Source organism: Schistocerca piceifrons, unplaced genomic scaffold (genome assembly GCF_021461385.2).
Source record: "Schistocerca piceifrons isolate TAMUIC-IGC-003096 unplaced genomic scaffold, iqSchPice1.1 HiC_scaffold_936, whole genome shotgun sequence".
NCBI lineage: Eukaryota > Metazoa > Arthropoda > Insecta > Orthoptera > Acrididae > Schistocerca > Schistocerca piceifrons.
The window spans coordinates 1,767,638-1,911,816 of record NW_025729208.1 but is presented as its reverse complement, the minus strand read 5'-3'; the positions used below and the strand labels follow the sequence as shown (position 1 = coordinate 1,911,816).

General features: G+C 43.2%; 1 protein-coding gene across 2 annotated transcripts; it reads right to left on the bottom strand.

Moving 5' to 3' along the window:
* Positions 1-35,347: 35,347 nt before the first annotated feature.
* Positions 35,348-138,296, bottom strand: LOC124771310 (serine/threonine-protein kinase Sgk2-like). Of its 2 annotated transcripts, none has more exons than XM_047249315.1 (10): positions 138,232-138,296; positions 136,977-137,117; positions 108,864-108,959; positions 108,412-108,554; positions 94,818-94,970; positions 94,313-94,586; positions 79,580-79,846; positions 63,193-63,366; positions 54,154-54,294; positions 35,348-37,671 (listed from the first exon to the last, which is right to left on the bottom strand). In XM_047249315.1, exons 2-10 carry the CDS (start codon positions 137,091-137,093, stop codon positions 37,495-37,497), a joined length of 1,542 nt encoding a protein of 513 aa, XP_047105271.1. In that variant the 5' UTR covers positions 137,094-137,117; positions 138,232-138,296; the 3' UTR covers positions 35,348-37,494. The 2 variants fall into 2 exon arrangements, with proteins under 2 accessions (XP_047105271.1, XP_047105272.1); XM_047249316.1 differs by lacking the exon at positions 138,232-138,296 and adding an exon at positions 137,860-137,889.
* Between the last annotated feature and the right edge of the window lie 5,883 nt (positions 138,297-144,179).

The following is a 144,179-nucleotide window of genomic DNA, read 5'->3' as shown; positions in this document are numbered from 1 at the left end:
TGGCACCGTATGCCACATGGTGTATCTATGAAAGTGCCACAGATCCCCTACCTGTTAAATTTCACCACAAAAGTACTGAAAAAATGTTTCTGAGAGGATGTTCACCCCTACATTTTACCTTGACTATACAGTGCACAGAATGTATTCCTAACCATTTCAACTCCTCAAATCACTGTTTAATTCATAATTTCTGATAGACATAAGAATTCAAAACAATGTTCAAATATTCGGTGATAACAAAAATGAAAATAAATTTCCTCTTATTGGTTATTTCACTTTCACTGGGTTAAAGTACTCACCGTAGAGTTTACTAAAGTATACAGTATGATCCTGACTGTGTAAAGTAAAGGCATATAACAAATAAATTTCAAATGGTGTGTCAAATATCAAAGAACAAATATCATGATGATAAATGGGTGATTAAGGCTGTCTGCACAATTTCAGCTGTGTCATGTTCCTAAGTCCAAATAACAACAAATTCAAATGGTTTTACATAAAAATCAAACAACCCTCAATCTATGCCAGGTAAAAGCATACACAAATGTTCAAATATACCCTTTTCAAACCCCACTCTATGAATACACAAAATAAAGGTAAAAATACGCAAATATTCACACAAAAAAGAAATATGAATATAAACTACAAAAAATGTTTTACAGTATTAGTTTCAAATGCTATTCGATTTCTCACTTCTCAGTGTTTGAATTTGCAAAAAGCATGGACATTAATTGATCTTTTTATGAGTTGTAATTTTCTTTCAATTAGTGCTTTCATTATTACTGGGTCAGTATTTCATAGCATGGGATGACAAGATGTACAACAAAGATTTGTATGTGTGGCATAGAGTATAGATTCTTCAACACAAGTTTACTATTTGCTGTTTGTTTATTCGATTTTGTGGTACTTTCATTAACTAGGTAATCGTTTTTGCAAAGCTCCCTCAAATTTGTCTGCAAGCTACTGATTTCAACACACACACTCCCTTCCTCCACTACTTGTACACATTCACCGACTGAATTACTATTAGGTACTTGAAACTTCCTGGCAGATTAAAACTGTGTGCCCGACTGAGACTCGAACTCGGGACCTTTGCCTTTCGCGGGAAAGTGCTCTACCATCTGAGCTACCATTCTGGAAACATCCCCCAGGCTGTGGCTAAGCCATGTCTCCGCAAAATCCTTTCTTTCAGGAGTGCTAGTTCTGCAAGGTTCGCAGGAGAGCTTCTGTAAAGTTTGGAAGGTAGGAGACGAGGTACTGGCAGAAGTAAAGTTGTGAGTACTGGTCGTGAGTCGAGCTTTGGTAGCTCAGATGGTAGAGCGCTTGCCCGCGAAAGGCAAAGGTCCCGAGTTCGAGTCTCGGTCGGGCACACAGTTTTAATCTGCCAGGAAGTTTCATATCAGCGCACACTCCGCTGCAGAGTGAAAATATCATTCTATTAGGTACTTGTTCCAAATTTCCAAAACAACTTTCCTTTCCTAAACGCACATTTTGACAAATTTCATTTATGACTTCAAACTTCTGATGACCATACTGACATTTGCTGCTAATTAGATCTTGTTTTCCATTTTCACCAACACATTCAGACACAACATCACTTACATTAACTGGCAACAGTAATCTATCTGGCACTACTCTACTTGTTTCTAACTCATTACTCGAACACACGTCAGAATTTCAAGAATCATTCAGCATCAAATCATCAAATTTAAGATTTACATATACCATCCCATCCAATTCTGTAAGTAACATATCATCATCAACATCTTTGTCATCATCATCAGAAACATTATCATCACACTTAATATTATTTTTAACACTAAACTCATTTCTCTCTTCACATACTTCTTCAACAACCTCAACACTGGGACCATTCCGTTCTATCACATCCTCCTTTTGCTGTCTATTGTCTACTGGAATTTTGTATGGAATTACACTGTCATTCTCACTTTCATTGCCAAGTACATGATTATCCATTTCCAAACATACATCACCAGTATCAGCTTTTTCACTCATTCCACAATCTCTCAACATTTTCACTAATCCATATTCATCAAATCTGTTTTCAATACTATCAGTAGCTACTGATGCATTACTACTGTCAAAGAAATTTGTCAAAATGTTTTCTTCTAATTTTAATTCAGATTTTCTTCTACTTTTTTGTTCACCTTTGATCCCAGATAAGAAATTTTCCCAAAATGTTCTATCAAACTTCTTCTATTCACTTTAGGTTGTGTTGTGGGTGCCAAATTTTGGTATGTCCTATTTGTACTATCCCTTCCCCTTCTGAAATTGAAAGCTCTGTTTCTGTTTCTACTGTCATCTTGCCTGTCAATATAGATTTCATTTCTTTCCCAAGCTAAGTCTAATTTGTCTACAAATCTTAAAAATTCCTCAGTAGTGTCGTCAGGCCCTTAGGCCAGACTCCACTATACCCTTTGTGGCAATCTATATTTTAAAGCATGTGTATGGATCATCTCGTCCAGTAGCTTATCAAGAAGTACTAAAGTTCTTACCAGTTGTTAACAAAAGGTTTTCATGCTACCAGTACTCTGCTTGAAATTTGGGCCATTTAAAAATTCTGACTTAATTCTGGCTTGTTTAATTTCTGGCTAGAATTTGGCCGTGAAAGCTCATTCTACCTAATTAAACGACAATTCGGGTTTGACAAAGCCTCCCCAACTAAAAACTTTTTAAAAAATTTAATTTTCAAAATATCGCTCATTTTATCATTGAGATTGTCTTTTATCTGGCACATGAAATCAACTTGATGTATATTGTCCACCCCCAAAAATGTTTTTATGTTGACATTGTTCCACAATGGACTTTACCTACAGAAAGATTTCACATCAACAGAATCTTCGATTTCTTGGAATTTAGATTTGAAGTTTGAAATTTCGCCTAAACAAGTGCCTACATCTTCTTTTAATTCTGAGAAATTCTCATTTGCGATTTTAGTGAAATTTTGTATATTTTGGTCTGTTTCTGTGAATTTCTTTATGCAATCTTTGTTAAGTATTTCATTTGTAACACTTCTACAGTAGCAACTTTTTCGAAATTTTCCACGGAATTTAGCCTCTCTTCGAAATCTTGGTGTTCCTGCTTCAAGGTGACAATTTCCCCTTCTATAGTCGACACATTTCTGGTATTTTCGTCTACTTTTCCCAGCATTTTTCTGAACTCTCTTTTGTCTCGCGAATTTTGGTTCCTTGTTTGTCTAATTTTTTATCGATCGAATCAAGCTTTTGATCAAGAGTGATTCTATGCTCGTCAATTGACCGTTTTTCTTCTTCCATAAGCTGAACTAACCTATCCAAGGCTGATACATTAGGTTCAAATCCACGAAAGGGCAACATACACTACTGTGATCACTATCCTCTCCCATGTTATCTATTTCCTGGTTTGTTGCAATAACACCTGCATTGTTATCAGTAACATCTATGCTATTTTGCATGTTTCCATTTCATTAACCTCCCCATTATGGTCAACTTCCCTATTGTTGTTAACCCCCTATTAACCTCCATAATGACAATGTAGACGAAAAACAATTTCCAAAACTAAAAATTTAAATATGTTTTGTACTCGCAGTTACTTTTTCCACGTTGAGTTTTACATGAGCATCGTTAAGTTCTTCTTTCTAGTATTGTTCATTTTCTTTGTTGTCCAGTTAAAAAAAAGGAATTTCCATAATATTTCATCAAACAAATTAACTCTAAAACAAAATACAAGATTAGTTTAAAGAATTACACTGCATCCCAGCTCCTCCACCACTTAAAACGTAACTATTCTAAGGTTAAACATTTATATCCTTTCTGAAGATATGTCACAGCTGAAGTCTTAAGTTCTCAGTAACTGTAAAATTTTAACTTCGGAAAACTTAAAATAAAAAATCAATTTTGTATTATGTTTCAATATATTTATTATACTTTCAAAACAAAATTAAAGTATTATTACACAGGCAAACAATACTTACAATACAAAAGGAGCAGCTTCATGCTCACTGCTCAAAAACCAAAACCAGAGTGACTTTTTATACCAATATGGCTACCCCTATACATATATAATCTAAACAATCCCGAGCAATCTTCGGCATTGTTTAGAATCTTTTTTGATTAATTAACAATTAAAATTGACATATAAAAACTGAAAATACATATATAAAAGTATGTCTGCTCCAGAACAGTAAGTGCACTACGATATTAGTACATGTTTGTTATTTTATTCGAGAATAACTTCTCGAATACGTAATTAAATTATGCATTTACATTTTTTTAAATTACTGAGGCTCCCTTCGTGGAAAATGTTCACTTCATTTACAGAGCTTCTACACTTTTAGGTAAATATAATGTAGTAATTATTTTTGTTGGTATAGATTTATTCAGGTATATATTACATATTGCGACCCTTTTTTATTTACATGAGTAAATCCCGAATTAACTTGGAAAATGTATGTGTTAAGTGGGTCTTAATGGGTTGTTATGTTTCACAGTCAACAGATGAGGTCGGCCTGTAGGCTTTTGTGCTGTATGTGTCCCTTCACGATTTCACTTCACTATCATATCAGAAACAGTGGACCTAGGGATGTGTAGGAGTGTGGAAATCTAGTGTACACACGTATGACACAAGTGACAACCAGTCAGCTGACCACATTCGAAGTCCATGAGTTCTGCGGAGCGTCCCATTCTGCTCTCTCACGATGTCTAATGACTACTGAGGTCGCTGATATGGAGTACCTGGCAGCAGGTGGCAGCACAGTGCACCTTATATGAAAAACATATGTTTCTGGTATATATATATATATATATATATATATATATCAGCTTTAGCAATTCTGTGAAAGAAGGTGGTACACCACTTTTCTCGTTTCTTCTAAATTATTAGTGTTTCCCACATTATTTTTCCTATACTTACGATGTACAAAAATAAAATATGAGTACAGACATAATAAGATTACTTCTTGAAATCACGTGTCCCTCTAAATCCCCACTATATGTAAAACGTAAACAGAACGCTGATTTGATGTTCAACTGTTACCTACTCTCGCTTAGCACCAGGCGACCAACCTGAGAGGAAGTGGTCAGTGGAGTAAAGTCAGACAGTCTGCTGCAGCTGAGAGAAACAAAGACGAAGTGACAAAAGATGGTGTGTTGTTGTTTCCTATCAATATACACCAAACATACAGAAACCATACATATTATTGTTCAAGAAGGACTGGCATATTACTTAACACAATAAAAAAATAGTTATTACTACAGATTGTGACATCCTGGTTCCCCTAATCCACTTACTCGGCACATATTTCTCCAGATTTACAGTTAGTTTAAGCTTTTCCCACAATTTCTCTCCGTCCATCATAGTGGAACTAAGTTATGTCCATCCATTGAATAAGTAGGGCTAACAACTGCTTTTCTGCTCTCCCCAGCATAAAAACACTCCTTGTCTTCTTGATGAATCAATTAACTTTAGTAACCAACGTCACTATGATGGCATAATGATCACTATCTCTTTCTCTATATTGACACAACCGATGTCATGCCTGTTTGCAGCTACAAGGTCTAAACTACTTGCGTTGCGTGCGGGTTGTCGAACTACACTGAAGACCCAAAGACACTGGTACACCAGCCTAATAACGCGTAGGTCCCCCGCCAGCACGCAGAAGTGCCGCAACACGACGTGGCATGGAATCGACGAGTGTCTGAAGTAGTGCTGGAGGGAACTGATACCATGAATCCTGCAGGGCTGTTCGTAAATCCGTAAGAGTACAATCTCTTCTGAACAGCATGTTGCAAGGCATCACAGATATGCTCAATAATGTTCATGTATGGGGAGCTGGGTGGCTAGCGGAAGTGTTTAAACTCAGAAGAGTGCTCCTGGAGTCATTCTGTAGCAATTCTGGACGTGTGGGGTGTCGCATTGTTCTGCTGGAATTACCCAAGTCCGTTGGAATGTACGAGGGTGGTTTGAAAAGTTCTCGGAATCACCACGAGAGTTCAGCACTAGTGCAAAGAATTGTTCACGTGATATTCATTGGACTGTTGCCTGTAAAAACGTGCCACGTCAGTGCCCTCGAAGAGAGCTGTTACGATGACGTGGCTTTGTTGTGGTTCCAGCGTAGTGATTTGCGAAGATGGAAAAAATCGAATCGTCGTAAAGAAAGGTATGAAAGCAAAGGATTTCCAGAATACACTGGGGAATACACTGGGGGACTTGGCTCCTTCATATTCAGCTATTTCCAAGAGGACAAATGAATTTAAATTTGGTCGGGAGAGCTTAGATGATGATCCGCGTAGTAGTCGGCCAAGATGTCTCACTTCTCCAGGAATCATTGCAAATGTGCACAAAATGGTCATGGAGGGTCGCCAATTGAAAGTGTGTGAGATTGCTCACGCTTGCCAGATGTCATATGAAAGGGTATAACACGTTTTAACTGAAGAATTATAAGTGAAAAAATTATCTGCAAGATGGGTACCGCGACTCTTGACGCTGGATCAAAAACGCATGAGAATGGACATTTCGGAACAATGTTTGGCCCGTTTTAGGAGAATCTAACAAGATATTTTGCCGTGGTTTGTGAACACAGATGAAACCTGGGTGCACTACTATACGCCAGCGACAAAACAAGTCAAAGCAGTGGAAACGTGCTGATTCTCCGCCACCAAAGAAAGCAAAGACAATTCCTTTGGCGGGAAAAATCATGGCATCAGTGTTCTGGGATGCGAAGGGGATTCTGTTTGTAGATTATCTCCCCACTGGGCAAACAATTACCGAAGAGTACTATGCTAACCTCCTGGACAAATTGCAACAAAAGATAAGCGAAAAAAGGCCAGGTTTAGCAAGGAAGAAAGTCATCTTCCATCACGACAATGTGCGCCCGCACATATGTGCTGTCGCCATGGCAAAATTACACGAACTAAAATATCAATGGTTGCCACACCTGCGTTATTCTCCTGATATGGCTCCATCAGACTTCCATCTCTTCCCAAAACTGAAAATTTTTCTTGGTGGACGAAGATTCACTTCAAACGAATAATTGATAGCCGGAGTTGACAATTATTTTGCAGGCTTGGAGGAAACTCATTTTCGAGATGGGATCAAGGCACTGGAACATCGTTGGACGAAGTGCATTAATCTGCAAGGAGACTATATTGAAAAATAAAATAAGTTTCAGTGATGTAAGTACTTTTTTTCTATTCCATTCCGAGAACTTTTCAAACCACCCTCGTACAATGGATATGGATGGATGCAGATGATCAGACAGGATACTACGTACATGTAACTTGTCACAGACGTATCTAGTCGTATCAGCGGTCCCATATCACTCCAACTGCACACGCCCCACACCATTACAGAGCCTCCACCAGCTTGAACAGTCCCCTGCTGACATGCAGGGTCCATGGATTAACGAGGCTGTCTCCATACGTGTACACGTCCATCCACTTGATACGATCTGAAACGAGACTCCCTGGCCAGGCAACGTGTTTCCAGCCATCAAAGTCCAATGTTGATGTTGACGGGCACAGGTGGGGTGTAAAGATTTGTGTCATGCAGTCATCTAGGGTACACGAGTGGGCCTTCGCCTCCGAAAACCCATATCGAAGATGTTTCGTTAAATGGTTCGCATGCTGACACTTGTTGAATGCACAGCATTGAAATCTGCAGCCATTTGTGGAATGGTTGCACTTCTGCCACGTTGAACGATTCTGTCCGGTCGTCATTCGTCCCGCTCTTGCAAGATCCTTTTCTGGCGGCAGCGATGTCTGAGATTTGATGTTTTGTCGGATTCCTGATATTCACACTTGTGAAGTGGTCGTACGGGAAAATCCCCACTTCATCGATGCCTTGGAGGTGCTCTGCCCCATCGGTCGTGCTCCGACTATAACATCACGTTCAAACTCACTTAAGTCTTGAAAAACTGCCACTTTAGCAGCAGTAATGGATCAACAACTGCGCCAGACACTTGTTGTCTTGCATAGGCATTGCCAACCGCAGCGCAGTATTCTGCTAGTTTACATATCTCTGCATTTGAATACGTATGCCTATACCAGTTTCTTTGTCGCTTCAGTGTAACTGCTCAAGACAGTTCTCACAAAATGTTTTCAAAAATGAATTCAGTGCCGAATGCACTCCCGAAAAGAAGCGCATAGTGAAGGAGTGCAGCGTTACAATAACATTGACAGGTGAGTGCACCATGTTCGAAGATTTAGAGGGCAGTACGCGCACGTAACATTTTGCCTGCGCACATCATAGCATCTGGACCACCGAAACGTTCATGTTCGACAGTGTTCCTGTGTGCATTATCTGTTCCCACCTCTCGCCATACGAGGATACGTCCATAATCACTGCTCAGACTGAATCTACTCTCAGCCGAGCACACGACCCATCGGTCATTGGTCCAGTCCCTATGCTCTTGGCACCATCAGAAACGGTGCTCCCGATGTGTGGTGTCAATGGAACACATTGTACCTGTTGTCAACAATGAGATCTCCATATGGCGACAGTGTTTGTGTTCGGAAAGCTCTCCATGCACGTGAAACATTGCTGTGAGCAATACCGAACTCTTGAGCTACACTCTTCACCCTACAACCATCTTCCAATCTCCCAATGATTCTTTAGTGCGTCATCCAGATGTTGTCTCAGGCCACGTTATAATAAAGAACACCACCACAGTGGACCGTAACCGCAACTGCTCTCTGATTAACACTGTCTTTTCCCGTTCCCTGAACTGTCTCGTGTGAAGAGGAGAAACCCATTTGGCGCTATACTCGTGATGGCTTCACCCCATATGACGTCCAACTTTTTGTGCACGACTACACAAAATGCTACTGCACTTTGATTCATTTCCACTAAGCAGTTAAAATGTTATGTCACTATGTGCAGCTCATCTTAAGTTTGGCAGAGCAGTATACTTCGGACCTTACAACTTTTCAGACATTTCGTCAGCACAAGTGGCTGACATTGCCAAAGGTTCACCTTCCAGCATGCAACAAGCAATGGAGGATTAAACTTCGATGAGGCCAACCACTCTTGCTAACGAAACTTCACAAAAATCGTCATACAAACGTCGCCCGAAGATATCGACGCAAAGTCCAATAGGCAATACAAGGTCTATTCAAAAAATTCCGGAACTTTCTCTACAAATTTTTGTACCTCACCTTTTGTTTATTGTGCATAGTCTCCTTCGAAATACTCTCCTCCACATTTGATTCACCGCTCCCAGACAGTCTTAGTACTCCTCTTGCTCGATCGCGCAAAGCGCCGTCTGCGAGTTTTCTTTTATCAGGCCGTTTCCTTCTCATATTTTCTCGCAGGCGCCGCAACACGTCCCGATAGTGCCATCAGTTAACAGTTTGGCCCTGTGGCACGAATTCATGATGAACTAATTCTTCAAAGTCAAAGAAAACTATCAGCAAGGCTTTGACATTTGACCTGATCTGATCTGACAAGCTAATTTTGGTCTTGGAGAACCCGTCCCGATCTATCGTGAAGACTGAACCTTGATCTCAACATCATAGCCGTAGGCCCACGTTTCATCACCAGTTATGATTCTCTTAAGGAACATCTCGTTGTCATTATCACGATCCAAAAGTTCTTCACAGATTGCGAGGCGAAGGTCTTTCTGGTCTTGACTCATGAGCCGTGGGACAAACTTGGCGGCAACATGATGCTCAGTCAGGATTTCATGACATGATCCAACTGAAATTTTACACTGCAATCTCTCGGATAGTCAGTCTTCGATTGGCATGCACAATTTCGTTAACGTTCCTGACATGGGCATTGTCGGTAGACATCGAAGGGCTCCTGAACGAGAATCATCTTTGACTTCAGTCCGGCTATTTTTAAACCGTGTGAATCATTCGTAACACCGAGTACGGCATAAGCACTCATCACCGTAGGCTTCCTACATCGTTTGATGTTTCTCTGTAGAGGTTTTGGAAACTGGAAATTTGTGGCAAGTTCCTATTGAACCAAACTCCTAAGGTCATCGGTCCCTAGGCTTACACACTACTTTATCTAACTTTAACTAACTTACGCTAAGGACAACACACACACCCATGCCCGAGGGAGGACTCGATCCTCCAAGGGGGGTAGCCGCGCGAACCGTGACAAGGCGCCCTAAACCGCACGGCTACCCCGCGCGGCCTGTGGAGGTTTTCTTGAGCTTCAGGCAAAATTTAATGCAACCGAGATGCTCCTCTAAATCTGACATCTCGAAATTCGCAAACTGTGCGACACAACATTGTATTCAATGCAGCACTGAACAATAACTAACGGAAATACAACAATGAAATCTCTGGCAGATACACATTACACACAGGCATGTCATGAGATGCCAACCGCATTTCGCTCCAACACACCATTGGCACGAACTTACGAATGTTCCGGAATTTTTTGAGCTGACCTCATACGTCAACGGACTACTGCTTGGTTTTCAACTTGGGAGAATATTTCCAAGTTTCGCCTCCTCTTACGTTGTATACGGACTTTGCATTTCCTCGATCGAATTTTTTGAACGTTTTCTTTACAATAGTTGATTTGAACCTGTTTTTGAGCTTCAGTCAAATTGAGCGGAATCCATCGAGACCAAGCTTTTTTCACAGCAAACTGTCAAGGACGTGGCCAGGATTTTGTCAAAGGGAAGGGGGGGGGGGGGAGGGTCCTATTTGTTAAAATATACAGGATGTGAACGGTATAAACTGCCAAAAGTATCCTATTAGTAGAACACAAGTCATTGATTTAAAAAGCCTAATATGTTTGCCCATTTCCTATGGTCGTCCCAGAAAAAAACATTCATCTTGGGAGAATGTTTTAGGACAAGTAAACGCTGGGCGGTGCACACGGATCAGACATGACTTCTGTAAACATTACGCACAGTAGACAAGGAGAATTCATTAAACAGAATTAAAACACTATGGGGTGCTTGCTCCTCCCCATCACCCAGCACTGGTGCACTTACATACGTAAGCTTTTGGTTCGTTTTATTTACCGCTGCGCGTATTGACATTGCGGTGAGTCGCAAACACTTCGGCAACTACGTCCTGCGTGGTTGAGTCGTGTTACCTGTGCATACAACTCTGTTAAACGTTATGATGGAAGGGAGATTTACTATCGCTGAACTATGCGATATTCATTCAATTTATGGCGAGGCAAAAGGTTTTGCAAGGGCAGCTGTACGAAGACTTCCTGCACGATCGGCTTTTGTTGCTGCTCACCAAAGATTTGTATCATCATAATTCTCTGCTTTTCCTCGATTATTTTGCAATCATTCGTAACAAAGCACAGTAGTTATCTTTACCTTTTTACATTTAATTCTGTATGAGAAATTTATTGTCTGTTCTGATACGCTTTCATTTTATTATTAAATAAATAATGACAGAATGCAACTAACGAGTACATATTTAATTTGCGTAGATTGAGAGATACTGGCTCTTCACTGCCCCACGGAGGAGGCAGAGACCCACAACACGAAGAACGCACATTGGAAGCTAAGGAAAAAAACTGTGGATCACATCCACGAAGGTCCTACTCAGAGTACCAGAAGCGTCGCCTGCCAAGTGGGTGTATCGCACTTTGAAAAGAGGAGCGTCTTTGGCCGTGCCACATTCAGCGTGTTAAACGTTGGAAGCGAGATTTCCCTCCGCGTCGAGAATTCTCAGAGCGGTTTTCGTTACAAAGTGCGCGGCATGATTTTGTAAACAGTATCTCCTCATAGATGAAGCGTGTTTCACTCGCGACAGAATAATTGGTTTGTGGAGTGCATACAATCCGCGCCAAGTAGTAGCAATACATTTTCAGCGCCGCTTTCCTATAAACGTATGGGCGGGTATAATCGGTGATTGCATTACAGTCTTATATTTTACCTGAATGATTTACTGGTAACAAGAACCGGACCTTTCTAGAGGAAACATTGCTACCAACTTTGTTAGAAAATATTCCGTTGGTCGTACGTCATAACATACTTGTATGGTTCCTCCACAATGGTGCTCGACCACACATTGGCCACAGAGTACGAAGACTTTTGAATAAGTGATTTCCAGGACGACAGATAGGCCATTTTGGTCCACGTCGATGGTCAGCAGGCAGTCCTGATTTAATCCACTGGAGTTTTACTTTTGGAGCAATATGAAGGAGCTTTTGTATGTTCGGCAAGTAAATGATGTGGACGGACTTACGCAGAGATTTTCGATGCTGCCAGTACCATAAAGGCAAATGTGCATGTGTGTGAAAGAGTGCGACGAAACTGGGTTCGCCGTAATGAAGCATGAGTTGAATAGAATGGTCGGCATTTTGATCATTTAGTGTAGAACTACTGTAAGAGGAAACAAGGCAATGTGCGTTTCATTTTGTTACGGTACTGTTGTATAAAAGAAAAATATTCTGAATTTAATTTCCCTTATAGTATTGTTGTAAAAAGAGGAAACAGTTGACTATAATTAACACACAACGAATTACCTGCTAATTGATTGATTTTGTGCTAAGGGAAACACTTGTTATTTGATGTTAGCATTTTTTTACTACCACGACCTTCGTTGTGGTGATACCATAAAAGAGAAAACGTGTGGTTGTACTTAATTCATTACCATGGCACAGTGTCGTTGAACACGTCCAATGTTTACATTGCTCTGGTTCGCCCGTTACCTTTCTCTGACCAGTACATCTCGGATCTAACACATCTGATCAAAAAGAGTTATAATTCGAATTTGTTTGTCTCGAAGGGCGACATCCAACGATACAACACTCAACCCACCACCCCATTCAGTGTGGGAGGCAACTTTGAAATATTCAGTGGGAACCACCGTTTTTTATTGCAGATTACAATTGTACAGCAAAATCTACATACGTTTTGTCTGAAGTATTTTCTTCGTTTCGTCACAGATGGCGCTGTAATCGGAGGAAAATAAATGGATACACAATTGTAATGTACGACATGCTGCTCAATGGCCTTTGAATATCCAATGGCACGAGGGCCCCACCCCTGTGCTTCGAGGGTAGGACGCAACAGCGTGGCCATGCAGCGAGCTCGACGTATGATAACAGGCAGAACACTGTGACCGGAGCCCACTTATCGTGCACACGTACAACAGCGGATCTAAACATCACAGTGCTTGCGCAGTGTTTATTGCCTGCACGCCCACCTATCATTTGGAGAACAGACGTGAAAGTGGACAATGAATGTTGCAAGTACAGAAGAAAAAACTGAAATGAGCCTGGTTTACGGAGAATGTAGGAGAAATGTTGAGGTTGTTGTTACCTTGCATTCCGAGCGTTTTTCAGAGAAAGCTCGCTCTCTTTCGTTCTTTTACAAGTTTGTGAACACCCTTCACATCTAATGGCAGCGAACAGACCGGCAAAAGAAAGCGAAGCAAATGTATTACACGAGAAGCTAATGAACTAGCTGTGCACTATAATCCAGGGATAAGCACCCAGCAATTACACCAAGATTCTGGTCTGCCCGCAAACAGTATTGTCACGATACTGCATCTTTGTAAGTATCATCCATACTACGTGTCAGTGCATCGAGAACTTCATTGCGCTGATTTCCATAATTGGGCAGTGTTCTGTGAATGGTCATGTCAACAAATGTAAACGATCTTTGCCGAAGTACTGTTTCCAATGAGTCTACATTCACAAACCATGGTAGTGTTAACTGGCATAAAATGTACTACCTGAGTGTAGACAATACGTACTTATTACAGCAAGGTGACAATCAACATCCTTGGTGGGTGAAGTATTACGTGACATCGTGAGGAACAAACTCATTGGTCCATATTTTATCGACGGCACGTGGAATGGGCGCAAAAACCGAACGTTTTTGGAACAAGAACTACCGGTATTACTGCAGGATGTTGCCTGGGTGTTCGACAGTGTATATGGTTTCAGCTTGACTGTTGCCCAGCGCATTAAGAAACTGAAGCACGGAAGGTATTAGACGGTGCTTACACTGGTTTGTGGATTGGCAGAGATGACCCCATTAGTTGGCCCACTAGATCGCCGGATTTCTTTGTGTGGGCATATTTAAAAGATAATGTGTACCAGCAAGTGCCAACAGGCTGTGAAAATATGGTCGACCACATCAGAAATATCTGTGCTGAGATTCCCGCAGATATGCTTCTGTAGCGTGTACGGTCATTGAAAAGCGGATCACTAAGTGTACTGAAGCTGGCGGTACTAACTGGAGAAGTAGAGCAGCATTCACCTCGAGCCACAGCCGCAGTAGCGCGCCGAGTAATCCCCTGTTCGATATGTCAGAGGAATACAGCGTTCTGAATGGCGTTTCCATTTAGAAGTTATGAAAGACTGGCCCGTCCTACTCTCGTAACATGGAGATGGGACTCACGTGTCATTGGATATTCAACGGCCAGTGAGTAGTATGTCGTACATTACAATTGTGTATCCATTTCTATTCCTGCAATTACAGCCATCTGTGGTGAAACAAAGAAAGTGCTTCAGACAAAACGTTTGTAGATTTTGCCATAGAGTCATAATCAGCAATAACAAACAGCTGTTCCGTAATGAATATTACAAAATTTCCCCCTGTCGCATATGCACAGAGTGGGGTGGCAAGTCGAGTGTGGTATCACTGGATGTGTCCCCCTCCGCGACAACTTTTGACCAGATGTGTAATTTTTTAAATAGGAACCCCCTTTTTTTATTACATATTCGTGTAGTACGTAAAGAAATATGAACGTTTTGGTTGGACCACTTTTTTTCGCTTTGTGATAGACGGCGCTGTAATAGTCGCAAACGTATAAGTACGTGGTATCATGTAATATTCCGCCAGTGCGGACGGTATTTGTTTCGTGATACATTACCCGTGTTAAAATGGACCGTTTACCAATTGCGGAATGGCGTTTCCATTTAGAAGTTATGAAAGTTGATGTATGGCTACTGTGATCAAAATGCACAACAGGCGTGTGCTATGTATGCTGCTCGGTATCCTGGACGACATCATCCAAGTGTCCGGACCGTTCGCCAGATAGTTACGTTATTTTAGGAAACAGGAAGTGTTCAGCCACGTGTGAAACGTCAACCACGACCTGCAACAAATGATGATGCCCAAGTAGGTGTTTTAGCTACTGTCGCGGCTAATATGCACATCAGTAGCAGACAAATTGCGCGAGAATCGGGACTCTCAAAAACGTCGGTGTTGAGAATGCTACATCAACATCGATTGCACCAGTACCATATTTCTATGCACCAGGAATTGCATGGCGACGACTTTGAACGTCGTGTACAGTTCTGCCACTGGGCACAAGTGAAATTATGGGACGATGACAGATTTTTTGCACGCGTTCTATTTAGCGACGAGGCGTCATTCACCAACAGCGGTAACGTAAACCGGCATAATATGCACTATTGGGCAACGGAAAATCCACGATGGCTGCGACAAGTGGAACATCAGCGACCTTGGCGAGTTACTGTATGGTGCGACATTATGGAAGGAAGGATAACTGGCCCCCATTTTATCGATGGCAATCTAAATAGTGCAATGTATGCTCATTTCCTACGTAATATTCTACCGATGTTACTACAAGATGTTTCACTGCATGACAGAATGGAGATGTACTTCCAACATGACGGATGTCCGGCACATAGCTCGCGTGTGGTTGAAGCGATATTGAATACCTTATTTCATGAGAGGTGCATTGGTCGTCGAGGCACCATACCATGGCCAGCACGTTCGCCGGATCTGACGTCCCCGGATTTCTTTTAGTGGGGTAAGTTGAAGGATATTTGCCATCGTGATCCACCGACAACGCCTGACAACATTGTCAATGCATGTGCGAACATTACAGAAGGCGAACTACTCGCTGTTGAGAGGAATGTCGTTACATGTATTTCCAAATGCATTGAGGTTGACGGACATCATTTTGAGCATTTATTGCATTAATGTGGTATTTACAGGTAATCACGCTGTAACAGCGTGCTTTCTCAGAAATGATAAGTTCACAAAGGTACATATATCACATTGGAACAACCGAAATAAATTGTTCAAACGTACCTACATTCTGTATTTTAATTTAAAAAACCTACCAGTTACCAACTGTTCGTCTAAAATTGTGGGCCATGTGTTTGTGACTATTACAGCGCCATCTACCACACAGCGAAAAAAGTAGTCCTGTGGCGGCAGCACCGTCCAACGCACGAAGGGCTGAACTACGGCACTGCCGACACAAGTAGGGGCAGCTGTACCGTTATGCGGAATTTCGGCAACGGTGCGTCGCACACCGGACCGCACGGGAACAAAGCTGCCACCAGTTCGAGCTAGTCGACGCGACGCGACACACGTCTTCCCAGTTCTTCCGCCGCGGACCACGTGCGTCGAGTCAACGTGACTCCGCCGTAAATGCGTACGCGCGGTCGCAAACGCAGTCGCCGTTAAATTGTCTTTCGCTTCTTCGCGGACGTTACGGCGCCTCCGGTCGCGCCAAGGGCAGAACATTCAGTGACGTGGCCTCTTGTCTCGCTCGGTCCACGCGGTCGCGCCACGGTTCGTCACTGGAGTGTACACCCTCCGGGATCGGTGACCGAGCCGTGCCGCCAGTGAGACGCACCTATATAGACGGACATTAGCGAAGTGTATTATTTGTCATTTATTGTAACGGCAGGAAAAATAAATGTGTCCTGTCCAGAAACCGCTTTAGTCGTTTATTGCCACAAAGCCTCTCCCATGAGCATAGTGCGTGGGCGCGGCGATAAATGCCGGTTCACTGCACATGAGCGACTGTAAGCGGAGATACAACACGTCCTCGCTTCACTGGTGACCCCGACGTGATCTGAGGCTAAAAAAACACGTGGTGACAAACGTTCGTCGGTACGAGAGACGTGGAACCGCGAGTAGGCTTGCGCGCATACGCCCGCGCCGAACAGTGCTCCGTAGTAATTTTTTTTTTTAACTGACTTTTTTGTATTGTTTTTGTGTGCGTATATTTTGATCGCGGACTGCTTAGTGTTATTTTTTTCTTTTCGTGTGTTTCCCTTGTGTTATTTTCACTGTGTGCTTTCCTCTTGTACGAGGATTCGACTCTGAACTAAGATGGCGACATTAGAGGAGTTGCGAAAGACCGTCGAAGAACTGCTCGCACGCAACACGAGGCTAGAGAATGAGCTACAGGCACGGACTACACGCGCGGACGCCGCGCAGCCGCAGACAGCTCAGGACAATGTTGGCGCGCAAATCCCCGCCACACCGACGCCTCCTACGACCGCCGGAACGCCGACAAGTGCTGGACGGGCATTGATCAGGTTGCCTCCCTTTTGGCCGCGCGACCCCGTGATGTGGTTCAGCCAGGTTGAGGCGGTATTTATGAGCAACCACGTGACCTGCGACCTGGCGAAATTTGGGCATGTAGTGAGCCAGCTGGACCAGAACTATGCGGCCGAAGTGCGGGATATAATCACCGCCCCACCGACGCAGTCGAGCTACAAACGGCTCAAGGAAGAGCTGATCCGGCGGATTTCGTCGTCAGAGGAACAGCGTGTGCACCAACTGCTGCGGCAAGAGGAATGCGGCGATCGGAGGCCCTCGCAATTCCTGCGCCACTTGCGGAGCCTCGCGCAGTCCGATATGGTGCCAGATTCGCTGTTGCACACTATCTGGGTGCGCAGCCTCCCAGCTCAGGTGCAGGCAGTGATAGCCGCACAGACGGAGATGCAGCTGGACGCCGTCGCTAACTTGGCCGACAGGGTGCACGACGCGCTGACAACGGCGCCTAGCACCGCGGCTGCGGCAGCTTACGACTCCGTCCCCCCACCTCCGTGGCGGCCAGCGCCTCCCGCACCCGCATCGGATGCCGACCTGCACCAGCTAGTGCAAAACTTGACCGCACAGGTGGCAGCTCTCTCGACGCAAGTCAAGTCGACCGGTTGGCGCGCTCGCAGCAAGAGGGCAGCACGCGCCGCAGCGGCAGCAGACCGGGCGACAGGCGGCGTGGCTCGCGCAGCCGGCAACACAGCAACAGCCGCTCCAACGGTACCCCGCCGACGTCACACCACGCACAAAGCGGCTACTGCTGGTACCACGCCCGCTTCGGCAACGAAGCAACCAGGTGCCGCGCTCCTTGCTCGCACCCAAACGCCAGCTGCGACCAGACCTAGGCGCACCCGGCTGCAATATGATATCGAAGCGTCTGTTTGTTGCGGAACGGGGTGCAGGCGTGAGGTACCTCGTCGACACGGGTTCGGACCTCTCGATCTTCCCCCGTTCTATGTTACGAGACCGCAGGCGGGCCGAGGCACTCTGCCTTACAGCGGCGAACAACTCCACTATTAAAACTTACGGCACACACAGCCGCAATATAGATCTGGGCCTACGGCGCACGTTCTCGTGGACTTTTACCGTGGCCGACGTCAATGAGCCGATCCTGGGCGCAGACTTTCTCGGCCACTACGGGCTACTAGCCGACATCGCAAACGGCCAGCTCATCGATGCCACGACTAAGTTAAAGATTGCGGGACAGCGCCGGCAGGCTGCATACTACAGCGTTAAACCCGTGAAGTGCCCCGGACCGTACGCTGACTTTCTGGAACAATTCCCCGACCTCACCCGCCCAGCCGGTGCGCCGAGAGACATCAAACATTCGACGGTGCACCACATAATAACCACACCCGGACCCCCCACATCGTGTCGCCCACGTCGACTCGCGCCGGACAGACTCGCAGCAGCAAAGGCGGAGTTCGAGGCCATGCTGCGGCAAGGCATCGCGCGACCATCGTGCAGCCCATGGTCATCGGCGTTGCATTTAGTGCCCAAGAAAGACAATTCGTGGCGCCCCTGTGGGGACTATCGCGCCCTTAATTCGCGAACGGTGCCGGACCGCTACCCAGTCCCACACCTTCAAGACTTCAGCTACGCCTTGGCGGGCTGCGCGGTGTTCAGCAAGGTTGACTGCGCAAAGGCGTACACCCAAATTCCGGTGGCGCCCGAAGACATCGAAAAAACAGCCATCGTAACGCCCTTTGGGCTTTTCGAAAGCCTGTTTATGACTTTCGGTCTTCGGAATGCTGCCCAGACTTGGCAGCGGTTCCTGGACGGCGTCTTGCGAGGCTTGCCATTTTGCTTCGCGTACCTCGACGACATCTTGGTGTATTCCAAGTCGCCCGAACTCCACCGCCGCCACTTAACGACCATCTTTCAGCGCCTGAGTGAAGCCGACATCGTCATTAACCCCGCTAAATGCGAGTTCGGCGTGACGGAAATTGAGTTCCTCGGCCATTTAATTACGCCCACCGGATCGACACCGCTACCGGAGAAAGTTAAGGCAATACAGAACATGCCGCGTCCGCAGACGCACAAAGAATTACGACGCTACCTCGGCATGTTGAACTTTTATCGTCGACACCTGCCCAACGCCGCAGCAGTGCAAGAGCCGCTGACTAAGGCGTTACAAGGTCCTACTTCAAAAGGAAAGACCCTCGTGAATTGGACAGACGCAATGGAGCAGAGCTTCACGGACTCAAAAAGGAATCTCGTGGAAGCGACGCTGCTCGCGCATCCGGTACATAACGCGGACTTAGCTGTAGTCGTGGACGCCAGCCAGGCCGCCATCGGCGCGGCGTTACAACAGCGCGTCGGCGGGAGTTGGCAGCCTCTCGGTTTTTTCTCCAAAAAGCTTTCCGATTCGCAACGTGCTTGGAGCGCTTATGACCGAGAGTTGCTTGCGGTGTACGCGGCGGTGAAATACTTCCGACCGTCCATAGAAGCCCGACAGTTCATCATTTTCACCGATCACAAACCCATTACCCACGCGTTCGAGAACAACCACACTAAGTGTTCACCGCGCCAACTCCAGCAGTTAGAGTACGTGTCGCAATTCACGACTGACATTCAACACATTTCGGGGATAGACAATATCGTCGCCGATTGTTTGTCCCGAGCGTGTGCCGTTATTTCACCCCCTGTGAACTTTGAGGACGTGGCCCAAGTACAGGAGAGTGACGAAGAACTACACCGATTCCGTCACGACACTTCCAGCGGCCTGCAACTGGAGCTGGTGCCTGTCCCCGGCTCCGCACAGAAGATTTGGTGTGACACCTCAACCGGCACGCACCGACCGTTTCTCCCGGAGAAATTCCGACGCAGTGCCTTCGACCGTATCCACGGACTGTCACACCCCGGCACCAACACCACTGCGGCGCTCGTGGCTGCGCGTTTCGTCTGGCCCGGGCTTCGGAAGGACTGCTGCGAATGGGCGCGCACTTGCACGTCATGTCAGCGCGCCAAAGTCGGGAGGCACACCCACGCACCCGTGGGCACCTTCCCGGACGCGACGCGCCGATTTGCACACGTCCACGTGGACCTCGTCGGCCCGCTTCCTCTCTCACAAGGCAAGCGGTACCTCCTAACAATGGTGGACCGCTTCACTCGCTGGCCGGAAACAACGCCCGTCGCGGACGTCACAGCCGAGACCGTCGCCACCGCATTCGTCGACACCTGGGTGGCACGCTTCGGATGTCCCAGTCACGTGACAACTGATCGTGGCCGCCAGTTTGACTGCGCGTTGTTCACGCACGTCGCCAGACTGTGTGGCACCCGGTTACACAGGACAACCAGCTACCATCCGGCGTCGAATGGCATGGTCGAACGGTTCCACAGGACTCTCAAAGCCGCTCTAACCTGCCACGACACCTCATGGCCAGAGGCGCTCCCACTGGTGCTGCTCGGCCTGCGAGTCACGCCGAAGGAGGAGATCGGCGCGTCACCTGCCGACCTCGTTTACGGGCAATCTCTGACAATCCTGGGCGATTTTGTCGAAGATGCAAGTCTCCCACGCGACGCCGTGGCACCCACTCTGGCGGAACGTCTGCGCAGTCACATGGCCGGCCTCCGAGCGCACGCACCGACGCGGCACGGCACCGGGAAGATATTCGTCCACGCCGACCTGCAGCGCTGCACGCACGTCATGTTGCGTACCGACGCAGTACGGCCACCTCTCCGACCGCCCTACAGTGGGCCGCACCGCGTGATCGCCCGAGGAGACAAAACGCTGGTCCTCGAGTGCAACGGAAAGCCGTCGACAGTGTCAGTCGACCGCGTCAAACCAGCCTACGTCTTGCCCGCTCCATCAGCCACGCATTTCTTCGACCCGGCAGAAGATCTGTTCACGGACGACACTCCCTCTGCCAGCGGTCAGACGGAACCCGCACCCGGAGCCGCCGGTGACGCACAGCTGCAGCCTGCTGTCATCGCGCCGCCACGTGCGCCTCCCTCCACCACGCCCAGGCAGCTGGTACTGCCGCCCGGACCGCGCCCACCACAGGCGCACCGGTCGCCCCCACCACAGCCGCCAGCGGACTACGTCACGCGCGCCGGCCGCCGCGTCCGATTCAAACGGCCGTGCTGCGTCGCCAGCGCGCCACAACACCCAAACCGGCAATCACGCGCCCGAGCCGCCGAACGCCGTCAGAATTCGGCGCCCACGAGCCGCCGTCCGCTGTAGAGACCCGACCTCCAGCTGCAAGTGCCTTCGGCCGGTAACTCCAGTCGAGCGTTCGTCACAGCTCCTGGACCCGCGTTCGCGTCTTTTGCCTCCGCCGCGTCGGGCGTTGAGGCCGGATCGGCACCCGCGCCTGCTTACCTCATTCGCTTCTCCGTCGAGCTCCGGACATCGCGCACCACACCGCCCGGCTTGTCCGTAGTAGCTCCCGGACCCGCGTTCGAGTTCCGACGGTACCGCACTCGCGCAAGCGCCTTCGAGACGTCGCCACCAATGACCTGCAACGCGCGCCTTCACGCGCATCGCTACGGACAGTCGCAGCCAGTGCCTGCTGCCGCTGTCACTAGCCGCCAGCGCGAGGACACGCCCACCGCACGCTCGCCGGTCCGGCGCGCTGACGTCACGGGCCGCCGCCCTTCCGACGCCGACCGACCCCCGCCAAAGCTGCCGCACTGCCATCACGCAGTGCACGAACTTTTAAACACACGCACGCCACCGAACGATCGCCGCGTTTTCGCAGCTACGGAGCTCCGCTCTCCAAGGGGGGATCTGTGTGGCGGCAGCACCGTCCAACGCACGAAGGGCTGAACTACGGCACTGCCGACACAAGTAGGGGCAGCTGTACCGTTATGCGGAATTTCGGCAACGGTGCGTCGCACACCGGACCGCACGGGAACAAAGCTGCCACCAGTTCGAGCTAGTCGACGCGACGCGACACACGTCTTCCCAGTTCTTCCGCCGCGGACCACGTGCGTCGAGTCAACGTGACTCCGCCGTAAATGCGTACGCGCGGTCGCAAACGCAGTCGCCGTTAAATTGTCTTTCGCTTCTTCGCGGACGTTACGGCGCCTCCGGTCGCGCCAAGGGCAGAACATTCAGTGACGCGGCCTCTTGTCTCGCTCGGTCCACGCGGTCGCGCCACGGTTCGTCACTGGAGTGTACACCCTCCGGGATCGGTGACCGAGCCGTGCCGCCAGTGCGACGCGCCTATATAGACGGACATTAGCGAAGTGTATTATTTGTCATTTATTGTAACGGCAGGAAAAATAAATGTGTCCTGTCCAGAAACCGCTTTAGTCGTTTATTGCCACAAAGCCTCTCCCATGAGCATAGTGCGTGGGCGCGGCGATAAATGCCGGTTCACTGCACATGAGCGACTGTAAGCGGAGATACAACACGTCCTCGCTTCAGTCCAACTAAAACATTCATATTTCTTTACGTACTACACGAATATGTAATAAAAAATGGGGGTTCCTATTTAAAAGAACGCAGTTGATATCCGTTTGACCTTCGGCAGCGCCATCTAGCGGACCAACCATAGCGGCATCTGGTTTCCCCCTTCAAGCTAGACAAGTTCCGTTCTTTGTAGTTTCTTCGTTTGACTCTTATTTCGTGAGATATATGGTCCGGTCACACACACACACACACACACACACACACACAGATATATATATATATATATATATATATATATATATATATATATATATATATATATAGGGTGAGTCACCTAACGTTACCGCTGGATATATTTCGTAAACCACATCAAATACTGACGAACCGATTCCACAGACCGAACGTGAGGAGAGGGGCTAGTGTAATTGTTTAACACAAACCATACAAAAATGCACAGAAGTATGTTTTTTAATACAAACCTACGTTTTTTTAAATGGAACCACGTTAGTTTTGTTAGCACATCTGAACATATAAACAAATACGTAATCAGTGCCGTTTGTTGCGTTGTAAAATCTTAATTACATCCGGAGATATTGTAACCTAAAGTTTACGCTTGAAACCTCCTACGTTCAGTTGCGTGTTGTAACAAACACGGGCCACGGTCGGCGAGCAGCATCTGCAGGGACATGTTTACGATGACGACCGTGTTAACGAATGTGGCTGTAGCGCACTGTTGTGGTTTGGTCTAGCTGTCGCTGTGTCCGCATGTAGCGCTTGCTGCTGTTGTTATTCTGCATTCGTCTCCGCACGCAGACCAACTGTAGTACACCGTGTTACCAGACGTCTGTGATAGTGTAGTGTTGTAGGAACTGTGACCATGGTGTATTCGAACTCTGAAAAGGCGGAGATGATACTCATCTATGGCGAGTGTCGACGAAATGCAGCTGAAGCCTGCAGGGTGTATGCAGAACGATACCCGGACAGAGAGCATCCAACGTGCCGCACGTTGCAAAACATCTACCACCAACTGTATGCAACAGGTATGGTCGTAGCACGCAAACGGGTCCGTAACAGGCCCGTCACAGTAGAAGCGGGTGCAGTTGGTGTGTTAGCTGCTGTTGCCATGAAACCACACATGAGTACACAGGACATTGCGAGAGCCGGTGGACTGAGTCAAAGTAGTGTCAAGCGCATACTGCATCGTCACCGCTTTCACCCGTTTCATGTGTCGCTACATCAGCAATTACATGGTGATGACTTTAATCATCGAGTGCAATTCTGTTAATGGGCATTAACAGAGAATGCGTTGCAGTTCTACCTGTTTACCGATGAAGCGGGTTTCACAAACCGCGGGGCAGTGAATCTACGGAACATGCATTACTGGTCCGTGGACAATCCTCGCTGGCTCAGACATATAGAGCGACAGCGACCGTGGACTGGAAATGTATGGTGCGGAATCACTGGCGACCACCTCATTGGTCCTCACTTCATTGCAGGGGCCCAAACAGCTGCAACATACATCGCGTTTCTACAGAATGATCTGTCAACGTTGCTCGAAAATGTCACACTGGAAATGCGTCGACGTATGTGGTATCAGCATGATGGTGCACCTGCACATTCCGCAATTAACACTAGGCTGACCCTTGACAGGATGTTCGACGGGCGTTTCATAGGACGTGGAGGACGCATAAATTGGCCAGCCCGTTCTCCCGATCTTCCACCTCCGGACTTCTTTCTGTGGGGTACGTTAAAGGAGAATGTGTACCGTGATGTGCCTACAACCCCAGAGGATATGAAACAAGGTATTGTGGCAGCCTGCGGCGACATTACACCAGATGTACTGCGGCGTGTACGACATTCATTACGCCAGAGATTGCCATTGTGTGCAGCAAATGATGGCCACCACATTGAACATCTATTGGCCTGACATCTACTACATCTGCATCTACATTTATCCTCTGCAAGCCACCCAACGGTGTGTGGCGGAGGGCACTTTACGTGCCACTGTCATTACCTGCCTTTCCTGTTCCAGTCGCGTATGGTTCGCGGGAAGAACGACTGTCTGAAAGTCTCCGTGCGCGCTCTAATCTCTCTAATTTTACATTCGTGATCTCCTCGGGAGGTATAAGTAGGGAGAAGCAATATATTCGATACCTCATCCAGAAACGCACCCTCTCGAAACCTGGCGAGCAAGCTACACCGCGATGCAGAGCGCCTCTCTTGCAGAGTCTGCCACTTGAGTTTGTTAAACATCTCCGTAACGCTATCACGGTTACCAAATAACCCTGTGACGAAATGCGCCGCTCTTCTTTGGATCTTCTCTATCTCCTCCGTCAACCCGATCTGGTACGGATCCCACACTGATGAGCAATACTCAAGTATAGGTCGAACGAGTGTTTTGTAAGCCAGCTCCTTTGTTGATGGACTACATTTTCTAAGGACTCTCTCAATGAATCTCAACCTGGTACCCGCCTTACCAACAATTAACTTTATATGATCATTCCACTTCAAATTGTTCCGCACGCACACTCCCAGATATTTTACAGAAGTAACTGCTACCAGTGTTTCTTCCGCTATCATATAATCATACAATAAAGGATCCTTCTTTCTATGTATTCGCAATACATTTGTCTATGTTAAGGGTCAGTTGCCACTCCTTGCACCAAGTGCCTATCCGCTGCAGATCTTCCTGCATTTCGCTACAATTTTCTAATGCTGCAACTTCTCTGTATACTACAGCATCATCCGCGAAAAGCCGCATGGAACTTCCGACACCATCTACTAGGTCATTTATATATGTTGTGAAAAGCAATGGTCCCATAACACTTCCCTGTGGCACGCCAGAGGTTACTTTAACGTCTGTAGACGTCTCTCCATTGATAACAACATGATGTGTTCTGTTTGCTAAAAACTCTTCAATCCAGCCACACAGCTGGTCTGATATTCCGTAGGCTCTTACTTTGTTTATCAGGTGTCAGTGCGGAACTGTATCGAACGCCTTCCGGAAGTCAAGAAAAATAGCATCTACCTGGGAGCCTGTATCTAATATTTTCTGGGTCTCATGAACAAATAAAGCGAGTTGGGTCTCACACGATCGCTGTTTCCGGAATCCATGTTAATTCCTACATAGTAGATTCTGGGTTTCCAAAAACGACATGATACTCGAGCAAAAAACATGTTCTAAAATTCTACAACAGATCGACGTCAGAGATATAGGTCTATAGTTTTGTGCATCTGCTCGACGACCCTTCTTGAAGACTGGGACTACCTGTGCTCTTTTCCAATCATTTGGAACCTTCCGTTCCTCTAGAGACTTGCGGTACACGGCTGTTAGAAGGGGGGCAAGTTCTTTCGCGTACTCTGTGTAGAATCGAATTGGTATCCCGTCAGGTCCAGTGGACTTTCCTCTGTTGAGTGATTCCAGTTGCTTTTCTATTCCTTGGACACTTATTTCGATGTCAGCCATTTTTTCGTTTGTGCGAGGATTTAGAGAAGGAACTGCAGTGCGGTCTTCCTCTGTGAAACAGCTTTGGAAAAAGGTGTTTAGTATTTCAGCTTTACGCGTGTCATCCTCTGTTTCAATGCCATCATCATCCCGGAGTGTCTGGATATGCTGTTTCGAGCCACTTACTGATTTAACGTAAGACCAGAACTTCCTAGGATTTTCTGTCAAGTCGGTACATAGAATCTTACTTTCGAATTCACTGAACGCTTCACGCATAGCCCTCCTTACGCTAACTTTGACATCGTTTAGCTTCTGTTTGTCTGAGAGGTTTTGGCTGCGTTTAAACTTGGAGTGAAGCTCTCTTTGCTTTCGCAGTAGTTTCCTAACTTTGTTGTTGTACCACGGTGGGTTTTTCCCGTCCCTCACAGTTTTACTCGGCACATACCTGTCTAAAACGCATTTTACGATTGCCTTGAACTTTTTCCATAAACACTCAACATTGTCAGTGTCGGGAACAGAAATTTTCGTTTTGATCTGTTAGGTAGTCTGAAATCTGCCTTCTATTACTCTTGCTAAACAGATAAACCTTCCTTCCTTTTTTTATATTCCTATTAACTTCCATATTCAGGGATGCTGCAATGGCCTTGTGATCACTGATTCCCTGTTCTTCACTTACAGAGTCGAAAAGTTCGGGTCTGTTTGTTATCAGTAGGTCCAAGATGTTATCTCCACGATTCGGTTCTCTGTTTAATTGCTCGAGGTAATTTTCGGATACTGCACTCAGTATAATGTCACTCGATGCTCTGTTCCTACCACCCGTCCTAAACATCTGAGTGTCCCAGTCTATATCTGGTAAATTGAAATTTCCCAGTCTATATCTGGTAAATTGAAATCTCCACCTAAGACTATAACATGCTGAGAAAATTTATGTGAAATGTATTCCAAATTTTCTCTCAGTTGTTCTGCCACTAATGCTGCTGAGTCGGGAGGTCGGTAAAAGGAGCCAATTATTAACCTAGCTCGGTTGTTGAGTGTAACCTCCACCCATAATAATTCACAGGAACTATCCACTTCTACTTCACTACAGGATAAACTACTACTAACAGCGACGAACACTCCACCACCGGTTGCAAGCAATCTATCCTTTCTAAACACCGTCTGTACCTTTGTAAAAATTTCGGCAGAATTTATCTCTGGCTTCAGCCAGCTTTCTGTACCTATAACGATTTCAGCTTCGGTGCTTTCTATCAGCGCTTGAAGTTCCGGTCGCAAGACCGCTACGGTCGCAGGTTCGAATCCTGCCTCGGGCATGGATGTTTGTGATGTCCTTAGGTTAGTTAGGTTTAACTAGTTCTAAATTCTAGGGGACTAATGACCTCAGCAGTTGAGTCCCATAGTGCTCAGAGCCATTTGAACCATTTTTTGAAGTTCCGGTACTTTACCAACATGTCGGGACACACTCTATTCCACTCCGTAATTGAAAACAGAAACCACGTGTGTACGTGTACCTCACCCCTCATGGTAATGTACATGTGCGTCAGTGAAAAAGACCAATAAAAAGGTGTTAGCATGTGGACGTAATGTGCTGTTCCAGTCTCTTCTGTACCTACGGTCCATCACCGTTCCCTACGTAATTCAGTGCTCTCCGATACACACGATCGAACAGCGGAAGAGTGGTACTCAAGTGTCAACTTTAGATTGCAATATCTCCGGATGTAATTAACATTTTACAATGCAACAAACGGCACTGATTAAGTATTTGTTTATATGTTCAGATGTGCTAACAAAACTAACGTGGTTCCATTTAAAAAAACGTAGGTTTGTGTTAAAAAAACATACTTCCGTGCATTTTTTTTAATGGTTTGTATTAACCAATTACACTAGCCCCTCTCCTCACGTGAGTTCGGTCTGTGGAATCGATTCGTCAGTATTTGATGTGGTTTACGAAATATATCCAGCGGTAATGTTAGGTGACTCACCCTGTGTGTATATATGAGACAGACGAAATACCCTCAGACTTCAAGAAGAATGTAATAATTCCAATCCCAAAGAAAGCAGGTGTTGACAGATGTGAAAATTACTGAACTATCAGTTTAATAAGTCACAGCTGCAAAATACTAACGCGAATTCTTTACAGACGAATGGAAAAACTGGTAGAAGCCGACCTTGTAGAAGATCAGTTTGGATTCCGTAGAAATGTTGGAACACGTGAGACAATACTGACCTTACGAGTTATCTCAGAAGAAAGATTAAGGAAAGGCAAATCTACGTTTCTAGCATTTGTAAACTTAGAGAAACCTTTTGGCAATGTTGACTGGAATACTCTCATTCAAATTCTAAAGGTGGCAGGGGTAAAATACAGGGACCAAGATGCGCCGTATCTGTGAATATAGAGACACCAGCGACGAGAATGGCTTTGAGGGCGAAAATAAGGGTTATCAGTCAAAGGAGCAGAAAGCGGCCATACACTAGTCTGGGCGATAGTTATTATGGACCAGGAAACGATGACATCCTTAAGTTTGAGGATTTGTCCGTTTTCTTATACGATAAATACTCGTCAAACTTTAAGCGCGTTTTTCTCAATACCATGGCTTTCGGCAGCGTTGTTGTAGTCTACGCTAGAATTTTCATCCGATTTGAATAATTTTTTTTTTGTCTCACTTGAAGCAAATTGAATTCTCTTCAGTTCATGGTAGCCAACTGTTTTTTAAGTTGATGTTTAGAATTTTTTTGGCAATAAAGATGGGTCAAAAACTACCCATTTTTTAAAATATCTATAACTTTACAAATATCTTACAATGAACTAAAATTACATCCATAAAGATCCGGACGATATGTTAATTTCACGTTTCAGAAAACCACAACCGGATCTACAGCGACAACCGTCGCCCTACCTCCTTTCAGAGATCCCTAAGGAAAATCCCAATTACCCAGTGAATATATTAATATTTTTCAATAAAAATACCAATAAAAACTTCATTGTATGCTTTATTCGTTGCAGCAAACCCCATTTGTCTACAACATTCCAGTACAGAGAAAAAAACCTGAATTTGAGCAATATTTTCGTCTGTCACCCTGTCGTTCGTCCTTAACGTCAATGGCAAATCCGGACTCCACTTCTCAGGGTACTTCATGGTTCCTGAATAACTCAAAAATCTAATGTAAAGAAACGAAACAAAACGAAAATAACTACAGAAACAAGTTGCAGCCATATTGTCACACCACTGCTGACCAGCCAGGCGGCCATATTTCACACACAAATCGCATGTGATCCATCAGATCGAACGGGTTTTCCATGTGGTCAGCTACGGATCACTGCGATTTGTCCACACGCGTTCAATCTACGAAGTGATCACTCACCCGTGTGACAGATTATTGTGATCCACGGTCAGTGTGTGGGAGCCTCGAACAAACTACTTGGCCAATTTCTGAGGCGGCATTGTTTTAATGATAGGAATGACATATTTTAAATTAATAGTTATGTTGCATAGTAGCACCGTCTAGTGACCATACAATGTGACAGCTGTAGTAGCTGACACTGTAACATGCCAAAACATAAATGTTTTGAAATTTATACCAACCTAGAGGCAGTGACGGCAGTTTACCAGTATGCACTTCACTATTCCTGACATTATATGCTGCGTGAGTAATGGCCCCATCATTGAGTTCCTGCACAGAATTCACTCAGTTTAACAGAGTTATTTCGCTCTTTGCCCTCGAGCACAACGATGCTATGCTGCACTGTTCCGGCAGCAGTGTCAAAAAGCATCAAAGTGCGATGTATTGTCTGAAGGAGGTCGTAGTATTCTATGTTGAATGTTTTGGTGATCGCATATTATGGGCTTCAACACTGCTGTGACGGCATTTTCATGGAAACAAGGATGACTGTGTTAACAAACCAACTAAATTAGAATTACATTATTATTGTGTAAAGAGTTGCTGGAGACCATGTGCCCCTTATACCTAGGGTTGCCATATCTAGCTGGGGCCTCATCGAAACACACTGAGGTGGGGGTGTAGAAGTGAAATAAAAGGGTTTTTATTTAATTTTTTACTTTTTATTTAGAACACAATTACATGGAGCTTTTTGTAGCAGAAGTAGTTAGTACATCACACTATTCGGAAGATTTCACCTTTTTCAGCACGTCTTTTTCCCTTTTACGTATTTATTAAAAACTCCATATAAGCCAGCTTGTAGTTTAACTATAAGTATGATTTAACAGTCCCTGGCAGCAGTCTATTTTTTTCATCACTCCAGAATTTGCTTGCATCGTCAACACGACATGCAACACCGTATGTGAGATAACCTTGTCAACATAAACTTGTTGACATAAATAAAACTAACTGAGGCTGCATTTACATTTTGCAATAACAGATGTCATTACTTCAGTACTTGAGACAAGCTCATAATAGTATTTTGCAAAATCAGGCAAAAATTGGCCCTTCTCAGGATAAGAAGGTACATAATTTAAAGTTTGTCAGTGGAGTTCTTGTTCATTCTGTATTTATTTATCTATGGCAGTTATTGTATCACTTTGACTTTGTTTTACACATACCACATCACTCAGAAACACTTCAATACAGATAAGGCGAATTATAATGAAATCTAAGCTTTTTATTTCTTATACAAAATTATTACTCTGTTTTATGTTTTTGACACCACATTCATGAAGAGCACTATGGATCTGCAGAACAAAAATTTACATAGAATGAACAAAAATATGGAAACCCCCAAAATTCAATGTACTATCACGCACCATACGGCGTAGGAAAACCATCGGCATTCGAAACAGCTTCCAGTTGTTTCCGAATGGATAAATACAGGTCCTGTATGGTTTTCAAGTACATCTTATACTGTTCTTCCTGCAAAATTGTCTCAAATGCAGGTAACTAAGATGGAGATGGATAACCACCATGTGCCCTTGTCTCCAAAGTAGACTACAAAGGATCAGTAACTCAGATATGGTCACTATGGTGGCCAGGGGAGATGTGACAATTCATCTTCATGCTCTCAAAACCAGTTCTGGACAATGCGAATTGTGAGAACAGGGTCCCTGTACTCTTGGAAAACGTCATCACCATTGGGGAACAGTGGCCCAGATCAGGTAAAATTGCCACATAACCCTCGGCAGTAGTGCGACCTTGCATAGTACCCTCGTGACCCACGGATTACACGATACAGCTGCCCAAATCATCGCCGAACTTCCACCGTGTTTCACCCTCGGGAAGTAAACTTGGCCCGAAGTCCAAAAGAATGTGAAAGTCTCTTTGGCCCAAATGATAAGTCTTCCACTGATCACATCTCAGTTTTACGATTTTGACACCACGATTTCCCACTATGGGCGTTCGCCTCATTGATAAGAGGCTTTAGAATTTCAACTTGCCCTGCAATCCCCAGCCTATTGACTACCCATCATGTTTTCGTGCTGACAGGGTTCACAAATGCAACACTGAGTTCTGCAATGACTTATGCATGTCATCCTCTTATTTTTTTGTCACAGTCCTCTTCAGTGACCATCTGTCATGATCATCCATGTTGTGACTCGGTGGATGACAGTTTTCCACTTTCACTGCTTGCAGTATAAACCTTGAATATGTTGCCTGTTGAAACAGCAAATAAATCACCTACCTCGGTTATGGGAGCACTCACCGAACAAGCACTGATGGTTTGCCCGTGTCTGAAGATACTTTTCTCAGACACAATGCACCCCTACATAGAACACTGATCTGTCCACAACTAACACTTTCAGCGTGTTGAGGACAGGGCACAGGCGTCGTTTGTGGTATATTATATATATATATATATATATATATATATATATATATATACATACAAAGATGAGGTGACTTACCGAACAAAAACGCTGGCAGGTCGATAGACACACAAACAAACACAAACATACACACAAAATTCAAGCTTTCGCAACAAATTGTTGCCTCATCAGGAAAGAGGGAAGGAGAGGGGAAGACGAAAGGAAGTGGGTTTTAAAGGAGAGGGTAAGGAGTCATTCCAATCCCGGGAGCGGAAAGACTTACCTTAGGGGGAAAAAAGGACAGGTATACACTCGCACACACGCACATATCCATCCACACATACAGACACAAGCAGACATATTTAAATATGTCTGCTTGTGTCTGTATGTGTGGATGGATATGTGCGTGTGTGCGAGTGTATACCTGTCCTTTTTTCCCCCTAAGGTAAGTCTTTCCGCTCCCGGGATTGGAATGACTCCTTACCCTCTCCTTTAAAACCCACTTCCTTTCGTCTTCCCCTCTCCTTCCCTCTTTCCTGATGAGGCAACAATTTGTTGCGAAAGCTTGAATTTTGTGTGTATGTTTGTGTGTCTATCGACCTGCCAGCGTTTTTGTTCGGTAAGTCACCTCATCTTTGTATTTATATATAATTTTTCCCACGTGGAATGTTTCCTTCCATTATATATATATATATATATATATATATATATATATATATATAAAAAAGTGAAACCTTCAGGCTTGGCTAGCATCTGCATTTATGTACAAGCATGCAATGTTTCCATATTTTTTCCAACCCTAGTATCTGATCTCTGCAATACTCAGAGATCAGCCACAGAGCTGTGGGGATATAATAAGCTATTAGTGAAGTTTCAACCTCATTTATCAAACTTGAATCAGTTGTTCTATTGTCCAAACTGGTCTAGCAATGGCAGATGTGTGTGTGCCTTTTCAGGTGCGCCGATTTGTTAGAAACACAGAGTTATCGACTTGTTCTGCAGTTTATTTCAAATGTCATACATATATCATGCAAGTCAGCAAAGCAGGGATGATACAAAATGTAAGACAGAGGCCAATTGGAGTAAAATGACAATTATAAGAGGAAAGAACAAATAAATCTGAACATACATGGAATTGTGTTATAAATTTAAAAAAATATTCTTCCATGGGTCAGCTGCTCATTGGTAAACATTTTAATTAAAATAGGGGCAATTAACTTTACATAATCCACGATTTCAGCAGGGAATATGCACAATTATCTCCACAAGGTATCAGTTCTTTCGGAGATCAAGAACAAATATGGCTTTTTATTTTATTTGTAACAAAATCAATTTGCAAAATCACTACTAATACGATTAAGACACATTTCTCTGGAGACACATTGTCTGTCCAGTACATATCTTCAGGAGACATAATTCCATTACTTTCATGACAATTATGTCCATTCCCAAGAGATATATTCTGGGGAGGAGGAGCACGTCACGCACACTCTAGGATGAGAGGTGTCTACCTGTCACCCTCACACTGGAATTTCACCTTCTGAATGCAAGTACTGCTCAGGTATTCTCTCTCTATAATTTCATAGATTTCTCGAATAAGTTTTCCTTTTGATACCCATTTCTTTTGAAGACAGTAAACAAGTTTGAAATGTATGACTAAAACAACAAATGTTACACAGGACACTTTGCATTCAGTTCACCATCAATATTATATAGCACCACCTGACATTTACACACTTATACTCCTATAACAACAATATTATGAAAACAATAGTTGCTACTCACCATTTAGCGGAGAGATGCTGAGTGGCAGATAGGCACAACAAAAAGACTGCCACAGAATGAGCTTTCAGCCAACAAGGCCTTTGCAAAAAATATACAAAACACTCATACGCACACAACCAGTGTGTGCCAGCAGAAGTCAGAAGTTAAGATGTCCGTCTTCTGCCAGATACTGTGGTTGTGTGTGTGTGTGTGTGTGTGTGTGTGTGTGTGTGTGTGTGTGTGTGTGTGTGTGTGTGCCATCAATTTTTAACAAAGGCCTTCATAATATTGTTACATTCCACCCTGTATACTTCTAAAGTGTTGCATCAATTGTATCTAGACCTCTTAGTTTACAAATTTGTATTATCTAAAATGATAGTTTTCATTAAAGGAGTACCCAGTATGTATGATCTAAGCTATGAGCGATAATAGAGATATTAGCACAACAAAAAAAATTAATTTATATAAGCTGTGGTTATGTTGCACACTTTCCACATGTGACCCAGTTAATAAACGCATTAAAGTGCTTCAGCTTCAAAAGTTAAGAATATTATGCAGAATAAATCACTGCGAAGAATCCTCTCACAGAAGTTGTATGCAGACAAATGATGTGGAAAAAATTGTGGGATAAACGACTTGTCTAGTATCTTTAAACTAGATCTGGTGAGAACAGAGCCCATAAAACATGTGTCCCTCAAAATAAAGGAAGAGATAAAGTACAATATTTATACCAATAATTCTTTTCCAAATTTGAACACATTGTATAAAAAAGAAATATTTCTAACACACAAACTCCTATGTCAACAAAAATAATCAATTTTGAAAACGTAATTGTATAGATAAAAAAAACCTATGCTCACATATAAATTTATATAAATTTGAAAGATTTCGGAGCCAGTGGCTGCTCCTCCTGGCAGGAGGCTGAAGGGGATGGAAAAGGGGTGAAGGAAAAGGACTGGTGAGGTTTAGGAAATAGCCAACTTTTCCAAACTCTCCCCATTTCCTAAACCTCACCAGTCCTTTTCCTTCACCCCTCTTTCTTCCCCTTCAACCATTCTGCCAGGAGGAGGAGCCACTGGCTCCAAAAGCTTGCAAATTTACATACCTTTATGTTGGCATTCTCCTGCCACCACTTGCTGAGTAGAGTTTTTGCCTATCCAGTTACATTTCATAAAGTACTACATTACTCATGACTACTGTTACTTTATTATTTTCCTTTTTCTCCAGTTTCTGACAAGTTAAGATTTATCAAATTCTGAAAATAATTTTAAAAGTTTAGATGATTCTGAGTTTTTGAACCCCTCTACGTTCCTCTGTCGCACCCATGTATTTTTGTTTGTAATGATAACTATTTATATTTTTTGGTGTAACTGTTATACCTAATTCTTATCTCTGTATTTGCGCATAACAAGTTACAGGTTTGTTCCTCTCTTCCTTTAAGTATCTAGCTGTAAGGTGAAGAAAGTTATGAGATAAGCTCTTTTACAAAAGCTATAAGCTTGCTTTATTGTTTTAGGATGCATGCAATTATTCTGATATGATAATTCTATTCACTGTGGCACAAGAAAGATGCGTCAGAAACCATTTTGATCAGCTATTTTTTTTCAGAAGATTCTGAAGACAATTATGGTTACAAAGAAAATTTTGGTATGTTGTTATTTTATTCAACAATCATAAACGTGTACTTTATTTTTTTAAATGTTGCATCTAGCTCAGTAATACATAACAAAAGAGATCATTTTTATAAACAACTAGAAGAACGACAAACTATTCTGTGAAACAATTTATTTTTATTTAAGAAAACAATACTGCATAAAGTGACATAGTACAAAAATATTAAATGCAATGATTATGCACATCACTGATGAAATGTATTACCAGTACTTACATTAGATTTACAAACATTTCTCCTCCTTAACTTTAAAAACTAGGAAAATATTAATGTCAGGTATGTTCTGTTTTCATTTAGAGGACAAAAAGGTGGCAAATATCTTCTGGTAAATATGCCAACATTTTGCCCACCTGTGCACAGCGAGCACAATGATAAATCGAAAACTGTATAAACCACATTTCATGTTACAGTGTGAAATAGTAAAAGAATATTGTCTGAAATGATAACACACATCAGTTGTGCAAAGAGGTAAAAAATGAAGTGCAAACAGTAAGCAAAAACTTCAGTGGTACAAGATCTGCCACGTTAAAAAAGATCAGATAGCATTTGTATCTTTAAAATGCAATAACTTCATAAAATTTTATATAAATAGAAGTAAAAATATTTTATTTTTAGTATATATTAAAAATAGAAAATTATATATACATAACAGCAGTTTGTAGTTTACACAGCATGAATATTGCTGGAACTACAGAGAGGAACTAAAGTGAACACTAATATAACAGATCTGCAACAACAACCACAAGAGCTGTTAAATACCTTTAAACATAAATGTGCCATCAAATAATAACTATAAGAATGAAGGTTACAGTAATCAAGATGCTTAAATTTGAATGCACAGTATCTGCAGCAGAAACAACTAAGTTAAAAGTCCACTTAATGGGAGTGGAGTAATGTATTAAATAATGTACATGTTGCGAACTACCACAATTTATAGAAACTGATACTCTGACTCAGAAATACATTTCTACCCAGACATTTCACAAAAAATACTTTATAAATTATTAATGTGTTTCATCAAAGGCACTATGAGAAAGCTATCAGAGTTTGACACTACATTAATACACCTTTATTTCTTCACACAATTTTAAAGTATCCACTTTTAAATATAGAAATTACTTCTCTCATTTAAATCTTCCTATCTAATTTATTTTGTAAAACAGCACCACTACATACTTTATTTGGCAAGCACCCATGTGCATAAACATGGGAAAAGGGCATTTGCGTATTTGCATTACTGTATCGTATAAATTAATACTTTCAATTTGGAACAAATTGACTATATGATCAGTTTATGCGAGAATTGCTATTGTTCTGGCATTTGTAGATCATTTATAAGTACTAGTTTATGCATAAATAATAATAAATAATATGGCATTAAACATGAAAGACGAATTATTGTCTTTATATGAAGTCCACCCAGATGCTTAAGGATCCAGGAAGACATTATGAGTAGATTATGAAAGCATCACAGTTCTTTAATACAGTACAAAAACGTGTTACTACTGCTGAATATGTGACTGCAGTTAATACCTGCATTTGGAATGGCAGGGTGAAGTAACCACAGGTTTATTCTAATGTAACTACAGTATAAACAAAATATTGTTATAGTTTACTATCACAGTCTCACTATCACTTAATGTGATAAGTATGCGAAAATGATTGATGGTTGGAAACATGGGGAACCATTTCGAAGTTTATGTATTGGACTAAATGTCATGCTAATGATTTTCCATTTACAAAAACTGGGTAATTTTTTGCAGTCATTCCTTCTGGGAAATATCAGGAAAATATAAATCACAGACATTCTATGTTACAAAACTAGATCACTGACAGCATGGAATGTACTGAACTTTCTTCCAGTTCCTTTTTGGCAAGAAGGATATGTATGTGCGCTGACAGTGACTCAAAGTTTCCAGTCTGATGATAATATACAGAGCGCACTATCAAATATATTTAAAACTATACTGTCTGCTATCAAAATTCACACAAAACTGCAGTATAAATGCATTAACTGCAGAACAGCAGACTTCTAGGAAATATCAGATCTAGCACACATGCGTGCACACACACAAAATGACTGCCGCTCACACGTTTACTCTGTCCCTATATTCTCTGAATTTACATTTCTCTAATCCACAGAAATGTGTGTCTGTTGTCCTATTCCCAGCACAGACTGGTTGGTTGCTCACTTTCACTGAACAACAGTAAAGGGAGAAAAACCATTTGACCTACTAACAACAAATTCAATCGTCAGAGCATCTCATCTGTAGGTGGCGCATAAGAGAACCCTGCAAAAATGTCATCTGGTATCCGCACACTGGCTGAAAGAGCAGATCCCTTCCTATGAGAAGCCGATGTTGCTACTGATGCTGGTACGGCCTCACATGTGAACTCTGGATCAATGTTGTGCAGGTCTAAAACATCGCTCTGAAACAGAATTTAAAAGAGAACAATAGAATAACAACCCTGTTGTGTTGGATGGACTCACCGTCAATGACAAAATCTAAGGTTGATTGCTTTCACACCTGCATATGCTCGTGGATGTCCACATACATTTGTTCACACATTCCATATAGTTTTTCAGGACAGCTTTGGCTACTATCCTACACAATGACATGTACTAGAGATTCTGAGTTGCAGGCAGGCACAACAATTAGACACTCAAACGAGTTAGTAGGGGAGAGAGAGAGAGAGAGAGAGAGAGAGAGAGAGAGAGAGAGAGAGAATTCATGAAATGTATGTGAATTGATAGAATGCTCACAGGTTGTTGCAAAAAATTAACTTTTAAATTCATTCTCTGCAGCCAACATAAACTGTACATAGAACAATTACTGCATTCAAATTTTAATAGCAAATGAATGTACTTGATTAACTAAATTACAGTGTCGCACCTTTCAATTGAGAGTGACTGAAAATCTCTACTAAAGCCTTAAGATTCTGCAATGAAATTTTAATAAGTCATTCAATTAGTTTCATGCAGCCCCACCTTTGGCTCTAGTTTTTTTAACTTTTTCATTGTATCTGGCCACCTTGTACAACTTCTAGCTTTGAGATAAGAATGGGAAATGAATACAGAAAATATGAGGTTAAGTGACAACTTGAAGCCCATAGGTAAGGTTGCTTTTTTGCAGAACTTTCAGTACGACAGAGCGCACTGATAAATTTTTGAAGCTTTTGTCAAACACAGACAGTGAAAGAACCGTCTGACTTGGACTGTGTCCCAATCATAATCTAGAGCACACGAAGAGTCCCATATTGCAAAAGTGGGGCAATGCTTGTTAACTCATTGCAACACAACAAGCAGAGCTATAGTAAGAAGTGCAAACCGTGCAGTATTACAGCACCCTGAAAGTCATTCTGCAAAGTCTACAATACGGAGTAATACCATGCAACATCCGAGCTCAGCTGCTCCGAGGTGTTCTAGTAATGATGAGAACTGCAGGGGCAGGGAAAACTGTCCATAACTGAGACATCAGAGTGCAGACAGGACTGCTGATACCTATGGTTAAATGTGACCACATGGTACCTAACCTGCTACAGTGACATGATGTCTGGCTTTAAATACCTGTTTCAGACAACTCATCTTCAGCGTCCGGTCATTCTGCCTGCGACACTGATCCCGATGGAATGACAGTCTCATTAGTTACAGGTTAACTCTGCTTGCTGTGTGTCTGAAGACTTAAAACTGTAAGACCGCAGCCTGCCAGCTGTGATTGGATTCATCGCGCCATGCTGCCACTACGGACGGGTCACATCCATGACTGACAGAAAATGCAGACCAACTGGGCCTTCCTGCTACCTTCTGATTGCTGGGTGGAAACCTGAGGGCTGCCTCCCAGGCTGCACATGTACCGCCTTCCTGACAGTACATTAAATGTTGTGAGGGAGCACTGAACTTTCGCCTCCACAGCAACCGCCATCCAGAAGATGCTGTGAGTACAGGTATAAGGATGCATTCATCTTTGAAAGTGCTGAGGCCTCTTGTCTACACAGCGGTGTGTCCACAGGCTGCCTTGCTGGACCCCTTTACCACCCCCTGCACTGCCTCATTGCTAGGCAGTGTGCCTGACCTGTGGAAAGCTATGTGGGCTGCTAGAGTGCTGTGTCTATCACTCATCGCCAATCTGAGCAAATTGCCTGGTCCATTTCCTGCATGCCGGAAAAGACAATATTCATTGCAGCATTCATTTCTATAAAATGCTATTACAGGTACTGCTGTTACACTTACACCTTATCCCTTGGAGTTCGGTCTCCCAACACTTATAACATCACTGCCTCATCTGTCCAGCCTTGGTGCCCACTGACCTGACCTGACCTGAGGGATGACTGTTACAGCTTGTGTACAGAAGTGGGCCTCTTGACATCTGCCACCATCCAAGAAATGGTGAGAAGTGGTGTTCACTACCCAGACATTGTAACAACTGGTCATCACATCGACACTGCCACAGTCAGCTTCGCTCACCACTTAGTCTGCACAGTCAGCTTCGCTCACCACTTAGTCTGCACAGTCAGCTTCGCTCACCACTTAGTCTGCACAGTCAGCTTCGCTCACCACTTAGTCTGCACAGTCAGCTTCGCTCACCACTTAGTCTGCACAGTCAGCTTCGCTCACCACTTAGTCTGCACAGTCAGCTTCGCTCACCACTTAGTCTGCACAGTCAGCTTCGCTCACCACTTAGTCTGCACAGTCAGCTTCGCTCACCACTTAGTCTGCACAGTCAGCTTCGCTCACCACTTAGTCTGCACAGTCAGCTTCGCTCACCACTTAGTCTGCACAGTCAGCTTCGCTCACCACTTAGTCTGCACAGTCAGCTTCGCTCACCACTTAGTCTGCACAGTCAGCTTCGCTCACCACTTAGTCTGCACAGTCAGCTTCGCTCACCACTTAGTCTGCACAGTCAGCTTCGCTCACCACTTAGTCTGCACAGTCAGCTTCGCTCACCACTTAGTCTGCACAGTCAGCTTCGCTCACCACTTAGTCTGCACAGTCAGCTTCGCTCACCACTTAGTCTGCACAGTCAGCTTCGCTCACCACTTAGTCTGCACAGTCAGCTTCGCTCACCACTTAGTCTGCACAGTCAGCTTCGCTCACCACTTAGTCTGCACAGTCAGCTTCGCTCACCACTTAGTCTGCACAGTCAGCTTCGCTCACCACTTAGTCTGCACAGTCAGCTTCGCTCACCACTTAGTCTGCACAGTCAGCTTCGCTCACCACTTAGTCTGCACAGTCAGCTTCGCTCACCACTTAGTCTGCACAGTCAGCTTCGCTCACCACTTAGTCTGCACAGTCAGCTTCGCTCACCACTTAGTCTGCACAGTCAGCTTCGCTCACCACTTAGTCTGCACAGTCAGCTTCGCTCACCACTTAGTCTGCACAGTCAGCTTCGCTCACCACTTAGTCTGCACAGTCAGCTTCGCTCACCACTTAGTCTGCACAGTCAGCTTCGCTCACCACTTAGTCTGCACAGTCAGCTTCGCTCACCACTTAGTCTGCACAATCAGCTTCGCTGATCATTTAGTCCTCACTTCAGAATGAAGGGTGGTGAGTGAGAAATAATTTTTGTAAATTGTTGCAGGTGTTTTTGTTTCACTGTATAATTTGTTGGCCATGATAGATTGCACAGATTCTCAATTCAATCTGAAAGTAACTCTGGTACAACACTGCAAATCTCCTGACCTGTCTGCATTCACAGGCAATTGTCACAAAATGTATTTGACACCTGTCGGGTGTGAATTTTGTGATCTTTCTGATCACAAGTTACCTTGCAACAAGACTGTGCCAATCAGACATTTTACTTGCTGATGTTTGAGTCATGTGGTGCGGGACTGTAACAAATGTACATGGGCTATGATTAGCCATAAGAATCAGTGTAACTCCTTTTGTTTTGTGAACCTTATAATTTGAACATGAAGTTCAATTCCCTAATATTGTATATTCTTTGGTTAGGCAGTGGTATGGTATGCAATACGCCAATGGAAAAATGCTTTGCTAATAAGAGTGGTTCTCTTGCTGCTATGACGGAACAGACGTAGATTATAAGACTCACTTGAGCAGGAGTTGGGAATTAGAACATTACAGACGCCAGGCAAAAGCACTGCAGGCTGACAATGGAAGACATAACTGTGTTTCTCAGAGATGTTTTAGCTTCTGCCAAGTTCGGTGGTTGGTTTGACTTAACATGCCTTTGTATGGTCAGTTTGCAACTAATTGGGGAAGCTATAGCATGTCACCTAACTGAAACTTTGCAGGATGCACAAACATTTCAACATTTGGCTGAGGTGTTATAGTAGATGTACTGGAAACACCACAGATCTTTCTTCTTTAGGGAAAAATTGAAGACATTAACTCAGAGGTACAACGAGTGGATTGAGTCATTCTCGGATAGTATCCAAAGACTCAATGTTCAGACACATGAGCTGACACGAAATGAAGAAGTAAGTATGGTCTTACACCAAGAAACTGAAAATATGGTTTTCTACATGTTTTTTCATGGCATTCCTGCTGGAGTGTCACATAGGTTGTTGTTGTTGATGATGATGATGATGATTTATGGTGGAGGGCGCTAAACAGCTAGGTCATCAGTGCCCTTCCATTAATGTTATATGGAAGAAGATCAATAAACTGGAAAAAGTTTGATCCCACCACAGGAAACATAAAGCAACAACAGGTAGGTGAGGTTCAGAAAAGCCCGTAACAAGACCCCAGCAAGGCACAGTGGGATAACTAAATGAAATCATCGAGAAAATACCAGTAAAGATGCTCTTAAGAAAGAGACAAATAAGCGTGGCTGGATGACGACTTAGAAATAGTACGCGACCCAGCCACTCTGTCACACACTAAGATTGCACACCAAGTATTTTGGCAAGAATTCCGGACACCGCACAAAATTTTAAGACACGAACAACACTCACCTCGTCATCAGTTAAAATAGAGGGAAGATCCTGTGGGAGACCCAGTCAACCCTCAGGTCATCATATAAAACACACTCAGTTAAAAGATGTCGTACTGACAGTTGTGTACCGCATCTCTGACATACTGGGGGCTCCTCCCGATGTAAGAGGAAACCGTGTGTCAACGGACTAAGCCGAGTAAGGACTGCTACTTCACACTGTCGCAAGTGGAAGGAGGTGATCCATAGTCTCACTGAATTCTTGATGGAACATAATTTATTGTTCCTCACTTCCAGCCACTGGGACTCCCACCAACATATGGCCTTCCTGGTCACAAATGAAGTGACAGCCTGCTGGGGGACTGAAGAGCTGGCAGGAGGAGGAAGGGAGCAAGTCTCTCTAGCAGCAGCATCAGCGAGTTCGTCTCCCTGGATGCCTATGTGCCCAGGAACCCAGCAAAAAATGATTTCCTTGTTTTGCCTACGCAAGAGAAGGAGAGTGTCCTGCACTTGTTGCACCATCTGATCTGCTGGGTACATCTGTCCAACAGCGAGAAGGGCACTTTGAGAATCAGAGCAGATGATAAATTTTTTGTCAGGGCGCCATCTCATCTCATCTGCTCCATTGCCTTCAGGATAGCAAACAATTCCGCATAATAAACTGAAAACTGCTCTGGGAGCCCTATCCTGAAGATAGTGTTGGAGAACATGACACAACAACCGTAAACATCTCCCTGCTTAGAACCATCTGTGTAGACGGTAATAAAATCTGGGTGGCTACGTAAAATTTCATTAAATTTAATTTTAAAAACATGGACTGGGGTACAATACTTCTTGTAAGCAGTCAGTTCTAAAAGCAATGTAGACCTTGGTAGTAGCCAGGGGGATGCACTACTACACCCCTGGCTTTGGACCTTCATGCCCCCCCACCTGTAATAATTCAAGGCTCTCCCTTGCATGGATCGCAAATGGTCGTGTCGCTTGTGGTCGATGATCGAACGGCCGTTCCAGTGGCGGCTGAACACAGTAACTGGATGCTGGTGATGTAGGAACGGACAATGCGCTATATGCTTGGCGTACCACAAGAAGAAGACGTCGAATAGACAGCGGTGCCTCACCAGCCTCCATACACAAACTAAAAACAGGGCTCATGCGATAGGTCCCTGTTGACAGCCTAATACCCTTGTGGTGAACTGCATCCAGCATTTTAAGGTATGAAGGCCTCGCTGACCCATAAATTTGGCACTGGTATTCAAGCCGGGGTCGCTCAAAGGCTTTATAAAGTTGGAGCAGACGTGCTCTGTCGGCTCCCCAAGACCTATGACTAACACATTTAAGGATGTTTAAGGCCTTGAGACATTTCAGTTTCAGTTCTTTAAGGTGTGGCAACCATGTTAACTTCTCATCGAAGATAAGACCCAGATACTTCACCTTTTCCTTAAAAGTGAGATCGGTGTCCCTCATTTTTAAAACAGGCAAATTAAACAGAGAGCGGGAACAATTAAAAGACACACAAACTGTTTTCTCTAATGAGAATTTAAAACCTGTGATGCGAGACCATTCCTCCAAGCATCTGATTGTCAGTTGCAATTGCCGAGTAACTGTGGTGAGGCTGGAGGATGCGCAGAAGATGGAGAAGTCATCCACAAATAAGGAACATAGTACTGGATGTCACACTGTGGTTGTAATACTATTGATTGCGATGGCGAAAGCCGTGACACTTTAAACACTCCTTTGAGGGACACCATGCTCATGCTTAAAACAGTCAGACAAGACATTCCCAACCCTGTATCTAAAATATTTGTCTGAGAGAAAGGACCATACGAAAATCAGTAGACGCCCACGGAATCCCCACTGATGGAGACGCGACAAAATAATATGCCTCCAGGTAGTATCGTAGGCCTTTTCCAAATCGAAGAAAACACCGATAAGGTGTTGCTTACAAAGGTAAGCTTGTAGAATTGCAGCTTCGAGCACGGTCAGGTTATTGAGAGTGGAACGATACCTCCTGAACCCACAGTGGGAGGGACTGAGTAGGGACCTGGTTTCCAGAACCCAAACTAGGTGCCGATTGACCATATGCTCCAGTGTCTTTCCTACGCAGCTTGTCAGGCTAATATTATGATAATTAGCAAGGTCTGACCAATCCTTTCCAGGTTTTAAAATTGGGATTAAAACAGATTCCTCCCACGAGCTGCGATGGTTGCCAGTTATCCAAATTTTATCGAAGAGCTGAAGGAGGACTTCCTTCGGCCGTCGGTCCTACTGTTGTAACATGCTGTAGGTTATCTGGTCGTTTCCAGGGGTCGTATAAGCAACTGACAATGCAGAATCCAGCTCCCACAGAGAGAAAGGCTAGTTGTATTCTTCCATGTTGGTGGAACAGAAATCAAGATCAGCCTTCTCCTGTGCCTCCTGATATTGACGGAAGGTGGGATCCTGGCTGGGATTGGCTGTAATGGATTTATATGATTCAGCCATTGTCTGAGCTATATCCGTTGTTGATGTTACAAGAGACCCCTGTATTCGTACAGCTGCTATTGGTGGTCGAGAGTTGTGCCTTGAGATCCTTCTTATGGCTTCCCATACTTTGCATGCAGGTATGGACCTATTTATGGAGTTCAGGAGCTCTTGCCAAGACCTCTGCTTACTCTCCCGAAATATTCTCCTCGCCTTTGCACGTGCCATTTGAAAGTTAGCAAGATTCTCATCTGTAGAGCATCGATTGAATCTGCGCATTGCTACCCTCCTGTTCCTGATTGCAAATCAACACTCATCATTCCACCAAGGGACAGGTCGCCTCCTAGCACTTCCACAGACTTTGGGATGGAAGCGTCAGCAGCATGGTGAATTGCAGCTGTAATGTGATCCACTCAGTCCTGGATGCTGTCACATTGCTCATAAACAGCTAACTGCCTGTAAAGCATCCAGTTAGCCTTCTTGATAACCATCTCGGTGGCTTTCTTTCAGGATCTGCTCCACCAGGCAGATGGATCCAGATTGTGATTTGGTCGCTACCATGAAGGTCATCGTCCACTGCCCACTGAGCAGTGTCCCCAAGAGCAGGTGAGCAGAAGGAGGGGTCTATGGCTGTAGACGAACCTGTAGCAGTGCTAAAATGTGTGGCTTCACCCGTGTTCAGCAGTATAAGATCTGTTGTGTGTAGCACATCCTCAAGTACCCGACCCCTGGGGCATGTGGTTTTAGAACCCCATAGAGCACTGTGTGCATTGAAGTCCCCCAAAAGGAGAAAGGGCTGGAGTAGTTCATCAAGAAGATGAGTGAGGACCCCACTATCAAGAGGCTCATGGGGTGGTAAGTACACAGAGCACACTGTGATGTCAACCACTTGTAGTGTTGTTGTTAAGGGAATTGGTGAGGAGTGAAAAGTGTCCTTTACGAACACTGCAACCCCACCTTTTGCCCTGTCACCAGTAAGGTTTTCATTTCTATAAAGGTGATAACCTACAAGTACAGGTGTGTCAGTCTCTTTGAAAGTGAGAGCCACTTTTCTTCGAAGAAACTTGGCATTGAGGGACACTCTGCTTTTGGGGTACCTTTGGGCTGTGCACTGTGGAAGCATTACTGGTCTCTTCCATTGTAGCTGTTTGAATCACTATGTCTTTCACTTTACTTTGCCACGTACAGGTGCAAGTACAGGTGCTAGAGGTGGATAAGGGAACACTAGACATCGTCTGAGTCAAAGTGCCGACCTTAGTAATAGGTTTATGCACCGACAAAGCATAAGAATTGGCAAAGACAGGGGGTTTCATCGCCTGATAGTCCTTTTTGGCTTCTGCATACGGGATCCGCTTAGTCACTTTGATTTCCTGAATTTTGCGTTCCTCTGCAAAAACAGGGCAGGCTTGGCTTCAGATTGGGGACCTTCCAGAGCAGTTAATACGGACTGCTGGAGATGGACAGTCAGTCCCAGCTTCATGGGCTGATTTTCCACACTTCCCACAAGTCACTTCTCCTCTGCAACTCAGCATTGTATGGCCAAAATTTGAAGCATCACATAGGGTTAGGTACATACGGCCGAACCCTAAGTCGGAGGAAATCTGCCACGATGTGTTCAGGTAGCGTTGGAGAACTGAAGATCACAATAAAAGTGGCAGTCTTCTCAGTCTCTTCATTGTTCTTGCGTGTCCTTTATTCCACCTCTATGATCTCCTGTGGTGCCCATTCTTGTTTGAGTTCAGGAACATCTATATCCATAATATCACAGCAGGTTACCACACCTCTGTTGGAGTTATGGGAGTTATGCAACTCAACAATGATGTCGTACTCACCCAATTTCTGTGACTTCTTAAGAAGTTCCACCTGCTTTCCCCGTTTAGTCTCAACAAGCAAGGAACCACTGCGCTACCACTTAATAGGCTTTAGGGTACCAGCCAGCCCTTCTAAGCATTTATGGATATAGAACGGGGACACTTTTTCAAATGTCCCCTCCTTCCTCTTGATCACTATGAAGACATTATGATTCACGATTCCTTGAGCCCCGTTACTGACAACAAGTTAATTATCAGGAGGACTAGCCTCCCTCATTCTCTTTGATGAATGGGTGTGAGAACTCCCAGGCGGTACACCCTTCCTGCTGGGAGGAAAAGAAGAAAAAGATTTCGAGGGTTCTATCTCAGTCCCACGAGCAGCTAAGGAAATAAGGGTCCACTGAGTCAGAGCCCTGCGTGCCTGAGTAAGGTTAGAATGGAGAATCCTTCAAATTTGGCTATGGGTATTAGAATAGCTATGCACTTAGAGGAGACAAAAGTTGACAAAGGGTCATAGTGACTGTTGTGTGTGTTTTGACAGTAAGGTGCGACAGTAGTGGACATGATAGGCAGAAACAGTGTCATAGGCCAAAGTGCTACAAATGTGGACAAGTCAGTCACAAAGCACAGGAGCGCAGTGCACAGAAATGAGAGAACTAATCTCAGGAGAAATATTTGTTAAACATGAACGGGAACATATCAGCCATCGGAAGAGGTTCCCAATAAAACGTGATACTGCAAGTTATATACAGAGACGAAATGCTACTTGTGGGTTTTGCTGGTTGCAAGGAACGTAGATTTTTAATAGATACAGGGCACATTTATCTTTCGTCACACTACATCTCCTGGGTAGAAAAAGATAGGAGCTCCTTGTTATACATTATGTTAAGTGGGTTGCAATGGTATAGATTCAGTGGGGACAACACAGCTCAACATAAACTTGAAGGAACTCTGTTTCTACTAGGTGATAAAGCTGCAAACGAAACAAGATGGGTTCTATGATAAGGTGCCGTCAGGCACGGGGAAATTAGTTTGGGCATTTGGGAATACAGACGTACCACAGGAAATGTTTCGCCTGGTTGAACCACTGGGGAATAATGGACATTTGGATCAATGTACTGTTTTCTACACAGAAGCAGCATGGCGCACGTAAGTAACATATGTGGAGAATATTTATGGTTCTGGTTGACCTGGATTATTTTGGTATGGACAATGGGAATCTACTGAAAGGCTTAATGATTACCACAGTAGATATTTTGGAGGAAGAGGATACAGATATATCATACATCGACCACAACCACAAGCATACCATAAGTTATACTGTGTTACAAAGTAAAATGACTCGCACATCAGGCAGTGACCGGCAAGTTATGGAAGCACTATTGTTACTGTTTAAGGATTTGTTTAATGCACAGAGTCTATTACCCATGACTCCTATTACCCAACATTGCATACCAACAGGGAGTAATGCTCCAGCTTATAAGAAGCCATATCACACACTGAAGCATTTACAACTGCTCATGGATGAATTTACTGACCAGTAACTGGCAGAAGATATTACAGATGCCAGTGATAGTCCACAGGGAGAACCTGTGGCCCTGGTCCCAGAAAAGTCTTATACTGTGTTACAAAGTAAAATGACTCGCACATCAGGCAGTGACCGGCAAGTTATGGAAGCACTATTGTTACTGTTTAAGGATTTGTTTAATGCACAGAATCTATTACCCATGACTCCTATTACCCAACATTGCATACCAACAGGGAGTAATGCTCCAGCTTATAAGAAGCCATATCACACACTGAAGCATTTACAACTGCTCATGGATGAATTTACTGACCAGTAACTGGCAGAAGATATTACAGATGCCAGTGATAGTCCACAGGGAGAACCTGTGGCCCTGGTCCCAGAAAAGTCAACAGATGCCACCAAGAAATATCACTTTTGTTGCAATTACAGATATTCGAATGCTCGAACTACCAGCGAGGCCTATCCAATAACAAAAATCATGGCAGAGCTTGACAATTTCTCTACAATGGATATGCGTAGCGGGTATCACCAGATGGAGGTTGTACCACAAGGTAGACTTAAAACAGCCTTTTCAATATTGTCAGATGCCATTCAGGCTTCAAAAAGTGCCAGCCACATTTCAAAGCTTGCTAGATGGTATTTTGCTTGATTCGAAAGCTAGAAAATGTGTGTTGTATCTCGATGACACAGTTCTTTTGGATGACATGGATGAACATTTGTTAATGGCTGGAGGAACCATTTGACAGACTAACAGCAATATGTCTTATGCTAAATACTAACAAATATAATTTCGCACAGACTAAAGTCAAGTACTCGGGCCATGTCACTAATGGGGCAGGTGTAGGAACCGATCCCCATTTAGCATCAGAGTTTCTGAATTTGCAACTCCACACAACAGAACAGTTACAATCTTTTCTGGGCCTCCGTAATTATTACCAAAAATTTTTTATTAAAGAAGTTGCACAAATTGATCAACTGTTAAATCACTTGTTAAGGAAAAGTGATTAAATTTATGTGATCGACAGTGTGAATGTAACTTTCGAGCATTAAAGAACACATTAATCAAAGACCCAGTATAGTGTTTCCAGATTTTGACAATGAATTTATCCATCCTTGTCAGGCTAGCAATACTGCTCTCTGTTGTGTTTTGAGTCAGGATATTGACAGAAGAGCATCCTGTATCATACATTTTGAAGGTTAAATAGACCAGAACACAGTTACCATACCACAGAGGAGGAAATGTTAGCGATGATCTACGGGACTTTAGATACCTACATGTGCATAAATTCAAAGTAATAACCAATCACAATAACTGACTGGGCTTGAAGGATCCCTCTAGCAGATTAACCAGGTGAGCTCTAAAGCTGAGCGAGTTTGATTATAAAGTTGTTCACAAGCCTGGGAGAAAGCAAACAAATGCAGATACTTTGAGCCAAGCGGTTACAGTACTGCAACCGCTTGGGAAAAATGTGAGTGAGTGGCAGATAGAATAGTCAGCTGATGCAGACTCTCAGGAATTTCGGTCGCAGCTGCAGTTCACAGCACATGTACGCTTACTTTGCAGATCTACGAAATCTGGACTGTACATAGCGGTTCCATTGTAACCGAGAAATGATGTTACCACAGGCATGTGACCATATTTTGTCAGGTCATGGGGGCCAAAGAGCAACTGATAGGAGAGTAGCTAAAAAGTTTTGGTGGCACACAAGACAACGCAAGGAGGCTCGATGTGTGAAACAGCAGCCAGATTTCAACCATAAAAGAATTCCTCTTCAAAGTTGCCTGAGGCGTCCAAACCCTTTGGAATGATAGGGCTTGATACTTTAGGCCCCTTCAACAGAATTCCAGCTGACAATATGTACATATTAACAATCACTGACCATATTTAAAGGTTTATATCTATAACAGTAATTCCAGACCAGCAAGTTCTACAGTGTTAGTGAATAATTGGATTCTTAAATCAGTTGTGCTGGAAACCTTATCAGCTGATCAAAATACTAACTTCTTATCTGATATGATGAAACATCTATGCTGTGTACTTCATGTTCGTAAGTTATGGACGAGCCTATTTCATGTGCAAACATCTGACAAACGGGACATGCTCACAGAATAATGTCGAAGATGGTAAGTCACTAGGTCAACAGCTAACACGCACATTGGGCCATATACTTTAGTTGTGTTGTCAACACATACAATTCTACAGTCCATACAAGTACTGGTGTCTCACCCTGCAAGTGGTGTCTCACCCTGCAAGTGGTCTCTCGCCCTGCAAGGAGGTGTCTGGATAAAAAATGCTGTCCCACTCCAACATACTGAAAGCATCTGGTGTAAGGCCAGGGAAGAAATTTGCAAAAGGAATACATGAGGTTTGGCAAAGAGTTCAAAAAACCAAAACAAAGCACTTGAAAGGCAAGAATGAACACACTGGTCCATAAGGTGACCTCCCAGGTCAATGTTTAGATCCAGTTACCTACCAAACTTCCGTTGTACACATCAGAGGAGTAAAGCCATTCAATAGCAAAATAGATATTTTATTGCAAATTCCAGTAACAGTGAAACAGTAAAGTAAAAAACTGAGGAAGGTTAAGAAGAATGTGCTATCAGATATTCATGCTACACACAGGGCACTGTGCAAACTTAGACTGAGGAACTAGTTTATAGTGTACTTAATTTTTTTGATGTAGTTTGATACGTATTTGTATAGTATGTTAGGGGTTAATATGATATTAATGTGTGTCACTGTTATGCTTGTTATGTGGCACTCCTTCCAAAAAAGCGAGGGGAATTGATGGGCATTCCTTTCCATTAGGTGGCTTAACAGCAGGGACACCCTAAAGAATAATTGTATTCATGACGCTACTACATGTCATCAGAGAAGTGAGAAGTGCAATTCTGAACCAACCACTGAACTCCAGACTTGTTTTCCACACAATCATATGGTATTGCTGGCTAGTCCTTACTGGACCCTAGGATTAATTTTTGAGGCATGGAAAGACAGAAACAAGATTTGCATGCTACAAGAGGCATTCAGGGAGTTACATGAAGAGGCACAGATAGGAGCTATTGGCTCTGAGACTAATGATGAATACCGAGAGCTGCAACTTTCGTATGACAAGTTAAGAGCACAGACATAGCAAGTGACAGAAGCAGTGCTGCAGGCAGCTATACATAGAAAGAGGGGATGGCTCAACACAGGTGGGACTTTGTTAAAAACCATATTTTTTAATACAACGATAAGGCAGGTGCAAGATACAGTAGTTAGTGTGCAAACTATGGTATAGTGGCATACCACTCAACTAATGAACCCAGAACGTAATGTACTGAGCTACACTAGAGGGACATGGGAGGTAGCTAAGGAATTCACAGAATGAGTGAGCAATGCAGTAGCATCAATAATTCCCTGGCAGTCATTCCGAAATGATTGAGTAAATTAGATGAGGATATGACTATCACTATACTGTGACAAAATACTATTGCTAGATTGTTATGGATACTGGCAGAAAGTATTAATTACACAAGACATCAAGTTGCAAGAATGTGAGAAGCCATTTACCGTGCAGTATGTGGGCAAGTAAGTTCGGCATTGATGCCACTGCAACCATTTACGGAAAGATTGTGTCAAGCACAGAGATTTTTCAACAAAACTTCAGCATGTGGTAAAACTGACACAAAGGAATTTAGCACTATTTTATAGCATAGCCAACACTGAGGTTACAGCAGATAAGACAAAATTACTTATATCAATCCAATTTCTGGTAGTAAATCAAAATGCATGTTATCAATGCTACACCATCATTCATCCATACCCGATGAATTGGTAAACTATGAGTAAATGGGTGCAGCTACAGACTGAAGTAGTAGTAATAATTACAAAATGAGGTGATGCACATACTCTCATGACAAGAAACGATATGCAGGGAGTGTACAACACAAGTGTTTACTAATTGTCTCACTAGGATGGTACAAACAGATACACATTCATGTAAGGTACAACTGTTCTGAGGTGAACATGACACCACACAGTGTCACAGAAGTCTAGGAAAGTAATACACATTTTCAGAAAACATGAAGCCACTGGATTTACTCCATCTGTCTCCAGAAACTGTAATAATTAACCGTTAAGAGGATGGGGAATCTAGGAGCATGGAAAGGATGGAATTACAGGACAGTGGTCTCTTGATCAATGACTTGTGATATAGCAGGGGGGTAATTATCGTTTACCTGCAACCATTACCAGTTTGACCATGTTTAATTTATCAACACAAATGTTGTACTGGCCAGACAAACCTTTGAGTGTCCTACCAACCCAGAATCTAACATTTCTTAATGTCTCCTTGAATCCATAACTCCTACACTCAATCAGTGAGCTAATCACAAAAGAAAAAGGATGCATTATTATGGGAAAGATGCTCATGCGCATTCAATATTTTCAAGATTATTATCGTTGGAATGTTATTAATGTAAGTGTTTTTACAACTGGGCATGGCTGTTAAAGGACACTTCAAAGTGTCCCACCTCAGCTGTTTTTTTTCAAGAATATTCAGTTTATTAGAACTTTGAGTTTCCATTGCTGAGTGGCTTTTCTTCCATCCCACTACCCTGTTATGTTTTCCTTTGTTACCATTCTCTATAGTATTACTCTTCTCAGTTTTCATTCTTACTCTTCTTTCCTATGTTTATTAATCACCTTCCAAACTGCATAAACTTCCGAGCCACACTATATCAATGATCGACCACACACAAAGTGTAGTTTTGTAACTGTACAAATTGTTGATGCAGCATCTGATGCTTCAAATTCTTCCCTCTGATAATTATATTTATACCTACTGCTCCCACTTCATCCCTCATCCTCATGTTCTTTAGCATTTATTTGCCACACCTGCCAGTGCCACATGAACTTGTGATCCTTTATCTACCCCTCCCCCCTCTCTTCCCTTATTACAACATACATATACTCCCATACATTATCTGTTCTTTTCTCACATGTTACTGTACGTTTTTCACATATTTGCATCTCTCTACATATTTTTCACGCATATTTGCTCTTATCCAACTCCTCTCACAGCCATCAACACCTTATACTGCCTATTTCTACGTTATTCCTGTTTCCTTTACACCATCCCTGCCACAACAGTCCCCTGCTCCATCTTTCTGCCCACTAAAGAAAAATATCCCTTTTCCGGGCTAAAAGGCAAACCCACATCCTATTCCTTATATGCTGCCTAAACCATGGAATCATGTAATGGCCTGACCATAAAAATTCCTCTCTGAATCCCACCCCTCCTTTCACAACGACCTTCACTTTTTCAGCATCTGCCAGTCCCTGGCCCTCACAAACCTGCAACTGCAAAAGCACATCTCCATAGAAAAGGTATCTAAGAACCATCTCTGTTTCCTCTGAAAGATACTGCTACTGTGTGATCCCTGCTTCATACATTACATCTCTGAAATTGAATTCCTTGCTCTCCAGCACCTGGAGGAGCATTCCAGACACCAATATAAAGGGTAAACTTTACATGAAGACAAATGATTACACAAATTAATTCTCTGATGCACCTTCCTGATGACATCAACCACTATCATTCATTTTCACTTTTAAATGTTTATATAAAATAATTTTTATTTTCCTGAGAACTATTTTTACACAACGAAGATAGGAGTATTAAGCAAACTCCTAACGGAAACTACTCAAAACATTATTTTATAAAATATAGAAATTATTTCTGTGTGTGGGTACTATAAGCTACATTTGATCATGTGCCTCCAGTTATAAATCTGCTACATATATCAAGTCAAAGGCAGACATCAGAGGGCAAATGCAACACGGGGTTTAACAAGGAAACAGGCAGTGTTGACAAGAAAGGAAGACAGCACATGTATTTATAAGCACTTCTCAGTTTCTTTCTTTTCTTTTTCTTTTTTTACTTGTGGAAATTTAGGTAACAGTTTCTGGATTTGGCACTCTAGATTACTTTCTATTACACTAGAATTTTACTCTTCCATATTACTGTACATAGTTAAACTGTTGCATCTTTTGTATCTTGTACATTACTTCGATATCCTTTTCTTCCCTTCTGGCACTATTTATTTTTGCTTACTTCCATTTCCAACCTTGCCTTTTTCCTTCATATTGGAAAACCTTTTAGTTTAAAAGCTCAAGAAAATTTTGATTTCAATAATTATTTCAGGAATAATAGAAATATTGTAAAAAGATACATACCACATTAGGGTTGAAAGGTGGCTGAATTTTCTTTGCAAGCAGCAACTCCCAATCAACAGAGTCAAAGAAAGAATGTAGTTTTACTTCATCGAATCCACGATAACCAGATCCCAGGCGCTGCTGGTTGTCTTTATGTAATAACTGTAACATAGAGATACAAGAAAAACTATTTTCCCTTAACGATAGTAAAACTATTACAAAAGTGAGATACAGCTCCTCTAAAATTATTTCAGTTACTCTATTTGCTTAAGTTTTAGAGTAGATGGTTAACAAATATCATCTTCGAGGGAAATGAGAACTGTAACTGCCAAGGTCTCAAAGAAGAGAGTCAAGTATAATCACACAAGAGCTATACTGTTTCATAAATAGATCATCAAAGAGAATGGAGGAGAGAAATGTCGCCACTTACAATACATAAATTTGTGCAGTAGGAAGTAAGGGAACTGAATATGTGGAATAAATCAAGGAGAGTGAAAGTATTCTTTTTACTAGGTTGGCATTGTTATAATGCTCAAATACCACTATTTTTTAAGTTCACCAACACAAAGGAGATGAAAGGGGGGATGAACTGAATTTTTAAAGCTATTAAAAACCTGCCTGTTTTGACGTACTCTCGTTCCATTACCAAATCAATAGCTGCAGTTTGTATGTTGCCAGATGTGGAATGGAAAAAAGAATAAAAATTTGATACACCTATCATAAAGAGCATTCAAACAGATTTGTCACTATGTACGTAAAACTGTTCACTGAAGGTAAAATATGACCCTCCAACACTTCCTTGGGAAACACCATTCTCTTCATATAACAGAAAGATGGTGACTGTTATGGAAATAGCATTTGTTCAGTGAGGATTGAAATATAATAGGAAGTTATGCTATCAGCTTCCACACACCAATACTCATATATTCGTTAAAATTTCAAGACCTATACGTAATGATCAACGTGACACCAAATTTTGCTGATGTGTACACTGATAGGCCAAAACATTATGGGGCCTGCCTACCGTAACGTTCGGTGCCGCCTGGAGGCACTGCAGGCATGTGACACAGTGACAAAAGTATGTAAGCAGACGGGTGATCATCCTAGCAAAGATATGGGCTGCAAATGGGGAAATACATTCAGATAAGTGACTTTGACAAAGGGCAGATTATTATTATGCACAGGCTGTGAACAACTATATCGAAAACAGTGAAGCTGGTCAAATGTTTGTGTGCTGTCGTGAGCATCTGCGGAAAGAGGTAGAAGGACAGTGAAACTAACACTAGGTGCCAAACTTGTTGGACATTCACGACTCTTGACTGAACATGGGTTTGGAGGCTTGTTTGCTCTGTATAGTAGGACAGTAGAACAGATTCGTGACATCTCTGCCAAAAGAGGACAATGCTTGTGAACGCTGTTCATCGTACATTGTTGAACATGGAGCTCTGCAGTAGACCACCCTCCGTGTTCACATGCTGACCCAAAGACATTGTCAATTATGATTGCAGTGGGCATGGGACCATCGGGATTCTACAGTCTATCAATGGAAACATGTTGGCCCTTCGGGTGACTCACATTTTTGCTACACTAGTTAGTCTGTTGTCTCCACAAACGCCATCATTGAGGTGAACGGTGGCCTGAAACATGCAGTGTGCCATGGGTGCAGGCTGGTGGGAGCACTATTACACTACGAGAGACATTCTATTGTGCTTGCATGGGATCTGTGGTAGTAAACGAAGACATGCTGACAGCTGCAAACCACCTGCATCCCTTCATGCTTGATGTTTTGCCTGACAGTGATGATGTCTTTAAGCAGTATAATTGTCCATGTCTTAGAGCCAGAACCATGCTCCAGTGGTTTCAGAAGCATTACACATGGTGCATATGCCAGCAAGGAAAAAAAAAATAATTCATGGATTTTCCTGAATTTCCAGGTTAAAAAAAAAACACTTTTTGTGGGTGAAAATATACTTTCTCCATGTTAAGTAACAGTATACTTTCCCTCTGAACTGTAAAACAGACTGGAGTCTGGCTCTAGCTGCCAGAGACTGCGGTCATGTGTGTGCAAGTTGCATTTGTGTGAGTGTGTGCATGTGTGTATGTTTTCTAATTTTGAAAAAGGCCTTGTTGGCCAAAAGCAAATTCTGTGACAGTCTTTTTGTTGTGCTTTTCTGCGACTCAGCGTCTCAACTATATGGTGAGTAGCAACTATCCTTTTCATTACACTGTTACATTCCACATACCACATGGTATGGATAAACTCCTTGACTCCCTTACACATCTAAACTCCATACACCCCAACATCAAATTCACTATGGAGATTGAAACGGAGGGTAAATTACCTTTCCTTGACGTCTTGGTCAAGAGAAGGGCTGACGGCACCCTAGGTCATGGGGTGTATCGGAAGACAACGCACACTGATCTGTATTTGCACGCAGACAGCTGCCACCACCCTTCACAGAGGAATGGGGTACTTAAAACTCTAGTACATATGGCGCGCACTATCTCTGACGCAGAGAGTCTACCCCAGCAATTGGAACATCTGAGAACTGTATTTTGAAAAAACGGGTACTCAGAGTGGCAGATTCAATGTGCTCTCCGCCCAACCACTGCAGCACAACCTGTTGAGATGGATGAAGTCACGAGGGAGGAGTTAGGCACTGCATTTATTCTATACACAGGCGCACTCTCGGGGAAAATCGCCCGCATTCTGAAGAAACACCGGGTCGGAACTGTGTTTTGTCCTCCAAATAAAACTCGTGCACTCGTGGGGAGCGCCAAAGATGACCTCGGTTTGAGGAAGGCCGGCGTGTACCAGATTCCGTGTCAATGTGGCAAGCCGTATATTGGTCAGACAATGCGTACCGTCGAGGATCGATGCCGTGAACACCAGAGGCACACACGACTGATGTATCCGAGCAAGTCGGCGGTCACTGAACATTGCTTGTCGGAAAATCACGCCATGGAGTATGACCGCACGAGGATTCTGGTACAGACGTCGAGATACTGGGACAGCGTTGTTAGAGAGGCCATCGAAATTCGCACCAATGATGACCTCATAAACCGTGACTGTGGCTATAATCTTAGCAAGGCTTGGGAACCAGCAATTGGGTTAATCAAGAGTAAATCGAGCAAATGTATAGTTGTGACGACCACGGCGGACAGAGCCATCACACTGACGTCATCTCAGACGCCATCGCAATCTGTTCCACCGCGCGACTGTGGCGCGGGGCGCGAACGGCGGAGGGAGCGCGCCGCGGGCGGAGGGTATCTAAATCAGCCGCCGCCGCGACCGAACCCAGTTCCCTCTGAGCAGCCACAGCGTAAGGATCTCCGTGCCGGCACGTTCACAGGAGCTCAGTCCGTCAGTTCACCTGATGATGGCGACATGTATGATCGCCGAATTATTGTGCTCGTTGGACACTATAGAGCGGCAGCACACCCGTGGATAGTTTGATTATCAAATACGCCGGGAGAAACTCAAGAATCACAATGATAAAACTGACATACTGTAGGGACAGATTCCTGACTGGAAACTGAGGGGAAAAGGTCCTATGAACAGTTGTCTGGAAATGGACGGTGTGCATGCAATGGCAACAAATAATCTTGTAACACAGTACAGAACTGCATCGCATTCATGTCACAACAGATGTTCGAAGTGGCCTCCATAGGATGCAATGCAGGCAATCATATCTTGCATCAGGGATTGCCACATTCTTTCAAACATTCCAGCCCAGCTCTGAATAGCATCTCAGGCATCATGAACACTATGTTGAAGGGTCTGCACATCAGGTACTGGTTCAGCATACACAACGCTTTTCAAATGCCCCCAGAGGTAAAAGTCTGGGGGTTTAAGTCCGGTGATCTAGCAGACCATGCTAGATGTCCACCACATCACTTTCAAATGTCTGGAGAAGATAATGTTGAGGTGTCAGCAAACTGTAATGCGGAAGTGCGATGGTACTCCATCGTACAGAAATAACAGCCTACGCGGGGTATTCCACAGAAGTCCAGGTATGTTCCTCTGTCAAAGTGTTGTGGAATAATAATCAGTCCAAGTATGTGGTCACCAAGAAATCCTGTCCCAATTACTGATACTGGACCAACACTGATGAGATGCCTCAATCATTCCCAAGGTTAGTCTGCAGCCCACAAATGACCACTAATGACAGAAACCCCATAATTGTCATGGTCTGGTGTAAAAACCATCCACAAAATCCTTCTTGTTGAGTGAAATCTGCTACCGACAATCCTTGCACTCATTGCAGATTATAGGGACAGTAGCAGCTCTCATGCAGGATACACGTAACCGTGCTTTGGCTTACACCATATTTGTGGACAACTTGCCTGGAGCTTATACTACAGTTTGGCTCGAAATCCTGTAAAACCTGATCCTCCAAATCTGGTGTACGCAGTCTACCATTCCCTGCATGTTCATCTGTATGATCACACAAATGCCCAAAAAGGGCTTGAAAAGTTGTGTGATGAGATTGTTGTCCGTGAGAGTATTTGTTTTTGTGTAGCCATGCTGCCTCGCAGCCATTTCCATCTGTGTAACCATACATCTCTGCTTGTTCCAACATGAATACCAGACCATTCTGCTGCTTACAGGATGCTGCATCAATGATACAACCTGCAACACACAATGGCAATGATGCATGGCAATGAAGCATGGCAATGAAGCATGGCAATGAAGCATGGCAATGAAGCATGGCAATGAAGCATGGCAATGAAGCATGGCAATGAAGCATGGCAATGATGCATGGCAATGATGCATGGCAATGATGCATGGCAATGATGCATGGCAATGATGCATGGCAATGAAGCATTTCTAGACACATGTTTATAGAATCTTTTTCCCTGCATTTTCAGTCAGGATTCCCTCCCTGCAGTTTGCGTTTATTAAAGTAATCTTGTATGTCTGGCACACAATGGGCTTCAAATTATACTAAACTCTCAAAGTCAGAGACCACAAAGCTCTGCAGTCCTTATCATTTGTGTACTGCCATGTACTTTTTCCATCACGAATCTTTCTTGGTGATGTGGTTTTCACAAATGTTGGCAATGTTTTGTCTTACACATTTCTCCAGCAATTTTATTCTTTGAAATAGTTTATCAGTTGTTGGGTAGCTCCGTCACACACCATCAGGTGGCTTGTGGAGTATGGATGTAGATGTAGATATGTTTGTTGAAGACCCTACTGCCCCACGTGAGGTACTGGGATGTTGGTATCCTCATCTAGGTGGAAGTATACTCTCAAAAATTCAATTGCTGTATACTATGAATAACGCCAGTAACTTTTGTGCCTGCACCTTGCTATAGGAATTTTGAGCTAAACAGGCAACACAGACCTTAGAAACACAACTGATTCTCCAGCTTTTTATTTAGGTACAATACATTGTAGAACTCCAGGTCATGAAGTTAGATTGGTGGAGTAGGAAGAAAAACTGAACAAGATTGAGAGAGTTGTAGTAAGATTATCATTAGTGTAGCAAAAAAATTATTTTGGCTTTAGCCAAACAGAACTAGACAAAGAACATATGTTTCATCACAGGGAAAAAGAGTGGGGATCAGATTCTGGTGAAGTACTGGTATGAAAAATAAAAGTAATATCAATACCTAGTGAATGAGTATAAGTCACAATAGGAATCTTGTTTTAATAATTAACGAACTCTAAGCTCACATTATAGGACGAAGTACTGTAGAAGACCTTTACAGATAGTTACAGAAGTTGATAAATGACAGCAAATCTCCCAAAAAGATTGTAACAGAGGACTGTCATGTTCAAGCAGGGCAAAATTTAAAACCTTTTCCAGTAGACAAGTTAGGGTGTGAAGTGAGAAATGAGAAAGGTCATATGTTAAGACAGTTTATACAAAACAACATGCTTCTCCAAGATGCAGTTTTATGCAAGAAAACAATACGAAAATAGACTTAGCAAGAACAAAATGCCAGTAAAAATTGCCTGTCTTGTATTAAAAATCAGACTCATGGGATAGGATGTGGCAATCTGCAGTAAGTTTCAAATCTGTGCCAGACACTTTTCTTTTCTTCTTTTTCCTCCTCCTTTCAAGTGTTGCGTATATGCCTGTTTTGTCCTCTAGTTTGTGGCCTGTTATTTTTTCAGTACCTGTCAAGAACTCGTTACTGTTTTAGGCACTGCATTTTCATTCAGTGACATGATCTCTTCCTTTGACATTCTTTCATCTGTACATTTTTTCCTTTCAGTCTTAATTCTTGTCTGACAGCTTTACTCGTTATATCAGATAATCTATAGCCAGCAGCTCTTCCTGAGAAGTCTATTTCTGCAGCTTGTATACTAATTGATTTTCAGCTGTTATTATCATGTCTCACAATTTTCAGCTGTTATTGTCATGTCTCACTATCATGAAGTATAGATGGTGATGCAATTCTTTTGTAGAGCTTTATCAGGCTTTCTCTCCTCTCACCATTTTATTGTGTTCTGTATATGGTCTCATCAATATAATAAAATCTTTCATTTTTTTGGCACGTCTTTTTCGTTTGTGAAGCTGACTGTATTTCCCAAGAAGTTGAATTTGTCATTTATTAACATTTTGCTTGGGACTGGATCTTTACTTTGGAAAACCCTGGCTTTTGTCTTGTAGGGTTGAGACTGCTAGGTTATAGATCTTGGCAGTAATTTTTAATTTAGAAATGCCTCTTACAATTATGTCTCTGATGTCTGCTATAAGAAGTTGGTCATCAGCAAAAAGCATTGTCATTACATAATGTCGATGAATGAAGTTATGGACGTGAAACCTTATTTCGTTTAGCAATTGTCTCAACGTTTCAACGACAATGAAATTAACAAGTATTAGAGACAAACTGACATACTTGTTGTAATCCTAATTTTGCTCTTACTTTCATATTATCTTTTCTGGCAATGCCAATTTTGGAGTTTTAGTACATTTGCTGGATTTTAGTAAGTGTGTGGTATGCTTCTACTCTCTAACTGCAGATATGTGTGTTTATTAAATTCTACATGCTTTTCACTTATTATCTCATGACAAATGTATCTGAACAGCACCTACCCTTCCTGAGCCCAGTTTGCTCCTCCAGTAAGATAGTTTCCCAAATTACTGTGTGCTTGTGTTATCTTCGAATATATTCCATACCCATTTTTGAGTAAGGAGAGGACCCTAAAATCCTCAGTGTTTAGTGTCTACTTTCTTAAACAAAGGTGTTCTTGTGGCCAATTTACACCAGTTTGGAATTTCTTTCGTTGTCCAGCATTTGTTGATGAAAAGGAGGAATTTAGGTGTCAGAAGATGTATACTCTATCAATTCAGGGGTTATGCTGTCCCTTCTTGGTATTTTCATGTTTTTCACTTTCTGTAGTACATTATCTAATTCTGTCATTTCTATTTTGTTTACACTTACTCCATTCTCCTCTTCAGGTGTCACATTTGTACTTCTTTTGTCCAACACTTCTTACAGTAACCCAACCACTGAAACTTAATGTTCATCTTTTGTATACTTATTCCAGTACAGTGGTGTGTTGATTAGCCATACTAAATGGGGGACATGGATGTTTGGAAAACTGTCTGCTTGTGTCTGTATGTGTGGATGGATATGTGCGTGTGTGCGAGTGTATACCTGTCCTTTTTTCCCCCTAAGGTAAGTCTTTCCGCTCCCGGGATTGGAATGACTCCTTACCCTCTCCCTTAAAACCCACTTCCTTTCGTCTTCCCCTCTCCTTCCCTCTTTCCTGATGAGGCAACGGTTTGTTGCGAAAGCTTGAATTTTGTGCGTATGTTTGTGTTTGTTTGTGTGTCTATCGACCTGCCAGCGCTTTCGTTCGGTAAGTCACCTCATCTTTGTTTTTATATATAATTTTTCCCACGTGGAATGTTTCCTTCTATTATATTGATATACTTTTATTTACCAATAAAAAACTACATATATTTATCAAAACTACAATCTCTTATTATTACAAAGGCAAGCACAGTAGGAATGTACGTAATACAGCCTAGTAAACAAAATGTATGTAACACATATGCATTTTCCATGTAAACTACATACATACAGAATCAAAGCTTAAAAAAGTCCTTAATTTTGGACTGTCTAAGCAAGCCTACCCACTTACTAGCAGCTAAGTCATGTACTTTTTCACGACCATATCTGATATGAGTCATTTTCAACTTGAGCTTCAAACCATCACTGCAAGGCAGTACCTGAACACTTAAATGCTTCACAAGCAGCCAATATATATCCAACTTCATTTTCTGGACAACTAGTTAATGAGATGCTGGGGTGACAGGCAAAGTTGACAAGTGATTGTAGCTGAGCACAAATGGTTACGATTGTTGGCAATTTGGCAGTGTTGTTGGGGAGGGGAGAGGAGGGCGGGGAGGCGGCATGTGCGAGCAAGTAACAGTTTGGTTGAGTGGTCATTCGGTTGACTGACATACAGATAATTGACGCTCTACTGTACTTAATTATTTTATATGCAATATTCATGAATATCTTTTTCTATTTAGGTTACAGAGCAAAAATAGATGCAAAGCTGTAAAGAAACACAATCATCAGGCTGAAAGTCCTTCAGAAGAAATTAAATAAACAAGGTAGGAAATGACATACTTACCAGCCTCCTATCTATAACTTACAAGATATTCACCAACATTATCACCAATAGAGTGTAAAACAAATCATTGAATTTTAAGAAAGCAAAGAACAAGATGCCTTTAAATGAGGATCTAGCACAACTGGCCATTTACAAGGGATAAATAAAATTTTAGAATGAAGCATGAGTGTAAATTATTTTTATACTCTTTCAGTCACTGGTAGTTGCAGTTTAAAAAGACGGTAAATTATTATTTTATAGAACATCTGGTGGAACTGCCGTAGTACATAAACAGAGTGCCAACAAGATAATGTATTAAGTTGTTTGTAGTACATGTACTGGGATAGATGTTGCTTACAGAGGACTAAACATTGAATTACCTCTTCACTCACCGCCAAGGAAATGAGATTTCTTCAAGATATTATTTCTGTTACAAAAAGCAATTTTTTTTTTTTTTTTAACCAATGCATACAAACCTTGGCAAGAATGTCTTTTGCACTTTCCGAAATCCCAGTCCTTAACTTCAGTGGTTTGTTCAGAATGCGGTCATACATGTCGTGAGTATTGCGTGAGTAGAAAGGGGGTAACCCATGCAACATTTCATACAATACAGCCCCGAGACACCACCAGTCCACACTGCGATCATAGCCCTGATAGGAAAGAAAACTGTCATCACTTTTTTTCATTTATTATACAAAATTCCAACACTGAAATAACAAACAGTGAGAAGCAAACACACTTGCAGATGAAATCTAGGAGTATACAACTGGAGTAACCAAATGTGGAATACCCCAATAAAACTGTTTTAAGATAAGTATATTGCAGACAAATTCAGTGGAAGAATCCTCACGAAATTTAATTTAAGTGCTGCTGCACTTTATTACTCAAATCATTCTTTACTTTTGCTCATCAGTGTAACGACCCTTATTAGGTTGGATCAGTAGAAGAGGTAGAGTAGGTAGAGAAGGTCCAAGAAACAGCAGCACATTCAAGAGCAGGTTCATACAATAAGTATGATAGCAGCAATGAGATGCCCATCCAACTCCTTTGCAGGTGCTACAAGACTCACATTGAGTACCATGCCGTAGATTGCTTTTAAAATTGAGGTGGCAGGCAGGAAGAGGGGTTGAGGATGGGTACCCATCAACTCAGAGGGAGGCAGATGGTTTGCTGGCTAGGAATGTGAGAGGGAGGAGTGGCAGATGTACGAGCTAGGTATATGAGGCATGATGGCGGAGGCAGTGACGAGCATCGAATGAAGATGCCGACATGGAGATGTGGATTGGGATGGGGCGATAGGACAGAGGAAAGGCAAATTGTTGAGTGGGAGGTGTGGGAACAGAGTGTTAAGGGTTACTGGAGATTCAGGCCAGGAGGGTTACAGGGGCAAAAGAAGTGTTGCAAGGTAACTCCATTAGTGTAATACACAAAAGCTGGTGCTGGAGAGAGAAATCCAGATGAACTGGGTTGTGAAGCAGCTATTAAAACGAGCATGTTGTGCCACCAGATGGTCAACTTTGTTTTTAGACACAGATAGTCATTCATTCTGGTGGAGAGTTAGTTGGTTGTCACTGAGACAAAAAATGGTGCAGTGACTGCAGCAGAGTTGGTATATTATGTGGCTGCTTTCACAGGTGGCCCTGCCTCTGAAGGTGGAGGATAAGCCTATGACCAGACTGGAGTAGGATGTACTGGGCACGTCTTTTCCAGGGATATGATCCCTGTCGCAAGGAGTTGGAAGTGGGAGTGGCATAGGTAAGGACTAGAATTTTGTGTATGTTGGGTGGGCAATGGAATAACACTTCAGGATAGTTGGGAAGGATCTTGGGTAGGATGTCCCTCATTTCAGGGCATGATAGATAGTGGAAGTCCCAGTGAAGAATATTGTTTAGTTGTTCCAGTTCAGGGTGATAAGAGGGGTGCTCCTTTGTAGCTGATTCTTGGGGGTGGTGGGAGCGTTAGGGCTGTATGGTGATATGGCCAATGTGCAGTCGGTATGTCTGCCCGGGAGCCTCATCCAAGATGTAGAGATGGCCTCGCCTGAGGCTATCATGCATGAAGGGTGAGTCGTCTGAAAGTAGGGGCTGGCAATGGGACCAATAACACTTGTCGCATGGGTTCTGAGGTTATCCTCAGTTCATACAGGTGGCTGACTGAAGTGGTGAAGACTGCTGGCCTCACATATGAAGTGCAAGCAGAGCTCACAATTTGCAGCATTGTTGCCAGACTTGGTCAGGTTCCTTTGGTTCATAGCCAAGTGAAGGGTCTCAACCAAAGGCTTCATCAACTATGTGACAGTCTTGGCTGCAGATTTATAGATCTGTGTTGAGAGATAGGAATTTGCAGGACTACCCTTGATAGGCTAGGGTGCACTACACAAAGGAAGCCACTTTTTTTAGGCTATGTGGCACCCTGAGATACTCTGATGAACACTGGGCAGCTCATATGCAGAACGGGAAGTCAGATCACAATCAGAGTAAAGACACTTTGACTGTCAAAATCATTCTTGGGACTGAGAGATGGCTGACACACGCAGTGGAAAGCTTTTAGATATTTGGCGATTCATGGAACATGTATCAGAAAGACAGATTAGATGGCACAAGAGGTGTGTTCACTGCAGTTAACAATTTTTTTTTTTTACCCATTGAGGTCCAAGTTGAGTATGACAGTGAAGTCATCTGGTAATGTGTAACAGGTCTGGGTGGAACCAAGTTCATTATTGAATGTTTTTACTGGCCACCCGATTCCACTGTGATAGTTTTACAGTCATTCAAAGAAAGTCTACAGGCAGTAGTGCGTAAATATCCAGATCATGCAATTGGACGTGACTTTAACTAGTTGAGTACATACTGGGACATCTATGGATTCATTGCAGAGGGTACAGACAGACAGTCTTGCAAAGTGCTTTTGAACAAGTATTCCGAAAACTATCTTGAGCAGCACACATATACTGGAAATATCTTAGACCTTGTAGCTACAAACAGGGTGTACAATATCGACAAGGTCAGTATACAGACTAGGATTAATAATCATAATATCATTATAGCAACTGCAGTTACAAAAGTTGATAAATCGGTCAAGAAAGCTAGGAGTGTGTTTCTGTTATTTGACCATCAAACAGACTTTCATATGGATGACATAGTAATAAGCATTCCTAATGTAGAGAGACAACTGAAAGTGTTGAACAGAAGTAAGGTGCGAGGTCCAGATCGAATCCCAATTCAGTTTACAAAGACTACTCTACGACATTGGTCCCTTACTTAGCTTGCATTTATCATGAATCTCTCGCCAGTGCGAAGTCCCAAGCAAATGGAAAAAAGTGCAGATAACTCTTCTACATAAGAAGGGTAAAAGAATGGATCTGCAAAAATTACAGACCAATACCCTTAACTGAGGAGCCTATCCACAAATCAGCACGGTTTTGGAAAGAAGCACTCTTACAAAACTCAGCTTGTCCTTTTATCACATGGTAGACTGAAACTATGAATGAAGGGCAATAGCAGACTCCATATCTATATATTTTCAGAAAGCATTTGACACTATGTCCCATTTCACACTATTAATGAAGGTATGAGCATATGGAATAGGTTCCAAAATATGGGAGTGGCTCTAAGACTTTTTCAGTAACAGAACCCAGTATGCTGTCCTCAATGGCAAATGTTAGTCAGAGACAAGGATATTGCCAGGAGTGCCCTATCGAAGTGTGATAGGACTGCTATTATTTTCTGTGCACATAAATGATATGATGGACAGCATGGGCAGCAACCTGTGACTGTTTGTTGAAAACACTGTGGTGTACAGGAATGCGTCGTCATTGAGTAATTCTGGGAAGATACAAGATGACTTAGACAAACTAGTTGTGATGAATGACAGCTGGCTCTAAATTTACAAAAATGTAAGTTAATGTGGATGAGTAGGAAAAAACTAACCTGCAATGTTTGCCTACAGCAGTAGTAATGCCCATCTTGACAGTCGTATCATTTAAATATCTGGGTGTAATGTTGCAAAGTGATATGGAATGGAATGAGCATGTGATGATTGTGGAAGAATTTTGGGAAAGTGTGCTTCCCTGTAAAGGAGACCGCTTATAGGATGCCCGCAACCTGTTCTTGAGTACTGCTGTGTTTGGGATCCGTACCAGGTCAGATTAAAGGAAGACATTGAAGCAATTCAGAGGCAGGTTGCTGGACTTGTTACCTGTAAGTTCAAACACCATGCAAGTTGCAGAGATACATAAGGATCTCAAATGGGAATCTCTGGAAGGAAGACAACATTCTTTTCGAGGAACACTACTGAGAAAATTTAGAGAACCAGCATTTGAAGCTGATTGAAGAATGATCCTACTGCTGCCAACATACTTTTCACATAAAGACCATCATGATAAGATATGAGAAATTAGGGTCCAAATGGAGGCACGTAGACAGTCATTTTTCCCTTGCTCTAATTGCAAGTTGAACACGAAGCGGAATGACTAGTAGTGGTACAACGTACCCTTTGCCACACACCATATGGTGGCTTGCAGAGTATGTATGTACAGGTAAATGTAGCTGTAGATGTGAGGTATGTTGGTATACAGGGAGATGGCATCAACAGTGACAAGTAAGGCTCAAGGAGGTAAAGTGGATGGTGGTGTGTGGTGGGAAAGGTGGGGGGGAGGGGGGGGGCAGTAAATGAAATGGTTAGTATCTTTGATGTGAGAGGCTAGGTTTCGGGCAACTGGTTGGAGTTATTGGTTGACAAAAAAGGAAATTCTTTCAGTGGGAGCACAATAACCAGCTAAAATGGGGCATCCCAGATTGATGGGTGTGCAGAGTGTTTTTGGGGTGGAGGAGAGAGATGGATTCAAGAGAGAGGAGGTCCTAGGAAGGACCTAAGAAGAAGAGATTTAAGGTTATGTTGGACTTCTGGGATGGAAACCCTATGGCAGTAAGTGGAGGAGTCAGACAGTTGACAGAAGCTTTCTGTCAGATAGTCACTATGATTCATCATGACAGTGGTGGAGCCTTTGCCTATAGGCTGGATGATTAGATTAGGATCTGTTTTGAGGTAATGTATGGCTGTCCTTTCTCCTGCTGAAAGATTAGTGTACTTAGCAAAGGACCTGGGAAGGCTGGTGAGGCTAAACTGGAAGTAAATTCCAAAAGCGGGTGGTTGAGTGAGGGAGGAAGGTAATGATTGAATAGTGGTATCAACAGGAAGAGGAAGCCTTCCTACCTCCCAAAACAACTCCTTGTCTGTTTCAGGTTTATGGATGATATCTTTATGGTCTGGACTCAGGGCCTGTATCCTCATTGCCCCACAACCTCAAAACCTTGTCTCCCATCCACTTCACCTGGTGCTGCTCAACCCAATGTGCCACCTTCCTGGGCATTGTCCTCCACCTTTGATGGCTCCATCCACAATTCTGTACATTTTACACTCACTAAACACCAACAATGCCTCCATTTAGACAACTGTCATCCCTCCCATACAGCCTCACCATCAGTGGCAGGCATACGTGCAGTGATGAAAACTCCCTTGCTCAGTACACTGGTCTCTTGATGCCTTCACTAACACACAGTGACCGCCAAACCCAGTCCACAAACAGATTTCCCATGCCATATCATCATACAGTGCTAATCCTCCCACCACCCTCAAGAATTAGCTATAAAGGGGCACCCCCATTATCATCTTCAATTGGAACGACTGAACCATATCCTCCGACTGTGCTTTGATTATTTATCAGGCCCTGAAATGGTGGACATCCTACCTCAAATTCATTCCCACCTCTTCAAAAGCGATATTCAGTCGCCCACTCAATGTACAGAACACTCTAGTCCTTCCCTTTACCACTCTCATTCCCAACACCTTGCCACAGGGATCATATATCTATAGAAGACCCACCCTATCCACTCACCCAGCATTCCCTACTCCAGTCTGATCACAGGCTTATCCTATCCCATCAAATGCAGGGTCACCTTGGAAGTAGCCAAGTAATATACCAATCTGCTACAATCACTGTACAACTTTTTATGTTGGTGTGACAACTACACAATTGTCTAACAGAATGACTGACCTCTGCCACACTGTGGCCAAGAACAAAGTTGGCCACCCAGTGGCACAACATGCAGCCGAGTGGAATATGCTTGATATCAATGGCTGCATCACATCCCAGACCATCTGGAACCCTCTCTTCACCACCAACTTTCCTGATCTATTCAGATGGGAATTATCATTGCAACGCATCCTTTGCTCCTGTAACCCTCCTGATCTCAATCTCCATTAAACCACTGTCCCCTTAACCATCACCAATCAGTTTCCCCTTCCTCTGTCAAATCAACCCTGCCCAATTCACATTTCCACATCGTCACTTTGTGCCATTCCCCCCCAGTTCTGGCACCCGCACATCACATGCCTAGCCTATACACCCATCATCCCTCCTTCCCACAATTTTAGCCAGCAAACTGGCTGCCTCCTTCCAAGCCACTAGTTACCCATCCCCACCCCCTCTTCCTGGCCCCTGGCTCTCTCCCTCTACCTCACCCAGCCCACCTGCTGAACAACAATCATGAAGTTATTGTTTGTTTGCACGCACACACGTGTGTGTGTGTGTGTGTGTGTGTGTGTGTGTGTGTGTGTGTGTGTGTGTCACTCATTGTGTGCTCGAGAAAGATCTGATTTCGAAATCTAACAAGTTTTCTCTTACTTTTGTCTGTGCCTGTCGAGACTCAAAGAGCCTGCTACTAATTGAGTGGTCTCCTTTGGTCCTAAATTATTTACATTCTACCAGATTTTTCCCACTATATTTGCCAAAAAAATTATCCATTGAATTTATCATGAAATTTTTAATGGTGGTCATTTGGTAAACATTTAACTATTTGGCCTAACCAACTTTTGTGAACTCTTATTTCTGTATTTATGCAACAAGCAAACACAGTAAAAATAACTATCTAGGTAGGGATCAGTCTATGAAAATTGTATACTTCATTTATACTTTTTTTTTTACAATTAATGGCACAAAAAATATTCATGTTTAGCTACTAGATAAGTGGGCTTCCTATTTGTTACAAAATTTCAAGTGTTTCTGAACAACTTACATGTTAAAGAGAGAATATTTTACTCTTTCAGTGTTGTCAATTACTTATTTTCTTCTCTTATTGTCCTTAATTTCTAAAAATGCACAAACAATTACTTTCTAACATCCCTGCTGGCATTGACTACACACTGCAAGATGATCTTGAAAGGTAAACACGATTACATGCCACTTGTCAAACTAAATGCATAAAAGTAGTAGAACATAGGTCCACCTACTAAATACAGCAGTACAGTACAAACAATTGCATGATACTGCAGATGTTAAAAAATCTGCATTTATTTTAATCCTTGCGACCCTCCTATTCATTCTGCTCTGGCACTGGATGATCAACTAACTCCCTTTATATTGTGGCGTTGATAGGTCACATCGACCACACAAATTACAATCTCTGGAACATTAGCTGCTCTGACGAGCCACCTTGTTTAATTCAGTCTGCCTTTGTACTTGACGCACTGTTCATGTGTATCAGTCTTTACGGTAAAATATATGTCTATATAGAAAACTTGAGAACTATTTATTACGTATATTACAATCCGTATCCAGTATCCCATATTGGTGACTCCGATGTGATAGCCTGCACGCGGGATTTGGGAAGCTGTATTCTGTGTGCAGAGACAGTGTAACCCAGAAATGTCACAGAAGACTGACGCAAATGGAATTTTTCTTTGTTGACTTCGACACTGTTGGATGCCAACGTCTGGAGGAACTGGGATACATGCTCTTCATGGTCTCCAGTTGATTTGCTGAAAAGGAGGATGTCATCCAGGTATGCGAAGCAGAACTTTAATCATTGTAAGATTGAGTCAATGAAATATTGCCACGTTTGTGCTGTATTCTTTAAACTGAATGGCATGAAGTTGTACTGGAACAAACCGAGCGGTGTGATGGTCGCAGTCTTTGGAATGTCTTCTGGCACTACGGGAATCTGGTGATAAGCACGTTTGCAGTCAATCACACTGAAGATTGTGGTGCCCGATAACATATGAGTGAAATCGTTTATGTTTGGCACGGGGTAATTTTCCATGACAGTGCAAGCCTTTAAACGTCTGTAATCACCTCACATTCGAAAAGAACCGTCGTGTTTGGTGCCGAGGTGAATTGGTGAAGACCAATTGCTGTCTGATAGCTGTAGGATGCCTGCCTCCAGAAGGTCATTAATTTGCTGCTGGGCTGCGCGCCACTTAATGGGGTTGAGGCGTCTAACCTTGTGTCTAATAGGCAGTGGTAATTATCTTGTGTGTCATTCCGTCAGTGACAGAAGAGACTGAGAACCGCACACGAGGCTGAGTAACGTTCTGACATTGAGTTTTGGGACGAGTGGAGTGCGATGAGGCATAGCCGTTAGCGCGAGTGGGAAAAGGCAGCAAGAAAGTCACATGCCTATTACGCAAGTGCGGCATGCGCTTGTTTGTAGAGGTCGACTGCACGCACAGCATGGAGCAGAGGGGGGCACGCAGCGACTGTCTGTTGTTAACTTTACCTTGCGTAACTGGCACAGGCGAGAGAGGTGCTGACGTCGCGTCAGGGACAGCGATGGCCGCCGAGTTGCTTCGCTGGCACGTGGGAGAGGGGGAATGTTTATTAACAAGCAGCGCGGCTGGCTGCATAGTGGGCTTGCTCGTGCTGCGGGAGCGAGACACTGTTTGAAACATGATGCAAAGCGCGTAGTTGGCACTTGGGTGGTGCGGAGGTCACTGAACACGAATCGTCACACGCAATGAATGTTTTTGAACTAACCTGATGAGTGTTCGAACTGATGCTCAGTGATGAAGTTCAATCCGGTGAAGGAACTGCGGATTGTAGTTTCAACAACGAGATGCGGGCTGCAGCAAGCTTATTGTTAAGTGTGAGCAATGCGTTGTTTCTGCTCGTCATTCTGCCGGCGGAGGTGCACCGCTGAGTCGTATTCTGAAAGTAGGTTAGTGACGCAGGTCACAAGCTTCCCCGCGAGGGCGGAACACTTGCGAACTAAATCCCATATTGCGGCGGAAACGGAACGAGGAGAATGGGTGCCAGAGCACGGTAGCTGGGGTAGAATGGAGTGGAGGTGGCCTGCTGTCTCCCTGCACAAGAATTAATTTTGGGATCGGGCATCACCGGAGCAGAAATGTTACTAGCACACACGTTCGCAACAATGGCTGGTTGTAATGTCTCTGAAGACACAATGCGGCAGGCACGGTCGGTACCATGGGAGTGAACAGGCGAGCGGTGCGTAATGAGGGCCTGTAAACTGGTCTGGAAATTGCAGGACTAGCAGTGACATTGTCCATCTCGGACATGACGTCTAAGGCCAGCCCGGCAGCCGCAGACGGTACTGCTGAAGGAGTGAACGGTTGTATGGTGGTCGGAATCGAGGCCTCCTGGGGGGGGGGGGGGGGTGTTGGCTTGGAGCGTAAAGTGCAACAATGAGAGTTTTCTGCACACAATGGCCTCGCACCCTTCATGGTAGGACCCACGTGGTCGTAAAACTGGGCCGCCGATCCGGTGGTTTGTTCTGGTGAACTGGATGCATAAAAAATGTCTGTTCCTGATTAGTGACGAAGGTGTGGCTAGTGTAGCTTGGTAATAGTTGACAGCGTGTGAATTTTGCAGAAATGGCGGCGTTGCACATGGCACTACTATAACCGACGTCATGGCGCGTAGAGGATCAAAGCACGTGTGTGAACTTCGGTCCCTTTGCACTTCGTATGAGTGATCGATCGTCACACTATTTAGTAAATCATCCACTTCAGTTTTCACTCGTTGTTGTGCATAATCCAGCGAAACAAAGCCTGAGTCCATTGTTTGAGGTAACTGTGTAACACTCGGTCATTGTGGAGTTTCTAAAGTAGAGGTTATCCTCGTGGAAGATCATAGATCATTGTCCGTTAGCTGCGAAATAATCGATGGCAGAGGGTTGAGTTGTCCTGGTTGTAAGGGCTGGGCCTCCAAATCTTCGTAAAGAATGTTCAGTAATGTAGCCATGGTGTTGTACGTGAAACCTGTTGATATGACTAGTGCGGAAGTTGTGGAATACGTAGAACTTTTTCTTCTGGGTCACCAATATGGGATACTGGATATGGATCATAATATACGTATAAATGTCTGCGGCCAAAGAATTCGTTTCTTCTTGGATCACTAGGTTCAGTCAGCTGTCCATCCACCATCACAACCGACCAGGGTCGACAGATCGAATCTGCACTTTTTACAATTCTCTGTAATCTTTCCGGTATTAAAAAGATCCATACGACAGCCTACCACCCGCAAAGCAACGGGTTGGTGGAATGATGGCACCACACCCTTAAAACTGCACTCAGGTGCCACGACTGTCTCCAATCCGAGGCACTTTTTTGGGTGTTGCTGGGCCTACGTTCTACATTTAAACCGGATTTACATGGGACGATTTCCGAATTTGTTTTTGGCGGAAACCCAGTTTTATCTGGGGAACTAATTCTCCCCAAAGATCCCGGGGATTCCCCCTCCTTCACAGACTTTATCGGAAGGATGCATGCATACTTTAGAAACACCTGGCTACACCCGCCTGTCAGCCATTCCCCACCCGACACTTACGTGCCGCCCGCACTCAGCTCTTGCTCACAGGTCATGCTCAGGGACAACTCTGTCAGACAACCCCTACAACCCCCTTACCTCGGCCCCTTCGAAGTACTCCAGAGGGACGAGACGACGTTCGACATTATTATAAAAGATCGTCAGCAAACCCTTTCTCTACACAGGCTCAAGCCTGCCTTCGTAGATTCCGACAACCCTTTGCTGTCCCAGTCGGACTGCTCGGGCACTGTTCTTTTGATGAACCCGCTAATGAGTCTGTTCAACCTACGGTTGGGTTTTCTCTGTTCAACGATTCACCACAGCAGTTCGCGAGTTCCCCAGACATGTCATCATCATCCCCATTCACAGGTTTTGAAGACAATTCTGGTAGTATAGACGCAGATGCCCCATCCTTCGTTTTGTGCTGCAACGTACCACCTGACCACGTCGACGACGTGTCGAGAATGGTGTTAGGTAATCGTGTGCTTGTACTGCTCACCGACAGCACAGACCCGACCGTCATCGAGGACGTCAGCGTCAAGATAGTGCACAGCTTGTCCCTCCCAGAAGAGTGCGACCCATCATGTGTTCGAGCTTTCATTTCTTCGGACGGCTCAATATGCATTCAGGGAAGGCATGCTCACACGCTGCCCCCTCTCCCATACCACTACTCCCGAGTTGGCCGACGCATCATCTCCCCCCCCCCCCACCCCTCCTCCCCCCCACTGGTTTTCGGATTATGAGTTGGACCAGCGGCCGCCCGCCGCACCGTCACACGCCAACCCAATGGAGATGGAACTTCCGGTTGTGTGCCTGCCACCGATGCTGACACCCATACGCCCCCCCCTCCCCCTCAGGGCTCATAGGCTGTACTCCGTACTGTGGGGGGGGGGGGGGGGGCGTACAAGGGGTGTGGGGGCTGTGTGGCGTCAATAAGTCACATCGAGCACACACATTACAATCTTTGGAACATTAACTGTTCTGACGAGCCAGCATGTTTAATTCTGTCTGCCTTTGTAGTAGCTGGCTAGTGCTTATGATAATATAAAACAACATACCACAATAGTAGCAGAACTGATGTATTACTTTATTGCTTCCACAGTTCCTCTCCCTCTGATGGGGTAAGATCATATATTAGTAACAGAAGTAACAGGATGTGCTGTGTGGATATATGGATAGGTCTTTCACATGGATATGACCCCCCATGGAATGCAGATTATCACAGCAGGAATGATATTATATGCTAGGATATTAAGGACCATTTTGGGGAGAATATTTCACATTTCATGGCATTATGAAAGACAACTTGTACACTGCGGTTGTCTCTATTGGTAAGTGCAATGCTGTGTGTGTTATTCAACTACTAAACTTCAAAACTTTTTCAAAATAATTGTAACCAGTCTGCTTTCACAATGGTTCAATTTTCATTTTGCCACAACCAGTTTCAAGCTGCATACTGACTCATCAGATGATGCAACAGTTGTTACTATCCGATTGAAGCATTGTGGTGACAGTTTTGTTGAGTTATTAGCACACAGTGACCCCAAAATGCTACAATCAATTATTAAATACTGTTGTACCATCTGATGATGAGTCGCCAGGAGATTTGAAATTGGTCAGGTAAAATAAAAACTGAATCATCATAAAAGAAGACAGCTTGTAGTTGTTTCTGAAAAACCTTTATTCATTTGTTGCATTGATTCACATCAATAATAGACAACAATTTTGCACTAAACTTTTCTCACTAAAGTTCACTGTAAGTACCAGGTTGTGGTACAAGTGGTACAAGGTGGAAATGTAGGCATTCTCATGAACTAGTTTCACACCACTGATTCTAGTATGTATACTTTGTCATGCTTCCAATACTTCAGCCTGTGTTCTAATATTTCAGTTATTGTTTCTCTCTCTCTCTCTCTCTCTCTCTCTCTCTCTCTCTCTCTCTCTCTCTCTCTCTCTCACACACACACACACACACACACACACACACACACACACACACACACACACACACACACGATGCTATTACATGACAAAAGTATGACTGCTCACTGGCAAAATGGCCAAAATGTGCAACTATTTCAACTGAACTACTGGTAGTGAGGGTGGGAAAAATGGTTTGTCACTGATATTACCGTTGCACTGATGGCATATCCCATCTTCCAAGCTGAACTTCAAATGAACAAGCTATTTTAATCACACACAACTTCACAATCATTAAGTATGTATTGAGTTTTGTATTAATGTTTGTGGCACAAAGACAGAGTAAAACATTGAGAATTTTGCTGCGTTTCTCATTTTGTGTTATTTTTTTATTTTATACATTTCATTCACACACTGCAGCTTTAGATGTTGTTTCCAAATAATGTTTATTGCTTACATTCTTTAGCAGAACTATTTTCCAATTTCAGAGCTTCAGCAAACATTCCATTTTCCAAACATTTATTTTTTAACTACATTTGGTATATTTTTCCACCAATTTCTCATATAATATAATTTATAAATTTTAATAAGAGGTAACCACATTCTGATCACTTGCAAGTAAGAAGGTGTAGAGATAACTTTTGCATGTTTTCATACTAATCTTCTCACTCTTCCATATTTTACAAATTGTACTGGATTGAACACTGCTGCAATAAGTATAGGACTTATTATATGACTGTTTGTTTGCATTCCTGTCTTCTGCAGCAGCTGTCATAACCCAGTATTGGCTTTTACATTTCAATCCAAGCTGCTGATAAGAATAATATACAGAAGAATGGATAAGGAAATTGAGGATGTCTAGATGACGATCAGTTTGGCTTTAGGAAAGGTAAACACACATGAGAGGCAATTCTGACATTGCGGTTGATAATGGAAGCAAGACTAAAGAAAAATCAAGATACATTCATAGGAATTGTCGACCTGGGAAAAGTGTTCAGCAACGTAAAATGCTGCAAGATGTCTGAAATTCTGAGGAAAATAGGGGTAAGCTATAGATACAGATGGTTAATAAACAATATTTATGAGAGCCAAGAGGGAATAAGAAGAGTGTATAACCAAGAACGAAGTGCTCAGATTAAAAACGATGTAAGCTAGGTATGTAGCCTTTCGTCCCTACTGTTCAATCTGTACATCAAAGAAGCTATAAAGAAAGGTTTAGGAGTGAAATTAAAATTCAAGGTGAAAGGATATCAATGATTAGATTTGCTGATGACATTGCTAATCGTGTGATAGTGAAGAAGAATTACATGATGTGAGGAATAGAATGAAAAGTCTAATGAGTACAGAATATGGACTGAGAGCTAATCAAAGAAAGATGAAAGTAATGAGAAGCAGCAGAAATGATAAAGCGAGATACTTATAGGCCTTCATTTGAGGAGGAAATTTTTGAGAATGTACGCCTGGAGTACAGCGTTGTAGGATAGTGCAACACGGACTGTGGGAAAACCGGAACAGAAGAGAATCGAATCATTTGAGATGTGGTGCTACAGATAAATGTTGAAAATTAGGTGGACTGATAAGATAAGGAATGAGGAGGTTCTGCGCAGAATTGGAGAGGAAAGGAATATGTGGAAAATGATAGGACAAAGGTCCCGAGTTCGAGTCTCGGTCCGGCACAAAGTTTTAATCTGCCAGGAAGTTTCATATCAGTGCACACTCTGCTGCAGAGTCAAAATATCATTCTGGAAACATCCCCTAGGCAGTGGCTAAGCCATGTCTCCGCAATATCTTTTCTTTCAGGAGTGCCAGTTCTGCAAGGTTCGCAGGAGAGCTCCTGTAAAGTTTGGAAGGTAGGAGACGAGGTACTGGCAGAAGTAAAGCTGTGAGGACGGGGCGTGAGTCGTGCTTGGGTAGCTCAGTTGGTGGAGCACTTGCCCGCAAAAGGCAAAGGTCCCGAGTTCGAGTCTCGGTCCGGCACACAGTTTTAATCTGCCAGGAAGTCTCATATCAACGCACACTCCGCTGCAGAGTCAAAATCTCATTCTGATAGGACATCTGTTAAGATACGACAGAATGACTTCCATGGTAGTAGAGGGAGCTGTAGAGGGCAAAAACTGTAGAGGAAGACAGAGACTGGAATACATCCAGCAAATAATTGAGGACGTAGGTGCAAGTGCTACTCTGAAGTTGGCACAGGAGAGGAATTCGTGGCGGGCCACATCAAACCAGTCAGAAGACTGATGACCCAAATTTTAAAAAATCTTAATCTTACAGCAATTAAAGAGTATTTTACACCAAACGAGCTTTGATTTTATTTACAATGCATCTCCTGTCATCATTGGTGTTTTTTACTTCATGTCTACATATTCTGCAACCAAAAGCTTTCCTCTTCGTTGTTAGCCAAGGCAGAAAATGGAAGAAACTTTATTTCACGTTTACTCTAGGCAAATTTGTCTTTCTTGGAATCACACTTTTTACACTGCATTGATGTTATTTCCACATCACCTTCTAACACCCTACCACAACAAAGGTCAAAAATTAATTATGATTATAGTGTTGCTCACACTGCTAAATATTGCATTTTCGGGCAACAACAAAGTTATATTATGGGATAGGTGTCATTAGAGCACAGTTAATAAAGTCATTTCTTGAAATAATGGATAAACTAGGCACTCATCTTTTCGTGTTTCCCACGCTGGTCTCGTTGTGAACTCATTGCTCAATCGTCGAAAATCTAGGTAGTGATGATTCCAAGCTCGGATGCAAAGAGGCCTAGGTGTTGTTCTGCGATATTCAAAAGTTTTATAGATGTGTTACATAAACCATTCTTGAAGATTAAACTTTTGCAAGCTAGGATGATGGTGATGTAAAAAAGTAATCAGCACCTCGAATTTAAGTTACACTTCTTTTTTACTACTTTTGTTGCAATATCACGTAACTCGTTTCAAAACATCACTTCACAATATAAAACATACTTGAAAATATCTTCCTCACTATTAAAGTTCACATTTCATAAACTGACTACAATTTCCGTCTTTTTAACATGACGACCAAAGCTTGACTCTCTAATAACTGCTTACGCGCCCAAAAAACAGAGTTACAAGTATGTCAAAGATGATAGTGACAAAAGAAAGAATACACATAAGAATAATATCATTGCAATATATACATATCGATGTATCGGAGTACCTCTACATTAATGAAATCAAATCTGAATGTTGTCATAGAAATATGTTAACTATTTTACAGAAACACAGTAGAATATTGTTGGTATCGAGAGGTTGAGGTGAGGTGCCGTAATGGTTACATAATTCAAGTACCATTACAACCTCACTTTGTAAAACTTCACAAGAGAACTAGAACTGTAGTCTCAAGTGTTCCACAATCAGCGGTATTTATGTTTATAACTGTTTACTATGTCTTTTGACCTCAGCCTTCATTAACAATGTTGGAAGAAGCAATGGTTTACAGAATATGATCAGAAGAAGCAAAAACCACCAACGACCACAAAAAATATTTTATAAATAAAAGTGAAATAAGTCTAGTATAAAATACTCTAACTGGAGTGAGGATAAAATGGAAAAACCAGTAATAACTGGTTCACATTCAGGTAAAACTTCAAATAATTGGGTGTTTGGTACTTTTCAAGACCTATGAAACCAATGGATATTCCAGTTTCATTTAGTTTTCTCCTTCATTGGCGATCCAGGCACACTATCCTTGCTTGGAAATTGCTCCTTGTATTTGGCTTTCTATATCTTTGAGAATAGAACTTATGTATGATTTATTTTAATCTCTACAATATAATAATTTCCTGTCAAGAGTTTATGAATAGTTCCTCAAGTTTTAAGAGTACACTTTTCCACTCCTATCTGACTATATAGGAAAGATTCAATGACTTTCACAACCTTTCATTACTGTTTTTTTTTGCTGTCAATTTTCTGAATGCTATGTGTATCAACATTCCTTTTCATGTTCTGGCCATGTTTCTGCCATACACTTCTGACAATGAAGTTCCCATCTTCTGTACTAATTGGAAACACATTAAAGCTGATTTTACCTTTTGTAAAATATTTATAATGGTCTCCATTCACATACAACTTCTTTCTGTTTTTAATTTTATCAAAGCCGAGAAACTAAATAGATCAATTATTACGCAGAAGTGTAAAAACTGCTTTTGCATTCAGTTGCACGATTAAGTATAAACTGCATTCCGACCAATATTACATAAATCTTATTTAAAACATCTTTTGTTGTTATGCAGTTCCTGCAAACAATTAACATAATTATGTATCGGCAGTTGACTTCACAAAATGAAGGCTGATTTGTGAGTAAATTACCTCTTTCCGTAGAACTTCTGGTGCAAGATATTCTGGTGTTCCACAAAAAGTGTTGGTAGTTTCAGTAGGCAGTAACCCTTCTTTAGACAGCCCAAAATCTGTAAGTACAACATGGCCCTCAGCATCCAGTAACAAGTTCTCTGGCTTAAGGTCACGATACACAATCCCACGTGAGTGGAGGTACCCAAGAGCAGCTGCTATCTCAGCTGAATAAAAGCGCGCTCTTGGTTCGGTGAACACACGTTCACGCTGTAGGTGGAAAAATAGCTGAAACAAAAAGATGTGTCACACAGTAATTTCATGAAATTATTCAATCTTTAAATCCGACAGATTTACTAATTGATTGGCAATGAAGGTGTTGGGCAAATAAGAGCATATACTATAGTTGTTACCCGTGGTCTAGGGGTAGCGTCTTTGATTCATAATCAAAAACATCTTCGGTCCCGGGTTCGATCCCCGCCACTGCCTAAATTTTGATAAATAATCAGCAGTGGGGGCCAAAGACTTCCGGCATAAGAAGTCAGCCTCATTCTGCCAACAGCCTTGTCAAAGAGGGCGGAGGAGCGGATGGAGGTTCAGGGCACTCTCTTGTCCTAGGGGTGGGAAATTGCCCCTAAAGGCGGAAGAATCAGCAATGATCAACGACATGAGGATGCAGAAGGCAATGGAAACCACTGCATTAAAGACACATAACTTGTATCCACAGGACATGTGGCCTGTATTTGAAGAAGTGTCATGATGATCTCTCCACTGGCAAAATATTCCGGAATAGTGCCCCATTCGGATCTCCGGGAGGGGACTGCCAAGGGGGAGGTTACCATGAGAAAAAGATTGAATAATCAACGAAAGGATAAAGTTCTATGAGTCGGGGTGTGGAATGTCAGAAGCTTGAACGTGGTAGAGAAACTAGAAAATCTGAAAAGGGAAATGCAAAGGCTCAATCTAGATATAGTAGGGTCAGTGAAGTGAAGTGGAAGGAAGACAATGATTTCTGGTCAGATGAGTATCGGGTAATATCAACAGCAGCAGAAAATGGTATAACAGGTGTAGGATTCGTTATGAATAGGAAGGTAGGGCAGAGGGTGTGTTACTGTGAACAGTTCAGTGACCGGGTTGTTCTAATCAGAATCGACAGCAGACCAACACCGACAACGATAGTTCAGGTATACATGCCGACGTCGCAAGCTGAAGATGAACAGATAGAGAAAGTGTATGAGGATATTGAAAGGGTAATGCAGTATGTAAAGGGGGACGAAAATCTAATAGTCATGGGCGACTGGACTGCAGTTGTAGGGGAAGGAGTAGAAGAAAAGGTTACAGGAGAATATGGGCTTGGGACAAGGAATGAAAGAGGAGAAAGACTAATTGAGTTCTGTAACAAGTTTCAGCTAGTAATAGCGAATACCCTGTTTAAGAATCACAAGAGGAGGAGGTATACTTGGAAAAGGCCGGGAGATACGGGAAGATTTCAATTAGATTACATCATGGTCAGACAGAGATTACGAAATCAGGTACTGGATTGTAAGGCGTACCCAGGAGCAGATATAGACTCAGATCACAATATAGTAGTGATGAAGAGTAGGTTGAAGTTCAAGACATTAGTCAGGAAGAATCAATACGCAAAGAAGTGGGATACGGAAGTACTAAGGAATGACGAGAAACGTTTGAAGTTCTCTAACGCTATAGATACAGCAATAAGGAATAGCGCAGTAGGCAGTACAGTTGAAGAGGAATGGACATCTCTAAAAAGGGCCATCACAGAAGTTGGGAAGGAAAATATAGGTACAAAGAAGGTAGCTGCGAAGAAACCATGGGTAACAGAAGAAATACCTCAGTTGACTGACGAAAGGAGGAAGTACAAACATGTTCCGGGAAAATCAGGAATACAGAAATACAAGTCGCTGAGGAATGAAATAAATAGGAGTGCAGGGAAGCTAAGACGAAATGGCTGCAGGAAAAATGTGAAGACATCGAAAAAGATATGATTGTCGGAAGGACAGACTCAGCATACAGGAAAGTCAAAACAACCTTTGGTGACATTAAAAGCAACGGTGGTAACATTAAGAGTGCAACGGGAATTCCACTGTTAAATGCAGAGGAGAGAGCAGATAGGTGGAAAGAATACATTGAAAGCCTCTATGAGGGTGAAGATTTGTCTGATGTGATAGAAGAAGAAACAGGAGTCGATTTAGAAGAAATAGGGGATCCAGTATTAGAATCGGAATTTAAAAGAGCTTTGGAGGACTTACGGTCAAACAAGCCAGAAGGGATAGATAACATTCCATCAGAATTTCTAAAATCATTGGGGGAAGTGGCAACAAAACGACTATTCACGTTGGTGTGTAGAATATATGAGTCTGGCGATATACCATCTGACTTTCGGAAAAGCATCATCCACACAATTCCGAAGACGGCAAGAGCTGAAAAGTGCGAGAATTATCGCACAATCAGCTTAACAGCTCATGCATTGAAGCTGCTTACAAGAATAATATACAAAAGAATGGAAAAGAAAATTGAGAATGCGCTAGGTGACGATCAGTTTGGCTTTAGGAAAAGTAAAGGGACGAGAGAGGCAATTCTGACGTTACGGCTAATAATGGAAGCAAGGCTAAAGAAAAATCAAGACACTTTCATAGGATTTGATGACCTAGAAAAAGTGTTCGACAATATAAAATGGTGCAAGATGTTCGAGATTCTGAAAAAAGTAGGGGTAAGCTATAGGGAGAGACGGGTCATATACAATATGTACAACAACCAAGAGGGAATAATAAGAGTGGACGATGAAGAACTAAGTGCTCGTATTAAGAAGGGTGTGAGACAAGGCTGTAGCCTTTCGCCCCTACTCTTCAATCTGTACATCGAGGAAGCAATGATGGAAATCAAAGAAAGGTTCAGGAGTGGAATTAAAATACAAGGTGAAAGGATATCAATGATACGATTCGCTGATGACATTGCTATCCTGAGTGAAAGTGAAGAAGAATTAAATGATCTGCTGAACGGAATGAACAATCTAATGAGTACACAGTATGGTTTGAGAGTAAATCGGAGAAAGATGAAGGTAATGAGAAGTAGTAGAAATGATGAGAACAGCGAGAAACTTAACATCAGGATTGATGGTCACGAGGTCAAAGAAGTTAAAGAATTCTGCTACCTAGGCAGTAAAATAACCAATGACGGACGGAGCAAGGAGGACATCAAAAGCAGACTCGCTATGGCAAAAAAGGCATTTCTGGCCAAGAGAAGTCTACTAATATCAAATACCGGCCTTAATTTGAGGAAGGAATTTCTGAGGATGTACGTCTGGAGTACAGCACTGTAGGGTAGTGAAACATGGACTGTGGGAAAACCGGAACACAAGAGAATCGAAGCATTTGAGATGTGGTGCTATAGACGAATGTTGAAAATTAGGTGGACTGATAAGGTAAGGAGTGAGGTGGTTCTACACAGAATCGGAGAGGAAAGGAATATGTGGAAAACACTGATAAGGAGAAGGGACAGGATGATAGGACATCTGCTAAGACATGAGGGAATGACTTCCATGGTACTAGAGGGAGCTGTAGAGGGCAAAAACTGTAGAGGAAGACAGAGATTGGAATACGTCAAGCAAATAATTGAGGACGTAGGTTGCAAGTGCTACTCCTCTGAGATGAAGAGGTAAGCACATGAAAGGAATTCGTGGCGGGCCGCACCAAACCAGTCAGTAAACTGATGACCAAAATAAAAAAATAAAATAAAAAAAATTGGAAGATACTACTATATACATATCAGCACCAAATCCAATTATGAAACATAATGAAAACTTATTGATAAGACATGGGATTTTTAGGACCTACACCTTTTTTTTTTCTATCTGAATGGTTGTAAATGACTTGTGCAAAGAAAACATTAAATAAATACTCCCAACTTTTGATTTTGTTGCTTCTTTTTCAGAGTAGCACCTACTCTTTTAGCATTCTTTTCTTGTCTCTTGTACATTCTTTTTGAACTTAAAACTCTTAGGTCTACTGATCATGCTGCAGAACAAAATTATTCATCCCTTTGTGAAACTCCAGCTAGGTATTAAAATATATACATACAACACAGTAATTTTAATAGATTTAAACGACAGGCTGTGCAAATGTTAACTGTTTCTCTCTTTCTCCTATGTAGCTCCTCAATTTAAGCCCTCAACTTATTCTCTCCAATCCTCTATTTTCTTGGATCTAATTGGGCTGTGTATTGCTAGCACTGGGCATTACTCTGCTCCATGAAAAGACATATGTCTTTTCCAAAAGATTAGATACTTGTTTACGTATCTGTTTACCACTGAACACCTATATATTCAGTGGTTACATTTACTCCTTCCATCATTTGGCCATCACCCAGGACTCTTCAGCATCATATTTATTTATAAGTGGCTGTAGCTTCATTTTGGACACACTTTCCACGCAGATCAAAAAGCTGCAGATTTTCTTTATTACAATCTCCTGGCTGTGGATTATTTGCCATAATTTGCTTTTTCACCAAAACCATGCACAAGGTCATGACAGCTGTCAAATTGCATAGTCTCACGCATATGGTTGAAGGCATTAAAACTGCCCCTATTGCAACTGACACTGTCATTTTTGTCACAATGTGATGGTTAGGTAAGAGCTGGAACCATAAGATAAAGGAAGGAGGTATTGCAGTGAGTGTGCACACAATGTTACATGAGTATGTGTGTTAGGAAAAACTGATGTGTGTCATTGTCAAGTTAATTAATGGATGACCTGAGAATATTTCATTTAGCTCTGTCCAATGCAGAAAAATTGTGGTTTAAGTTGAAGGACATTACAAATTGCAGTTTGTGTAAGTACGTTATACGTAAAGTAATAAAAGATGGCATAGGCTCACTGTGACGTAATGGTCTCATTCAGCAAATGTTGTGAATACAGAAGTGACAAAGACGACGATGGCGACCACTAGCAATGAGTTCATACAGATACAAATTTTAATAGCAACTCATGTAACTGTGAAAAGGGCCATGCGTAATGTTAACAATAACTGTAACACTCAGGTCCTGATGAAAGGTTTATAACAGAATCCTAAGAAGTTCTGGTCATACATAAAGTCAACAAAGGGATCTAAATCTTCCATTTTCTCTCTCATGAATCTTTCTGGTATTGAAACTGAAGAAAGGAGGTGAAGCATAAGTTTTGAGCTCCGCTTTTCCAAAATATTCGCAACATAGGATACTACTGTACCAATGTTTGGCCTCGTTACAGACTCACAACTGAGTGATATCAGTATTAGCAGCCCCAGTACTAAAAATAATTACGATTACTCAGTGTATATATGGCATCAAGTTCTGGTGGAATTCCAGGTACATGTTACACTGGATATGGTACAGAATTAATTCATTTTCTAGCTCAGATTTAGAAATAGTCACTGGCAAAAGAGTGCAGGTCACTGATGTCTGCCTGCTGAAGGATCTCAGAGCATATATAAATTCAGACACTCATTGTTCCTGGAGGAAAACAAGCTTGTCTCCAGGAATCAGCATAGGCTCAGAAAACAAAATCTACTTATGTGAAACACAGCTTGCTTTATCCACACACCTCTTGCAAGTAACAGAGGCAGGTTAACAGGCAGCTCGGTCTTACTAGATTTCCTAAGGCATTCAACACTGTACAACAGCAACCACTAACCAATACATAATCATACAGAGCTCTCCGCAAATATGCGATTGGCTTGAGGAATATTTGACTAATAGAACCCAGTACATCATACTGCATGGCAATGTTCCACAGAAACTAAAGTAACATCAGGTGTGACAAGGAAGCACAATAGGACATCTAATGTTTTCAATGTACATAAACAATTTATCAGATATCATCAGTAGGGACTATAACAATGATCACTGACAATACTGTTGTATACAGGAAAGTAATGTCGTCGGATGATCATCAGGAACTGCAAGAAGACTTTGGCAAAATTTCCACTTAGTGACATCAATGACAGCTCTCTTTACAGTTCTCTGTCTTTTTTACAGACATTGTCTTACATTTATAGTACAGTATACTCTCTGTTATTCAGGGTAATGTAGGGGACAAGATGCACGAATAACTGAAAAACACAAATAACCAAGATATTTTCAAGCATGTATTCTGCATGATGTCTACTGGAGGGGCAGCAGCAATAGCATCATTGGCCAATGTCTGTGTGCACTCCAGGCCATTAAATCATTACCCTTTCCTATATTTTAATTTTCAATGAGGTTACAGTAAACAAATATTATTAGAAAAAACAAACATTACTGTACAGTATTTCTGTGATTAGTAAAGCAGCATTATTAATACAAGTTGATAAGAAGTACCTTCAAAGGAAATATCTGAAATGAAACCACAACCAAATGGCGATAGATGAAAATGTTAGCTGTTGGTAGCAAACCACTATACACAAATGCTGACAAACATTACCTTCTCGAATCCACCAGAAATAATGTTATATTTAAATATAATTTGATTATCCAAAGGACGAAGCAAGAAAGTCACTTAAACTCGCATTTCAGGGAAGAGACAGCAAGAGAGTATTAGAAGGAAAGAAACACCAAAACATCAATAGCAAAGTGGTTTTGTTCTTCCCCTCCATTACTTGTTCCTCGCATTCTTTTCTCTACCTTATACACTAATAAGCCATAACGTTATGACTACTGCCCTCCGTGACATTGGGTGCTGCCTGGTGGAGGTGTGGGCAAGTGACACAGTAATGAAAGTATATAAATGGAGGAGAGATAAGATATGGGCTGCAAGAGAGGAAATACATTCAGACAAGCAACTCTGACAAAGCGCAGAGTATTATTACGCAAAGTCTGAACGAGTATCTCAAAAACTGTGAAGCCATTCGAATGTTCACGTGCCACTTTCTTGAGCATCTATGGAAAGAGGTAGGACGACAGTGAAACTACCACTTGCTTCATGCTTGATGTCTTCCCCAACAGTGATGTCAACTTTAAGAAGTATAACTGAGTCTCGGAGCCAGAACTGTGCTACCGTGGTTTGAGGAGCATTATAGTGAACTAGTGCTGATGAATCAGTGACCAAACTTTCCTGATGTAAATCCCATGGAACCCATTTAGGTTGCTATTAGGCATCACCACCATGTACACAAATCAGCAGCCTGTTATTTACATGAATCACATGACCTATGCGTAGCCATCTAATGCCAGATACCTCCAGGAAAAAACCAACCAACAAGCTGTCAGATCCCTGATATGCAGAATCAGTGATGTATTTCATTCCAAAGGAAGACAAACAACCTATCAAGAAGGTGGTCATAAAGTTTTGGCGCATCAGTATCTACACTATGTACAATATTTCCATTACCTCTTATTTGTCAACTGCCCTGTGGAATTTCACATTTCTCAAGTCTGCAAATATTTTATGTTGCTTGTTTTTTTTTAATTATGAGGGCTACCCAGAAAGTAACCAAAGTTTTGGTTCACTGTAGTGGTGTGCAGGGCTACAGCCACTATCTTGGTGCTCGATACGCATCCAGTGGTGGTAGTGTGTCATCTGTCTCTCTATCACTTTGCTTTCTAAGACACGTTAAAAAGTGTGCAGCACTAGAAAATCCTGTCACTTGTGAGGTGCATTCTGTGATTAGCTTTTTGTTGGCAGACAATGGCAAAAATACTGAAATTTATCACAGCCTATGTGATGTGTAAGGAAAAGAAATAATGAGTGAAAGCCAAATGAGGCAATGGTACACAGATTTTAAAAATGGCCACACCAATGTCCATGAGGATGACCACAGTGGTATGCCTAGCCTTGTGAACAACTGACTGACGATGAAAATCAATGAAAACATTAGTGAAAATGTTGTGTGGTTGAGAAGCTTGTTTACTGCAAATATTGTGCTAGGCAGGTTCCCACAATCCTAAAGGAAGACCACAAAAACCAGACCAGCTGCAGCACTGACCTTCACTTGAAGATTATGAGAAAAGTGGTAACAACCATATTTTAACTGGGGATGGGACTTGGATAAGCACATCAGTTGTGAAACAAAAAGGCAGTTGACAGAATGAAGAGAGAGAAATTCTTCCAAGAAATGAAGGAAGTGTTCGCAAATGCTGTCAGTAAGAAAGTTCATGGCCACTGTGATTTGGGACTCTAAGGGAGTGGTTCTTGAGGATTTCCCTGGATGCAGCAGAATGATTAACTCTTAGGGGTTTTGTCAAAGACACACAAAGTTAAGGCAGATGATACAAAAGAAGCATTAGGGAAAACTTGGAGCAAGCATTTTGTTTTTCACGACAACACACATCCACACACGGCCAATCACATCAAAGAGCTCCTACAGAGTTTTGGATGGGAAGTGTTTGATCATCCATCATACAGCTCAGATTTTGCAGTGAGTGACCATCACTTCTTCCCAACAATGAAGACATGGTTCACTGTATAATGTTTTGATACTGATGCTGAATTGTATGCCACTATAAACCAGTGGTTGCAATCGCAGGCGGCAGATTTCTACAAATATGGTATCGAACAACTTGTGCCACAGTATGAGAAGTGCCTCAAATTCAATGTCTGTTATGTAGAATAAATAGTTTAATAGTGTACCTTTAAAATGTATATAAAAAATTTGTTTTTTATATTGTTAATTTTTTTAAATTTCAAATGCCTTACTTTTTGGATAGTCCTTGTACATCTTTCAATATTAACTTTTACAAGCTGCGACATTGTCGCGAATAAAACAGTGACCTGCATATACAATAAGTTTCCTTTAATTTACGTCTATGGTCACAAACTTTTTATTAACAGATTACCGGTTTCTTCAGCTGAAAGAAAGGCTCTATGAGAACTGAGAGGAGACCAAGATATCATCATCTTCCCTGCTAACAAAGGAAATGCTATTGTGCTTCTCTCATGCAGAGAATATAGTAGCAAGATATACAAACTGCTCAATGATGTTGCATACTGTAAATTAAAAAGTGATCCGACGGGTAGGATACAGAGAAAGACTTTGGAACTCATCAGGAAGAGTTCGATTCCAGCACTAGTCACCAAGGGTTTGCGTCAACAGGATGCAGTTCCTTCTAGACTCTATGGATCACCCAAGGTCCATAAGAATGGGGTGCCTCTACGTCCCATTGTAAGTAACATAGGAGCACCTACTTAATTTTGTTCCTAAATATCTGACTCCACTATTGGGGCATCTCATAGGCAACCGCGACCATCATATTCAAAACTCTGAAGATCTCATAGGTCACCTGAAAACTCAGACTGCAATCGTCCAATCTCTTAATAAGTTTTGATTTTGTGTCTTTATTTACAAAGGTGCTCTTGCAGGACTCTTTACAGCTCTTTAGCAACAAGTTTGAGGAGGACATAGTGGCATTTTTTAAACATGTGCTTACTTCAACATACTTCTTATTTCATGACCAATATTTTGAACAAGTGGACGGTGTAGGCATGTGAAGCCCTCCATCTTCTGTGGTGGTCAATTATTTTGTGGAGGACTTTGAAGAAAAAGCACTACAGCCAGCCACCCTGAAACCCTCTTGTTTTCACTCTGAAACTCACTTGTTTTCTGCGGTATGTGGGTGATACATTTGTGGTGTGGCCACATGGACTTTTCACTATACCTGTGTTTCTTCAGCATTTAAATTCGCCCCATTCAAATATAAACTTCACAATGGAAGTGAGGAAAAGTGGTAATTTACCTTTTCTTGATGTTTTCGTACGAAGGAGAGCATATCAAACCTCGGGGACACCATGTCTACCACAAGCCAACCCATACAGATCCATATTTGCAGGTCACAATCTGCCACCATCCTGCACAATGTGGTAGTGTATTATGTACATTAGTTCACAGAATGCAAGTGGTATCTGGTCCTGAAAGCCTGTCGAGTGATATACAACATTTGAAGACAGTGTTCCGAGAAAATGCTTGTTCTGACACACAGATGAATAATGTATTCAGGCCCAAGCGAGTTCAGTCTATGGAGCAGAACGAAGATACCAAGACACCCACCACTTTGGCATTTTTGCCATATTTTGGTGCCATGTCATCAAGAATCTGAAGAGTACTAGGAAGATATGACATTAAGTGTGTTTTTCGAACACCTGCAAAACTGAGGAACCTATTGGATTCGGTTAAGGATGATCTTGGCCTGAGAAAATGTTGTGTGTACAACATCCCTTGTCAATGTGGGACTGCATGTATAGGCCAGACATGTCACACATTACAAGAACGCCGCCATGAACATCAGTGACATACAGGCCTACGCCAATTGGAGAACTGCAGAGCACTGTCTGAGTACAGGAAATCACATGATTTACGAAAAGACAGAAGAAGTTTTATCCACGGGATCATCTTTCTGGGATTGCTGCATTAGGGAAGCAATACATATCTGCACAGCTGATAATCTACAACACAGATGTAGGATTTCAACTGAGCACAGCCTGGAACCCTGCATTGGCTGCTATCAAATTACGCCGAGAAAATTAAGATTTTTTTTTTTTTTTTTTTTTTTTTAATATAACAGACCCAACATAGCATTGGTCTAATATTTTTTTTCTTTTTTAGTGAGTGCCACCTGGCCACACTGTTAGTATACATAGCATACAGAGCACACGCAGGAAGACCGCTCTGTGATTTTTGGCAGAGAGAATTTGAGTATGGTGCATCTATCTGCAAATCATTGCGCATTCTTCACGTGCACGTTCTATATACAAAGCGTCAATGTGTGGATACCGTCAGAAAAACATACCTAGCCACCAGCACAGAACCACCTGAAGATGTCTGACTGTTGCACCGAGGAATTTGCACATCATCATTTGGCGGCAAACCTGTGAATACTATTTACAACATACTCACGGGAAAGCTTGAAAGTCTACATTCATACTGTGTACATACTGAATCGTAAATGTGGTCGCACAGGTTACTTGCCTTATAAATAGTTGCCCCTGTAATGATATGAACAGTGAGCAGGCTTTCAAAATAAAATTACTATTAACAACAAACCTACTGGAGAGGAGCTGTTTGTAGTAAGACCAAAGTCCAGTTGAAGTGTCTGCATCTTACAACAACATTCTAATAATAATCATTATGTTGTTGCTGTCTACACTGTTAAGTGGTCTGCTGCAGCTCCCCAGACTAGTCTATCATTGTTCAAGTCTCTTGGTCTCTGCTTAACTACTATAGTATCTATTTAAACCTCCTTACTGTCTATTCAAACTTTGGCCTCCCTCTGGAAGTTTTACACCTTTGAAATTAACTCTTCCTTGACACCTCAAAATGTGTCTGACCAGTCTTTCAGTCAAATTGTGCTATGAAGCTCTTTTTTGCCTGTTTGATTCAGTATAGCCCTATTAGCTATATAAGTATGTAATCTTCATCGTTCTTCTGTAGCACAACATTTTGAAAGTTTCTAGTCTCTTCTTGTTCCAACTGTTTATCGTCCGTGTTCCTGTTCTGTGTAAGGCTACACTACAGACAAATACTTTAAGAAAATACTTCCCAACATTTAAATTTATATCTAAAATTAAATTTCTTTTTTTCAGAAATGGTTTTCTCTTTCTTGCCTACCTGCATTTCACACTCCCCATACTTCAGCCATATTCACTTTCTTTTTCTCGCCAAACAACAAAACTTATCTACTACTTTCAGTGTCTCATTTCCTAACCTAATGCTCTCAGCATCACCTAATTAATCTGACCACGCACTATATTAAAGTTTCTTTTTTACTTTTGTTGGAATTCATTTTATTACCTATTTTCGAGACACTACCTACCCTCTTGAACTGATCTTCATTGTCCCTTGCTGACAGAATTATGTCGTTTACAAACCACAAAGATTTTATTTCTTCTCCCTGAATGTGAAGTCCCTTTCCAATCACCTCCTTTGTTTCCTTCACTGCTTCTTCCTCATACAGACTGAACAACACTGGGGATAGCTCACAAGCATGTATCACTTCCTTCTCCATTACTGCCTCCTTTACACATTCTTTGACTCCTAATTGCAATATGGTTTTTGCAGAAGTTGTAGACAACCTTTTGCTCTCTGAACATTATCTCTAGTAACTGATAACGACCATTATAATGCAAAACTATTGACCAGTCAAGAAAATATTACTTTGTTATGAACAATGTACCAAGAATACAAAAATTATAGTTACAACTAAATCTTTCGTAGCACCGAATGCTATTGCCATAGGTTCAGATATACAGTGTGAGCACAAAGTCTTGCCCCGATTATAACAATTTATTACAGAATAACAGTTTGACATCATAATTTACATTTGATGCCATTACATAGGTTAGCTCCTCCCTCCCCCCTCCCCCCCCCCCCTTGGACCACTTATGTTAGTAAACCTCATTGTGTGCTCCCTTGGTAGTTCGGAGAATGTCAAGGCGGTATTCCAGTTCCCGCCAGGTGTTTCGTAACATGCGTTCTGTCGCAGTACCCACAGCAGCTTGTATCCTAGCCTTCAATTTGTCGACATCAGCAACTGGTGTGACGAGAACTCTGTCCTTGATATAGCCCCAGAAAAAAAAGTCAAGGGGTGTAATGTCTGGAGAGCTGGGTGGCCACTGTGTTGGACCATTCCTTCCAATCCACCGATCCGGAAATGTTTCATCCAGGAATCGCACACCATCAAAGGCTAAGAGGAGGGGGTTTGCTCCATCTTGCTGGAAAAGTAACCATGGTTGATATTCTTCTAACTGTGGGACAATGAACTGTTGCAAAATGTCAGTAAACGTTAGCGGTAATGGATTTTTCTGCGAAGAAAATTGGTCCAAAAACCTTGTTATGCACGAGGCCACACCAAACATTCACTTTTTCACTGTAACTGTTAAGTAGCATGTGGAGACTGAACCCCATATGCGGACATTATGCCTACTCGTATTTAGCATTCGATTGACATGAATTGTGGATTCATCGGTAAAGCATATGCGATTTAAGTAATCGTTAGTGCCATCAATCTTCATGAGAATCTCAGTCGCAAATTCAGCACGTGTCAGCAAATCATTCGGCTGAATGGTCTGCACGATTTGCACTTTGTAAGCATGCAACCTAAGCCTTTCACGAAGAATCTTCACCACATTTCCTTGCAATATTTGAAGTTTAGCTGATACTTGACGAGTTGATTTAGACGGACTCTGTTGAAACGATTAGTTGCATCACTCACATGAGGCCTGCCACTTTGAGGATGCTCTTCAATGCTGCCTGTTTCGTTAAAGTTTGCATACCATCACTTTATTGATTTAACTTCAGGTGGGCTGCATCCATAAGAAGCCTAAAATTTACACTGAACACTGATGGGCAATTTCGTTTCCTGAAACCAAAGCACACATTGCGCTTTCTCCTGCTTTGACGCCATTTCGCCAGCAACTAATGTGACCTAACAGACCACGTCAGTGTTGTGGAACACTAGCACCATCTATTGGTCACAACAACTAGTAACACTAAGCTATGTAATGGCATCAAATATAACTTATTGTGTCAAATGGTTATTGTGTTACAAATTTTTATAATCAGGGCAAGACTTTGTGCTCACCCTGTATAAGTAAGAGATTTCCTTAATGTCAATTAAAAATTATTCAGAAGGCAATTTTAAGGACTTAACTGAAGCTGCTTTACTTAAAAAGTAAAGAGGATTAGAGCTGAATGACTAGTTAGTAGGTACTTTAAAGTGTAGCACCTATTTTTTGCAAAATTTGCATCCATTTTTGGTAAAATTTGGATCTAAATTTTTTGTTTGTTTGTTTGTAAATAACTAGATGTACAAAGTTAAAAGGTTATCAAACTACATGCCTAAAAACAAAGCTTTAGTTCTTGAAATTGACATTTACTTACACAAACACTTCAATTTCTTCCCCAGATGTAATCTGTGTTTGTTTCCTTCTTTTTACTACATTTAAGCTTTCAAAATACTATTGTATCTGCTGAGATGCAGCAGTATCTTCTCGCCAGTGAACTGAGTGGTTCTCTGATTTAATGTGTTTCTCAACATCCTTTTTCTTTCCCACCAAATCTGATAATTACAAAATTCATAGAACATTAATTTTGACCTCCCATGGGCATTCATAGCCAAACGACCCATCCTTGACAACACCACAGATAAAATCGACAAGACACTAATCGCAGAAGTAGGACAGAAAATATCTGTTCAGACATTAGGGGAAGAATTTCAGTGTAGCCAAACAATATGTACAGCTTTTATTTTCCTGTGACTTTAGTGCAGCCACTATCAACTTGCACTCAGTTGAGAATCATAAAAAAATAGAATTGTGAGTGCCAGAGGGGAAGAAGGGGTGTGGGAAAATGAGCTCAGTCACACTCATGCAGGGCAGCTTGCCAGATGACGTGCAATATCAACATCAAAAATTGGTTTCAGTTTTTATATTTATGTATGGCATAGGAGGCTATTTCAAATTATCTCTGATAAGATAGTTCATGTGGATACAATTCACTACATAATAGCATCTCTGATAAGATAGTTCATGTGGATACAATTCACTACGAAATAGCAGGTACTAGGTTATTAAGCATTTTTGCATTGAGGCAGAATTCGCATTTATCGCAATATGTGAGTTTTGTGAGGTCCCTGCTAACAAGTATGTGTCACATCTAGTTTCACTATTCACATTAACTGTGTCAACCAAAAATAGTAAATGACTTTGTATACTTCTCTGTAAAATTTAAAATGATACTTTTAATAATTTCTATTAGTGGCTACAGGATCACGGATGGTAAGACTCTCACCTCTCCTCCATTAACATAATCAAGCACAAAAAAGAGCTTGTCTGGTGTCTGAAAACAGTAATGAAGGCCAACTAGGAATGGGTGATTTAATGTCTTCAGCAACACACTTCGCTCCGACATTATATGGCGGACCTCATTCCTCTTCACCACAAGTCGCTTACTGAGAACTTTCACGGCATAGAAGCGTTGCTCTGTACGATGTCTGGCCAGCAAAACTCGCCCAAAACTTCCTTTCCCAATGACATGTAGGAATTCAAAATCTGCTGGACGAGCACTGAAAATTAAAATGCAAAATTGTGCATTTTCTAACTTCGAGAAACAGTAACAGCACATTACTAAATTATTATTATTATTCATGGCACTAGACCACCAATTTTATACATAGTGAAGTTGTCTACAGTCAATATACAGTTCATCACAAAATTTAGCTATGGAACTAAAATGTGTTGTCAAGAGTTCCACAGGGGAAGTTTACAGATAGAGGGCAGTTACATGCAGTACTTACGAAGTGCGTTCTGATGGTCCTAAATTAACTTGTGGTGCTGGTTCTGACGTAGAATCAGTACCTTCTATGCTGTCTCCATCTCCATCACCTTCCCCATCTTCAGATAGGCTACCCAGATTACGATCAAGCTGGAAGAATTCCCGTACCTCAGGCCTACAAGAAATACAGAATTATAATGCATCCAGTCAGTGACTGAGAAAGGAAAATTAAAAATCTTCACACAAAAGTAATACATTCTGTAAATCCATATGTTATATTACAGTTTTCATTAAAAAAGATCAGACTACTTGGATAAAAGCCTCTATTACATGCATTTCACTTTATTCATTAGGTCATACAAAACTGAAATGAAAATACTGTCACTGGTATTTGGTGCAAGTTGTCAAAAGTTTTTATCACGCTTTTCCCAGTATTCTCCTACAGAATTTCAAATGTTGGGGTATCAGAGATCTTTTTGGTAACTAGTTTTCATCCTATGTACTTAAAAGGATGCAGTGTGTTACATTACGAAGCTCAGGGAGTGTACAGAATGAAACAGCATTTTCAAAATGGAGGACTAACCACTGCAGGTGTCACACTGGTATCAGTACTGGGTCCACCCTTAGCCTTGTCATACAGTGGAAAAAAATCACATCAAAACATAATTAATGTGGAGTACTGAAATTTTGAGATTCCATTGGTCTACTTAACATATTTAAGTGATTACATTGCCAGACCACAGGTTAATGTGTGAGATACGCCACTGCAAATGTGAAAAGCTGATACACCAATAACCAGTGTAATCATCAGAATGTTGAACGCAAGCATGAAAACATGCATGAACTGTGTTGTACATGTGCCAAATGTCAGTTTGTAGGGTGGAGTTAAATCCCTGTTGCACTTGGTCTGTCAATGCAGGGACAGCTAATACTGGCTGCAGGCAATGCTGGAGTTGTTGTTCAATGATATGCCATGTGCGTTTGATTGGAAACTAAGCAGGTGATCAAGCAGGCCAAGGCAACATGTCAATGCTTTGTAGAGCATTTTGGGTTATAACAGTTGTACGTGGGTGAGCGTTATCTTGTTGGGAAACACTCCCTGGAAAACTGTTCATGAATGGCACCTCAACAGGTCGAACCACCAGACTGACATACAAATTTGCAGTCAGGGTGTGTGGGGGTAAGCCCAAGAGTGCACTTTCTGTCATACGAAATTGCACGCCAGGCCATAATTCCAGGTGTACGTCCAGTGTGTCCAGCACAAAGAGAGCTAGTTTCAATGCCAACAGGCCGCCTCCTAACCAGTACACAGCCATTACCAGCACCCAGACAGAACCAGCTTTTATCAGAAAACACAACAGACCTCCTCCAATGAGGTCCCATTTGACACCACTGAAGTAACAAATTGTCATTATTGTCAGCTTCCCCTCTGTGTATTAATGTAAAGTCAGTGCCTAAAATGAATTTGTGGCAGCGTAACATCTCTGACTGGAGAAAAGGAAGATTGCTGCCCGAGGAGGGAGTGAGAGGCAGTATGCTTGTAATGCTCACACGAGTCACATATTGTGCTCAGTAATTAGCAGTGCAGAAATCTTATCTCTTTGGTGTGTCACTATTCTGCTATCACACCTCCAGTACCCCATTTCCCACAAATTTATGGAAATGAATCAGTTCAAAAGAAGGTCTTGAGCTTGGATGACCACTGTATGTCATGTCAATATCTTGTAAATAAAAAAGAGTTATTTAAATGTGTGTTAACTATGTCTATTGAACAGCCTCGTAATTGTGCCAACAAACTATACAGAAGTTTTTGACATTGGACTTACTTTGAAAGAACATTTGAAAGTCAATGAGTGATATATTGATGGAAGAATAGGTCTTCTATTTTAATCTTTTGTTGACAATGGACATGCGTCACTATGAATTTGATCTTAGTGGTCATTTGAAAATAATCACAGAACAACACGATTACACAAACTTTATTTCCAGCTACAGAATCTGCAAAGCTTACTTATTAACAGTTTCATGTTAGAGATGCATTCGACATGAAAGTGGTCACAGGAATTTTTAAAGATTCATAAATCTTACATTCTCATAGCTGATATCAACCACTACTTAAAAAGAAAACCCGTTTAAAGTGATATTTTGAGTATCTGTGGCTGACCAAGTTTTATCGATGTAGTGTGTCATTATTTTAGAGACAGGAAAAGCAGTTCTTACATGATGAAGATAATTTATTTGAAATTTTAAAGACAGTCACTTCTCAACTTGGTAGACTAAACAATGCTGCTTTATATAAGCAGACCTGGAATCCATTTTCCATAAGAGAGATATAAATAATTTATGAAGAAATTTTTGCATGAGGTACTTTCTTCCAATCAACAGTGTAATTTATATCAACGAAAGAAGTCGTTTGAAGAATGTCAACTAATTTTAATACGTTTCAAAGAAATAGTACAATGTCTTGTCTTCCCCAGAATACACTGGCTTGACTCTTACAAGTTATTGTGACAGAGGGGCATTCAATTGTCCATATTATTCATTCATTCATCAATACTTGTTCTGTAGGTCATGAATGCGACGTTTCATAATGATGTGGAATGTCTCACTTTAACGTAAGTTTTCTTTACACAAAATAATTAATTTTTTCAGTTACTACTTCATATATAAAAATTCATCTATTGAGCAGATGGCGTTGCCATTCTGAAATTCTTTTAATTTGTTTTTAAATGTTGGTTGGCTATCTGTCAGACTTTAAATGCTATTTGGCAACTGACCAAAGATCTTTGTGGCAGCATAATTCACCCCTTTCTGTACCAAAGTCAGATTTAACCCAGAATAGTGAAGATCATTCTTTCTTCTAGTGTTGTAGCTATGCCCTTCACTGTTATTTTTGGATTGGGATGGATTATTAATAGCAAATTTCGTAAGTGAATATATGTATTGCAAAGATACTGTGAATATCCCGAGTTCCTTAAATAAATGTCCGCAAGGTGATCTTGGGTGGGCTTCAGCTATTATTCTAATACATGCTTTTGTGCAATGAATATATTTTCTCTTAATGATGAATTACCCCAAAATATGATGCCATATGACAGCAGTGAATGAAAATAGGCATAATAGGCTAATTTACTGATATGTACATCACCAAAATTTGCAATAACCCTAATAGCATAAGTAGCTGAACCTAACCATTTCAGCAGATCATCAACATGTTTCATCCAATTCATTTATCAATGGTGTTATGCCATTTACTGTACAGAATTGTATACATTATGTTTTCTCAAAATTTAGTGAGTCGATTTGCAGAGAACCACTTAATAATTTTCTGAAAGACATTGGTTACAATTTCCCCAGCTGATTCTTGTTTGTTGGGTGTGATTACTATACTTTTATCATCGGCAAAACGAACTATCTTTGCATCTGCATGAATACAGAGTGGCAAGTCATTAATATATATATAATAGGGAAACATACCACGCGGGAAAAATATATTTAAAAACAAAGATGATGTGACTTACCATACGAAAGCGCTGGCAGGTCGATAGAAACACAGACAGACACACACACACACACACACACACACACACACACACACACAAAATTCTAGCTTTCGCAACCAACGGTTGCTTCGTCAGGAAAGAGGGAAGGAGAGGGAAAGACGAAAGGATGTGGATTTTAAAGGAGAGGGTAAGGAGTCATTCCAATCCCGGGAGCGGAAAGACTTACCTTAGGGGGAAAAAAGGACAGGTATACACTCGCGCACACACACACACACACACACACACACACACACACACACACACACACACACATCCATCCGCACATACACAGACACAAGCAGACATTTGTAAAGGCAAAGAGTTTGGGCAGAGATGGATTTCCGCCTGGGATACATAGTTGCCACATTACAAGCCAAATACTGCTGAGTCTACAGTCTATAATATGAATGTACACATTAATCGAATGGTCGAAGGTTCCTATCACTCGGCAACTGTGAATTTTGAATGGAATATAAAAACTTATAAATCAAAGATTGCAATTAAATAAAATTTGCAGATAATATTTTTAACAACTTTAAATGATGAGTAAGGTAGCAGAAGTACCTTTAAGAATGCCATTTATTACTGCAAAACACTTATTGGTGTCGATGGTCCAGCAATTAAATAAAATATAAGTTGAATAACGGGGAAACAATAGAGTCCTACTTTACGTAATTAGTTATGAGCAACAACATAGCTCATGAGATATTTACTTCTAAATGCATACTACGTCTTCACTGCAGAAGCCATGAAAATCTCACAAGTGCACAAGTCGGCACTATGAAATATTTCTATCTCCCGCAACCACGTGCAAACTGCTCAACACTCTCCGCGTATTTCCGGCACCCGTCCATCGCGCCTTCCCATCCAGCACACCCCGTCTCCTGTGTGCACCCAATCCTCCTCCACCACTTACTTCAGTACTCACCTACTGTAGTAACGAGCGCTGTGATCGGCGAGAGTGCTCCCGCCATGTATCCAAGCCAATGCACACTCACAAACATATTGAAACACATACGAAAGACTGGATTTACGTTTAAATAACTTGAAATTAAATAAATATTCCTATGGCTGGACCATAAATGTGCTCTAACACACATTATTAAATACATAAACAAATGAAATAAACATATATCAAAGGAATAGAAACAAAAGTAGGCCAGTAGCCTAATGCCTGTGCTTTCTAAAACACAGTAAATATTTGACCAATTTCTTCATGAATAGTATATAACAGGATATAAACAAAGAGATAAACGAATAAATATATTTATAAGCATGCTACTACCGTCCCCCCCTCTCCCTTCCCGCCACGTAACTGTGGAGTGCTTATGGCCTGATGCGATCAATAGTAATCGGCCACTTTGACCTTCAACAACTCGTGTACTATTCAAGTTACATGCCTGTAATTCATACGAACTTAGGTTTACACTAATAGCTTTCTAAAGACACATCATCGACAAAATTGGAAGAACCATTTAGATTTTGTAAATTCATTGGTGGGTGTTACTTGTATAATTTACAGTCACATACTAAACTTTAAACTAATGAAGATATTGAAAACCTGATTACACCATCAGAATCGTCATGAAAATAATGTTAATGTACAAGTTTCTTTTTGAGGTATCATGATTCCTCTGGATACTATTAATTTCTACATGAACTGTGAAATGTCTGCCATTATGGTTTCACGAAGTCCACCATCTTTGGCACCCCCAGCATACAACATCCTTCATCGACACAAAGCACCTCCCGCGACACAGCATCAACGTGGAATTCCCAGCCACGCGGTTGGTCTGGGCCACGCCCTGGGGCTACCCCCCTTGCTCCAGCTAATGTTCGGCACCACATTGTTGCTAACGAGCGTCGGCTTGCCGAGCGGCCCATGTGGCCATGCCAACTACAAAATTACAATATTTTCAGGGCGCCACAACTCGCCTGTTACCTCACAAACTGTTTCACCATCACTGCCTACACCAGAGATCCAGCCTATAGGTCTGTTCTGTCTCCTTCAAAATTAGTTAAGCCATCTCTTCACTGGTCTTCCAAATGATCTTTTGCCTCTTGGTTTATACCGTTTCATGGTTTTAGTGACTGTTGCATCTGGCACACAGTTTGGGGGTTCTTTCCATCTTAGCTGATATTGTTTTATTGTGTCTATTATGTTTCCTTATTCAGTTCAAGCTTGAATGTCATAGATAAAGTATATCCAGCCACATATCAAAGAAGTTTATTTCACATGCTTCTGTTTTCCTTTCCTCTCTTCTCAAGGGCCCAGTTTTTGCATCCATAGAGCAGAGCAGGTACAGTCATAACCTTATAAAACTTCAGTAGAGTAGCTCTGCAGACGTACTTTCCCAAAATTCTGTTTCTAGTTCCACAGAACTAGTTGAATAGGTCAAACTTGTTTTTTGTTTAATTATTTTCCCCAAATGTAATTCTGCACCCTAAATATTTAAATGTTTTAACTTGTACTATGATCTGCTTGTCTATTTTGATTTTATCTCTTATGAGCTTGTGTCCTAAAAATGCCCCAAGGAGTTAAAGGACTCCTTGGTTTATTTCAGCCGTATTACGTCCGCTGCCCACAATTTTTTTTTTTTTTTTTTTTTGTAGTCTTTTATTCATATACACTCCTGGAAATGGAAAAAGAACACATTGACACCGGTGTGTCAGACCCACCATACTTGCTCCGGACACTGCGAGAGGGCTGTACAAGCAATGATCACACGCACGGCACAGCGGACACACCAGGAACCGCGGTGTTGGCCGTCGAATGGCGCTAGCTGCGCAGCATTTGTGCACCGCCGCCGTCGGTATCAGCCAGTTTGCCGTGGCATACGGAGCTCCATCGCAGTCTTTAACACTGGTAGCATGCCGCGACAGCGTGGACGTGAACCGTATGTGCAGTTGACGGACTTTGAGCGAGGGCGTATAGTGGGCATGCGGGAGGCCGGGTGGACGTACCGCCGAATTGCTCAACACGTGGGGCGTGAGGTCTCCACAGTACATCGATGTTGTCGCCAGTGGTCGGCGGAAGGTGCACGTGCCCGTCGACCTGGGACCGGACCGCAACGACGCACGGATGCACGCCAAGACCGTAGGATCCTACGCAGTGCCGTAGGGGACCGCACCGCCACTTCCCAGCAAATTAGGGACACTGTTGCTCCTGGGGTATCGGCGAGGACCATTCGCAACTGTCTCCATGAAGCTGGGTATGGTCCCGCACACCGTTAGGCCGTCTTCCGCTCACGCCCCAACATCGTGCAGCCCGCCTCCAGTGGTGTCGCGACAGGCGTGAATGGAGGGACGAATGGAGACGTGTCGTCTTCAGCGATGAGAGTCGCTTCTGCCTTGGTGCCAATGATGGTCGTATGCGTGTTTGGCGCCGTGCAGGTGAGCGCCACAATCAGGACTGCATACGACCGAGGCACACAGGGCCAACACCCGGCATCATGGTGTGGGGAGCGATCTCCTACACTGGCCGTACACCACTGGTGATCGTCGAGGGGACACTGAATAGTGCACGGTACATCCAAACCGTCATCGAACCCATCGTTCTACCATTCCTAGACCGGCAAGGGAACTTGCTGTTCCAACAGGACAATGCACGTCCGCATGTATCCCGTGCCACCCAACGTGCTCTAGAAGGTGTAAGTCAACTACCCTGGCCAGCAAGATCTCCGGATCTGTCCCCCATTGAGCATGTTTGGGACTGGATGAAGCGTCGTCTCACGCGGTCTGCACGTCCAGCACGAACGCTGGTCCAACTGAGGCGCCAGGTGGAAATGGCATGGCAAGCCGTTCCACAGGACTACATCCAGCATCTCTACGATCGTCTCCATGGGAGAATAGCAGCCTGCATTGCTGCGAAAGGTGGATATACACTGTACTAGTGCCGACATTGTGCATGCTCTGTTGCCTGTGTCTATGTGCCTGTGGTTCTGTCAGTGTGATCATGTGATGTATCTGACCCCAGGAATGTGTCAATAAAGTTTCCTCTTCCTGGGACAATGAATTCACGGTGTTCTTATTTCAATTTCCAGCTCTTTTAAGATGAGATGGAATCCCTCTGTTTCATTAAATTTCATTAAACCCCTTTTCTAAGTCAATGAAGGCATGATAAGTTGGTAAATTGAATTCATGGAGTATTTCTATTTGTTGTGTCATAGTGAAGATACAGTTCGAGCATGATCTTCCTGGGTGAAAACCACATCGGGCACCTGCTATCGCTTCCCCTTCCAAGCCACCCTCCAGATTGCTGCTTCCATTCCATTTGACAGCTGCAGTTTGGTCCGAGCTGCTGGAGTTGGCGGTTGTGTGTACACGAGGTGTGCTTGCTTGTGTAAATGAATCCTTTTTCTGACAAAGGCTGTGGCTGAAAGCTGACATGTAAGTGTCTTAATTGTGCCTGTCTTCAACTTAACACATCTTTATGGTACATAGCAATCTACCTTTTCCTACATTGCTGATAACTCAGTAGCTCTGACATTCATGTCTATTTCCTCTCCTATAAATTGGACATTTGGACTGCCAGAACACATTCATAAAATTCAGTATTCCTGATTTTGCAATATTTGGTATGTATTTTAACAGTTCTACAATGTCATACCCTGGATTCTTCCTGTTCTTGCTAGATATTGCATACTGTAGCTCCTCCAGTGTAATACGTCTACATTCCTATCTGCTTTAGCCAGAACTGTCCGAGTATACCACGCATCTGTACACAGATTTTGTAGTACTGCAAGCCATTACTTTCAGATATTTGTGTATATTTCTACAGTGTCTTTTATCTTTTTTGTTTAAATGCTTCAACTTATCCTCCTCTTTACCAGGGCCAGCCATGGAATGCCAAATTTCACAAATGCAGGGTGTGCAGCCTGTCTCATCTCTGTTCAGTGCAACATTCATTGAATATTGCAGTGTGGCATTTCTTGGCTGCCACAACTCTCTCCAGTTCAGCAGAATCATGGTGTCAGTGCTGTTTACCATTTGCTGTTTGTTCATGGTATTAAGGACATTCACTGGTCCACTGGCTGTTTGCACAAGAGGAGGCCATGTAGCTATCTATAGTTACATCCATCTAAAAATCAATGGGAATGACAAATGAGAAGGATTATGTTAAAACTGTCCAGGACATCTACGCTGCTTTCCTCAGGTAATTTCCACATCTTCATAAACACGTAATAGAAGTGGTTAATATTTTGAGCAACATGTGTGCGTGTGCGCGCACGCGTGCAAGATGTTTTTTCAGTTATGAAACTAAATAAGTCACGCACGATTGCGTTGCTGTACGTGGCCAGAGTCAGTTGACATACAAGTTTTCAATAAAAAAGTATATTAATAATAATAATAATAATAATAATAATGCACTACACTAGAGAAACAATTGTTCCGACCATGGTTTCAGTGACCTCTTTCTGGGTCTACCAGAAAGAGACCACTGTAACTGTGGCCGAAACATTGGTTTCGCCAGTGTAGTGTTTTTTACATTATTATGAGGTATGATACTCACACCCAAACCTCCAGATGTCTGACACTCAGATTGGTACCAAACGTGTGTCGATAGAGTATCAATCAAAACACCGACACGGTTTGTGCTGTGTGCTGTCATCCAATAGAACATGTGTAAATGGTAATTAAAAGTAACATCAGAATTACAGAGTGTAGGAAAAGCGTATCTACGAGCTATTGTCTTGCAGATCTGTGGTAGGCAAGTCTGTAGTGTATCAGATTATCGTACTGAAGGACCTGAGTTCGAAACCCAGTTTAGCGATTTTTTTTTTAACAGTTTACAAGTGAGGGTTGGGTTGTTTTGAGGAAGGAGACCAGACAGTGAGGTCATCGGTCTCATCAGATTAGGGAAGGATGGGGAAGGAAGTCGGCCATGCCCTTTCAAAGGAACCATCCCGGCATTTGCCTGGAGCGATTTAGGGAAATCACGGAAAACCTAAATCAGGATGGCTGGACGCGGGATTGAACCGTCGTCCTCCCGAATGCGAGTCCAGTGTCTAACCACTGCGCCACCTCGCTCGGTAGTTTACAAGTGAGATTGTTATATGGGAGAACATTTTTCTCACATGTTGGACATTTTGGAGTTTGTAGGAATGTTCTTTTGGCTGTCTGCTTTCGCTTTGTTAGTTGAAAGTAGCAAACCTACAGAGTACATTTGTATAGAGAGATATTGTGTTATCTATACAAATTTACACTATAGGTTGGCTACCCTCAACTAACAAAGAAAACCAGGCTGCCAAAAGAACACTGCTACGAACTCCGAAAGGTCCTTTTTTCTGACATTAAATGTTCTCCCATATAAGAATATACAATGCAAACTGCTAAAAAACGCCAAACTGGGTTTCGAACTCGGGCCCTTTAGTACAACGATCTGGTGCTCTACCAACTCACCTATCACAGATCTTCACATAACAGCTCACAGATATGCTTTTCCTACACTCCGTAGTTTTAAGAGTTACTATTAATTACCATTTATACATATTCTACTGGACGATAGTATACAGCACAAACTAAATCGGTGTTTTGGTTGACTCTATTGACACACAATATATGGTACTGATCTGAGTGTCTCACATCTAGAGATTTGGGTGTCAGAAAACCTTTATGTCAACTATACAAGTCATGATCATGTGACAACCTGAGTGTGAAAATCAGTACAATTGTCTGTGTCTTTAGCATGCCAAAAATAATTTTCAGTTATGATCTGTGTTATAGAGAACGTGAAATTTAGAACCAAATCATACGCCGGGCGACAGCACTGCCATTTAAATGCAGTCTGTTCGCAGTTTCCTTGACTTCCCCCTCCTCTTACTCAAAAAGCGTTGGGGTGGCGGTGGAAGAAACACGCACCTAGGCTGAATGCCATGGCCCTTGGACAAGAGCATGGCTCACGAGCAGAATTTTTGGCCACCTCTGTCTTAACCCATGTTTAATATCTTTAATATATTTTCCCAACTATGGTTTTTTAACTTGCCCAGCTTCTCATTTCACTAAAGCAGGTTTCCTTTTATAATATAGTCTAACACCTTGATTGTATGGGAAATGTAACATTTTTAAGTACACATGTTTGTTATCTTCAGTTAGGCTGCATATTTCATCACCCCAGCATTGCACACCCCTTGTGGGGGGGGGATCTTTCTTGTGCCAAATACTTCCATTGCTGCTTTAATTAGCGCTTCCTTTATTTTATTCCATTCCTGGGTGTTGATATTCAGTTTTTATTTGAAACTTATTTACTCTTCAAGCTTTTTCTGATATAGTAAGTCAATGTTTATTATCTAAGTTAATGTACCTTAAAATTAGTTTGTTTATGTTTTTCTTCCTTCTTTTACGTAGTTTCATTTTCAAGACTAACAAGAAATGGTCTGAGGAAACCTCTGCACTTCTCAATATTCTTGTCTCTTGCACTATAGGCCAAGACTGTTTATTTTCTATCACAAAGACTACAATTGTGACAGAATCTCTGGTTGACCAAGTGTATTTGTGAATCTATATATGCCCAAAGAAAGTGTTCGTTAGCTTTAAATCATTATTATGAGAATGCCTTTGGCCTATATTTATTGTTATCCATTACACTGAACCACCAACATTTGTCGTGGGGCTGTTTCCAACCCCTGTTTTAAATCTCCTGTTATCAGATAACCATTTTTGCACATCTTACATTGGGTCTTTTGAAAATGTCTTAGAATTCTTCAGTCATCATCCCATCTCTCTTCTGGGGCAACAGCCCAACTGTCTTAATTCTGAGCACAATTATCCATTCACTATGGAGATGTAAGAATGTATTTTGTTCATTCAAGTCTTCTTTCACAGATATAAAATGTGTTAATGACACGTATCAGGATGAATTTAGTGTGTGTTGCATATTCTATTTTAAGTCTAAGTAAAGATCAGCAGTGGGAGGACATTAGGAAGGAAGAAAAGTACAGTTATTTTAAGACTACCAGTCTGCAGGCTTTCGTGGCCATTGTCACTGATGAAAAAACATCTTCTGAGTTGTTAAGCTGCATCATGTCCCTCTCCCTCTCCAAACTATTTCACTGCACAACATTTTCATCCTTCTGCTGAGATCTTCAGAATTCCACTGATGTCCCTGAATGGTTTAACACAGTCAGAGCACTGTGTGACATTCATTTACAAAAGGCTATTTTCCCACATTTTTGGGGGGGAGTGGAGTTACTGTGTAAAAACCTTCAGTCTGTTATTGGTGCAGCACTGTCATTGGTAAATACTGAAAGCACATACTGAGAAAGGAGGGTGGCGGAACCCAAAATATTGTTGTTATTGTGCTACCTCTGCAGTTTCCTGATAGCTGCTAATGTTCCTCACTCACTGTGTGAAGGATCAGTCAAATGAAAACCAAACACCCGCAACAGGACCATGGATTGGTTCCATTCAAAAGTAATCACCACATGTGTTAAGACATTTATCCCACTGGGAGACGAGATGATCAATTCCTGTGTTGTAGAACATGATCGGCCACTGCGCATTCATAATCGCACCCACTCTTGCATTTCCTCATCCAACTGAAACTGACATCCACACATCTTTCTTTAGGTCACCAAAGACGTGAAAATCACATAGTGAAAATACAGGCTGTTCAGAAGATGCTGTAGTGTTTCCCCAAACAAACTGCTGAATTGAAGCCTTTGACAGATGAGCACTGTTGGGACAACCAGCGTGAGTTCCGTGATGCGATTTGGCAGTGGAAGACACTGCTCCTGCTCCACCTGATGCTGCCATTGGAGACAATGCATTTGCTGCCATTGCGGAGACGTCATCCACAATTATGGGCTAAATCAGCTCTTACGTCTATGTTGCACGAATACTAGTCTCAAAAACAAATATGGCTAACATTCACTATGTAAGATAAAGGAAGGGACCACCACCATTTTGTAAAATGACTCCTGGAGATCCAATGACTTGATGAAGAACAGTTTATTAGCCTACATTAACATTATTATAGTGATGGCACAGAATTGTTTTTTGACGTTTGCTGGTAATACATCATTCAGAAAATATATCTGAACTAGTGATTTTTTTATCTCCTTAAGTCTTTGTAAATTATTGACACTATCCATTACAAACTTTCTTCAAAAACATAAAGTGGGAAATAAAATCAGTGAAGGCAGGGAGCAGTCCTACATCAACCTGCCAAAACCAGCACTGTGCAAGTGAATTTTCTGACTTCCTAGAACTGTGAAAGAATACAAGTTGTATAGGTCAATTACCATCTTTTCCAATTGTAATGAAAGTCTTAATAAGACCAGATACATTTTGCTTTATTCTAAAGCATCTTCAGATGTCAGGTTTTTTGTTGTTTGTTTGATTCTTTTTCATCTTCTTTCATGTGTGTGTGTGTTAAGTTTTTCCACACAGCACTTTTACGGCACTAAATATATTCTTGTTTCTGTGTTTAGAAGTATCACTGTCCTCTCATCATTTTGTGTGTTTTGTTTTTGCACGCCACAGACTTAACTGTCTTTAATACCTTCAACAGGATTAATTCTTTCATTGTTATGGCTTGTTGCTGGAGCCATAAACATTACATTCTCTTCATAGTACTTCAGCAGTAAAATTAATAACTTAATATTTTTCATTTCATTCACATATATGTGGATTTTGCTTATTTTGTGAAGTCTAGACTTCTCTTTCAGTGTTGTTATCCAGTCCACTGTTCACAGCTCCGGCTGATATAGAGTAATGGTATTAACACAGAAATTGCACTATAACTGAATGTGCAGGAGAGCAGATAGAGGGCTGCAGAGAGTGAAGTGGATGAGGCTGCTGCCTGGGCTATTGCCGAGAGAGAGATTTGTTACTACAGACTTTACAAACATCAGCACATTGGGAACAGGGAGAGCCTGTGTCCCCTTAGAGCTAGATTTCTGTCTGCAATAACTTTTGCTCTGTACATGCAGATGTTAGAATATAAAATCTGACTAAATACAGTTAAAGTCTGGTAGTAACAATTGTTGTGGCCAGATAGAAACAGATGCTTAACATATATAAATGATAGGTTTTGCAAACACATTTTTATCTCTCAGTTCTGTTTACACTTACAAACGCAAAAGTCTGCCACCACCTTCCTGCATCAGGGACTGGACAAATGCATCCAAACCTTCACGTCGCTCCTGCACAAACGTTGGATCCAAATTATTTCCAAACAGTTTCTTGCCTGGAAGTTTTAGCTGTGGTGCTGGAACCTGAGGGGGGGGAAAATATGGAAAAATGACATCAGTAACATTTATTATATGCCGAACCTCTCCAAATGTCCGCATGAAGGGGAAACATCAAAACTGACTAAACATTACCAATGAATGTATATGCACTATAGCATTCACACATTGCCTCAATGTATTTGCAATCACATTTAAAGTATCTGAGTTGTTCAATCATCTGCCCTCATACTTTTTACGATAATCTTCTGAAATTGACTTCCACGTTCCAAAATAAATCTTTAGCTTCACCTTTATCTATCATTGGACAATAATAATAGACATAAAATGTATTACCTGCTTCTTTAAGGTTTCAGACAATTTGTAAAATTCATTGTAGCGGCGAAACACAAACCAGCTACGCCCATCACATCCGACAACCACTTTGTAAACCTGCAAATGAAATCGTATAGAATAATCACAATTCAGTTTCTCTACATAATGAATTGTATGTTAATAAATAGCTTTCTCAGTGAACATATGCAAATTATGTGAAAAAGGACACACACTTTACTAATAAGGTAGCTTTACCTTTCATCTGGCAATAAATCCATATACCAAATGAGTCATAAAATCAAATGAAAAAGCATTTGTGTGTAGGAATGTCGAATGATGTGAAGCAGAGAAGGCTTTGGTACAGTTTGGGTGCAGACTGGTCACCAAATTAATGTGAGACTGAATGAGCACAGAGAAGAGTCTGCATGAGAATGGAGAAAGGAGTACCAATATAACAACTGTTGATAGATCACTGCTCACCAAGAAGTCTTCGGTGAATTATAAATGAAACACACACTAAACTCAACAGGTGAAAATATGCCATTTATAAATTGATGAGAATGAATTTCGTACCATAGAATGGAAAATCCAGAATGGAATGTAACAATTATATGGAAAGGACAGTTGCTACTCGCCATAAAACAGAGATGCTGAGTCGCAGATAGGCACAACAAAAAGACTGTCACAAAATGAGCTTTCGACCAATAACGTCTTTGTCAAAAACACACACACACACACACACACACACACACAGACACACACACAGACACACACACAGACACACACACAGACACACACACAGACACACACACACACAGAGTCTCTTGCAGCTGATGCCAGACTACGAGCAGCAACGCAAGATGAGAGAGGCAACCGGGTGGGAGTAAACTGGTTGTCTCTCCCATCAGGCGCTGCTGCTCATAGTCTGGCTTCAGATGTCAGAGACTGTGGTCATGTGTGTGAGAGTTGCGTTTGCATTAGTGAAAAAGTATTATTATATGGCATATTCTCAGTCTTATCAGCAAACCAGGGAAGTCACTCAAATGGAGTATGTAAGCTCCTAAAAAAAAATCAACAAATATGCCACACAAAAAGGCTCTGTAGAACAAAAACCGTAACACTTTGACAGAGTATACGTGACACCATGTCTACAAGACATGTCATTTTATGCTGCTTTCATATGAACAACAACCTGTTACTTTATAACCTACCAAAATTCTTCTTAACAATCCAGAATTTTCCATGCACAACTATGACAACTACACATTAGTAGTAAGGGACCAAATTAAATACTATTACATCAGCGAGCACAACAATAAAATAACCAAAATGACTAAAATTGTCACACAGTGAGGAGTAAACCCATAAAATGACACTCATTCACTCACTCCCACCTCACTCATGTTGACCCACACAATAACTCTATCTCAAAGGCCTTAATACAACAGAGAATGGTGAAAGGTCCTAGACATGGGATTACAACAGAAGTAAAACCACAGAAGAGCTGAAAGACGGGCACAGGGAAATGGGAAATGTGACAGGCTGACTACTTACAAACAACATGGGTGAGTCTGTCCCCCTGTTAACACATTAATAACATTACCAAAATTTGCAGAAATAATTTGGACAGATACCAAAAACCTTAAACTCTAATACATTCATTTCAAAATCACTTATAATAGAGGGTACATATATTGGCAAATCTCATCCTGCCATCATGGTTGGAAGGAGGTATGTCACGGCCACGTAGTGGGCTTTACTATACGCAGCTTATTATCTGTTACTTCCACAAGGAGGTAGTATGCAGCAGGATAGCACATTGAAATGACTGAGGATCACAAACATCCACTAGGCTGCTACATCTGCCCCTTTGTTCCCCACAACACCCATGTGCCCTGGTACAAGGCAGAAACACACCACCTTCCCCAGTCATTATAGTCAGAGGAGGGTGTCCTGGATATTCTGGAGTACTTTCTCTGTTGGGTACAAGCACTGTGGAGAGTGAAGGGCACTCTGAGGCTCTGAACAGCCACGGAATTTAGCACTTTAAGCATATCTCATCTGCTCCAGTGCCCGAAAGATCGTATATAATTCTGCTTCAAAAACAGTAAAGTTGCAAGGCAGTCTGACCTTGAGAAAATGATCAGGGAAAACAACAGAGCAAGTAATGGAGTCCCCCTGTTTCAACCCATCTCTAAAGACAGCTGTAGAGTAGTGGTACACAGTTAAAATATCAGAAAATATTGTATTAAAACATTAGCAGTAGTGCAATCACCCCTGTACTGCACCAAATCTAAAATTACTCTGGGCCTCTGCAGCAACCATTGTGAAGGTGGTTAAAATCCTGGATTTGGGGTTGTAAGTGTTCCGCACTCCAGCACACAGATCCCAAACAGCTTTGTTGTTTTTGGATGATTAGAGAAAAGGTGTTCCAAAAGTTGACAAGCAACAGTGTGGTATGCAGATGAAATCAGAGCTGCAAGGAACTTACATGCCTGACGCACCACGAGGAGCTGCCACCAGAAGTTGAGTGGCGGTTCCCCAGCCTCAGCACTGAGACTGGGTATGCGGGTGATCCTGTAAGCACCTGTGGCCAGCCTAATCCCCCTCAAGGTGAGTAGCTTCAATAATGTACAGAAAGGAAGGCCTCACTGACCCATACACTGTGAACCCATAGTCTAGCCATGAACACGACAACCTTATAAAACTGGAGCAGCTGCGCCCTGTCTGTTCTCCAAGATCTGTGGCTAAGGCACTTTAAGATATTCAGTGCCTTCTGGGTTCTGGCTTTCAGGTCTCTCAGGTGTGGTAATCGCAACAGTATAGAGAAAAAAATGAGGCCCACAAACCCCCAAGTAGTACTGCAAGCCTTACTCATATCTGAGAATACGTTAAGACAAATAAGTTTGCATAGATAAGTCTGCTGAATAGCCACCTCTAGCAGTGTTAAGTTGTCGACAGTGAACCAAACTATCCAAAATCCAAACTGTGATCAGCTAATGAGTTGCCTGGTCTCTAACAACCAGACCAGACGATGGTTAACTATTTGCTCCAGGGTCTTTCCTACACAGCTCGTTAAGGCGATACCATGGTAACTACTGAGACAAGTGCAGTCCTTTTCTGCTTTGAGGAGAGGTATCATAATTGCCTTTCTCCACGAGCTGGTGAAGTGACCTGTCTGCCACATAAAATTATAACATTCGAGGAGGATTATCTTTGACAATGCAAGCAATTTTTGAAACATGCAGTACTGAATGTGGTAGTAACTGGGTGCAGAATCATGAGTCTCGGACAGAGTCGATTCCAGCTCCTACATGGAGCAAAGGTAGCTGTAAGACTCAATTGTTGCATCTGAAGTCCAACTCGCCCTTCTCTACAATTGTAGTGTATCAGCAAAACGCCAGATGCTGATTGGTATTGGCAATAGTTGCTGCAAAATGCTCTGCCATCATCTGAATGACATCTCTGGGTATTGACTGGAGACACCCCTATTTCAGCACTACTGCTATTTGTAAATGACTGTTCACCAGAAATCCTCCTGATGGCTTCCCATACTTCTGTAGAACAAGTCGAATGGTTGCTCTCCTTAATTATGTGTCAAGCCTTTACCCTAGCAACCCAAAATGCTGTGAGGTTGTATGCTGTTGCACAGTATTTAAACCATCGAAGAGCTGCACACATGTCCTGGATTGCCTAGTGGCACTCACTGACCCCCAAGGTACAGCTTATGTCCCAAGATGACCTGAGGACTTTGGGATGGATAAGTCAGCTGCATTTTGGATCACTCGTGTAACATGAGCTACCCATTCGTGGGCACTTTCGCGGTGTTCAAACACAGCCAACTGGCTGGACAGCAACCAGTTAGCACTGCTGACTATCCATTTTTCTAGATTCTCTTCAGGTGCTGCTCCATTCAGTATGTCAATGTGGAGTGGGAATTGATCACTGAATGAAGGTCATCAACGACTTCCCACTGAACAGTCTGTGAGGGCTGAAGAGCAGAAAGAGAGGTTTATGGCTGTGAATGACCCACTAGTGGCACAGAAAAGAGTGGGAGTACCTGTGTTGAGGATGCACAGATCATGACATGTTGTGAGGCTCTTCAAAACCTGACCCAGAGGGCAAGAAGATGTCGAGCCCCACAAGACCATGATGAACACTGAAGTCTACCATTAGGAGAAATGGTCAGAGGAGTTGTTCTATAAGGTCTGTGAGAGCATCAGACTCTACTGCATCTTGTGAAGGTAAATATAGTGAGCAAACAGTGATCTTCCAACACACATGAATTTCAAAGGCAACTACTTGCAGGTTAACAGTAGCCAGAGGTTGCACAGGGCCATTAGATGCTTTAAAATGTGTTGCCTGCATACACAAGCTGAGGATGTTGTTCTGCTAGGAGTTTCAGTTCCTCCACAGGTGTCCTGACTGCATTAATGTTCCACTGTAGGATGGGTGCCACTTATCATGGGGGTAGCACTTTCATCCTGACTTTCTACTGCAGAAGGGAGACTGCAATGGATGAAGGCTCAGTCTTGGGGCAAGATGATGGTCCCAGTGTGACATCAAGGTCCATCACCTCTCAAGAAGATTTGAGAGAGATGTCAGAGAGGATGAGGTCCACATCATCTCGGACTGTGTACTTCTCATCTCTGTCAGTGAGTGATTCTTCACCGTTGACTTTGATTTATTTGTCTAAGGAGTCTTCAGAGCAACAACTGTGGAAGTGGTAATGGCAGCACCAGACAGTGGATAAAAATGGATCTTTGGAGGGGGCAGTTCTATAATGTCAGCAACCACAGCCTTTTCTGAAGTCCTGGGGGAGGGGCGGGGGGGGGGGGGGGGGGGGCGGCTTCAAAGTAACTGCAGCAGCGCAAGTGCATTGACAAGTGCAGGTGCTAGTGATGGTACTAGCAACCTCCACTTGTGTAGCAGCATCGGCTTTCTTGGCTTTTGAGGAAGGAAGCAAAGGGGGCATCGAACATGAACAGCTACATGGCCTTGTACATCTTTTTGGCTTCACTATGTGGGATGCACTTTGTTGTTATCTGCTGGGTCTTCCATTCTTCAAGGAACACACTGCAATCCATACTCCAGACAGGGTGATCCTCGGAGCAGTTGACACACTTTGAAGGAGAGGAACAACCGACTCCATTATGTGTGGCTTTACCACATCTGCCACAAGTGGCTTCTCCCTTACAACCATGAGAGTAGTATGTCCGAAGTGCTGGCATTTAAAACAGCACATTGGGTTCAATAAATAAGGTCATACGCTTAGGCGAAGGAAATCTGTTTTGACATGCTCTGGAAGTGTGATGATGATGTTTGGTTTGTGGGGCACTCAACTGTGCAGTCATCAGCGTCCAGCTCTGGAAAGTTGTTGCTATTAAATGTATGTATAAAAGACTCTGATTTGACAAGATTGCCATCCACCCCTTTCATAACATCTTCATGTCAACAATGCCTTCCCAGGACCAGTCAGCTTTCAGTGCTTCTTGAGGAATGTCAACCAGATTGCTGCAAGTCACACCAGCTTTGCTGTAGTTCAAGGTGTTGTGCAGTTCAGTTTCAGTTGCATACTCCCCAAGGCACTGAGCTTTCTGGGGGTTCCTTACTTGTTGTGAACTAGCTATTTCTACCAACAGCATCCCATTGTGCACCCGCCAAACAGATTTTAAATGTCCAGCAATCCCCTCTAAATCCTTTTGAATGTAAAAAGAGGAAACTTTGTTGAAGCTGCCCTTTTTCTTCTTAAATATTACAAACATATTCTGACAAACAGTGTGCATCCTGTTAACATCAACTGAGTCTGCAAAACTGACTACCCAAGTCCTCCATTAGAATGGGTGTTGGTACGTACCAGTGCCCACCCATTCCGCTGGGAGGAGGAAGAGAAAATTTCGAAGGTCCCATCTTGGTCCCGTGAACAGCTAGGGAAAATAAATAAAGGTCCATCTACACAGAGCCCAGCATGCCTTATACAACTAAAGAGGGCAAGGTTCCCCGGAGGCTGCCCACTAATGACTTTTCCAGCTCGACAGCCGTGCATCTCATTGGCACGCATCACACCTTGAGACCATGAGGTTTTTATAGAGATTTTTACCATCCTTACATTCTGGGTGATCAAGCCAAGATCCCCGTTTCCTGCAACACACAACGTTCCAATGCTGCACCATATGGTGGTCACTGAAGCATACCCAGAACTTACGGTGACAGAGGACTGGTGCCACTTACCCATCCCCAGCAGGAACCAGTGGGTCACCAAGCCTGTACCCAGCAAACAGATGCTGAGATCCTGAGGGCGCACCGGCTCATTAGGGGGGAAGGAGGGAGAAAAGGAAGAGGAAAAAATGCTTGTCAAGCTAATGATCGGCCGGCACGGCTGAATCCTTTTAGGAATGTGTGCCTAAGGATAACAAGGTTCACAAAAGTGATGACACTTGCAATGTAATATTTAATGGAGGTACAAGGCAGCGTCATGTAAAAATTGTTCTTCGGTGATACATGGCGGAGCCAGGGGAACATTGTCAGCAATCCATCTGTCATGAAGAACAAACCAATTGAACTACGGGCAAAATCACCAAGATTCAATTCACAGTATGTATTATCACTTGTCACGAGAAACACAGCAGTGCAGGAAGAAGTCAATCTCTGATTAGGAATAAAGTGAGGCAAATAGGTGTAACTACATGTCAACATATTGTACGTCTTAGTTCTGTACGTGGGTTTAGTGTGGGAATAGTTTAAAGGAGGTATTTATTGGGGAAACATAAGGGAAACTTTTGCTGCAAAGCTGAAGTTCTGGATAACACACAAAAACAGGGAGTAAAGAAAAGAAGTGCCAAAATTAAGAGATCAACTAAGTAGGGCCACTTTTTGTGAAAAGATGATTTTTTTACAGGAATTTTTAAAGAGAGAGAGCTTTGCGACATTATTTTATTAGTTCTGTTGCGTGATGATTCAAAGTAGAGAAGTCTATGAGTGGCAAGCTATGGAAGTTTAGCAAACTTATGGCAATGCGAGTGGGGTGTTTTCTGCAGAGTACATCAACTCCAATGGACTGGGTTGTCTGTAGTAAATAATGCTCAGTTAAGTACAATTTAGTTGAAGTGCCACTGGTAAACAAAGAGGAGTATGAAAATGAGGAATTAATGGAGTCAAGCTATTTGTGTTAAATAACTGTTAAAAATTCCAGAATGAGATTTTCACTCTGCAGCGGAGTGTGTGCTGATTTGAAACTTCCTGGCAGATTAAAACTGTGTGCCCGACCGAGACTCTAACTCGGGACCTTGCCTTTCGCGAGCAAGTGCTCTACCAACTGAGCTACCGAAACACGACTCACGCCCGGTACTCACAGCTTCACTTCTGCCAGTACCTCGTCTCCTACCTTCCAAACTTTACAGAAGAAACTAATTGTGCCGCCAGAAATTCATACAAACAGTTTTGTCAGGGAAAAAGCGAAAGCCACTGTTCATGCTTCACGAGTCAAGATAATCAAGACATTGCTGAAGATATTGCTCAATGAGACAAGTCCATGGCGAACTGCAATAGTCGGTAAAATTGTCAATGAAAAGGGTGCTGGATATGCCCAGCGGGGGACATGCCATTATAGGGGTATGGGCAATAGCAAACAGGATGACACTCAAGATGGAACCCTGAGGCACATCATTTTCCTGGGTAAAGGTGTCCAACAAGGCAGAACGGAACCCACACATGCCTTGAAAACACAGTCTTTTAAAAATGCCTGAAGGAAACGGAGCAGGCGGCCACAGAAGCCCACATATAGAGAGTAAGGAGGATACCAGTCTTCCAGCAGGTGTTGTAGGCTTTCTCCAAATCGAATAACATGGCCACAGTCTGGTATTTCCATTCATGACACAGATGGATGAAGTGACGAGATGTTCACCTGCACAACAGCACGCTCAAAAGCCACACTGTGCAGTAGTTAGTAAATTGTGAGACTCGAGCCAACATACCAGCCAGGCATGAATCATATGTTCCATCACTGAGCAAACACAGCCAGTGAGAGAAATGGAGCAGTTGCAATAAGGAAGGTGCTTGTCCGTATCAGTCTTAGGTATGGGTATGACAGTGTCTTCATGCCAGCGTCTGGGAAACATGCCCTTGCCCAGATGCAGTTGTACATGTGAAGAAGAAAGTGCTTAGCCAAAAGAGAAAGATGCTGAACATCTGACTGTGAACATTGCCTAGCCCTGCAGCAGAGGATTTGGATGAAGTGAGAGTATGATCTAGCTCCCTCATAGTAAAAGCAGTATTGTAGCACTCCTGATTCTGAGAAGAGAAGGGTACCGCTCAAGCCTCCTCGGCTCATTTCCAATGGAAGGAGGCAAGATGATAGGAGGAGGAGCTCAAGCAAAATGGTGGCCTAAGGTGTTGGGGATAGCAACTGGGTCCACTATGACATTGTTTGCTGCTAACAGGCCGGAAATTGGGGGATGGACCTTGGTCCCAGAGAACTTTGGAGGCTGGCCCACATGGTGGAAGAGGGAGTGGAACTGTTAGAATAACTAGTAAATGAAATCCAGCTAGCTTTTTTGCCATACCGAAGAATGTGAGGACAATGTGCATGCACCTGTTTACGGAGTGTGTTCCATAACTAATGCGACTAATTTTTTTCTGATGCAACAGTACACCACAATGTGTTGTAACCGGCTGGGCTAAGTGGAGGGGGCCGTTAGCTTCAAAACGCTCTTCATCTCAATCGGCTGCAATCTGCCAGACAGTCAGGATGTGCGTTTCCATTAGCCCCGTTTTGAGTTTATGTAACACGGCACAATGGATCATTCTGTAGAGCAACAGTACGCTATAAAATTTTGTGTTAAACTTGGTGGGAAGTCCGCCACCGAAACATTTCCATTACTTCAGCATGCCTCTGGGACTGATTGCTTGTCGAAATCACAATTTTTCCGATGGCACAAGTCGTTCATGGAGAGCCGAGAGGAGAGCACCGCCGAACCTCACAGTGGACTGCCATCAACCACACGAGTCGACGAAAATGTGACGCGTGCGTGCGATTGTTTGAACTCTTGACAGACGGCTGAGCCTTCAATTGATAGCACACTCTCTGAACATGTCAAAAACAACCGTTTGCCGCATTGTGACTGAAGATGTGTGCCAAACTCGTCCCAAAAGTGTTGACCGACAAACACAAGCAAATGCGATTGCTTCGGTGCCGAGAGATGTTGGAAATGCGTGAAAATGATCCTCATTTTTTAAACTCAGTTATCACTGGTGATAAGTCATGGATTTTTTAGTACGACCCTGAGACAAAAAGGCTGAGTTCAGAGTGGCACACCCCATCATCACCCCATCCCAAGAAGGCATGCATGAGTAAGTCCAGGATCAAAACCATGCTCATTGTCTTCTTTGACATCAGAGGCATTGTCCACCACTAATTTGTACCTACTGGGACTACAGTGAACTCTGCTTTCTACTTGGAAGTGCTCAAAAGACTGAGAAGGGGGGTCTTGCGCTGCCGAAGCGACATCAAGGACATGTGGGAAGTTTACCATGACAATGCGCCGAGTCACAGCGCCCTCATTGTCAATGACTTCCTGGCCAGGACCAAGACCCCATTGGTTCGCCAGCCTCCCCGTGATTTTTTTTTTCTTTCCTCGGTTAAAAGGAGTCATGAAAGGAAAACATTGGGACATGACTGAAAGCATCCAGGCACATATTACATCAGCTCTAAAGGGTATTCCAGAAAAGGCATTCCAGGATTCCTTCCAGGCATGGAAACACCACCTACAGAAGTGTATCGACGCAAGAGGGTGCTATTTTGAACAGTTTTGATTATTTGTACGAATATACACCCCTGGAAATGGAAAAAAGAACACATTGACACCGGTGTGTCAGACCCACCATACTTGCTCCGGACACTGCGAGAGGGCTGTACAAGCAATGATCACACACACGGCACAGCGGACACACCAGGAACCGCGGTGTTGGCCGTCGAATGGCGCTAGCTGCGCAGCATTTGTGCACCGCCGCCATCAGTGTCAGCCAGTTTGCCGTGGCATACGGAGCTCCATCGCAGTCTTTAACACTGGTAGCATGCCGCGACAGCGTTGACGTGAACCGTATGTGCAGTTGACGGACTTTGAGCGAGGGCGTATAGTGGGCATGCGGGAGGCCGGGTGGACGTACCGCCGAATTGCTCAACACGTGGGGCGTGAGGTCTCCACAGTACATCGATGTTGTCGCCAGTGGTCGGCGGAAGGTGCACGTGCCCGTCGACCTGGGACCGGACCGCAGCGACGCACGGATGCACGCCAAGACTGTAGGATCCTACGCAGTGCCGTAGGGGACCGCACCGCCACTTCCCAGCAAATTAGGGACACTGTTGCTCCTGGGGTATCGGCGAGGACCATTCGCAACCGTCTCCATGAAGCTGGGTACGGTCCCGCACACCGTTAGGCCGTCTTCCGCTCACGCCCCAACATCGTGCAGCCCGCCTCCAGTGGTGTCGCGACAGGCGTGAATGGAGGGACGAATGGAGACGTGTCGTCTTCAGCGATGAGAGTCGCTTCTGCCTTGGTGCCAATGATGGTCGTATGCGTGTTTGGCGCCGTGCAAGTGAGCGCCACAATCAGGACTGTATACGACCGAGGCACACAGGGCCAACACCCGGCATCCTGGTGTGGGGAGCGATCTCCTACACTGGCCGTACACCACTGGTGATCGTCGAGGGGACACTGAATAGTGCACGGTACATCCAAACCGTCATTGAACCCATCGTTCTACCATTCCTTGACCGGCAAGGGAACTTGCTGTTCCAACAGGACAATGCACGTCCGCATGTATCCCGTGCCACCCAACGTGCTCTAGAAGGTGTAAGTCAACTACCCTGGCCAGCAAGATCTCCGGATCTGTCCCCCATTGAGCATGTTTGGGACTGGATGAAGCGTCGTCTCACGCGGTCTGCACGTCCAGCACGAACGCTGGTCCAACTGAGGCGCCAGGTGGAAATGGCATGGCAAGCCGTTCCACAGGACTACATCCAGCATCTCTACGATCGTCTCCATGGGAGAATAGCAGCCTGCATTGCTGCGAAAGGTGGATATACACTGTACTAGTGCCGACATTGTGCATGCTCTGTTGCCTGTGTCTATGTGCCTGTGGTTCTGTCAGTGTGATCATGTGATGTATCTGACCCCAGGAATGTGTCAATAAAGTTTCCCCTTCCTGGGACAATGAATCCACGGTGTTCTTATTTCAATTTCCAGGAGTGTATTTAATAAATGATTTTTTATGAATTTAGTCCTATTACTTATGGAACACACCTTGCATAATGAATGCAGTTTGCCACCAACATTCTGTTGCAGTAAGTATAACATCTGTAAGATATTCTACCCAGTCATCACAACTTGGAAAATGTTCATCGAAGGTCGCCAGACAGGAGTAAAGCCTCCAGCTGGCCTCAGAAAGTTGCCACTTGAGTGCACACGGAGCTGGGGAGGGAGTCAACAAACAGACAGCACATGGGAAATGGTTGCTTAAGTGTGTGTCAGAGAGATGATGATGTGTGATGTTTGGTTTGTGGTGCACTCAACTGCGCAGTCATCAGTACCCGTACAAAGTCCCAAAGTTTACACAGTCCATTTTCTTGTCACAGTCCAATCTAGTCACTCTCACAGATAATGACGATGATGAAATGATGAGGACAACACAAACACCCAGTCCCCGGGCAGAGAAAATCCCCAATCCGGCCGGGGATCGAACCCAGGACCCTGTGATACAGAGGCAGCAGTGCAGAGAGAACAGACCACTCTAAACGATGGGCAAGCTGGGCAATGCAGAAGGATAGGTTCAAATGGGAATAGGTGTGCTTGGAGTCTGAAAGGAGCGTGTGTGCTCCCTTGTTAAGGCAAATGAGGTTAATTTGATTGAGAAGGTCAGCCAACAGGGCACCTCTTGGAAAGGTTCTTGGAGAATCCCAAAGGGGATGGTGTGCATTCAAGTCGCCGAGCAGCAGAAAGGGATGAAGTAATTGCCCAGTAAGCTTGAGGAAGTCTGCCCTGGTGACATCAAAAGACGGAGGGGTGTGAACAGTACAAAGGCCTAAGGTCAAGTGAGGAAGGAAAATGTGAAATGCAGTAGCTTGGAGCTGGGTAGTCAAGGAGAGGGGTTGACTGTGATGATCAACCCGGATGAGCAGCATTACTCCCCTATAGCGGAAATGCTGTCCTCAGGGGGAAGGTCATAGCAGACCATGGAGAAATGAGTAAACTCAAAGCGGTCGTGAGGATGCAATTTTGTTTCCTGGAGGCAGAGTACAAGGGGACCCAGCAATCTAAGAGCAGCCATAAGTCCTCTTTGTTGAACTGAAGGCTGCAAACATTCCATTGGAGGAGAGTTATGACGAGGAAACATGAAGGGGTGTCACCTCGGTGGCTGCCAAGTGTCAGCCTTAAAAGACTCACTACTACAGGCACAGATGCTGGAGGATCCTGCTCCACAAGGTCTACAGAGGTGTTGGCATTCTCGTTCTGTCTATCTGCGGATTACAGTGCAGAAAAACAGTTGGTAGTGCGCAACAGGGACACAGAGGTCGACCGGGTGAGGGTATCACATGAAGACACCGTCAGAGAGGAACTCCCAGTCAGCAACGGAGAAGACCATTTTCTTTTGTTTGATTTACTGGAGCCTTTCTGGTTGGCAGATTTGCTGAAGAAGACCGAGATGTTTGTAGGCTGGAGGGACACAGGAAGTTTTCATGGGAGGATTCCTTCTGTCCTTTCCAGCCTGCCGGTTGTGTAGCAGGTGGCCAATGAGGCGAAAGTTTGGTGGCTTGTTGCACAACTGGAGTAGGAGACGGGAACGTTCCCATGATGCTGGGCGATTTCATAATTGTGGCGCTAAATTTGTTGTTGCATGTCTGCATGGTCATGTTCTTCGTGGACCGAGATGTAGCAAGAACGGTACTGTAGGTGCCAGATGATACAATGCAAGGTTTTTGATTAGCTAACAACTTGCGAGCAACTGGGTAAGGCACTTTTTCCTTAACAGGTATCTCCTGCACAGCACGCTTGTCGTGATATGTGGGACAATCTTGGGAATAGGTGGCATGGTCGCCGTTGCAGTTGATACAGTGGTGAGAAAGAGGCAGACATTGGTCCTCATGAGCATCCCTACACCACAGGTTACACATTTTGCTGGATGCCGACAGGACATTAGAGTGTGGTTGTAACGATGACAATGGTAACAACATATCGGGTTCGAAATGTACAGTCACACTGTGATAACTTCATGGCCTGATTTTATCTTGGACAGAAGCAAAACACTCTCAAAAGTGACAAAAAGAGTGGTGTGGGCACTAAGGATGCATCTACCTTCTTCATCACTCAATGGACTGCAATGACACCATGATCAGAGAGGTATGTTTGGATTTCTGCCTCAGTCAGACCATCAAGCAGCCTAGTGTAAATAACATCACGAGAAGAATTCAGCATTCGATGGGCCTCAATGCGAACAAGATAGCCGTGGAGGAACAAAGCTGCAAGCAGTTGTGCTTGAGAATCAGAAGTAGTTGGGGTTGGGTTGTGGGAGTAAAGGGACCAGACTTCTACGGTCATCGGTCCCTCAGAAGTAGTCTCCAAAAGCAAAGTGCCATTTTGTAAACGAGAGCAGGATTTCACAGGGCCAGCAATTGCATCAACACCTTTCTGGACAATAAATGGATTTACTGTAACAAAGGACTGAAAGTCTTCAGTATGTGAAACCACCAGGAACCATGGTGCAGCTGGGAGGGCCTTTGAATTGTCGGCCTCATTGTTTTTACTTTTGGTCGACATTAACATTGAAAATGATGATTGGCTTATTGCAAGAAAATTCCCCACGACTGTCAGCATCTCCGATGGTGAGTTCCTTCCAACTGGGGGGCCTCCCCTCATAGACCTCCCGAAAACCTGACAGAGGGACCAATCGGCAATTTGGGAAGGTAGCAGCTCAAGCAATAGTAGGCCTCGCCTTTACCGTGAGGGGGAGGGGGGGGGGGGGGTACGTGCAAACCCAACTTGTCAAGCTGAGGCAGGTAATTACTCGTTACCCAGTCACCTGCTACACATCAGGTGCCTGGGCTGGCGCAAGAGGAGACAGAAGAAAAAGAGGAACCTCAAATGCCGAAGCAGATGAATGATAGGAGAAAGGGAATGAAAAAAGAAAGAAGGAACCAAAGACAGTGTAGAGACTATTCTGATATCGCCGACTAAATATGCAGAACACATTTCCAACAACATCCCAGACATGTTCCCCAAGGAAGGGGAAAAAAGAATAGCATGAGTATATACATCAGCATGGAAGGTTTGGTTTTGTTTTGCTTTAGGGTGCAAAAAACAAGTGAGGTCATATGCGCCCAAGTCAAAACAATGAAACATGAAGACAGAGAGGAGTTAACATCAGTCCCAACTGACTTAATAGAAGACAGCTAAAAACAGGCACATGGAAAAAGGGTTAAAAATGACACCATACAGAAATGGAGATCCAAAACTAAAAATTAAATTGCCTTCACCATATTACGTTGGCAGATAAAAAGTAAAACACGGTCGACAGCCAGCGTGTCATTTGCTAAAACGGCCGATAAATCGGACGGCAAACCCAAGCGGGAACATAAACAGTTAAAAAATGGGCATTCCATCAAGAAGTGGTGAACAGTTAAAATTTAGTCGCAAAGTATACAAAGTGGTGGGGTAGCACAACTTATCAAATGACGATGGCTAAAAAGGCAGTGTCCAATATGCAGCAGAGTTAAAATGACCTCCTCCTGGCGGGAGATGAGGTCGTCCAAGCTGCTGGGAGAGGCCTAATAAGCCAGAGCTTATTCCTGTGAAGGAAGGACCACTGGCAATGCCAAAGGGACACCACCTCCTGACAGACGGCAACACGGAGATCATCAGAGAGATTATAGGTACTGAGGTACGAGGACTGCAGCCCTGGCAGCAGCTTCCTTTCCTGGCAGACCGACGTGACCAGGAACCCACAGAAACATCACACGAGTGAGCAAGAGACACTTTTCCTGAACCTGCTGCACTAACGGATGCGCAGTGTACAGTGCAAGTAGGCTTTGAAGGGCGATGAGTGAGTCTGAGCAGAGGACACAATTGAAAAGGCTGTGTTGCCAGATGTACGCCATGATCCGATACAAGGCAAAGATCTCGGCTCAGTGCACCAGAATATGGGCCACTGTCAACCGGGCACCACATCGACACTGAGGCGGGTCTTCATGGCACAGGAGGTAGATGTGGGTCACCCAAGCATGGCCAATGTGGAGCCGGCAGAGAACCACAGAGTCCCTGTGAGAGGACTGCCACACATTTGTAGTCTCCTTAATGGCGCGCAGTTTGTTGTGTGTACTGAGATTATGCCATTCCGTCTCCCAAAGCAAAACCTGGTGATGTAAAAACAAACGCAGGTCAGTTATTGGAATGCCGATCTCCATAAGCGGTTTCCGTGTAGCCTGTTCGGCCAATCTGTCAGCAAGTTCGTTGCCTTGGATTCCGACATGTCCTGGGGTCCACACAAACACCACTGAACGACCGGACTGCTCCATGGCATGGATGGACTCCTGGATGGACTCCTGGATGGACTCCTGGATGGACTCCTGGATGGACTCCTGGATGGACTCCTGGATGGACTCCTGGATGGACTCCTGGATGGACTCCTGGATGGACTCCTGGATGGACTCCTGGATGGACTCCTGGATGGACTCCTGGATGGACTCCTGGATGGACTCCTGGATGGACTCCTGGATGGACTCCTGGATGGACTCCTGGATGGACTCCTGGATGGACTCCTGGATGGACTCCTGGATGGACTCCTGGATGGACTCCTGGATGGACTCCTGGATGGACTCCTGGATGGACTCCTGGATGGACTCCTGGATGGACTCCTGGATGGACTCCTGGATGGACTCCTGGATGGACTCCTGGATGGACTCCTGGATGGACTCCTGGATGGACTCCTGGATGGACTCCTGGATGGACTCCTGGATGGACTCCTGGATGGACTCCTGGATGGACTCCTGGATGGACTCCTGGATGGACTCCTGGATGGACTCCTGGATGGACTCCTGGATGGACTCCTGGATGGACTCCTGGATGGACTCCTGGATGGACTCCTGGATGGACTCCTGGATGGACTCCTGGATGGACTCCTGGATGGACTCCTGGATGGACTCCTGGATGGACGCTACCAAAATGTGACGAGGGTAGCACTGGTCGATAGCTTGTAGGCTGCTCAGGGAGTCAGTACACAGAAGAAACGACTCCCCATGGCATGAACGGATGTGCTCAAGAGCACGAGATATAGCCATCAGCTCTGCAGTGAAAACACTGCAGCCATCGGGCAAGGAATGCTGTTCAATATGTTCTCCACAGACACATGAGAAGCCGACTTGACCATCAGCCATTGAACCGTCATTGTAAATCACTTCATGGCCTCAGTATATGTCAAGAATCGAGATGAAGTGACAGTGGAGAGCCGCGGGATGAACTGAATCCTTTGAGCCATGTGAAAGGTCCAGGTGTAAGCAATTTGACCTCGAGTATAGGCGGCAAAGGCAAGGACTCCAGTTCAGACAGAAGGGATCGGATGTGAACTGCAATTGTAAGCCCTGACCTGGCCTGCTGATGCGGGAAATGAACTGCCGTAGGTGGGAAAAGGAGACAATGATTCAGATGCGCAGGAGAACTACAAGCTTGTGCAATGTAACTGGCGAGCAGTTGTGCACGCCTGACCTGCAATGGAGAGACTCCAACCTCCGCAAGGACACTGGTCACCGGACTCATCCTACAAGCTCCCGTTGCTAGTTGAACACCACAGTGGTGCAATGGGTCAAGTAAACGCTACGCTGAGGACACTGTCGAACCATAAACCAGACTCCCATAGTCAAGGCGGGATTGAACAAGGGCTCTGTATAGCAGCAGCAGCAGCAGCGTAGAGGGATCTGCACCCTAGTTGGTGTTGCCCAGGCAGCGGAGGGCACTGATGAGGTGCTTCCAGCACTTCCGCTTAAGCTGACAAAGGTGAGAAAGCCAAGTCAATCAGGCATCGAAAACCAGTCCTAAAAATCAATACGTCTCCACTACAGTGAGGGAATCGTCAGTAAGGCAAAGTTCTGGTACCGGATGAATGGTACAACGCCGACAGAAATGCATTACACACGACTTTGTGGCCAAAAACTGAAAGCCGTAGGCTAGAGCCCCTGATTGCGCCTTGTTAATGGCTCCCTGGATGCGCCGCTCAGCAACTCCTGAACTGGTGGAGCAGTACAAAATGCAGAAGTCATCTGCATACACAGAGGGTGAAACGGACAGCCCTCCAGCTGCTGCTTGACCATTAATGACCACTAAAAATAGAGATACAGTCAATACAGAGCCCTGTGGGACCCCATTCTCCTGGATATGGGGGGAACTATTGGAGGCAGCAACTTGGACATGGAAAGTACCAAATGACAGGAAATTATGGATAAAAATCTGGAGCGGGCCTCAGATACCCCACTCATATAACCTGCCAATGATATGATGTCTCCAGGTGGTGTCATATGCTTTTTGTAAATAAAAAAAAGACGGCAACAAGGTGTTGGTGTCTGGGAAAGGATGTTCAGATGGCAGACTCGAGGGACACAAGATTATCAATGATAGAGCGACCCTTGCAGAAGCCACCCTGGGACGGAGCCAGTATGCCACGTGACTCCAGGACCCAACCCAACTGCCGACACACCATATGTTCCAGCAGCTTACAAACAACGTTGGTGAGGCTGATGGGCCAATAGCTACCCACATCAAGCGGGTTTTTGCCAGGTTTGAGCATTGGTATGATGGTGCTCTCCCACCAGTGCGACAGAAAGACTCCATCTCACCAGATCCGGCTGAAGATCATGAGGAGATTTCATTTGTAGTCAGACGAGAGATGTTTAATCATCTGACTGTGGATCCGACTAGGCCCAGGAGCCGTGCCGGGGCAATGTACAAGGGCACTGAGGAGCTTCCACTCTGTAAATGGAGCGTTATAGGGTCCACTGTGGCATGTAGTGAAAGAGAGGACTTTCCTTACCATCCGCCGTTTGAGAGTGCGAAAGGCTGGGGGTAATTCTCTGACGCAGAGGCGCGAGCATAGTGCTCAGCAAAGTGCCTGGCAATCGCGTTTTCGGCGGTAGATATCACACCTTTTATGTTAACACCAGGAACACTGTTGGGGTCTCGTACCCGAAAACTCGTTTGAGCTTTGTCCAGACTTGGGAAGGTGACGTGTGGCACCCAATGGTCGATACGTACTCTTCCAACACTCCTGTTTCCACCTTTTGATAAGCTGGCAAACACGGGCACAGAGCTGTTTAAAGGCTATATGCCGCTGTAGAGCACACCAACACTCCTTAATTGCCTCAGCAACCTGTGGCGACCACCAAGGGATTGTCTTTCGCCGGGAGCACCATAAAGGACGAAGGATTGCGTTTTCTGCTGCAGAAACGATCGTTGTAGTTACCTGCTCAACCACCACATCGATGTTACTGTGTGGGGGAGATTGAACAGTGACAGCAAAGGTGAAGACTTCCCAGTCTGCCTGGTATAAAGCCCATCTGGGTAGGAATCTGTGGGCCTGACGCCGGGACAGTGACAGGAAGATGGGGAGGTGGTCACTACCACACAGTTTGTCATGTGCTCTCCAGTGGAAATATGGGAGAAGGCCAGGACTGCAAACCGAGAGATCAATGGCCAGAATATGTGCCATGTGCCACATTGAAATGTGTGGCGGCCCCAGTATGTAAGAGGCAGAGGTTGAGCTGTGAGAGTAAATTTTCGACATCTCTGCCTCAGCCAGTAAAAACTGTGCCACCCCACAAGGGGTTATGAACGTTAAAATCTCCTGAAGTAGGAAATGTTTTGGGAGTTGATCAATCAATGCAGCCAATGCGTTCAGGGGTACTGCACCATCTTGAGGAAGATATACGTTGCAGACAGATATTTCCTGCATCGTTCGTATCCTGACAGCCACAGCTCCAAGAGGGGTTTGAAGGGGCACAGGTTCACTACATACCGAGTTCAGGACATGGACACAAACTCCACTCGACACTCTATTATAGTTGCTACAGTTTCTGTAACATCCCTTATAGCCACAGACGGCAGGGGTCAGCACTGCGGGGAACCAGGTTTCCTGGAGGGCAATGCAGAACAGGTGTAAAGCTTAGCAGTTGACGTAGCTCAGCCAGGTGGTGGAAAAAAGCGCAGCAATTCCACTGGAGGATGATGTTATCATGAGGCTGGGAAGGCATGAAGTGTGCAAGGAGGCAGGTTATGCCTCAGGGTCACCTGCTGCCTCCAACTGAGTATTTGTAGCCATTTCTATGGTGGATGAGGCATCAGTGAGATCCAGGTCCACAGGGATGCTAACATCTCCACTGCATCCTCAGATGCAGAATTGATGGGGAGTGGTGGTGACGGGGCCACCAGAGGGTCCTGTTTCTTAGCAGACTACTACTTCTCTTAAGGGGCTTGCTGGGAAGATTTCTCCGAAGCAGTTTCAGGCACGGAGAAAGACCATGAAGCTCTCCGTCCAGCAGCTTTTGGCTCCTTGAACCACTGGCATGTGTCCGCCGTGGCATTAGCGGAGACCTTGGGAGAGAGGGCCCCAAGGGGGACCTTCCGCACGAGATGATGCGGAGGAGGCTGTTGCTTCTCCAGCAGGGGGGAGGGGACCAATGTCCCCTGCATTTGGGGGGAGGGAGGGGGGCTTGCTCCTAAAGTAGGTGCTTTGGGAGCAAAGGAGGAAGATTTGCCCCCGACCACCAAGGGGGTGGATGTATTCTGGTGGCCTGGAGGGCCCACTGTCCGTGGCACAGAGCGAGGGACCCCTGGCACTTGGGACGGCGATGTTGATGTAGCTGCAGCGTATGTCAACATCAACCAAATGGGGTGTAATCTGTAATCTTTCAAATTTACGTTTAGCCTCTGTGTAAGTCAACCAGTCCAGGGTCTTGTACTCCATGACTTTCCGCTCCTTTTGGAGTACTGGGCAGTCTGGTGAGCAGGGGGAGTGGTGCTCTCCACGGTTGAGATGCAAGTGGGAGGTGGCGCACACAAAGTATCTTGGGGGCAGTGGACATCCACAGTCTTGACATGTGACACTGGAAGTGCAGTGGGAAGACGTGCCCATACTTCCAGCCCTTAAAGCACCGCATAGGGGGAGGGACGTATGGTTTAATGTCACAGCAGTAAACAATCACCTTGACCTTTTCAGGCAATGAATCACCCTCAAAGGCCAAGATGAAGGCACCGGTAGCAACCCTGTTGTCTTTGGGTCCCCTGTAAACATTCCAGATGAAATGCACACCCTGTTGTTCTAAACTGGCGTGGAGCTCGTCGTCAGACTGCAAGAGGAGGTCACGATGGAAAATTATCCCCTGGACCATGTTGAGGCCTTTATGGGGAGTGACGGAAACAGGAATATCACCCAGCTTGTCACAGGCGAGTAATGCTCAGGATCGGGCTGGGGATGCTGTCTGAATCAAGACTGTGCCATTTTGCGTCTTCGACAGTGCTGTCACTTCTCCAAACTTATCCTCAAGGTGTTCAACAAAAGACTGAGGCTTCGTAGGTGGAAAAGAGTCCCCATCGGTTTTGCTACAGACTAAAAACCGAGGCGAATATGACTCTCTCCATTCTGTAGATCTATGTTCCTCCCACGGTGTAGCGAGGGAGGGAAACGATTTGGGGTCATACCTGTCAGCATTGTATTCTATCTTGCCCTTTTTAGAGACTGCTGGTGCCGTACAATCACCAGCAAGATATGACTTAGTCCGCTTCATTGCGGATCATCCGCCCTGATGCCACACACTCTGATCAGGGGCTCTCCCCACGGGCACCACCCAGCTACAGCAAAGGCAACTGGCATGATGGCCGTTGCCAGGAGTCCTGATGCCCCAGGAAGACAGGCATCTACTCCTTGACATACATGGGGAGTTTACAGCTCAGGCATCAGCAGTGTGATCCCTGTGTTGTCAGGGGGCTACCACGAAATGGGTATATGACGGCCCCACCACAACGGACTGGCTACCGTGCTGAGTATTGGGTGCAGAGAAATCCTATACTGTCATGGGGGTGAAAGAGGACAGGAGACAACGGAAGAAGATGACATAGCCCGGAAAGTGTCTTTGCCCAAACAGTTGAATCGCAGGTGGAGATGAAAAGCCATGACAAGAGATTCAGAATGAATCTAAGGGCACTCGTGCGCCACATAAGGCATCCTTTCCCATATGACCCGCACTTCTGTAGAATTTTGAAAGTGGCAGGTCAAACCACAGAACGGGACCTGAGCGCGCCAAAAAGTGTTAGACACCTTTTAGTCATATCTTACAACAGGCATGAATACCTCGGGCCTATTCCCAGAACTGTAGGGGGGAGTTGCTTTCTGTCTGGAGCAGACAGAGATGGCGGTCACGAGTCCATGAGATGTGCTTGCTGATGGGAATGTGTGGGGTGTTTTCCTTTCAGAAGAAGGTTTTGGCTGAAACCTCACTGTGTAACAGTCTTCTCATTGTGCCTGTCACTCAACACATGACACCTTTACAGTGAGTAGCAATCTATTCTTTTTATAATATTCTTTGATATTCCAAACTGGGCTTTCCATTGTTCAATAACATGTAACTGTTTATTACAACTATGGTGTTCACACCATCTTTGATGGTCACGTCTTCTTCGACGAGCATAGAGGAGGGCTAGTACCCAGCTTGAAGATTTGGTTATGGCTGCAGAAATGTATTGTGAAGAATACAAATGAATACTGTATTTGCTGAGAATTTAATCAGAAAGGGTAATCATCATTTAAATTGGAAACAGTAGTTCAACATATGTTCATTTAAAAAAGAATTCACGAGATATCTGAGGAAGATGTGCAACACCGGCTACACTGAATTGTCAGCAACAAGATGAATAAGGTAGTGAAAATTTAGCTGGGCTGTTCACTCTTAATTATTCTTGAGAATAGTATTTGTCATACAATTGATAAATTCTACATTGTTAGGTTATAGATACATTCACCTATTTTGCAAACACACGGAATGAGTTTGAGCCAATAGGATGACAAGGAAAGTCACACCTAACTGTAAGTAACATGGGTTTGACAGAATAAGACAAAACAAAATCAGCATCCTCCATCGGTAAACTCTTGTGGCGTCAATAGGTCACATTCACCACACAAATTACAATCTTTGGAACATTAACTGCTCTGACGAGCCCCCATGTTTGATTCAGTCTGCCTTTGTACTTCATGAAGTGTTCATGTGTATCAGTCTTTATGGTAAAATATATGTGTACATAGAAAACTTGGTAACCGTATATTACGATCCGTATCCAGAATCCCATATTGGTGACCCTGGACAAAAAGTTCTACGTCTTCCATGACATCTGCGCCGGTCGTATAGAATCAACAGGTATCACATTCGACGCCATGGCTACATCACCGAACTTTCTTTACGAAGATTTGGAGGCCCAGCTCTTATGACCAGGCCAACACAACCCTCCGCCGTCTGTTACTTCGCAGCTAACGGACAATGATCTATGATCTTCGATGAGGATAACCTCTACTTTAGCAACTCTACAACGACCGAGTGTTACACAGTTACCTCAAACAATGGACTCAGGCTTTGTTTCGCTGGATTATGCACAACAACAAGTGAAAAGTGAAGTGGATGATTTACTAAATAGTGTGACGATCGATCACTCATACGAAGTTAAAAGGGACAGAAATTCACACACGTGCTTTGATCCTCTACGCACCACGACGTCGGTTATAGTAGTGCCATGTGCAACACCGCCATTTCTGCAAAATGCACACGCTGTCAACTATTACCAAGCTACACTAGCCTCGCCTTCGTCACAAATCAGGAACAGACATTTTTTATGCATCCAGTTCGCCAGAACAAACCACCGGATCGGCGGCCCAGTTTTACGACCACGTGGGTCCAAGTGCACTCAATGTAGCCTCTTCAACCAGCAACATTGTACTACGACAGTATGACTGCCAACAGGTTTCACCAGTGTTTTATGGTCCTACCATGAAGGATGCGAGGCCATTGTGTGCAGAAAACTCTCATTGTTGCACTTTACGCTCCAAGCCAACACCCCCCCCCCCCCCCCCCCCAGGAGGCCTCGATTCCGACCACCATACAACTGCTCACTCCTTCAGCAGTACCGTCTGCTGCTGCCGGGCTGGCCTTCGACGTCATTTCCGAGATGGACAATGTCACTGCTAGTCCTGCAATTTCCAGACCAGTTTACAGGCCCTCATTACGCGCCGCTCACCTGTTCACTCCCATGGTACCGACCGTGCCTGCCGCATTGTGTCTTCAGAGACATTACAACCAGCCATTGTTGCGAACGTGTGTGCTAGTAACATTTCTGCTCCGGTGATGCCCGATCCCAACATTAATTCTTGTGCAGGGGGACCGCAGGCCACCTCCACTCCATTCTACCCCAGCTACCGTGCTCTGGCACCCATTCTCCTCATTCCGTTTCCGCCGCAATATGGGATTTAGTTCGCGAGTGTTCCGCCCTCGCGGGGAAGCTTGTGACCTGCGTCACTAACCTACTTTCAGAATACGACTCAGCGGTGCACCTCCGCCGGCAGAATGACGAGCAGAAACGACGCATTGCTCACACTTAACAATGAGCTTGCTGCGGCCTGCATCTCGTTGTTGAAACTGCAATCCGCAGTTCCTTCACCGGATTGAACTTCATCGCCAAGCATCAGTTCGAACACTCATCAGGTTGGTTCAAAAACATTCATTGCGTGTGACGATTCGCGTTCAGTGACCTCCGCACCACCCAAGCGCCAACTACGTGCAGTGCATCATGTTTCAAACAGTGTCTCGCTCCCGCAGCACGACCAAGCCCACTATGCAGCCAGCCACGCCACTTGTTAATAAACATTCCCCCTCTCCCATGTGCCAGCCAAGCAACTCGGCGGCCATCGCTGTCCCTGACGCGACGTCAGCACCTCTCTCGCCTGTGCTGGTTACGCAAGGTAAAGTTAACAACAGACAGTCGCTGCGTGCCCCCCTCTGCTCCATGCTGTGCGTGCAGTCGACCTCTACAAACAAGTGCATGCCGCACTTGCGTAATAGGCATGTGACTTTCTTGCTGCCTTTTCCCACTCGTGCTAACGGCTATGCCTCATCACGCCCCACTCGTCCCAAAACTCAATGTCAGAACGTTACTCAGCCTCGTGTGCAGTTCTCAGTCTCTTCTGTCACTGACGGAACGACACACAAGATAATTACCACTGCTTATTAGACACAAGGTTAGACGCCTCAACCCCATTAAGTGGCGCGTAGCCCAGCAGCAAATTAATGAACTTCTGGAGGCAGGCATCCTACAGCTATCAGACAACAATTGGTCTTCACCAATTCACCTCGGCACCAAAAATGATGGTTCTTTTCGAATGTGTGGTGATTACAGACGTTTAAATGCTCGCACTGTCATGGAAAATTACCCCGTGCCAAACACAAACGATTTCACTCACATGTTATCAAGCGCCACAATCTTCAGTGTGATTGACTGCAAACATGCTTATCACCAGATTCCCATAGTGCCGGAAGACATTCCAAAGACTGCGATCATCAGACCACTCGGTTTGTTCCAGTACAACTTCATGCCATTCGATTTAAAGAATGCAGCAGAAACATGGGAATGTTTCATTGACTCTTACGACGATTCAAGTTCTTCTTCGCATACCTGGATGACATACTCATTTTCAGCAAATCAACTGAAGATCATTTATCCCAGGTCCTCCAAACGTTGGCATCCAACAGTGTTGAGGCCAACAAAGAAAAATTCCAACCGCGTTAGTCTTCTGTGAGATTTATGGGTTACACTGTCTCCACAGACGGATTACAGCCTCCCAAATCCCGTGTGCAGGCTATCAAGACATTGCCACCCGCAGCTACGTACAAAGAACTAAGACATTTCCTAGGTACTGTAAATTACTAGCACCGTCATCTACCTTCAGCAGTTGCCATACAGGCACCGCTGATGGACTTGCTCTCCGGCAAACAAACTTCGGGCATTAAACCAGTCTGCTGGACCGAACCCACGCTAGAGGCTTCAGGGCTCTTAAAACAGCTTTAGCTCACACAGTCGTACTCGCCCACCCTCATCCATCTGCCGATTTGTTCATCACTGCAGACGCCAATGACATCGCGGTCGGGACAGTATTACAGCAGAGCAAAGGCGACACAGTTTCACCATCTCACTTCTTCTCCAAAAAACTGTCTACAGCACAGAAGAAATATCCCGCTTTTGATAGAGAGCTTCTAGTGGTGTACGAGGCCATCAAACATTTCCCCACCGACATGGAGGGCCGTCCTTTCTTCATTCTTACTGATCACAAACCGCTGGCGGACGCCTTCTGAACACCTGCCAGAGGATCCTCCCCCCGACGTTTCCGCCACTTCGACTTGGTCTCTCAGTTTACTACGGACGTACACTACATCACGGATCAATGCAGTTTCAAGTATCATAAATTTATCTGTCCTCGCCACTCTACGGGCTTCTGACAAGGGCACTCAGGTTCTGCTCACAGACCCACAGTCTTCGCTCGTGTTTACCAAGGCTAAGTTCCCTGGCATTTCGGACGAAGTGTGGTGCGACTCTTCTACGGGCATTCTGCGGCCTTTGCTCCCGTGCACACTGCGTCAACAGGTTTTTGACGCCTTGCATAATCTCACCCACCCTCGTCCCCAAGCGTTTTGTGTGGAAAGATGTGAAACGGGACTGTCAAACATGGGCATGCAGCTGCATTTCCTGTCAACGAAAGAAAATAGGACGTCACACCTCTTCGCCACTCATCAAGTTTGACATCCCCAAGGGACGTTTCCGTCATGTACATATTGACCTTATCGGAAACCTGCCTCCGTTGGAGGGCCACAGGTATATCCTGTCCACAATAGACCAAATGTCTCGTTGGGTGGAGAGCCATCTCCTTACCCAACATCACAGCAGAAACTGTGGCCAAAGGATTCGTTTCTTCTTGGATCACTAGGTTTGGCTGCCCGTCCAGAGTTGACAGTTCGAATCTGCACTTTTTACGATTCCCTGTAATCTTTGTGGTATTAAAAAGATCCATACGACAGCCTACCACCCGCAAAGCAACGGGTTGGTGGAATGATGGCACCACACCCTTAAAACTGCACTCAGGTGCAATGACTGTCTCTGATCCGAGGCACTTCCTTGGGTGTTGCTGGGCCTACGTTCTACATTTAAACCACATTTACATGGGACGATTTACGAATTTGTTTTCGGCGGAAACCCATTTTTACCTGGGGAACTAATTCTCCCCCAAGATCCTGGGGATTCCCCCTCCTTCACAGACTTTATTGAAAGGATGCATGGATACTTTACAAACACCTGGCTACACCTGCCTGTCAGACATTCCCCACTCGAAACTCACGTGCCGCCCGCACACAGCTCTTGCTCACACGTCATGCTCAGGGACGACTGTCAGACAACCCCTACAACCCCCTTACCTCGGCCCCTTCGAAGTACTCCAGAGGGACGAGATGACATTCGACATTATTATAAAAGATCGTCCGCAAACTGTTTCTCTACACAGGCTCAAGCGTGCCTTCATAGACTCCGACACCCCTCTGCCGACCCAGTCAGACTGCCTGGGCACATGTTCTTTTGACGAACCCGCTAATGAGTCCGTTCAACCTAGCGTTGGATTTTCTCCATCCAACGATTCACCAACGCAGTTCGCGGGTTCCTCAGGAATGTCATCATCATACCCATTTACAGGTTTTGAAGACATTTCAGATACTAGAGACGTGGATGCCCCATCCTTCGTTTTGTGCTGCAACATACCACCTGACCGCGTCGACGACGTGTCGATTATGGTGTTAGATAATCGTGAGCTTGTTCTATTCACAGACAGCACAGACCTGACCCTCACTGAGTAACTCAACGTCAAGATAGTGCACAGCTTGTCCCTCCCACAAGAGTGCAACCCGACATGCGTCCGAGCTTTCATTCCTTCAGACGGCTCAGTCTGCATTCGGGGAAGGCATGCTCACACGCCGCCTCCTCCCTCGGATTACGAGTTGGACCAGTGACCACACTCCACGCCTTCGCACACCGACCGAACGGAGATGGACCTTCCGGTCTAGCGCCTGCCACCTTGCACCTCTCACACCAACGCTGACACCCACGTGACCCCCCCCCCACCCCTCAGGGCTCGTAGGCCGTAATCCGTACTGTGGGGAGGGGGGCTCTGTGGCATCGATAGGTCACATAGACAACACAAATTACAATCTTTGGAACATTAACTGCTCTGATGAGCCATGTTTAATTCAGTTTGCCTTTGTACTTCATGGAGTGTTCATGTGTATCAGTCTTTATAGCAAAATGTGTGTGTATATTGAAAACTTTGAAGTTGTTTATTACATATATTACGATCCATATCCAGAATCCCATACTCTCTTTAAGATGACTGAACGACTGTCAGCCGAAATATTGTGGCAAGATACCTGTCACCCTACTTCATCTTTGATATTTCATGAAACACACTTACTATAACTTTTCAATGGGAAATTACATATTATCTAATGCATACATTGAGTTATTTGAAAAATCTGGAACTTTACAACTAATCCAAGCTTCCTTCTACATGAAAGGAATGAGATGCAGTGTTACAATGAAAAGCAGTTCAACATCTACAATGTCATAAGCAGCAAGTCATCAGATACTGAAACACATGACTAAAATTGCATTGAAGAGGAAGAAAATAAAAACCATTGTTTTGAAGAGTCCTTTGCAAAAAAAAAAAAAAAAAAAAAAAAAAAAAAAAAAAAAAAAAAAAAACTTCAGTACGCAGTAAAACTTGTGTTGCAAAAGCCAGGCAAACTGCTTGACTACAAATATGGGTGACAAAGGGTGACATTGTAATGAAAGAATATGACCTTTGGAGTAAACTACAGTTATTGTATTACTGTATTCTGAATTTCACAAGATATGTATCGTATTTTATATTCCAAACTTATCTGTCACTCAAAATTTGCTTCCCTTTTACAATGGTTCTCCTCTCATATGAATAAACACGCTAAAGCAAGTACAGGAAGTATAGACTCACAGTAAATTTCTTGCTGCGCTGCCAGGTTTCAGTGTTCTCAACGCGTGCTGACGGAGGTGGCACTCCTACAGTACGAACAGCTGGCCTCCCTTTCGTGTTTGGCCACACATCGCACATGTTTGCCAATGAGTCCCACAGCAGCTGCAGAATAGGACAGCATATTGCATCTGTTCGTGTCATTGTAGCACAACACTCCACAACCACTAATGAAAGACTGACCATGACAGCCTTCCTGCATAGTTAAACTTACCGCTGCTTACAGACTGATAAGATAAAGCCAAGGACTAAAGATTACGTAACTGGTTGCCGGTCTGTTTACCTTCATCAGGGTACTTTACCCACATAGAACATTAATATTAAACAATGCTACTGACTGCCTATTTTGTCTGATAACATTTTTATCACTTTTTGAATTCCAGTCATCACTAATAGTTTCTATCTGGCACGAATTTTTTAATTAAATTTGAAGGCTAAGTTAATTTTAAAAAATGCAAAAAATATAGCTGTCAGTTTTTGTATTAAACGCAATGAAAAGGTACGGTAATGAATACTCTTACATCTACTTATGACTGAATATTTACGGAAAGTGCCTCCTTTCACACATTCATCATTACAAGAAGCAACCGCCGGCCGATACACGAGAAGACGCAAATTTTGCAGTATAAGATATTCGTTTACATTCTCAGGGCGTGGAATTGATGTATTAATGAATTATTTAACAACTTTCATTTAAACGGAGTTAAACATGCCAGTGTATGCGAACGGCCAGCAAATGATCAAAACCAAAATAGTAGCTTGTCTTAGTTTGAATATAATTTGAAGCACTTTTCCTAAGCGTGTTGAATAACAATGGCTCACATGAAATGACAAATCCATTTCTTACCTGTCTAAAGGCTCAATCGCCTCCAAGCACATGTATGGCCATGCACACGTAGATTGTGCAGCGAGGACACTTTATTACTCAAGCCTTCAAAGACTTTAAACAATATTATGTCACCTAAATGTTCAACATGTTAGGCATCATTTGTGCGTTATTTTCACCTACAGTTAATAAAAAAATTTTACGTCCTAAAAGAACTTTGTGTCCATCTAATTAATTAGTGCGCTTCACAAGCTATAAGACAGGTTATTAAAAACTTTACACAAAATAATGGTCACTGTTTAAGCAAATAGCATTTCTGCTGTCATCCTGAACTTGACACATCGTTTAACCGTCACACATACATACAAAACGTAAACATAAACAAAAACTTACCGTTTGAGTAAAATGGAATTGTCTTTTTCAATTAATACGCAGACTGTCGCAACAACGGTGGCACGTCCAATGTTTCTCAAACTCAAATCTGCTGCCCACTCGGAATTTAACAACACATCTCACTTACTACATAAAAGCACTTCCCGCATGTTTCACCAGAAACGTCATTCCGTAGACAAATCAGATCTTGGACTCTGAGTAACTATGCTTTCGTAAGAGCAACCAAAGATATATATTCTTCCTCACTCTTGAGTTGATAAATATTCCAGGGAATCACAGTCTTCTCTAATGAAAACTTTAACGGTACATATACTATCATGGGAATTATTTTTACTTAATTATTGTACCTCTGACATGTTTAATTATACTCCGTCATATTCCACTTAAACAGATTATGTTCCAAGACGTTTATCAAAATTACAACTGACACTTGCAAAATTTAAAAAAATTAGGGAAACTAAAAGTTAGCTAGTTTATAATCATATTAAACGCATCATGTTTACACATTTTTAAACCGCATAAGCAAATTATTTAGAAATTTACTAAAGATACAGGAAAACTCATTTTAAGTACTGGTAATAGGCCTAATAATAATTCCGTACGATCTTGCAGACACGCAAACGAAGAATACAAAAAGTTTTACAGGTATACTATAGAACTAAAAACGCTGAGAGGCTCATATTATACAAGCTGAAAACAGTATTTTTCAAATGAATTAGCACTAACACGCAGTACCAGAAACCCAGTTTTTTCTCAAATTATTAATTTCCCTCCTTTTCTTTTCTCTACACCCCACTTCGTCTACGCTTCTACCAACCTCAGGATGTCGGTTTCGAAGTGAACATTGAACAGAAAAGACCAGCAGAAATACTCTTACACAGGCTAGCATGTAACAAATCTGTGTTTATCCCTGCCCCAATTTAAATTTACAGTGTTCTATGATTCTCTTCAACTATTCCTTCAGGCTATGTCAACCACCAGAGATGAGATGATCTTCAATTTATAATTGAGTGCGGTCGGATTTTTTTTTTTTTTTTATGGGAGTCTGTTATAAATTTAGATCCCTGGCATTGTAGTGACCCCTAGGTGGAGCTTTCGCGCCAGTTCTGCGTGGGCAGCCATTCTCTCTGGTTGAAAAGGGAGAGAGGTAATTTCAAAAGGGCGGCCTCGATGTTGCGTAGCTTATTTGAATATCACATATGCGGTGAGGCATCTGTTTCATTTTAGTTGCTATTTGATGCGCTTCAGATATTGATAATCCACTTTCTCTTTGACGAATAGTCACTTTGGTCTCACAAAAAGATAACAATGTGTTATTGTAATTACAGAGACACAGGTACCAATTTGTTTTAATCTAATGAAGGGTTCTCTTTCTTGAACCAGTATACTTGTTCAACATGCTACTTTTTATCCATTTATCTTAAAGTTAGTAAATTGTCAGATAATTTGTCACAAACAGAACTCATTGTAGACCTCAAAAAAATACAAGTTAATAATGCTAGAGCGCTATATATTTTGCAAGCATTATGAACTTTGGCATACCCCTGATCTACACAGGGTTTTGATAACACTGTACTTTACTCAAATCTTCAGAGGGGCAGCACACAATTAAGTATTTTTTACCACGATGAAGCATTTTATTGCTGATAAAAACAAAAAAATTCCAGGTGATGTGTGTCCAAGTAGCCACAACAGCATCAGGAGAAGATACTTTTAAAAATACTTTTAGCAGATTACTTCTTCTGAGATCTGTAAAACACACTCACACACACACACACACACACACACACACACACACACACACACACACACATGCAAGCTACATACAACTTTATTTTCGTCTTCCAATCTTTATAAGCTGACCCCACATCTGCTATTCATTTTGATAGATCCAAAAATTTATAACTTCTGATTAGTAATGTAATAACAGTGTCCGATAAAGAAACTTTTGCAGGAATAATCCACAAACCTATATAAACTTCCATGTACCTGGTTCTCTATAAAAGATATATATTCGAACACGCAGTGCAAAATTCGTTAGGTGTCTTTTCAAATGATTGCCACATCCTTTTCTGCATCTATGTGTATACTGTGCAAACCACTGTGAGTGCCTGGTGGAGGGTACCCTTGTTGCATCACTTATTAGGTCTTCTTCCCCTTCCATTGACGTATGTTTGAGAAGAGTGAGCGCTTAAGTGCCTGTGCGCTTGCTGTAATTAGTCTAATTTTGTCTTTGCGGTCCCTGAGGGAGCGACACATAGAGGAATGTATAATAATCCTAGATTCCTCATTTATGCTGATTCTTGAAACTTTTAAGCACGTTTCCACGAAGTGGTTGTCAACTATCTTACAGAGTTTCCAATTTCAGGTTCTCCAGCACCTCCATGACGCTGTCCGAAAGGTTAAACGAATCTGTGCGCATTTGCACTGTCCTTTACCGTACATATTCAGTATCCCCTGTTAGTCACAAATACTTGAAGAATATTCTAGAAGGGTCGCAAGAGATTCTGTAAGCAATCTCCTTGTGGACAGATTGCATTTTCCCAGTATCCTATCAATGAATCTAAGTGTGCCAGCGCTTTTAGCTATGACTGAGCGTATATGAGCATTTCATTTCGCATCCCAACAAATACTGCAATCAGGAATGTGTATTTTTTGAGTGAATCAAGCTGTTATACATTGACTTTCTAGTGATATGAAACTACTTTTCGCGTTTTCTGAAGTGCACAGTTTTACATTTCTGAACGTTTACAGCAAGTTTTCAATCTTTGCACCACTTTGAAAATCTGGTCAGCTTATTCTAGGCAGTATTTCATCCCGGACAACCGCACCAACAGCGAAACGTCTGAGATTTCAATATTACCTGCCAGATCATTAATATGTAATATGAACAGCGAGTGTCGCGACATACTTCCCTGGCGCATACCTTAGGTTACTACTGTATCGGTGGACGACTCTCTGTCTAAATTAATATGCCGCATTCTGGCTACCAAAAAATCCTCCATCTAGACACCAATTTCTTTTGATTCTTCATGTGATTGCACTTCATTATCAAGCGTTGGGGGGGGGGGGAGTAAAATGCTTTGCAGAAGTAAAGATGAGCCCTGATATATAAGTCCAAGATCTCATGCGAAAAAACGCTCGTCGGATTTTGCATATCAGAGATTTTCGGAGTCCTTAGCCGTTGACATGGAGGAGGTAATTCTCTACGAGATAACGCATTATGTTTGAGCGCCCCGTATGACAGTACATGACAGTACTGTACGTAACCAAAGGGAGGACTTTAGGACTTTAGTCAGACACTCCGATATCTGTTCCGTTATATTGACTAGAATTTGAAGTTTCCTGTCACGTTTTTCTGTATGTAAGTGTAGGCTAGCCTAAGGGATGATTGTAGGGATTTTGGTACGCTTTTCACTAACAGACAGACTGAATCATGAGGAACGTATGTGCGTATAACTTATAAATATTTCGAGCAAATTGGTTGACGTACAGTGAATTAAAATAAATGTCGAGTTTTCCTGTGGATTTCGATACAATTTTCACAGATAAATAGAAGATTAATGAGAAAGGTCTGTATGCATAATTTGTAATATATCGTGCAAATTGGTCAAATTATAATGAATTAAAGTTACTCACTGTGTTTTGTTTGTGTACCAAGGCTAATCTCAGGCACTATTTTAGGGATTTTGGTATGGTTTTCACTAATAAATAAACTGATTCATGACGAAGGTTTGTGTGATGTAGCAGTCACTAAAGCAAATCTAGCGCCCAACATCCAAGGTAGCAGGAAGCTAACCCAGAACCACAGATAAACATTGCAGTGTGAGGTAGCAGACTTTCACACTTGTAGTTCATGTGATCACAGGGTATTATCCCTAAAGCAGTCAGTATGTGGAACACAATGTGAAACATGTAATAAACATTAAAATACAGAATTCTCAGCTTTGATTGCTGCAAGCTGTGCTGCACTAGAGTAGTCCAAGTCCTATACCTTAGATAATCCAACACATTGAAAGCTGCTACACAGAAGAGCCAAATAAACTGGTACACCTGCCTAATATCGTGTAGGACCCCCGCGAGCACGCAGAAGGGCTGCAACACGTGGCATGGACTCGACTAATGTCTGAAGTAGTGCTGGAATGAATTGACACTATGGATCCTGCAAGGCTGTCCATAAATCCCTAAGAGTACGAGAGGGTGGAGATATCTTCGGAAAATCACGTTGCAAAGGAGTTCGGCGGCCAGTGGAAGTGTTTAAACTCAGGGGAGTGTTCCTGGGGTCACTCTGTAGCATTTCTGGGCGTGTGGGGTGTAGCATTGTCCTAGTAGAATTGCCCAAGTCCGTCGGAATGCACAATGGACATGAATGGATGCAGGTGATCAGACAGGATGCTTAGGTACATGTGTCCGATCAGAGTCTCATCTAGACATATCAGGAGTACCATATCACTCCAGCTGCACACGCACCATCAGAGAGCCTCCACCAGCTTTAACAGTCCCCTGCTGAGGTACATGGTCCATGGATTCAGTGTTGATGGGCCCAGGCGAGGCGTAAAGCTTTGTGTCACATAGTCAAAAAGGTTACACGAGTGGGACTTCGGCTCCGAAAGCCCATATAGATGACAGTTGAGGAAGACCCAACATTGAAATCTGCATCAATTTGCCGGAAGGGTTGCATTTTTGTCACGTTGAACGATTCTCTTCAGTCGTCGTTTTTCCCGTTATTGCAGGATTTTTTTTCCAGCCGCAGCGATGTCGGAGATTTGATGTTTTACCGGATCCCTGATATTCACGGTACACTCGTGAAATGATCGTACGGGGAAATCCCCACTTCATCGCTACCTCGGAGATGCTGTGTCCCATCGCTCGTGCGCCACTGTAACATCATGTTCAAACTCACTTAAATCTTGATACCCTGCCATTGTAGCAGCAGTAACCGATCTAACAACTGCTCTAGACACTTGTCTTCTATAGGCGTTGCCGACCGCAGCGCCTTATTCTACCTGTTTATATATGTCTTTATTCGAATACTCATGCTTATACCAGTTTCTTTGGTGCTTCTTTGTATATAATCTATAGATTTCTGTTTGGCTGGCTGGCTGAGACAGTTATTAAGTTCAGTCTTTGAATCTGAATTTCACTTAGACACTCGGAATTTAACTGTCAGTCAGTCACTCGTAAATTGCAGTTTGCTATTACGGCAGCAAATGTTGCTCTGCTTTGGTGATGGTAACTGTTGACTGGAACTGTTGCTGGACGAAATGCAACAGGAACTGGCTGCGTGTGGCAGCACGTCTCCATTTACGCACGATCGGCAGAATAATCTTACACCTGCGGTCTCGTAGTGAAAGCAGAAACAGCTCCAGCTGTCAACGACCTCTGCAGCGACTGACGTCACTACGATGGACCACAGCAATGTGACCGTCATCTAGGGGGCGACTTCACGGATTCTCGAGGTGCCTGACGCGAAGAGTGTCTGCTTGGTTGCCCCCTCACCTGATTTTGCTGTGTAGCTGTAGACTGCATACACGGCGTCATTCCCCTGGAGGACGGGAGGCGGGGAAGGGGGGGGGGGGGCATGGAGGAACCTGCCTTCTTTAGCTTTACGCTTCCTCGCTTGCTTACGTATGAATATGGTGAAAGCGAGCACGTTCGACAATGTTCCTCGGTGAATTACATGTTCCCACATATCACAATATATGTCCAGTATTGTCGAACATGGTCGTTTTGGTGGTCCAGATGTTCAGGTGTAGGGAGACGTAACGTTGCATGGACGTACTGGCCACCAAATCTTTGAAAACGGTATACTCACCAGTCAACGTTATTCTGACTCAGTACTCCTTCCTCATGAGCCTCTTTTCAGGGGTGCTTTAGGCTAAGACTCAATTTTTTGGATGACAGTGGATGAGCTCATCGAACGACGCAGATGGAGGAACTCTTGCAAA

Excerpts from the sequence above, each read along its gene's own strand:
- LOC124771310 (XM_047249315.1), bottom strand. The coding sequence starts at position 137,093 with ATGTGCGATGTGTGGCCAAACACGAAAGGGAGGCCAGCTGTTCGTACT. Across the intron at positions 94,587-94,817 it reads GGACCATCAGAACGCACTTC|TGCTCGTCCAGCAGATTTTG; the intron begins GTAAGTACTGCA and ends TTTAATTTTCAG. Across the intron at positions 63,367-79,579 it reads CAGAAGTTCTACGGAAAGAG|GGCTATGATCGCAGTGTGGA; the intron begins GTAATTTACTCA and ends CTTTCCTATCAG.